The 144,179-nt window shown below is 43.7% G+C and overlaps 1 pseudogene; it reads left to right on the top strand.

Annotated features, from left to right (window-relative positions):
• Positions 1-44,973: 44,973 nt before the first annotated feature.
• On the top strand, positions 44,974-45,768 carry LOC134349905 (uncharacterized; annotated as a pseudogene).
• The last annotated feature ends 98,411 nt before the right edge of the window (positions 45,769-144,179 follow it).

Below are 144,179 nucleotides of genomic sequence, written 5' to 3' on the forward strand. Positions count from 1 at the left end.
TTCTGCACTTCTTGGATCCGCACTTCCTTGTCATTTGCCTAGACTCATATTAGACATACTTTGAGAATATGCGCTCAGTTCAGAAAATATAATAGCCTTCATGGTCTCTCTCTCTCTAGCCCTATTTTACACAATCATCTTTTCCTACCTTCTATATGAGTTTCAACATTTCACGATTGGTACAGAAAGGGTATTAGGCGCTTTGAAGATCTTTTCATAGGTAGTCGTTCTGCGACTTTTCAACAACTGTCTGTAAAGTTTAACCTACCTAATACTCATTTCTTTAGATATCTTCAAATTAGACATTTTGTTAACCCTTTAATATCAAACTTTCCTGAGATGCCTGAGAAAAATGTTGTGGACCTGTTTCTTTGTATTAATCCATGGGGTAAATGTTTAATATCTGCTATTCAGGATAAGTTAGTGACCTTGAGGCGTGCCCCCTTCGATAAAATTAGAACTTCCTGGAAGCATGATATTAATATTTCCTTATCTGATGTGGTTTGGGATTCAATTCTTAAATCAGTTAACTCAACCTCTTTATGTGCTCGCCACTGCCTTTTGCAGTTTAAGGTTGTACACAGGGATCATATGTCTAAAACTAAATTATTGTAGTTTTCCCCTGACATTAGTCCTGTTTGTGATAAGTGCAAAGGGGGCGAGACGTCTCTTAACCATATGGACTGGGCCTGTTCTAGTTTAGAGAAATTCTGGAGAGAAGTTTTTTCAACTCTATCCCATATTCTTAATTGTCACTTAGAACCTAACCCTCTGATTGCTCTTTTTGGCACCTTGGGTGAAGTAGACATGCACTTGAGTTTGACTAAACGTCATACATTATCTTTTGCCTCTCTCTTGGCTAGACGGTTAGTTCTTCTTAGGTAGAAAGATGCTGCCCCACCCACTCATGCTCAATGGCTTAGTGATATTATGGCCTGCTTAGACCTTGAAAAGATTCATTATTCACTTCCTAATTTGGACATAAAGTTTCATAAGGTGTGGGTTTTTTGTTGTGAATTACATTATAGTTTTGGTAGTCGGCATTATATTTTCTCTTTATATATATTACAGCTCTGTGGGGGTTCAATGCTCTGATTAATTTTTCTTTTATATATAGAAATGGTTGGCCTGGGGTTCTACAGTGGGAGGGTGGGGAGGACATTAACTTTACATGATTTTATTTTGGGTGCTTTTTCCTTATTGTTATGAATGATATATTGGACACATTTGTTTAGCACTGTATAAATCTCCATTTTGTTGATGGGTTTTTCTCTGTTGCTGTATTGCAGAAATGCACAAAAAAATTAATTTTAAGAAAAGGGCAGTGGAAACCCAGGAAACCTAACAATGAGGAAGAACCCGTTGTTACTGCCTGTCTTCTCTATATTTCCATGGTTTCTGGAAGATTCTCCAGGATCTGAAGAAATACCAAATTAATACCATCAACAGACCCATAAGGAAGCTCAAATCACAGCTTGTGTGGGTGAAAGATGATCTGGGGCTCAGGATGGCTAGCGTTTACAGGATTCCCTGTGAATGTGGAGCAGCGTGTGTCATCCAGACACTGCGGAAATCTGCATCAAAAAGCACAGGAGGTGTATTCATTTGGGTTACCCAGAGAAATTGGCAGAGGCAGAACATTGCATTCGCAATGGCCATGGGATTGACTTCAATGGCACAAAACTACTGTGTCACACCAATGGGTTTTAGGACTGCTCGGTGAAGGAAGCCATTGTAATAAAAATAATTTTAAAAAAGATGAAGTTCTTGCTCCAAGTAAGAACTGGAACTTGATTGTAAACAAGGTGGGAGAGTGGAAACCGATTGGATGAGAAGTAACTAATCAGGAGGATGGACAATGGGAGTATAAATACCACCAGTCTAGACATATCCAGGCATAATCCCTGATGAAAATGGCAGAGCTTGTCATTGAAACATTGGTTATAATCGATACGTGTACCAGGCTGGAAGCTGAGAAACGTTTATTCATCATGTACGCTGGGAAAACATTAGATCCTTTTTTACAACACTCCTTTTCCATATTTACCAGAAAGCTGATCAGATCTGACTACCTGAAGTTTACCCAGGCTTCGTAACACTTATGCAGTTTTATAAAATTCTACTTTAGCTACAACTGACGGATTGCATTCAACTCTGGTTGCCCCATTTTAGGAAGGATGTGGAGGCTTTGGAGAGAGTGCAGAAGAGGTTTAACAGGAAACTGCCTGGATTAAATAGCATGAGCTATGAAGAGAGGTTGAGAAACTTGAGTTGCTTTCTCTGGAGTGGCAGAAACTGAGGAGCGATCTGATGGAGGTTTATAAGACTATGAGAGGCATAGGGCAGACTGCCAGTATCTATTCCCAGGGTCAAAATGTCTAATGCTGAATGGCATGCATTTAAGGTGAGAGGGAATAAGTTCAAAGGAGAAGTGCAGAGCAAGATTTTATAAACAGATACAGTGCCTATAAAATGTATTCACCCCTCCCCCCCCCCCCCCCCCGGAAGTTCTCATGTTTTATCGTTTCACAACATTGAATTATAGTGGATCTAATTTCTCTTTTTGACACTGATCAACAGGGATAGACTCTTACGTCAAAGTGAAAGCTGATCTCTACAAAGTGATCTAAATTAATTACTAATATAAAACACAAAATAATTCATTGCATAAGTATCCACCCCCTCAAGTCAGTGTTTTGTAGATGCACCTTTGGCAGCAATTACAGCCTTGGCTTTACAAATCTGGACACTGCAGTTTTTCTGAATTCTTCTCTACAAAACTGCTCAAGCTCTGTCAGATTGCATTGGGATCATAAGTGAACAGCCCTTTTCAAGTCCAGCCACAAATTCTCAATTGGATTAAGGTCTGGACTCTGACTTAACCACTTCAGGACATTAATTTTATTATTTTTAAGCCATTCCTGTAGTCACTACATTCGGATATAAGTGTGGAGGGAGAGACACTGATAGTTCACAGACTGTAATGCGAACAGAGTTAGAGGGAAAAGAACACGATAAATGCCAGGACAAACAGAGCCATTAGCTAAAACTCTTAAATGGAAAACGAAGCCAACACTGTGGCTGAGAGGAATAACTAAATGTAAGACGAATACCGCTAGTCTTCAGAGTCAGTTGACTCGACAGTCCAATTTCTCAGGTAAGGCCAAGTGCAAGCAGGCAATGAAACATTGCTGTACATTGCTCAAGTCTCAACAAGTGCTACAATGAAAAGAAAGGACGAAATACCATCACAATGAAATAATAATTAGCTAACATGTGCATATTCAATAGTGCATTTGCCATATCTGCTGTGCTGCCGAATTCATGGTTGTGACATGACCCCCGCTCCCTAGGCACAGCTCCTAAAGCGCCACAGACCTGTGTCCACTGGAAGTCCAGATGAGTGATTTGTCCAAGATGTCCTTCTCCGGGATCCAAGCACGTTCTACTGGATCATACCATTCCCAGTCCACAAGGTACTGAACCTTACCACATACCTGGAGAGATGCCATGAGGCACCACACAGTATAGACAAGGGAACCATCTACCAGGCGGGGAGGAGGGGGAGGTGGGGTGACTGGTACCAGGGGAGAGGTAGTAACCAGCTTGAGCTGGGAAAAATGGAATACTGGGTGGATCTTCAGAGAAGCTGGCAGACACAATCTATACGACACCTTGTTGACAGCCTCTTCCACTACAAACGGTCCCATATAGTGTGGTGCCAATTTACAGCTCTCGACTTTTAGGGGAATATCCTTTGATGCCAACCAAATCTCCCCTCCTGGCTTGAATGGCCTTACCTGTTGGAGGAACTGATCAGCCTGCCAGGCATGTTGTTTCTGGGCACGCAGCGGAAAAGCCCTGTCTTGTCTCCAGGGGCACTTGTAGCACTGGATCAGCTGTTCAGCAGCAGGAACTCCTACATCAATCACTTGATCAGGGAAGAGCGGGGGCTGGAATCCCTTCTGGCATTCAAAGGGGGACATACCAATGGAGGAAGATTCGAGGTTATTGTGGGCGATCTCTGCCCAAACCAACTGGGAGATCCAGAGCAAGGGGTTGGAAGATGCAAGGCAGCTCACCGTTGTCTCCAACTCCTGGTTCAGTCTCTCAGTCTGGCCATTGGATTGAGGGTGGAAACCAGACAAGAGGCTGTCTGCGGCTCCTACAAGAGAGCAGAAAGCATTCTTAAAGTGGGAAGTGAACTGTGGTGTATGATCAGACATGATATCTTGAGGGAAGCCATGGAGCCTGAACACATGTTGAACCATGAATGTGGCAGTCTCATGAGCTGATGAGAGCTTGGGGAGGGTAATGAATTGGACAGCCTTGGAAAATAGATCCACAACGACCAAAATGGTGGTGTTTCCATTAGATGGGGGCAGCCCAGTGATGAAATCTACTGAGAGGTGAGACCAGGGGTGGAGGGGCACAGGCAGTGGACATAACAGACCCGCATGACGCTGGTGTATTGTCTTGTTCCGAGTGCAGGTGGGAGAGGCAGATACAAGGTCGTAGACATCCTGGGAAATAGACGACGACCAAAATTGTCTCTTTATAAACTCCTGGGTCTGTTGAATTCATGGATGTCCAGCTAGACGGGAGGAGTGATCCCATTCCAACACTTTGGAAAGCACCGCAGCAGGAACAAGCAGCCGGTTGGGAGGCACCCCACCCAGGCCTGGGTCCGACTGTTGGGCGGCCCTCACCTCTGCCTCTATTCCCCAGATCACCAGAGCAATACCCGAGTGAGGAAGAATGGGCTCTGGATTGGCATTGTTTTCAGATACGTTGAACTGCTGGGAGAGAGTGTCAGCCTTTGTATTCTTGCTGCCAGGAGGATAGGTAAGGATGAAACTGAATTGTGTGAAGAGGAGAGCCTACTGGGCTTGACAACAGTTGAGTCTCATTGCATCCTGAATATAGGTGAGGTTCTTGTGACCTGTCCAGACTAAGAATGGATGCTCTACACCCTCCAGCCAGTGTCGTCATTCCTCCAGGGCCTCCTTGACAGCCAGAAGTTCCTGGTTCTGAACATCGTAATTCCTCTCAGCCGGAGTCAAGCAATGGGAAAGAAAGGCACAAAGGTGCAGCCGGTTATCCGCTGACGAGCACTGAGAGAGGACAGCTTCAATGCTGACATTGGATGCATCCACCTCGACAATGAATGGCTGTGGTGGGCCTGGGTGTTACAGCAGTGAGGCAATGGTGAAACGTCGCTTTAACTCTGAAAATGCTTGGTCGGCACCATCTCTCCAATGGAACCTTGCCGAGGACTTCTTGGTGAGTGTATTTATAGGAGCTGCAATAGAGCTGAAGTTCCGGATGAAACAGCGATAAAAGCTTGCAAACCCCATGAAGCATAGTACCTATTTGACTGTAGATGGTTTGGGCCACTCTGTACCTGCCTGAACTTTACTAAAGTCCATATGAAAATTGGTTGTGGTTGCCTGAAATGCGCTGCTAGAGGTGGTGGTGGTGGAGGCAAATGCAACAATGGCATTTGAGAAGCTCCTAGGCACATGAACACACAGAGAATGGAGAATTAAGGATCTGTGTAGGCAGAAGAGACTCATTGTTATGTTACATCAGAACGTTCTTAGATCTGGCTTGGTGAGGCAGAAAGGCAGAAACTCCAATTATCTACTTAAAACTACAAAATTTTGCTTGATAGGACAGAGTAGAAAGCATTAAAACACTCATTTTGATGTGCGTGGGTCCGTCTCACAGCAGCACACCTCCTACTCTATCTTTCTTTTTCAATCTTTTTTACTGAGTTTCAAATTGATTAACAGAACAATGATAATAATACAAAGGGATCGGGATTACATTAATAACGGTTAACGTATATAGGCACGAACTCCGAGTAACATATTTAATTTAAACCTCCCTATCTCTTAATAACTGAACATGAAAAAGATTTTTAAAAAAGTTTTTACCCCCTATACTAAAAAACCAAAACAAAACAAAACAAAACAAAGACTGGGCTGCCATACTTCATCGGTTAAGATCACTATTTGTCCATAACTCCGCTCCTCTATACACAAACAAAAAGTTATTAAAAAGGATTAGGAAAAGGTCAGCTTACATCATATGAAAATGTTGAATAAATGGCCTCCATGTTTCTTCAAATTTAACCGAAGGGATCAGTGATACCACTCCTAATTTTTTCCAAGTTTAAACACGTTAAAGTTTGGGAAAACCATTGAAATGTAGTAGGGAGATTAGAATCTTTCCATTTAAATAAACTTGATCTTCTGGCTACTAATGTAACAAATGCAATGAAACAACAAGCTGAAGGGGATAAATGACTAAAGTCTATCATTGGTAGTCCAAAAATAGCAGTAATAGGATGAGGTCGTAAATCAATATGCAAAACTACTGAAATAATATCAAAAAATGTCTTTCCAATATTTTTCCAAAAGAGGGCAAGACCAGAACATATGTGTTAAGGAAGCCACCTCAGAATTACATCTGTCACAGACAGGATTTATATAACCATAAAAATGAGCTAAATTATCCTTAGACATATGGGCCGTATCAACCACCTTAAATTGTATCAAAGCGTGTCTAGCATACATTGAAGAAGTACTAACTAGTTGGAGAATTTTCTCCCATTTCTCTAGGGGTAAAGATACCTGAAGTCCTCTTTCCCATTCATTCTTAATTTTATCAGACATACCTAAATGTATTTTCATAATTAAATCATAAATGATTGTTATTAAACTCTTCTGATACGGGTTTAATCCTAAAATATTTCTGTAATTTCACTTTGACATGATATCGGGAAAGTGGGTAAAATGACCTTCAAAAAATTTCTAATCTGTAAATATCTGAAAAAATGTGATCTAGGCAAATTATATTTATTAGCCAACTGTTCAAATGACATGAGACAATTATCCATGAATAAATCACGAAAACATATTATTCCCCTCGTTTTCCATAAAAGAAAAGCTTGATCAGTTCTGGATGGTTGGAAGAAAAAATTGGATATAATAGGACTTGATAGGATAAATTTATTCAATCCAAAAAATTTACGAAATTGAAACCATATTTGTATTGTGTATTTAATTATTGGATTAATCATTTGTTTATTCAGTTTAGTAAGTGCAAAGGGAAGTGAAGCCCCTAAAATAGAAGCCAATGAGAACCCCTATACAGACTCACACTCGAGGTTCACCCATTGTGAACATTGAATTTCATCCAAATCTTGTGTCCAGAATGTTAGATATGGAACATTAATTGCCCAATAATAGAATCTAAAGTTCGACAATGCCCAACTGCCATCCTTTTGATTTCTGTAAGTATTTCTTACTCAATCTAGGATTTTTATTCTGCCATATATATGAAGAAACTTTAGAATCAATGATATCAAAAAGGGATTTAGAGATGAAGATTTGTACCGCCTGAAATAGATACAGAAATTTAGGTAAAATAATCTTAATAGCATTGATTCGACCAATCAATGAAAGGGACAATGGGAACCATTTAGTAAGCAGTTGTTTAATATGATCAATTAAGGGTAAAAAGTTAACTTTAAATAGATCCTTATGCTTCTCAGGAATTTTAACACCCAAATAAGTAAAATAATTAGTAACCAGTCTAAATGGTGATTGTCTATAGATTGGATATTTAATAGAATTAGCTCACTCTTATCAAAATTCAAGTTATAAACCAAAAAAACTACTAAACTGAGCAAGTATTAATATTACTGCAGGGATGGATTTCTCTGGATTAGAGATGTATAGTAGCAGATCATCTGCGTCTCATTCCCACGAATAATGCTAAATATATTGAGTGAATCATGATGAGCGATTGCTAAGGGCTCCAAGGCAATATTAAATAGTAAAGGGCTTAAAGGACAGCCTTGTCTAGTACTTCAAATAAGCCTAAAAAAGGGGGATCTCTGATTATTAGTAAGTACAGAAGCCAAAGGTATATGATATATCAATTTAAGCCGAGATATGAATTTTAGGCTAAAATTGAATTTCTCAAGGATGTTAAATAAATATTTCCATTCAACTCTATCAAACACCTTCTCGGCATCAAGCAAAATAACACATTTTTGAGTTTTAGATGAAGAAGTATATACAATGTTCATCAACCTCCTAACATTAAAATATGAATAATGATTTTTAATAGATCCTGTCTGGTCATCAGAGACAATTTGTGGCATTATATTTTCCAATCTAATTGTTAATATGTTGGAAAAAATTTTGGAGTCCACATTTAACAAGGATATAGGTCTATATGATGCACATTCAGTGGGATCTTTATTTTTTTTTAGGAATTAGAGAAATAGATGCTTCATAAAAAGATTGTGGTAATTTACCTACAAATAAGGCATCCTTAAAAATTCTACATAACCAAGGAGAATGTAGACTTGAAACAGATTTTAAAAATTCTACTGTACACCCATCCAGGCTGGGTGCTTTACCAGAATTCATCGAGGAAATTGCTTTCTTTATTTCTTCTTCTGTAATGGGTGCATGTAATGTTAGACATTCATTAAGTGGTAATTTTGGAATATTCAATTTTCTTAAAAATTCATGCGTTATGGTAGAATCGTCAGGAGATTCTGATTGGTATAAAGAGGTATAGAATTCTTGAAAAGATTTATTAATTTTGTCGTGGTCAACCGTCAAAGTAGCATCCTGCTTACGAACTTTAATAATCTGATGTTTAGCCAAAGCAGCTTTCAATTGTTTACTCAAGTAATTTACCCAATTTATCACCATGTACATAAAATTGACTCTTAGTTTTAAGTAATTGACTTTCAATTTGGGACATTAATAGCAAACTGAGTTGCATCTGAAGTTCAACTCTCTTTTTGTAAAGCTCCAAATTAGGAGCAGCAGAATATTTCTTATCAATTTCTTTAATCTTATCAACCAATGTACGTACTGTGGCGGCTCGCCCACGCGGCGAGCGAACCAGCTCCAGCAGTCGCGGGCGAGTCCGCAGCCAATGGCAACTGAGAGGGCTCTGAGTGCGGGGCAGCCCTCAACCTGGAAGTCGATGTCACTTCCGCCCCGCAAAGAGTGGGGGAGGCTGGGAGCGGGCACTTAAGCGTGCGAGGATTGAAACAGTAAACAGTTCACCCAGACCCAGTGTGTTCAGGTGTTGTTTTCACTCGTGTATCAGCGCGACTACATTGGTGACCCCGACGGTCCAACTGCATTTGGACACTGCATGAATGACTCGGCTCTGCATAATGCAGTTTCCCTTAAACTCCCAACCTTCTGGATCACTCAACCCCTGGTCTGGTTCGAGTAAGCAGAGGCCCAGTTCCAGGTCGGGTAAATTGTCTCAGACACCACCAGGTATTACTACGTGGTGGGCGACCTTGACCAGGGGACAGCGGGCCGTGTTATCAACTTTCTGCATCAGCCCCCGGCAACAGACAGGTACGAGGCACTCAAGGACCTGTTAATCCACACATTTGGCCTCTCCTGCTGCGAACGAGCCTTGCGGTTACTGCATATGGATGGCCTGGGTGACTGCATGCCATCAGCCCTGATGAGCGACATGCTAGCACTGGCAGACCCTTGCCTGCTTTTTGAACAGATCTTCTTGGAGAAAATGCCAGAAGATATCTGCCTCCTGCTAGCAGATGAAGACTTCAGAGATCCACGCAGGGTGGTTGCCCGTGCGGACGTGCTTTAGCGTGCCAAATAAACTGGTGAAACCACCATCAAGATTAGTGCTGCGGCACGGCCGTAAGTTCAACCCTTCCACACCTTAGCAGCGGATCACGTAACACCCACACCAAGGGATAGCACCTACGGTCCCCGGAATTTAAGTACAGCGCTTTCGGCAGGAAGCTGCTGGACCTGTACCTTGCCATCCAACACTTCAGGTATTTCCTGGAAGGGAGGGAGTTCACGGTCTTTACAGACCACAAGCCCCTCACTTTCGCGTTCGCCAAAGTGTCAGACCTGTGGTCGGGCCGCCGGCAATGCCACCTGTCGTACATCTCGGAGTTTACCACCACGATCAAGCACATCTCCGGGAAGAACAACGTGGTAGCCGACACGCTGTCACACACCTCCGTCCAATCAGTGCACTCTCTGTCTCCGGGGGTGGATTATGCGGCATTAGCTAAGGCGCAACAACTGGACAGCGAGATGCTGGCATACTGAACTGCAGTCTCAGGACTCCGCCTCGAAGACATACCCATTGGGCCCGAAGGTAATGAGCTCCTTTGCGATGTGTCCACCGGGCAACCTCGGCCCATTGTCCCGACCGCTTGGAGGCACCGCGTTTTCGATGCCTTGCACGGTTTAGCCCACCCTTCCATCCGGGTGACCATCCGGCTGATCGCAGACAGGTTTGTGTGGCACGGCCTACACAAGCAGGTCGGACACTGGGCCAGGACATACACACACTGTAAAACCTCCAAAATCCAGAGGCACGTGAGGGCCCCACTGTAACTCTTCCAGCTGACGCATAGGAGGTTTGAACATGTCCATGTGGACATCGTCGGCCCACTGCCGGTTTCGAAAGGAGCGAGATACCTGTTCACCATGATGCACAGGTTCACGAGGTGGCTGGAAGCTATCCCACTTGCTGACACGGCCACAGAGACATGCACCAGAGCCCTGATTACCACCTGGGTGACACGGTTTGGACTCCCAGCCCACATCACTTCAAACCGGGGTGTGCAGTGCACATCGGCTTTGTGGTCTGCACTGGCACAACTCCTCGGAACCCAGCTCCACCGAACGGCTGCTTACCACCCGCAGTCCAACGGCCTGGTGGAACGTTTCCACAGGCACTTGAAGTCAGCCTGATGGCACGCCTCCAAGGGCCAGACTGGGTTGACGAACTCCCCTGGGTGCTGCTTGGCATCCGCACGGCACCCAAGGAGGACCTGGCCGCATCATCGGCTGAACTTGTTTACGATGCCCCACTCACAGTTCCCAGTGAGTTTGTGCCAGCACCCCGTGGCCAGGAGGACACACCTACGGCAGTCCTAACTAAACTCTGGGAGTGGCTTGGAACACTTGCCGCATTCCCGATGTCCCATCATGGAACAACACCCTCTTTCGTGCCCTGGGACCCACAACAGAGCAAGTATGTTTTCGTTCACCAAAGCGTGCACAGACCACCCTTGCAGCGACCATACGAAGCACCCTACAGGGTGGTGCGCCATAGTGGGACAACCTGCGTTCTCAACATCGACGGTCAGGATGAGACTTTTACCATTGACCATCTCAAACCGGCGCACCTGAACCTTGAATGCCCGGTTGCGGTGCCACCCCCAGGACGATGAGGCCGGCTACCTAAAAGAACTGACAGTGTGCAGGCTGTGGACTCTGCACCTCCTAGCGCCGGTTCTGGGGTGGGGGGGGGTCATGTGGTGGATCACCCACGCGGCAAGAGAGTCCTCTCCAGCAGTCGCAGTCGAGTCCACAGCCAGTGGTAACCCAGAGGGCTCTGAGTGCGGGGCAGAACTTGGCCCAGAAGCTGACATCACTTCTGCCCTGCAAAGAGCGGGCACTTAAGCGTGCACGGATTGAAACAGTAAACAGTTCAACCAGACCCTGCTTGACTCAGTGTGCTGTTTTCACTCATTGCATATCAGTGTGACTACAGTATTTCATCATTAATTTGTTTTTTCAATCCAACAGAATATGAAATAATTTGCCCACGGATATATACTTTAAAAGTGTCCCATAATATCCCACTGGAAATTTCTTCCATAAAATTAGTTGAGAAGAAAAAGGCAATCTGTTCTTTAATAAAGTTAACAAAATTTAAGTCCTGAAGCAGAGTAGAATTGAACGGCCATTGTCTAGCACTGAAAGTTACATCAGTTAATTTGACAGATAGTTTCAGGGGCGCATAATCAGAGACGGCGATTGAATCGTACTCACAGCAGTAACAGATGAAACTAATCCAGGGTCAATAAAAAAGGAATCAATTCTAAAGTAATTATGATATACATGAGAAAAGAATGAGAACTCTTTATCATAAGGATATAAAAACTTCCAAACTTCTAAAATTCCAGAATCAACTAAAAAGGAATTAATAAAAATAATGGATTTGCTTGGAAGTACCTGAATGGGCGCAGATCTGTCCATCGAGGGGTTCAGGCAACAGTTAAAATCTCCGCCCATTATCAAAGTATAATTCATTTAAATTAGGAAGAAATGCAAATAAATGTTTCAAGAATTCAGGATAATCAATATTTGGTGCATAGATATTAACCATAACAACTTTTTGGTTATGAAGTAAACCAGTAATAGAAATCTACCATTCGGGTCTGAAATTGTTTCATAGTGAACAAATGAAATCGAGGAATCTATAAAAATAGAGACTTCTTTCACCTTATCCTATGAATTGGAGAGAAATTTTTGACCTTTCCAAAACCTAAAAAAACGCTGATTATCCTCCTTCCTTACATGAGTTTCCGGGCAAAGATAATCTGAGCATTCAATCTATGAAAAACTTTAAAAATCTTCTTCCATTTAATCAGATGATTCAAACCATTCATATTCCATGAAACAAAGTTAATAATATTATCCATTGTACTTGAATAAACCATATGGTGTGTAAAGAGTTAACCTTACTGCATAGGAAACTCATGAATCAGGAAGAGGGAAAAAAGTTTAAAGAGGAACTGGAAGTCGTGACGATTCAGACATATTTGTAGTTTCAGATCAGCCCAGGTGGAAAAAACTAAACTAAAAATAGCCCCACCCCCCACCCACAAAAGCCCGAAAATTGGCCAATAGACAGCCAGAAAGCTATCTGGACACTTCCCTACCCCCATCTCTCTTGTAGGCAAGTTTCCAAAATTGAAAAGAATACTAAACACCACCCATAGTCAAAACATTGAGAAGAGAATGCCATAAAAACACCAAACAAATGTTAAAAAAACAGCCATTTGCAAAACATTTTGAAAGGAAAGATCTTGGAAAGTGAAACAGAATACAATCTTATTAATATTTCAAGGAAAATAATCAGTCACCAAATCAGATTCTTAATTATTCTCAAAAACAAACAATTGAAAATAATAAAATAAAATAATTAAGGGAGAAAAAAAGGAACTTTAACATAAAAGCACGATAAATATCCATACTCCAAAACAAAGTACGAGCATTATCAAACCAAGGGAAAAATTCTTCAAACTTTAAAAACCAAATCTTTGAACTGGTTATTAACTTATAAACCAAATGAATACAGACATGAAAAAAAAGTAAATTTACTAGACAGCTAAGATCGAATGTTGATCCTCAAGGAATTGATGAGCTTCATTTATGTGATTTATCAGGCAGAACAACCCTTAGGCGAGCTGGAAATAGCCGAGCTGGTTGGAACTTTCTTTGATAGAGCTCTGACATCACCGGTTTAAAAAGCGATCTTCAAACATTACCTCAGGACTGTAATCTTTGACTGAACGAAACTTGAGGTCACAATATTCAATAACCCCTTTCCAATGGTCAATTCGAATTAAATGCTCCTTACTACACACATAGTGCTCCCAGTTTACTTTCGATCTTTTAACAATACTTCCAAATTAGAAAATCTTGTATTGAATTTATCATCCAGGAGCTTCGGCATAGCTTCCAAAGTGAGTTGAGATGTAGGCTGTTGAGAGTCACATTCTTTCCTTCTATTTCCATTACCGGCTTCCTTGCCTTTTTCCCTCTGGTACTCATTTCCAGCGATTAAAAATCAAAGTTCAAGCATATAAAAGTGTTATAAACACTTTAATATAGATAGTAAAAGGGTGGTAAGAAGACTGAAAAATGAGCAGAGCAAAGCCAAAATGTGACTTACTCCATCTAGTGCCCCAAGAGGCTCCCCCTCCTACTCTATCTAATCCATGGTTGCATTTATGTTCCAGCTTGTGGGGAAATCCAAAAATACTACGCTCAACCCCCACCCCCAACAGCTCTACTTTTATATCCACTGCATTGATATGAGAAGCTGCAGTAAATGGACCAATACATTATCCAGTATGAACCACTGAACCAGAAACAATCATCACTTGTCATCACACTTCACAATTCCCACCCATGTGTTCAAGTGACTTCCACGTTCTCATGGTTGTACTCACACAGTAATGTTGTACCCCATGGCCACCACATTGTATTCCCACAGTCATAACCACAGCTTCTGCAGTTCGTTCTGTTATGTTCAAGGTCACAGTGGTGGTGAAGACATTTGACAAACACAAAGATTAACCCTTTAAATACATTCCACCCCTCGAATGTTGCAACCCCTTTGCATCCCGCCCACCATGTTACAGCAAATCACGTCACTGCTATTCTTAAAAACAAAATTGTTATAGTAACACCCCAGTGCATTATGGCTACCCCTCAGCTTTCCGGTGCTCCAAAGGGCCACCAGTTCCTGCTGGGGTATAATAGTTATGGAACTGTCTCTGATCTATCGAATGTTGGCTATGGTGAATCAAATCTGTTATATTCTCTGACTCATCAGGGATGTATGTGCAACACTCCTGGCTTATTATAGCGTAGGTACCTCCTTCCTTTGCCAGGATATAATCCAATAACATTCTATTTTGTAGGGCTACCCTCATGATGGCTGAAAGCCATCAGAGCCCCTGCTTTTTTTGCTCCAAAGCCAGCACAGATGCATTGGCTAATGACTCCATGGCTGAGGCCATCACGGTGACCTCCCCTGAAAACCAGGCTATGCTATAGGGGGGAAAAGCTACCATCCAGAACTGATTGGTCTCCATGATACTACTTTCCTGATGTGCCAGATCATCAATGTGATACATATACGGCACAATAAACCCCAGGCAGCTGCAGCCTGATCAGCCCATGGGGAACCAAGAGAAGGCCTGGAAGCCGCACACTCTGTACGCACCATTCAATGAGGGAAAGAAACCTGCCCTAGAAAAGTAGTATTCCTACACAGTAGTAACACACTGCTCTGTACTGTTAAGGTGCATAGAGACACTGTCAGGAACCTTTCGGATCAGTGGGAAGTCCCCAAGGGCCCCAAACCTTGGTGGTCCACTTCACTTGAATTTCGTTAATTTGCCTAATTGTGGTTTGTTTTACCTGTTAATTTTTCCATGATGTTTTCTCGTGCTGCTATTAGTAACTGAAGGTTTCTTGTCTGACCTTGTACTATTAAAGTTACACACGTTGAGTGCTCATGCTCAGTCTTGAACTAGCCTTTCCATAGTAACGTTCATTCCAAATGACGTGTGTATCTTCATTGATTTATCTGTGAATAAGCTCTCCTAAGTGTTTCATATTTGAGTCTCCAGTTACTCTGTGCCTCGGTTCTCTAGACTGAGCTCAATGTTACAGCAAGACTGACATGGACCCAGTGGAGTGTGAAAAGCTGTGTACGGCATTGGCCTGTTAAGGAGTAGCTATTGGGAGACATGAACACATACTCCAGGGGGTACTAACCTTGCTGCACAAGTTCTCTGAATCTGGTGGGTGAGATTTACATTCTTTTGTGATTGGTTCTAGTTCCCACGCACTTGCCTGTGCATCCTGCCATGGATTTTCATAACTCCCGTAAAGAATCATTAAACCTATCAGCTCCTGCGATGGTAACTCAAGTCTTGCTGGGGGGTTTTTGATACAATGCCCCTTAACATTTGATTTGCATCTTTCCAAGTTCCTTTCAGATCAAAGTAAGGTGGCATACATCATCTCCCTTTTTTGGGCAAAACGGCACTACGGGAGAAGGATTCACACACCTGCTTTGATATGGTCCTCTTTACTAGACTAATAAGGAGAATGTTCAATCACCCCACCAGGAGTCAGGTGATAGCTAACTGGTCCGTGGCAGACTACTCGATAGAATTCCTCACTTTGGCTGCAGAAAGTGGCTGGAACGTGGAGGTGCTGACGACCATATTTCATCAGGGGCTCAATAATGACCTTAAGGATGTTTTAGCAGTCGGAGACCAGTTGAAAATCTGGAGAGTCTCATAGACCTGGCAATTTGAATCGATAACTGATTATCCTGAGAGGAGGCTGGAAAGATAGTGAACTTTCTCAAACACTCCTCATGCTTGCTTGATGCCTTCTTTTTTTTTAATATAATTTTTATTGAGTTTTCAAAGTGAATACATGAAAAGATAGTGTCAACCCTCCCCCCTCCCCTTAACCCTTCCCCCAGATATATACTCCTACCTAAAAGAAAAGAAAGAAAGCAAAAAGCAAAAAAAAAAGAACCACCTCGATATTGGAAGGTTTCCACATGCTCCATGGGATTCAAAATAAATTTAGTATATTTATTTATTACTTTCCCCAAGGGACCAAGATCTTTATCATCGGAGCAACTAAATATGCCATCCTATCTTTTGTAAATAAGGGCGCCAAATATTCAAAAATGTTTCATATTTATCTCTTAACTTATAAGTAATTTTTTCAAGTGGAATAGAACTAGCCATTTCATTCCATTTCATTGTCCCATCTAGACCTCCACCGAATCCCCCTCCTCTCCGTAGGAGCCAAAGCAAGTAGGCAGAACCAGACTCTCTCTAACTGAGTGAGAGAGAAGAAGAAGAGAAAAGTGCTGTGTTTACTGTGGTGAGGCTGGCCATTCTCAGGTTTCTTGTCCTCCGGAGCTGTTGGGAGACTCCCAGAACTGTCCAGTGAAGGTAAGAACTGTAATGATCCCTAGTCTCTCTTCTGACTTGTTGAATTCTGGAGTGGTGTTACCTTCACTATTGCTTAGGGAAACCATCAGCCTGTTCTTGGAGTCTTCATTGACTCTGGGTGCTGTGAAGAGTTTCCAAGATCTTGGGCTGGCCAGGTGATTTAAAGTGCCTTTTTACCATCTGGGGACCGGCCATTCATTGCCACCGCTCTGGATGGGAGACCATTGATCCTGGGGTAAATTTGTTTTCTTATTTCTCCTCTTAAACTTAATATTGGCCAGCATATGGAATCTGTTCACTGTTATCTTATCCAGTTTGCTGAAATTCAACTCATTCTTGGTCATCCCTGGATTTTCACAATCCTCTGATCAATTGGTTCACTGGTGCCATTTAGCGTTGTTGAACCTCATGCCCGATCAATTATTTAACTTTGGAGTTGGTAACAGGACCTTTCCAGTTGTCTTCAGGACTTTCCAAGTTTCTTCCTAGATCTCCCAAGTTGCCTGCAACCTCTCCCATGTTGCCAGCAAGAACTCCAAAGAGGCCTGCTGAGTTGCCTGAAAGATCTCCTGAGTTATCTGCTGGTCACCTGTGAGATCTCCTGAGTTGTTTCCGAGAGGCCAGCCTGTGTTTCCAAGAGGTCAGCTTGAGTTTCCGAGATGCCAGCCCAAGTTTCTGAGAGGCTAGCCTGGGTTTCCAAGATGACAACTTGAGTTTCCAAAATGCCACTCCTCAGAACTGAACTCTAAGTTAACTGAGTTGTCTAGTGTGCCTCCAGAATATTTGGCCTTGCTGGAGGTATTTAGCAAAAGAGAGCCACAGTACTACCTCCACCTCCCCATATTATTGATGGACAAACAGTTCAGTGACTGTTGGACTCCTATATGGCAATAATTCAAGGTGCAATAATTGGGGGACTGGGAAGGATATGGTCTGGAGGAGAGGTGCTTTGTTCCTTCTCAGGTCATTTTGGACCCTGAATTGATAACAGACTTTCACAACCACCATTCTGATCGACTTGAGACTTTCAGGAGGCAGACCTTGAGGGGGTTGGCAGGTCCTATAACGAATCCATTGGATCAGCAGTAGTGCCCCAAGGGTCTCAGACCGCAATGCTCTACTTGACTTGAATATTGTTAATTTACTTAATTCAATAGTTCAATAGTTCCATTTAATATCAGAGAGCGTACAATATAAAACCTGAAATTCCTGCTCTTCACAGACATCCACAAAATCAGAGAATACCCTAAAGAATGAATGAAGTAAAAACGTAAGAACTCTAAAGCCCCCTTCTCCCCCGTTCCATGCACAAGCAGCAACAAAGCATCAGTCCTCCCCTGCTTACTTCAGCAAAAATTATCAGCACCCAAACCCACCAAGCAAGCCCCCAAGGGAGACCATGATCTGCAGTACAGAAAAACTAATTATTCACCCGACAACAAGCTGTGTGAACTGACAGCCACAATCTCCTATCAGCGGGAAACAAAGGAATGTAATGTTTTGTGATTCGTGGAGATCTGGTTAATGGAGGAGATACCGGATCATGCCATCGAGCCATATGGGATCTCCCTGTTCTGAGCAGACAAGTGTAAAAACCTCTCTGGGAAGAGTAAAGGAGGTGGAATATATTTCATGGTCAATAATGCCTGGTGCGACCCCTGGAATGTGCATGCCCTCAAATTCTTTAGTTCTCTGGATCTGGAGTACCTGTGCTACTGTGTAAACCTTTCTGGCTGTCTAGAGAGTGCACGGCTGTTATTATCACAGCTGTGTATATTCCGCTGTAGGTTGATACTAACCTGGCTCTCAAGGAACTGTACAAAACCACCAGCGCCCTGGAAAATGCACACCTGGAGGTTGCTTTCATTGTTGCCAGAGACTTTAATTGAGTGTTGCTGACTAAGATTTCTCCAAAGTTTTGTCAACAAATCTAGGTGAGCACAGGGGGAGACAGCATACTCGACCACTGCTACTCTCCTGTCCACAACACTAACAAAGTGCTCCTCCGTCCATCACTTGGGAAGTCTGATCACTCCTCCATCCTGCTTCTGCCCGTGTACAGGCAGAAGCTTAAACAAGAGGCAGCCATTGTTAGTCTGGCCAATCAGCCTCCATGCTACAGGACTGCTTTGATGATGTCATCTAGAAAGCTTTTCATGATGAGGATGTCTCTGAGTTCACGGAAGGGGTCACAAGCTTCAACCAGAAGTGCATCTAGGACGTCGTCCCCCAAAAATCGGTCAGAGTCTATCCAAACCAGAAAGCCTGGAACAACTGTTCTGTGCACACTGCACTCACTGCGCAAGACAGAGCTTTCACTGCCAGTAACCATCGGGATCTCAAGAAATGCGACTATGATCTGCACAAAGTCATTAAGGCAGTGAAATGATAATACAGGGAGAAGATCCAGACACAACTCTCCACCAAGGACACACACAGCTTTTGGCAAGGTCTGCACACCATCGCAGACTTCAATGTTAAATGCAGTGGTGCTGCCAACATTGCTGCCTCTCTCCCAGATGAGCTAAATCCTTTTTAGTGCTTGGTTTGATGTCACCAATACTGAGCCCCCGAGTAGAGCCGCCAATGAGACCTGCACCTCGGTCATCTCTGAGGCTGAAGCACACAGGTATTTCCAATGAGTGGACAGGTGCAAGGCTGCTGGACCAGACGGCATCCCAGGGCAAGTACTTAGAAAGTGTGTGACACAACCGGCTGGTGTGTTTGCAGACAGTTTTAATCTCTCCTTCTGCCAATGTAAACTGCCCTCCTGCTTCAAAATATCCACCGTTATTCCTGTACCTAAAAAGACCAAGGTAACATGTGTGAATGACTGGCATCCTGTCACATTCACCTCAATAATAAGCAAATGTTTTGAGATGCTGGTCAAGGACTACATCTGCAGCATGTTACCACCCACACTGGGCCTTCTACAGTTTGCCTACTGACACAACCGATTGACAGATGACGCAATAGCCACAAGTCTACACACTATCCTTACACACCTGGAGAAGAGGGGTGCTTATGTGAGAATGCTGTTCTTGGACTACAGTTCAGCACTCAACACCATAATTCCCTCCAGGCTTGACAAGAAGCTCAGAGACCTCGGCCTTCACCCTGCCTTGTGCAGCTGGATCCTGGACTTCTTGTCAGATCACCAGCAGGTGGTAAGATTGGGCTCTCTCATCTCTGCCCATCTGACCCTCAATACAAGTGCCCCTCAGGGCTGTGTACTAAGCCCCCTCCTTTACTCTCTGTATGCCCATGACTGCGTCACCACCTACAGCTCCAATTTGCTAATTAAATTTGCTGATGATACTACATTGATTGTCCTTATCTCAAATAATAACAAGACAGCCTACAGAAAAGAGGTCATCACCCTGACACAGTGGTGTTAAGAAAACAACCTCTCCCTCAATGTCACAAAAACAAAGGAGCTGGTTGTGGACTACAGGAGGAACTGAGAAAGGCTCACCCCTATTGGCATCAATGGATCTGGAGTTGAGAGGGTGAACAGCTTTAAGTTCCTTGGTATATACATCACAGAGGACCTAATTTGTTCTGTACGTACCGGCTTGTGGTAAAAAAAGCACAGCAGTGCCTCTTTCACCTCAGACGTTTGAAGAAGTTCAGCATGAGTTCCCAAATCCTAAAAACAACTGAGAGCATCCTGACTAGCTGCATCACTGCCTGGTATGGAAACTGTACTTCCCTCAATCGCAGAGAGTGGTGCGGACAGCCCAGTGCATCTGTGGATGTAAACTTCCCACTATTCAGGACATTTACAGTGACAGGTGTGTAAAAAGGGCCTGATGGATCATTGGGGACCCAAGTCACCTCAACCACAAACTGTTCCAGCTGCTACGATCTGGGAAATGGTATCGAAGCATAAAAGCCAGGACCAACAGACACCGGGACAGCTTCTTCCAGCAGGCCATTAGACTGATTAATTCACGCTGACACAATTGTATTCCTAAGCTATATTGACTGTCCCGTTGTATATCTTACTGTACATACTGTTCATTACAAATTACTATAATTTGCACATTGCATATTCAGATGGAGACGTAATGTAAAGATTTTTATTCCTCAAGTATGTGGAGGATGTTAGAAATAAAGTCAATTCAATTCACTTTGACATACCACAGGCTCTCTCTCTCCTTAATAAAGGGGCAGAGAGGTGCCCCAAAGTGAGAGGAGATACCAACAAAACCAAAACAACTTGTGGCTTGATTTTCCTGTTAATTGCTCCCTGATGTTTTCTCGTGTTGTTTATTGGTAACTGTGGGTTTCTCATGTGACCTTGTACTATTTAAATTACGTACACTGAGCACTCATTGCTCAGTCTTGGACCAGCCTTTCCATAGCAACGTTCGTTCTGAGTAACCTGCGTGTCTTTGTTGATTTGTATGTGAATAAATTCTTGTCGGTGTGCAATACTTGAGTGTCCAGTTACTTCACACCTGGGTTCGCTAGCCTGGGTTCATCATTACAGGTACCTGAGCTTTTCCTCTTTGGTACCTGCCCACCAAAACAGAAATGGCAATTATTCCTGGATTGTGGTATTACACTCAACGTTGGTACTCCGCTCTTCCTCTGATCATATGCTGGTACATAGCATCACTTTTACATTCCCATCAGCAGTCAGAACTGACAAGCTCATGACGGATTCAATCCATGTCCAGCATTCAGAGTCATTCAGAGGGACAGGGATCAGTGCTCCAATGCCTGAGTGTGTTAGAATCTGGAGCACACCCAACACTCGATATGTTCAGACAATAACCATATTCAGATGATATTCTGAGAAAGGCATTAGTCAGGATCACCATGGTTGTTGTGTTGAGGAGCAGCAGCAATGTCATGGTCATTTCTGCAGTGTAGGGAAGCCTTCCATCACTCCCTTTTAGTTAATCATCGGCTGTTCAGACACACCTTTCCCTGTTCTCCCAAAAGCACCACACTTCACATACTCCCTGGCCCCCACCCCCCACCCACCCCAGCAGCTCAGTTGGCACCTGCTGATCTGGAGTTCAAGTTGTCCACTGCCTGGTGTGGATGCACAACCAGCCCTACAGGGTAGATGTCAGTGTTAACAACTTAATCTGCTATTTCAGCAGCCCATTCATTCGCTCGATCAATCCTGCAGCCTGCGGAGAGTAGGGAACATGGAAAACCCAGAGGATCCCAGATTCTGTGGCCCATTCTTGGACCTTGGTTCCCCCAAAATGTGAGCCATTGCCTGTCTGTATTCCCAAGGGATACCAGCCATGGAGGATAAATGTTTGAAACCCTTAATTGTATGCCGCTGATCAGCATGGCTATAGGGAATTGCCACCAGTTCTCCAGAGTAAGTATCCAACATAGTCAACACATAAGCTTCTAATTATGCACAGGTAAAGGCCCAATATAGACAACTTGCCAAATTTGGCCTGCTCCTTGTACCTCTCTGGATTCATTCCCCTGGGCTCACCGGCCATTCTCTTGGCTTTATCTGCTAGCATACTGGACAATTTGTTGCTGCTGCTTTGGGCTTCATCATGTGTCAATGCTACCCCTCAGGACTCTGCCAATTTCATACTCCTTCCACCGTTGGATGTCCAATCTTTTGATATGCCCACACAGCCAAATGATCTCGACCTTCCTCCTCTGGGGTTGCTATGGCTGTCATTATCTGAGCAGCTCGTCAGCAGCAGCATTGGGTGTCACCTCCTCATGTCACAAGAAGTGTGGCCATCAATATGGTCGACAGTGATCTGGTACCGCTGGGTGTTGTCCCATATGTTTTCCCAGTTGGTTCGTCCTCAGAGTGGTTGTCCAGGTACTGTATCTCCTAATTTTGCACATTGCATTGGGACATCCATATGGTCATCACATTTGCCATGGTCCAGGAGACACCGCATATTAGCATCGGCCCTGTGACCTTGCACTGGGGCATAGTTACGGCCACCAGTCTGCTAGCTGGCTGTATCCTCCCACCCCTCAGCTGTTACTGCTTTCCCCATTGCGGAGTGGAGGGCAGAAATCTTCTACCTCTGTCTGCCACTCCACCAATGTCTGGAGCTGATGGTGAACCACACATACTTTTTCTCCTCTGGGGTTGTCATCATTCGGTTTGGTGAGGGGTTGACGACTGCAACCTCATTGGACCTGCTATGGTCATTGGCGGTTGGGACTGTAACCTGCTCATGGAGGCAGATCATCCCATCAAGGCCCTTCTCCACCCCTCCGCCCAATCTGTTATATACTACAAACGTTTGTACTTCCATTTAATTATAGAAGAGATCTGAGCTCAACTTTCTTTGTGGTTCACATCTTCAGAAATCACCCATTGCATAATAGATACGTCAGGGTCTCAAGACCACCTAAGGCTCAGCGTCTGAGCTTGTCTCATGCTCAGTGGCCAAGAGGACCCAGTAACAGGTTAAGAGCTGTCTCTTAAAACAGCTGTATCTGGTTGCAGCCTCAGGAAGGGTCATGTTCCAAAACCTGAATGGAACCCAACATCCTTTCATTGAAGGCAACAGACTAGATTCAGTCACTTGAGATGTTGCGGAGACCTGTAGTTCAAAAGGTACCTCATGTTGTCTTGGGGCGGGGGAGGACCTGTTTGACCCCCTGTTTGGCAGTCTCAAACGCAGCTTGTTGGTCAGAATCCTACTGGAAAGGGGTCTTTTTTCTGAGATACCTGATAAAATGGTCTCAGTATCATCATTAGATGGGGAGTACAGTGCCTTGAAAAAGTATATAGTCCCCACAACTATTTTCACTTTCCTGTCTCATTTTCTAAATTTAAAATGTATTGAATTAATTTTTTGAGCTAATCTACAAAACATTGTGCATCAAAATAAAAGTTCCAAAACCGGTCAACAATTAACTAAAAATTATAAACCAAAATTGTGAGTCTGAAAAGGTACACTAACTTTTCTCTGGTGCAATATGCTGTATTAATTTACAAACTCACCCAGTTTGCTGATGTGGAAAATTGTTTTCATTGAATTCATAAGAATAAAAAAAAACCTCTTTCTGAGATTTGCCCTCCAACTTACCAACAGGTTCAAGGCACGAGGACTTTGATATCAAAGATGAATGGATGGCTGTCAAAAAGGCAATCAATGAAATGGGAAGAAGTCCTGGGGAAAAGAATATTTGAGCATAAGGAGAAAATTACACCAGGAATGACGGAAGCAATCAACAAGAGGAGAATACCAAAGATAAAGGAAATGGAAGCAGAATTTGGAATGAGAAAGTAGAGGCACAGAGGGAATATGACAGAGTACAAAAGGGAGTAAGGAGAAATATAAAGAGGGACAGGAGAAGGTACATCAACACCCTTGAATCCCAAGCAGGTGCCTCAACAAATGGGAATATGAAAGAGTCTTACAATACTACCAAGAAACTAGCTGGCAAGTTCAACCAAATCAACACTTAAGTGAAGGATGAAGATGGAAATGTCCTAACTAAAGAAGAGAAATAGCTCCAATGTTGGGCACAATACTTCAAGGAGCTTCTGGACAGACCACATCCTCCGGAATCTCCATTAATTCCAGAAGTACCATCAGGCTTGGATGTCAACTGTGTCACGATTTTCAACAGACCAAACCAAAGTGAAGACAAAACAGCATTCAAGACACGTCAGGGAATTGATAATAGAGAAACACGAGTCTGAGGAAGTGTACAACACCATCTCAAAGGCTCTGAACATACCTCGGAGCTCAGTGCAGTCCATCGTGAAACCACAGCCACTCTACCTAGGTCAGGCCACCTCTCTAAACTTAGTTGCCAGAGAAAAACAGCACTTGTAAGAGAGGCTGCTGTGATGCCAACAGTCACCCTGTGTGAGCTGCAGAAGTCAGTGGCTACAGCTGGAGATAATGTTCATAGCTCCATCATCTCTAAGACCTTGCACAAAAAGAGTATGGAAGTGACAAGGAAGAATAAAATGTGGCTAAAATAAAACATATCCTTGTCCATAAAGACTTTGTGAAGTGTCATTTAGAAGATAATGTAAAAATGTGGAATAAAGCCTTGTGGCAGAATGAGACTAAAGTGGAACATTCTTGCCTCAACACTAGGCAGTGTGGTGTAAATATAATACTAGCATCAGCCAACTACCATCAACCCTACTTTAAAATATGGTGGAGGGTAGCATCATGCTATGGAGATGCTCTTCAGCAGCAGGGCCTGGAAGTCTGGTCAGGATTGATGGGAAGATCAACGCTGCGAAATACAGGGAGATCCTGGATAATAACCTGCTAGCCTCTGCCAGAAAGCCTAAACTCGGGAGGAAGTTCATCTTTCAAAGGACAACAACCTACTGTTGTTGGAGCAACCATGGAGTGGCTTCAAATGAAGAAAATTGATGTCTTTGAGTGACCCAGTTAGAGTACTCACCTTAACCCAATCAAATATCTCTCGCAAGACCTCAAGATTTCTGTCCACTTCTGCTCCCCAACTAACCTGGAGGAGCTTGTGCAATTCTTCAAGGAGGAATGGGCAAAAGTTGCTTCATCACATTGTGCAAAGCTAATGGAGACTTACCCAAAAAGGCTATCTGCTGTAACAGCTGCGAGAGGTGGTTCAACTAAGTACTGAGCAAAATGATGTGAATACTTTTGAACTGCTGACATTTCCGTTTTTGAATTTTTATTTTTTCATGTTTACAATTTTCCCTGTTTTGGGGCTCTACTGTGAAAAAAGAAATATGTGATTCACAATAAAAATTCTAAACTAAATTGATCAAAATCCTTGGTTGTAATACTCATTTATATGAACAAAGGGTTGGGGGTTGAATACTTTTACATTGCACTGTATTCTTAATAACCAACCAATAATGGTTTCCGCTGATTGCTATCTGTACTGATTACCAGCTTCACCAGCTCCTTGGAGGGGTAGTCGTTACCAAGGTGGTCTCCATTTTGTGTCTCCACTCCTGCTCTTCCTCTAGCTGCATAACACATTATCCCAGGATGCAGTAGTGTCCCAGGGTGCAGGATTGTCCTGGAGTATGGAGAACTCTGCAGGCTGTGGGGTGCTTGGAGAAGGAATAATCGGTCAGATGTGGATGTAGTAACCCTAGCTGGTTGTGCTTTCAAGGGCTGGAGGAAATAAGGAGGAGGGAGAGTTTCCACTGGTGGAGTTATTGGATTCCCATCCAGCCTCATCTCCTGATCCTCACTATCAAAGAAAATATTCCAATCTCAGGAACATCCACATGCCATTCACATTCCAGCCTCGAGAAGCTAACCTCAAGCCCCGTGATTACTGTACTTTTATACCCATTCCACTGATATGAAATGCTACTGTAAGTGGACCAATATATTAGCATCACAAATCCCACCCATGGGTTCACCACACTTCATGAGCCCCACCCACTGGTTCACCACACTTCACAAGCTCCACTCATGGGTTCTCACAGTTGTATTCCCAGAGTATATTGCATTTTCATAGTTGTATTGTATATCCCTTGTCACTGTATTGTATTCCCACCATTGTACGCAAACTTCTGTAGCAAGTTCTGCTCTGTTTAATGGCTCAGTAGGGGTGAAGTCATTCGGCAAACACAAAGATGAACTTCTAACAATACACTAGCATTTAATTCCTAGTTTAGTTAGCTTAGCACAACATCATGTTCCTTGCAGTACATTAGAGGTTCATTGTGGGTGCCATTCTCTGTGTCTGCTTCTCCTCATGTTACCAAATCCCTGTAAACAGTCGAAGCTGTATCCTGCTGTTTCACTAAGGCCTTTACTTCTCATTTTTGGCTCCTACTCTCTTTCTTCCACCACTCTTCCTTTAAAGTAAAAGAGACGATATGGGGTCTTACTGCCAACTCTGCAAGATGTCATTCACCTTCCTAGAACTTTGGAATCACATAATCTTGCAGCACTGAAAGAGTCCATTTGGTGCAGTGTGTCCATATCAGTTGGTTTATTGTTGCTGAGCTATATTGCCCTTTCTAGGTCTGTTCACCTGCAGGATACAGCAACTAATTCTTATCCAAGTTCTTCTTGTAACTGTAAAGTCTTCCTGCCTCAATCACGTACTTAAGGTCTGAGTTCCAAACCACCACTGGTCTACAGATGAAGTGTTTTCCTCAACTCTTGTTTAAAACTATCATAACCTTAAAGTGTGCTCATATTAATTTTTGTGAAAATGGAAATCACAAATCTAATTAAATCTCATTTAAATCCCTCGACCTTCTCTCATCATGTGAAAACCCACCCTAGACCTTGTAATTTTTATTCACAGGTGACATTCTCAATACCTGGCAATAACCTTGGAAACTGTATCTGTACTTCCTCTTGGGCTATCATGTTTTTCCTGTCAATTAGATGTGAGCATAAATTTTGTATATCTGATGAATTACCGGCATGTCTTAAGACAGTATGAATAACTTTAAATAATGTAGTTACTTGATTCAGCTACCTAGGCTCTCGCCACACCAATCCCAACCTCACCATCAAATCTGTGGTAGTGTAGCAGACTGACCCCTACCTTGCTGAGGCCAGGTGGCAACTCTCAGACATCTCCTCAAACCTACCTCTTGAAGAGGACTCCACTCCTTATCAGCAGGGAACTCTCTCCACCACCATCACTGACCTCATCAACTCTGGAGAATTCCCATCCTCTGACACCAAATTCAAAGTTCCCTTACCCCACACTGCTCACTTCTTCCTCTTACCCAAGATCCACAAATGTGACTGTCCTGGTAGATTGATTGTCTCTGCTGCTCCTGCCCCACTGAACTCATGTTCCAAGCTTTCTTTGGTAATTCTCCCCAACTCTTCCTCTGCTGCATTGACGACTGCATTGGTGCTGCTTCAAGTACCCATGCTGAACTCGTCAATTTCATCAACTTTGCCTCCAGCTTCCACCAAGCCCTTAATTTCACTTGGTCCCTTGCTGGCACTTCTCTCCCCTTTCTTGATCTCTCTGTCCCTAACGCTGCAGACAAACTGTCAACCGACATATTTCATAAACCAACAGATTCCCATGACTATCTTTACTCTATGAAAATACAGGCATAACTGGGGCCATGTGGGTGCGCATGGCTACCTCTCAAATCTGGAGAAAGTGGGAGGAGCTGAAGGAGAAATTATTGAGGGTGAGAACCAGTTCTGCCAGATGGAGGAGGGTGGTGGTGGAGGGGAAATGGTTGAAATCTGTCGCTCCAAGGAGTAAGGGTCAGGTTCACTCAAGCTATTCTCATAAGGCATGCTCTCCAATCCAGGCAACATCCTTGTAAATCTCCTCTGCACTCTCTCTATGGTATCCACATCCTTCCTAGACATCTCTGCCACATCTGATCAAAGGATGCAGTTTTCTGTCCTTGGATATCAGAGGTTCCCCTTCCTCTACGATTGATACTGTTCTCACTTGCATCTCCTCCATTTCCTGAACATCCATCCTTCCACCTCTTTAACAGTGTTAGAGTTCCTCTTGTCTTTACCTATACCCATGAGCCTCCACATCCAACGCACCATTCTCTGCAATTTCCCCCATCTCCTAAGGGATCCTACCAACAAACATATCTTTACCTCTCCGGCCCCCCTCCCACTTTCCACTTTCTACAGGGATCTCCATGATTCTCTTGTCTATTCGTCCCTCTCCACTCATCTCCCTCCTGCATTTATCCCTGCAAGTGACCAAAGTGCTACACCTGCCAATTCACCTCCTCCCTCAACTCCATTCAGGGCCCAAACTGTCCTTCCAGGTGAGGCAAGACTTCATCTGCAGACCTACTGGGGTTATCTATTTTATCCAGTGCTCCCAATACGGCCTCCTCTATATTGGTGAGGTCTTTTGGAAATTGGGGGAACACTTCATCGAGCACTTCTGCTCCATCTGCCAAAAGCGGAACTTCCTGGTGGCAAAACATTTTAATTCCGATTCTCATTCCTGTTCTGCCATGCCAGTCCATGGCCTCCTCTTGTGCCGAGATGAGGTCTCTCTCAGGGTGGAGGATTAACACCTTATATTATGTCAGGGTAGTTTTCAAACTGACAGCATAAATATCAATTTCTCCTGCCTGTAAAAAATATATTCCCTCTACTTCCTCCTTCTTCTATTTTACATTCTGGCCTTTCACCATTTCTCACCTGCCTATCTCCTCCCCCTAGTGCCCCTCCTCCTTTCCCTTCTGCTACGGTCCACTCTCCTCTCCTATCAGATTCCTTCATTTCCAGCCATTTACCTTTCCCAACCATCTGACTTCACCTATCACCTTCCACCTATTCTTCTTCCCCTTCCCACCCCCGGCCATGTTTTTATTCTCGCATCTCCCTCCTTGCTTTCCGGTCATGAAGAAGGGTCTCAGCCTGAAACATTGACTGTTTGTTCATTTCCGTAGCTGCTGCCTGACCTGCTGAGTTCCTGCGGCATTTTGGGTGTGTTACCTTGACCACGGTCAGAAATGAGATACGAAACCCTGCCAAACCTAGTAAAGTGGGGGATGCTGATTGTACTTTAAAGGCTCTTTCTGACAGTGAATGGGAAGACAGTTCAGTGTGAGGGTAAAAATGAGGATATCAGTGCCCCAATACTAAATTGAGTTCTACAATACAAATAAAACCCAGCTGCTAAAGGAAGTCAGTCAGCCAGGCAGCAGGTGAAGATGGAAAAGGGCAGACTCGATCCAAATGACAGCTGTCCATTTCATCCACAGGTGTTGCCTGACTTACGAAAGTCCTTCAGCAGTTTGTTCTTTAACTGCAGATTTCAGTACTTGTGCACTCTTGTGTCTGTCTGCAAGTGCCTTTAATTACCTCTCCAGCCATCCGTTAGCATGTAAGTTATTATCACTTTGTAATCGGGTCATGGCACAAGCTAGTGTAATTCCAGTCTTGCTTTCATAGAACTGTTTTATGCCTGGGAAATAATTATACATGTTGGCAATGTGTGCAAAATTAAACTTTAACAAAGGCAATCAGATTGCTATGGGCATCGGGTGAGCGAGTTGGCCAAGATAGATTGGAAAAATAAATTGAAAGATTCAAAAATAGATAAACACTAACAGACATTCAATGAAACTTTTTCTAACTCCCAATGAATAAGTGACGAAACTGGTGATAACACTGGAGAAAAAAATACCAGATAAGTCAATGGTGCTACAGTCAATCTTCTGGAAGAACTCAGGAGTTGAATAACATCTGTGAGAGGAAAGAAATTATCAGTGTTTTGAAAGATGCTGCTTGACCCATTGAGGTCCTTTATTTGTTGCACCAGATTCCAGTACCTGCCATCTCTGTTTCTCCAAACCAAGGCAGTAAATGAAAAAGGATCTAGTGCTTTCCCAGAGTATATGATAAATAAACTCTTCTCAGACTTCCAGCTGGGTACGGGTATCTATTTTAACTGATGTTTCGATGACAAACTCTGCCTTCTTCATTACGGATGATGCCTAGGGATGTCTAACCCTGTGGTATTTTTACCCCCGTCATCTGCCCCTCTTGGTTGGTTAGTCCTCTTCCAATTAGATTTCCGCTGTCCCACTTTGTTTACATTCAAATTCCAGTTCTTGCTTAGATAAAGACCTTTGTCTTTGTTAAAATTCTTTTCCTCTAGCTTTATTTCAATGGCTTCCTTCACAGGTCTCACTCTAAGAACTGGAATTCGATTGTAAACAAAGTGGGACATCAGAAATTTGATTGGATGAGGACTAACCTGTCAGGAGGGATGGATGATGGGGTATAAATACCACCGGACCAGATATGCCCAGGCTTCATCCCTGATGAATGGCAGTGTTTGTCATTGAAATATCAGTTAAAATTGAAACCTGTACCCAACTGGAAGCCTGAGAGGAGCTCATTCAAGGCAGCAAAACTTCCTGCACCTGATGAACTGTATTCTAGAGTTCTAAAAGAGGTGACTGCAGAGATAGTGAAATCATTGCTATTAAGTTTTAAGAATTCCCCAGATTCTACAAACATCCTATTGAAATATGAGTGTTATTCAAGAAAGGGTGTTGTAAGAAAATGGAGAAGGGAGGTTCATAGGGAAGGAAGCTGAGAAGCGGAATCAAAGTCTGCAAACAAGTCTATGCAGGTTAAGCATGTAGCTGAGACTTGCCAGGTGGAAAATAAAGAAGGGGAATGTAATGTTATTCATTTGTTTAGAAAAATAGAGACAAATATGAAATTAATTTGTGTGAAACTATGGTGTTTGGAAACCATCAACATAAAATACGTGCAACACACATCAAAGTTTCTGGTGAACGCAGCAGGCCAGACAGCATCTCTAGGAAGAGGTACAGTCGACATTTCGGGCCGAGACCCTTCGAATGATGTGACCCTTTGATGTGTGTTGCTTGAATTTCCAGCATCTGCAGAATTCCTCGTGTTTGCGACATAAAATGCGTAATTGGGAAGGCAAATTGAATAAAAGCAGAAAATAATTAAACATATTCACCAAAACAAGGTGCAGAAACATATTTATTTTTCAAAGAACTGTGTAAAGAAATCTTCTTAGGCAGTTGCTCACTACCAAAGAAAACCTGCTTCCATTATGATTCTGAGATGACAGCTAAGATCAATATAGGACTTGCAGACTTCCCCAGAGACAAAAGGTGCCTGGTGAAGTGGGAAGATAGATTGTTTGTGAGATGCTGCAATCCTTCAGCCATTCAAGCTGGGTTTTTGACTTTTTATTTCACCCCAAATGCTTCTTCTCTGTCTTGTCTTGTCCAGTAAAATGGTGGTATTCTGGGTCCAATCAAAGGTGTATTTGTTCAACTTGCTTGTCTTTTTTATGATCACAGGTCACTGCTGGACATTAAGAACATCAGGTGCTGCAGGACTATCCCATCGACGAGTTGCTCAATAGTGATGGAGCTGGACTTCTTGCTTACTGTTGTTGTGTTGTCGCCTGGACTTGTCATGTACCATTGTGCGAAGTTGGTGTGTGACACAAAAGAATGGTGCGAGTGATTGTCTTGAATGCTCACTGGTTCATTGGTGAGACTGACAGCAAGGGAGCTGCATTGCTTTGGTTGCGGCGAGGATTAGGCCCAAGCTATAGGCTCACCTGTGGCAGCTGACCAGGAAAGGTGGTGTGGGGGATCCTCTGAAATCCGTACTTGGGTTGGGGGCTGGCCTCCCAATTGGTGCTGCCCTCTGGTCTTTGCTCAGTTGTGCCCTCCAGTGTTTGCTTGGTGGAAGAACAAGCTGAACCAGAATAACTTATCATCATTTCTACAGTCATGCCAGACAGGAACTTGGACTATATTATTTTCTTTCTTTTATTTGTGACTGTGTTTCTCTGAAATTACAACCATATGTGCTCTGTGCTATTTGCGGTGTGCCGTGGTTTGTAGGTAATGTATTTTGTAGCTTGGCCCTGGAGTAATACTGTTTTGTTTGGCTATATCCATGTATGGTTGAATGATAATTAAACTTTAACTTAAGTGGTCAGGAATTTCCAGGATTTCTGGGAGTCAGAGAGGCAGATCTTTCCTCCACAGATTCTTTTTGACTTGCTAAGTTCTTCCAGCAGTTTTTTTTAGTGCACTGGATTCCAGCATCTACAGTCTCTGTTGTATCTCTAAATTTGTATTCAATTCCCCTTGCAATAAACAATAGTACTCTATATATTTTTGAGGAAGCTTTGGAGCACAACCTTAAACACTTTTCCTGTCTACCTGAGAAATCTCTTCCAAGCTCAGTGCTGAGAAAGTGGGAGTCTATTAATGGGTGTGTAAAGGATGAAGCCGGTGCAATCATGAGTATAATTAATGCCTTAACAATGGGGATGCTGGACCAGTACTGGACACTGATATTGGTTCATTTCACTTTCCAGTGGATTTGGAGATATTGTAGTAGGATATTTGAAGGCATCTTTGCAGTGTCTTGAAGTAACTTACTAGGTTATCCAGGATGGTAAGGGCCACTGACGTCTTGTAGGCATTAATTTTATTCCCAGTAGCAGTCATATCTACTGTGTTTTGAGAGTTTGTCATGGCTAGAATGAACTCCTGCCTGAACAAGGACCTAGACATGCTGTAATTTGTCTACCACAACAAGTCTACAGTTGATGCAATCTCATTGGCTCCCCACATGGCTTTGAAACACGGAGATAATAGCAAAACATATGTATGTCAGGCTGCTGTTCATTGATTACAGCTCAACATTCAACACTATCATGCCCTCAACTCAAATCAACAAACTTCAAAACATTGGACTCTTTACCTCCCTCTGCAATTGAATCCTCAACTTGCTTGCCAATGACACCACTGTTGTTTGCAGAACCTCTGATGGTTTCAAGGAGGCATACAGGATGAGAACATTCATTTGGTTATCTGGTGTTGCAACAGCAACCTTGCATTCAACATCAGCAAGACCAAGGAATTGATTGTAGACTTCAGGAAGGGAAAGTCAGGTGAACACACACCAGTACTCATGAAGAGGTCAGTGGTGGAAAGGGTAAGTAGTTTCAAGTTTCTGGGCGTTAACAACTTAGAGTAACTATCCTGGGCCCAACACATTGACACAATCACTAAGAAGGCAAGCCACTGCTCTGCTTCATTGTGAGCTTGAGGATATTTGGAATGTCATTGAAGACTCTTGCAAATTTCTGCAGAGGTACAGTGGAGAGCATTCTGGCTGGTTGCATCACAGTTCGGTATGGAGCCTCCAATACACAGGATCACAAGAGGCTGCAGAGAGCTGTAGATTCAGCCATCTCCATTGCGAGCACAACACTTCCCACTGTTCTGTGTTCTATGTTCCATGTCTGCCTGGTAACCCCATCCCATGACTGAGCTCAGTATGGAGTGTCTATTTCAGGAGCCTACCTAATTAAAGAACATCATATTACATGATAAATATCTTATGAGGGTGAAGAGTGAGTACCACGGAACAAAACATCAGGGGAGTTGGTAGAAATAGGAATGAAAACCATTGCCTAAAAGCAACAAAGGCAACAGGATATCATTCTCAGGCTGTATCGTTTCAGAGGGCCAACTGGAAATTTGGATCTCCCTTCAATTAATAAAATGAGAGAACATGTTCAGTTGCATTCCTAACTTTGGGACGTAGGTAATACACACAAAATGATGGAGGAATTCAGCAGATCAGACAGCATCTATAGAGGGGAATAAACAGTTGATGTTTCAGGCAATTCTGATGTTCCTCCGGCATTTTATGTGTGTTGCTCTGGATTTCCAGCAACTGTAGAATCTCTTGTGTTTGGGACATGAGTTCTTTATATTACATTATCTTTGCAATGCATTGTGAACGATGGCTTTAAGTAGAGAATAATAATTAATTCAACAATTTTAATTTGTTTTGTCTCTTCAATAATATAACATTTATTCAAGACTTAGTTCCCTGTCAGAAGGCATTCTTCTTGGTGACAATGGCAAAGCAATTGTAGAACTCACCAACACAGAAAGAACCATAATTTAATGAAAATAAATAGACCTTGTGGCAAGTTGTGGTCTGTCTGCCATCATGGATTTACTCTGATTATGATGTTTCTATCTTGAAGAAATGGCCATTGTTTTTGATATCTTAATTATGTATGATAAATACCCCTAACATGCAAATTACTTATTATAATTAGATCTTCACAGATCAAGATTATGGCAAATTCCAATATTCCATAACTGAATTATGCACTGTTAAAACAGGCACAGATATAATTGGCATATTGGGTGAAGACTTCTACTCTGAAAAAATATGATGAATATTCAGTGGCTGAATATTCTCTGGAAAATAAGGAAGAAGGAAAATTGGAGAAGAAAATTGACAATTTTTATAAATATGGAATAAATACACAAAAAGGGCAAACATGTAGTCTCCTAAGTTCAAAGTCACAATTCAATATTGTTCGTGCTGATCTGATATTTTTCAAAACTATTTTCTTAGTGTTATTCAAATTATTGCATAATTTTATTTATGGGTTAAAATCAGTTTTGAAATATAAGAATTAGACCATAGTGCAGTTGTGTCCAGCGACTTGTTCATGTATTGACAGTAGAAGTGGTATGAGCACCTCAGAGATTGGGCTTTCGTTTTGCCTTAACGCATTTTAAAGCACAAATTCGCACGTGTCATTGAGTTGGATTGTAGCAAAAAGGAGAAGAGAGACACAAAATAAATGTAAGTATTTGATGATGTTCAAATCTTTAACTTAAATGATTATAAATTAAATGTAACTGGCTGGAATTATTTAAAAAACACTGATCTTGAGTAATTTTCAATGATTTGTTTTAGAAAAGAAACTGATGAAATAATCAGACTTGCTCCTGCTTTAAAGTATAAGAAAAAGCTTTGTGCTCTGCAGTGGGAGCATTGATACCTCAGAGCAGCCTTTCATCAAAACCTTTGAGCTGCATTTGCAATGCCAATCAGGTTATATGAGTCTGTACATCAATCCTGCTTTACCATCACTTATCCCTTTTTTCATTTCATTTTTCGTAAACATACTGCCTCTGGCAAAGATGTGATTGGTAGGTGGTCTCTGGCAAAGATGAGATTGGTAGGTGGGAAGCCTTCAAAGGGTAAATTTTGAGAGTGCAGAGGTTGTATGTTCCTGTCAGGATTAAAGGCAAATTGAATAGGAATAAGGAACCTTGGTTCTCAAGGGATATTGCAACTCTGATAAAGAAGAAGAGGGAGTTGTATGAAACGTATAGGAAACAGGGAGTAAATCAGGTGCTTGAGGAGTATAAGAAGTGCAAGAAAATACGTAAGAAAGAAATCAGGAGGGCTAAAAGAAGACATGAGGTTGCCTTGGCAGTCAAAGTGAAGGATAATCCAAAGAGCTTTTACAGGTATATTAAGAGCAAAAGGATTGTAAGGGATAAAATTGGTCCTCTTGAAGATCAGAGTGGTCGGCTACGTGTGGAACCAAAGGAAATGGGGGAGATCTTAAATAGGTTTTTTGTGTCTGTATTTACTAAGGAAACTGGCATGAAGTCCATGGAATTGAGGGAATCAAGTAGTGAGATCATGGAAACTGCACAGATTGAAAAGGAGGAGGTGCTTGCTGTCTTGAGGAAAATTAAAGTGGATAAATCCCCGGGACCTGACAGAGTGTTCCCTCGGACCCTGAAGGAGGCTAGTGTTGAAATTGCGGGGGCCCTGGCAGAAATATTTAAAATGTCGCTGTCTACGGGTGAGGTGCCGGAGGATTGGAGGGTGGCTCATGTTGTTCTGTTGTTTAAAAAAGGATTGAAAAGTAATCCGGGAAATTATAGGCCGGTGAGTTTAACGTCGGTAGTAGGTAAGTTATTGGAGGGAGTACTAAGAGACAGAATCTACAAGCATTTGGATAGACAGGGACTTATTAGGGAGAGTCAACATGGCTTTGTGCGTGGGAGGTCATGTTTGACCAATCTATTGGAGTTTTTCAAGGAGGTTACCAGGAAAGTGGATGAAGGGAAGGCAGTGGATATTGTCTACATGGATTTCAGTAAGGCTTTTGACAAGGTCCCACATGGGAGGTTAGTTAGGAAAATTCAGTCGCTAGGTATACATGGAGAGGTGGTAAATTGGATTAGACATTGGCTCAATGGAAGAAGCCAAAGAGTGGTGGTAGAGAATTGCTTCTCTGAGTGGAGGCCTGTGACTAGTGGTGTGCCACAGGGATCACTGCTGGGTCCATTGCTATTTGTCATCTATATCAATGATCTAGATGATAATGTGGTAAATTGGATCAGCAAATTTGCTGAGGATACAAAGTTGGAGGTGTAGTAGACAGTGAGGAAGGTTTTCAGAGCCTGCAGAGGGACTTGGACCAGCTGGAAAAATGGGCTGAAAAATGGCAGATGGAGTTTAATACAGACAAGTGTGAGGTATTGCACGTTGGAAGGACAAACCAAGGTAGAACATACAGGGTTAATAGTAAGGCACTGAGGAGTGCAGTGGAACAGAGGGATTTGGGAACACAGATACAAAATTCCCTAAAAGTGGTGTCACAGGTAGATAGGGTCGTAAAGAGAGCTTTTGGTACATTGGCCTTTATTAATCAAAGTATTGAGTATAAGAGCTGGAATGTTATGATGAGGTTATATAAGGCATTGGTGAGGCCGAATCTGGAGTATTATGTTCAGTTTGGTCACCAAATTACAGGAAGGATATAAATAAGGTTGAAAGAGTGCAGAGAAGGTTTACAAGGATGTTGCTGGGACTTGAGAAACTCAGTTACAGAGAAAGGTTGAATAGGTTAGGACTTTATTCCCTGGAGCGTAGAAGAATGAGGGGAGATTTGATAGAGGTATATAAAATTATGATGGGTACAGATAGAGTGAATGCAAGCAGGCTTTTTCCACTGAGGCAAGGGGAGAAAAAAACCAGAGGACATGGGTTAAGGGTGAGGGGGGGAAAATTTAAAGGGAACATCGGGGGGGGGGGGCTTCTTCACACAGAGAGTGGTGGGAGTATGGAATGAGCTGCCAGACGAGGTGGTAAATGCAGGTTCTTTTTTAACATTTAAGAATAAATTGGACAGATACATGGATGGGAGGTGTATGGAGGGATATAGTCCGTGTGCAGGTCAGTGGGACTAGGCAGAAAATGGTTTGGCACAGCCAAGAAGGGCCAAAAGGCCTGTTTCTGTGCTGTAGTTTCTATGGTTTCTATGGTTTATACACTGCCTGCTCTTCCCTGCCAAACACTGTTTTCTCCCTCGAGAAAGCTACTTCATGGAATGAAAAGGAAAAAAAGTGTTGATCTTTCTGACCAACCCGGAGGCTATTGATTGATGTTTAAAATTAGAATTTAGTTTCTCACATAGGAAAGAATTACTTGAGGTTAGAGAGAGAATGAGAATAGATTTCTTTTGAACACCATGCTATGTCAGAAGTTGCTGCAATACTTCCTTAATCTGTAGAAGAAATTTTACTCTTATTATTTATTTATTTCTAAGAAACTTTTTCAAGGTACTAAAGGTCCTACAACAAATATAGCTCTTCACTTGCTTCCTATTAATTATTCATTGTTCTTTTCACATGTGGAATTAGTAAAATTAATGTACTTATTTTGAAGAGACTGCAGATACTGGAATCTGGAGCATTACTGATTATGTCAGGAAGTTTTGTAAGACTCTCTGTCTGTGATTTCTACACTCCAGTTCCAACATCTGCCGGATCTTTTACCTCCATTTTACTGCACTGCAAAGTCTCCTCAAGGTATACTGACTTTGAAGAGTTTTTCTTCCTCTCTGCAAAGGGAGTTCTGTGAGATCCTCTCGCATTGCTCTCCCTCTGTGGTTTCTAATTCATCCAGCAGAATGTTTATAACTCATTTATAGGGCTGAGATTATTTTTCCAACTGGTATTACTAATGTTTGTCTGTACTCTCACAACAAGTGATCTGTTGCTAACTCAGTCTTGTATTTTACTACCTTCTCAGGATATCTTGCAATATTCCAAAAACAGTAACTTTGGTCAACTTCCATCAATATCACAGTTAAATAATCTCACCTTCTCAAGGAGTTGTTACCTGCTCGAGATCAAAGACTGCAAGACTGAAAGACTTAAAAAATAGGTAGGATAAGGTCAGGCAAGATGTTATAATATTTTTAAAATCTCAAAGCAAACCGCAAACTGTGTCAAACCTATCTACTTCTGAGAGGCAGTCTGAGGTGAGAACAGCCATTCTTTTCCCAGCAGACAGTCCATCTATTTGAATACTGTCAAGAGGCTGAGAGCTTCTAACATAGTACTACTCTCTGTTCCCACTTCCAGCAGCAGTGGATCGAAATGAGGTAGAGGTGTCCTCTAGAGTGCTCCCTGTCTCCTCCAATCATCAGGCCTGACCGGGCAGGAAACATGCCACGGCAAAACGACAGATTCCCCAGGCTCCCCAGCAGTACCTTCCAGCCCCTCTGCCCTTACAGTCAAGACTTAGCTAGTACATGCATGATGTCCTGTTTATAAATGATGGGTTTGAACCCTCTCTGGTGCTGGAATATATGACTCAAATTAACATTACGCTAAGCCATGGAGACAAAAGTGACTGCAGGTTATGGAAATCTAGGATAATAGGAAGCCATTTTTGCTTTATTGGAAGTTCTATTCCTTTGATGGGATATTATTGTGAAATACTGTCTTGTCATTTCGTTCATTTGAAATATTCCACCTTCCAAGTGGATTTTTCATTGCAATTATTTTCTCTGAAAAGATAAAATAAGTAATTAGTTGCTCAAATGTCACACTCGTGTTTGTGAGAGACCACTACATGAAAAGTGACTGTCACATTTTCCCAGAGAACCACTACTTCAATATTGTCAATTGTGAATGAAGCACTTCAAAAGAAATGCCTAAACATTTCACGAGTGAAACACTTTTAAAACAAAATCACAGAAGATGACTCAATCTTGGTGGTGTTTAACAAGCATGTATACTCTCACTTATTTTTGAAAGCTGAGAAATTTTGATAGGAAACTTATGTTACTTCTGAAAGAGCCTTCTGTATATTATGTAACACAGATTCCAATTCTAGTCTGGTGAAAGTTATGTATTTTTAATGTTTTCACTGGAAATAGTAGTTTTTACAGTTGCATTACTTCACAAATAAAGGAAAATATCTTGTTCACGTTAAGGCAAATTTACTTTTTTGGCAGTTCTTTTAAAAATATAATCTTCTTTTTCTGCTTGTCCTACCTGGCTGGCACTTATTCCTGCAAAATGTGATAAGTGCTACATCTCCTCCCTCACCACCATTCAGTCCCAAACTGTCTTTCCATATGAGGTGACATTTTATCTGTGGGTCTGTTGGGGTCATCGATTGTATCCGGTGATCTGCTATGTCTTCCTCTGCATTGATGAAACGTAACGATTGGAAACAGCTTTGTCAAGCACCTTTGCGCTATCTTTTGCCGCAAAAGGCAGAATCTTCCAGAGGCTATTTCAATGTAACTTCTCATTTCCATTCCGACATCTTGGTCCAGGGCCTTCTCTACAGCCGTGATGAGGTCAAACTCAGGTTCGATGGGCAACACATCATATTGTGCTTGGGTAGCCTCCAACCTGATGACATGAATATCTATTTCTCTAACCTTTGGTAATTTCTCCTTTCTCCCTCCTTCTCCAATTGTTCCATTCCTCATTCAGGTTACACTCTCACTCCTTCTCTTCTCCACCCTTGGATCCCCTTCTCCCTCTCTTTTTTCCATGGTCCATTGTCCTCTGCTTCTTCAGCCCTTTTCCCCTACTACCTATTCCATCCTACCTTTGCCCACCGTGCCCCCCCAACACCCATCTACCTTCCCCCTTACCAGGACTCAACTATCACCTCCCAGCTTGCATTCCTTCTCCTCCCCCAACCTTATTCTGGCTTCTGCTCCCTACCTTTCCAATCCTGATGAAGGGTCTCAGTCTGAAATGTCGACTGTTTATTCCCCTTCGTAGGTGCTGCCTGACGTGCTGAGTTTTGTCAGCATCTTAAGTGTGCTGCTCAAGAGTCCCAGCATCTTCAGGGTCTCTTGTGACCTTTAAAAATAGCACACTTTGAATTTGCTTCAAACAAAAAACTACAAAAAAAACCTAATCAACAAATCTAATCCTTTGTGGAGTTCACTGAAATCCCATATTGTGCGAATCTGCAGTCTTTAGACTTTCATTTGGGAGTTCAGAGCCACTTGAATCAAAAGCAGTACAAGCAATTATAAATGTAAAATACACTTCATTTAAACACCAGCACAAGGCGTATTATGGAAGACATCAGAACTGTGATCACATGAGAATTATTTCCTCATGATTTTGAATATATATCTCAGGCTGAATCAATAATGAAGCTTAATGACTGCACTGAACACTTTCTCCTGTTGTTAAAATTTGCTTTGGTCTCCTTATTTTGGAAGATGATTAAGATTTTATGATAACATCGTGAAGAATTGTGGATAATATCATGTAAGCCTCCGACTCTCTCACTTGTGTTCGTACAGGGAAAACGCCCTCAGCCCTGCCAACCTGGGTAATCAAATTTGTGTGGATGCTGCGTAATGTGCCCCAGTACAAACTCACAATGCAAAAATCAGACAACACACAATAAGCGATTAAATGATTACACTTCATAAATCTTACTGTGACTATGTGGTTACTAGGGAAACAAAATATAGAAGTAAAAGGCACCACACTTACCAAAGTTAAACAGTTCATGCACAATCGCTAGAGCTCAAGGAACAGGGTCTTCTCTCCACCATTCGATCTCCTGCAAACTCCTCGGCCCTCGGACTGAAACCAACCACAGTAGTCTACCAGAGCGCTTCCCGCACGTCCCTCCTCTTCGCCTCTCCTTGCCGAAAATCCCACGCACTCACTCAGGTTCCCATACATACAGATAGAACAACATGACTTCCATTGGTTAGTTCCCTGTTATCTATAGTTATAACCCAAACATTTCAGCTACAAAGAAACATTACCTCATCAGTTAACATTACAGAGAAGCCATTTCATTATTAGCAGTTAACAGTTGCATTACAGTTAATATTACTGAGAACCCTACATTCTCCCCCACTGAATTTAGTCTGCCCTCATGACGTTCAGATAACTTGCCAACCCTTCCTGCAAAACACAGAGCCCAATCCAAGTGCAGAAAGCAGTAACATAGCTCCCCAAAACAGTAGAGATCACATCCTGTTCCCCAGGTGCTACATAGACCAACCTATCCACGGGGTTCCTAATCTGCTGAGACCTCCCTACCCCGCCTTCTAACTCTTCTGGCTCAGACACTACTGGGGACACTTTGTGGCTACCTGGCGAAACCTTCTGCGACCTGTCACTCAAACCCCTCTGCAACTCGGTGCCCCCTGTCTCGGGTTCAGACCCCACTTCCTCTCCTCCAGAGTCCTGCTGCACTCCCTGTTGCCCACCAATAGCCCCCCTCACCTCACCTGACGCAGTGGGAGAAGGGCCTGGAGTCTCTTCCTCTGTCACGGGGGATTTAGCGAATGGCAGCATGTACCACTCATCCGAATCATCATCTTCCGAATCAGTATCCCATTCTGGAGCTGGGTCTGGCCCAGTCTCTTTCATGGTGGGCTCTTCCCTCGCCCTGCACTTCCACAGAGTCCTTGTACTAGGTGTAGACTCCAAGTCGGGCTCTAGGTCTACCAGCACCTCTTGTCCCGGGGCAACAGGTGGTTCCGATGGAGAATCTTGACAGGCCCCCGCCCTTCCTTGGGGCTCACCCGGAAAACTGGTAGGTTTGGCATCTGACTCTCCATCACATAGGGTGTGGCCACCCAACGATCAGCCAACTTGTGCTTTCCAGGTAATCTCAAATTCCTTATGAGGACTCGGTCTCCTGGCAGGAGTTGGGAGAACTTTGCTTTCTTGTCATACCTCCTCTTACTTCCCCGATTCTGCTTGGTGGCCGCCACCCCAGCCAACTTGTAAGCCCTTTTCAGCTCTCTCCTCATATCAGATACGTACTTCAGATAATCCTCGGTGGTACGTCACCTGCGTCAGTCCCGAAATAGAGGTCAATGTGCAACTTTGTCTTGCGCCCAAACATCACATAATAGGGCGAGAATCCAATAGCTTCAGTTGTAACAGTGAACCAGATGCCCAATATGTTGACTCCATCTGCTCGTTTTGCTGATCTCCAGAATCTCAAGCATGTCCAGCAAGGTCCGATTAAACCTCTCTGGTTGGGGATTGCCCTGCGGATGATAGGACATGATCCTCAATTTCTCAACTCCCAGCATGCCCAGTAACTCATAAATGAGCTTACTCACAAAATCCCGTCCCTAGTCACTATGTATCCACTGGGGAAGGCCATAATGCACAAAATACCCTCAGTAACGGAGGCAGCGAAATGTGATTTGTCTTCTCTGCCTGTGCCATATCCCCTTTTCCACTGCGTACCAAACGGTGCCAATGCCCGTGTCATCTCGCTGAGCAGCTGCCACTTCCCCAGGACTTAATTCCGGCAGCTGCTTGGTCTTCAGAGCAGTCAAGTCACAGTAAACTGGGGATAGGGCGTCATTATAGCCCCCAATGGGTCCTCTGCGCCATCCGGCCTCTCCTTTCCCTCGACCGTCATGGTGATAGCAAACTGACACATGGCCTTCACCCCAGAGGCAGGAACGCTCTCCCACTCCTGGTCGCTCTACAGTTCCTCATGCATCCGTCAGGACAAGGTGTCCGCATCGACGTTCTGGCTCCCTGGCTGGTACTTTAGGCTAAAATCATACGACGACAAGGCTGCCAACCACCGATGGCCTGTAGCATCCAGTTTCGCCGACATCAGGATGTAAGTGAGTGGGTTGTTCTCCGTCCTCACCTCAAACTTGGCCCCATAGAGGTAGTCACTCAGCTTATCCACTACCGCCCAGTTCAACGCCAGGAACTCCAACTTGTAGGTGGTATAGTTTCTCTCGGAGGGCGACAAACTCCGGCTGACAAAAGCTACAGGTCTCAATCCAGTGCCCTGATCCTGACACAGAACGGCCCCTAATCCCTCTTGGCTGGCATCAGTGTGTAGCACATAGGGTAATTGGGGGTCTGCAAAAGCCAGCACTGGTGCATGGGTCAGCAACTCTTTCACTGATTGAAAAGCCTCCTCATATTTTGCATCCCACCTCTGTCTGAAGGGCTCCGACGGGTTTAGATATTCTCCAACCTCCTGTCCTCTTTTCCCCTTTCCCTTTCTTCCCCAAGGGAGGGTAACCATGCAGAAGCTGGTTCAAGGGGTGACTCACTTTGGCATAGCCCTTCACAAATCTCTGATAATAACCACAGATCCCCAAAAATGAGTGCAGAGCACTCACAGTCTGCGGCCTTGGCCCTATGGTCACCGCTTCTATCTTAGCCGGGTCGGTAACTACTGCCTCCCGCGAGATTATGTGCCCGACATAGCTAACTGACGTCTTGCAGAACTGACAGTTGTCCAGGGAGAGTTTTAACCCTTCCTCCTTCAGTCGGCCTAGTACCTTCAGTAGCCTCGCTTCGTGTTCTTCCAAGGTTGATCCAAATACTATCAAGTCATCCAAATATACCAACAATTCGAGCAAATTCACATCTCCCACCGTCTTCTCCATGACCCTCTGGAAAGTGGCAGGGGCTCCCGATATGCCCTGGGGCATCCTTTCAAACTGGAAAAATCCCAGAGGGCATATAAATGCCATCTTCTCCTTATCAGCTTCGCTCATCGGGATCTGGTAATATCCACTCCTCAAGTCCAGCACACTAAACCACTTCACCCCACTCAGACAGGCCAGCGTGTCTTCGACCCTCAGAATGGTATACTGGTCAAGGACAGTGCGCCTGTTCAGGGTCCACACACATGCGTACCTTCCCGTTTTCCTTCTGGGCCACTACTATTGGAGATGCATAAGGGCTTTGGGACTCAGTGATGATCCCAGCTGCCTTCAACTTACACAAATGTTGCCGCACGTCTTCCACGTCTACAGGGGCCAGTCGCCGCGACCTTTCTCTAAATTAGGTGTCATCAGTTACCCAGATGGTGTGTCAGGTGCTCTTGGAACAACCCACATCAAACTCGTCAAGAGAAAAGACATCTTCCAGCTTCAACATCTTCTCCACCAGCCTCCATTTCCAACCCAGGGGCAACCTTCTCTTAAAAATGATCTCTCTCTTCGTGGCGTTTCTGACAATCACAACCATCCTGCACGCTTGTACCACCGAGGGCCTCTGAAATTCGGGTCTCACCAGCACCCCAGCTGGAAATCGCGACCACCCCCCCCCCCCCGCGGTCTTCCGGGGCGTCCACTAAAAGGGCCTCGCCATCAGGCACTCCAGGAAATCTGGGGGTCCCCATCACTCTCACAACTTCCCCGGGCCGTACTACCCTAAACTTCGACTGGGCACACCACAAAGTTCCTCTTTTAAATTCAGTATCCAGCCCAGTGTGGCCCCGCACTTCCTCAACAGCAGCTCGAAACACTGGGTGCACCGACAGGGTCCCCAAGAAACTCTCACCCGCCTTCTCCTCGCAGGCCCCCATGAGCCTCCATACTATAGGGGCGTTGGTCTCCACCAGAATTGAAACTCCACCCGTCTCAACTGGGTCCGGGCAAACCAGCACCAAGGCCTCATGAGCCTCAGACACATCGGCCTCTGAGAACTTCAGCTTCACTGACAAATTACCATCGTACGGGTGTCGCTTCTTCAAAGCAAAAGAAATGGGTGGGGGAATTACATAATTAAAAAGGGAAATCGCTTCAGAAAAAGTAGGGATTTTCGAGAGAGAATTCATTGCAGATTTTGAAAGGGAAGTGAAGTCACTATAGAGGCGGGTCAGTGCTTGAATCGTGGCAGCAGGTCCAAGAAGAAATTTTGAATTTGGGTCATGCAGTGGTGCAGCCTGTTAATGGAGGGGACTGTTGTTAGGGGTTAATAAAGGTTTGCAATACAAGTTTGACTTGCAGACAAATTCGCAGCAGATCTGTCAGAAAAGATGCAGAGATCTAAATTACCTGTTTACCAACCAAGAGACACACGCACTGCCCTGTCTCAGCTGCAGGCTTCCACAGGCAGGGGGCCGAAAGCAAAAAGTGTTCATTTACAACCTTCAGCAAAATGTTTCCATGCCAACCCAATACTGGCACCAGAGAAAGATATACCTTGGACATTTAACTTTTCACAAAAAACTTCAAGGGCAGTCAGTTTTGAAGCGACTTCAAAACAAGGGAATGTTGCATTAAATAAAAGAAAGGAAATGTCTTCATTATCAAGAATCACTCATGCTGACATGTAGAAGTACATGGCCATGAAAGTGGTTGAAGCAGAGTTAAGGGACCAAAATCAGCCATTAGAAGTTCCCAAGCAGCAATTAAAGCAGGAACTAAAGTTAGCTACGGATCAGGTACATGATTATATGATTAAAAATGGAAATTTGCAATCTGAAAGTGAAGCATTAAGCAAGAGGGTACAGAATTGTGCGGTCATACTGGAGAACAACCTGATTGATCCTGTTTCAGCGAATGAAATAATCGAAAACAATGAGCAAACAAGTGCATGTTGAAGGGACACAATGGCACTTGTGGAGAATCTCCAGAGGGAATTAGAAAATTAGAGAAGGAACATAATGGAGAATAGAGATGGGTTTCAGGAGATGAGGCTGAAGTTACAGAACGCCAAGGAAGAGAGTAATAAAATTGTAGAAGAAATGGACTTTGTCAAGCAAGAGATGGAGGAGTGGAGACTCTGTTTAAGTCAAGTTAAACAGCATTTAGATCAGAATGTTGAATGACCTGAACATCAACATTACAATTAACTTATTTTAAATTTGTATGAAAAGTGTATATGCTTGAAGGAACTGTACAGAAGACAGAATGAGGACAATGGAGAGCTGGCTACTAACCAGACAAGTAATAATAATTTACCTTGTAAAATAAAAAAAATTGATTCTGCTTTTTGCTTTTAGTATGTTTCAGACCAAAGTGTTTTCTATTGAATCCAAATACACTTGAGTAACTGTTATCTAATATAGTTTTCTATTAAACGTTCTCTTATGGAAATAATTTTTTTTAAAAAAATCATCGTACGGGTAATCACCAGCACTGATACCCCAAATCTCCAGTGCACTGAAGGGTGTCAAGGGTAGATGTTTCAAATACTGATTGTAGAATGAACGAGTACAGCAACGTGACCTGCGACCCAGTGTCGAGTATGGCTTTTGCATATATTCCCCCTATCTGTAATGACACGCTGGATCAGGGTCCTACCAATCCTTCTGGGACAGGGTCTTTTCCTTTCGGGGGTCCCGTGGCACATTGCTGGAAATGTGTTTTCCCAGAGACACCAGGCTGTTCCCTCATTGGGTCTCCTCTAAGTTTCCCGACCCCTCTTCTGGCTGGGACACCCGTGGGCTCGCTCTCCAAGGGACTTCCTGCCATTCACATTCCCACCAGAAATGCCCCTCTTCCCCACAGTTATAACACACACCTCGTCTCGCAGGACCCCTGGCCCCCATGGGCCGCTGTGCAGTTTGTCCCCTCAGGGAGGGGCCATCTTTGCTAGTCCTATCCTGTGGAGGGACCCCCAACTGCCGTGACCCTCCTTGACCTCTCCATTCCCAGCTCTGTCACCACCTCCTTTACTATCTCCTGGGTGGAGCTGGCCCCGGTCACATCACCACAAGGGGCTTCTACTGAGGACTGCACCGTGCAAATGGAGTCCTCCCCCGACTCTGCTGCGTCCTCCTCCTCCCTCACCTCTCGAAGCAGCTGAACAAATGATAGAGGGAGGAGCGCGTTCTACGGGACTGCTGGAAACTCCAAGCAATCATGTCATGCCACAGGGTGCCTCTGGTTACCTGGTCCATCCTTATCTGATCTACATCAGCCGCCGGAATGATACCCCAGTGCCTCAAACTAGTTAGCCGTCTCTCTAGCCGAAAAAGGTACGTTGAAAGCTTCTCCCTTTTCTCCTGATGCAGGTTTTAAAACCCCACTAAGAGCTCCAGCCTGCTCCCCGTCAGACCAAAAGCCTCCTCCAAAGCGTCTAGGTACTCAGCAAGTGAAGCAGAAGGCTGGTTAACTTTCACGCTTCTTACTACTTCAGCCACCAACCCCCTCAAACTTTCAACCAATCTCTGTCGCTTTTCTTCCTCAGAACACTGCCACTCACCCTAATAACTGAGAGACTTGCTCCACCCATGTCTCATAATCATCTTCACCTTCGGGTGTGGGCGTTTTCCCAGAGAAAATTCTTAGCTTCTGATGTGGTCCCGCTGCCTTGTTCACCAGGGAGGTACTGGCTGACGCCAACTCAGAGCCCTCACCCTTCGGTGGGGGACAGGGACTTAATTAAACCCTCCAAATCCGACCACTTCTTCCCCTCAGCCTGCAGAAACGCTAAGACCTTGTCTCTAAAATCTCTGCCCGCTGCTGCAGGCAACTCCTCTGGCGTCCCATCAGAGCCTTCCTCCATGACAATGTGAACGCCCCATGGCCCCGCCTCACCGGGGTCGCAGATAGACGCTGGCAGTCCCACCGCCGTGATGTCAGCACTAGTCCGAACTAACATAAAGCCTGAGTCTGCCATTTTACCAATCTTTCTAGCTACAATTTCAACCTTGCTGACAGCTTTAACCATACTCAAACATCAAATTAACACTCTCTCCGGGGTACGCATATCCACCCCACATAATATGCACGCATGACTAAGCGGTAATTCCTCGGACTCACACCAGCGTGCAATCTTAGCCGGGTCCATCTCAGCAATAATTTAAACAGGGCGATCACACAGCATCCAATAGGATCAAATCCCAGATGAGCCCCCAAATGTAAGCCTCCGACTCGCTCTGCTCGTGTTCGTCCAGGGGAAGTGCCCTCAGCCCCGCCAACCTGGGTAATCAAATTTGTGTGGTTGCTGTGTAATGTACCCCAGTACAAACCCACAATGCAAAAATTAGACAATACACAATAAGCGATTAAATGATTACTCTTCATAAATCTTACAGTGACTATGTGGTTAGTGGGGAAACAAAATATGAAAGAAAAAGGTGCCATACTTATCAAAGTTAAACAGTTCATTCACAATCATTGGAGCTCAAGGAACAGGGTCTTCTCTCCTTCATTAGATCTCCGAACTCCTCGACCCTCCGACTGGGACCAACCACAATGGTCTACCAAAGCGTTTCCTGCACGTCCCTTCTGTTCGCCTCTCCTCACCGAAAATCCCGCGAACTCACTCAGGTTCCCATGCATACAGATAGAATAACATGACTTCCATTGGGTATTTCCCCGTTATCTATAGTTATAACTCAAACATTTCAGCTATAAAGAAACATTACCTCATCAGTTAACATTACAGAGAAGCCATTTCATTATAACACTACAGAGAAGCTATTTTATTATTAGCAGTTAACAGTTAACATTACAGTTCATATTACTGAGAACCCTACAATCATAATCTTGGTAATTCAATCCAAAGAGTACTAAACACTCTTCAGTACAGTATTTGATAATTGACTCAACAGAAATCATATGCAATATATCATTTTGTTTAATCTTCCATTGATATTCATAGACATTCCTCTTCCAAATACAGTGGATTCCTATTAATTGGGACACATGGGAACCAGTACATGTAGGCCTAATTAGCTGAATTAGCCTAACTGTCTTCCCCAATTCGCTGAAGGAATTTGATGGAAATAGATAAAAAGATATAAAAAAGACAAACCACTGTTTAACTGAGTTGTAAATCATGTAGTTAAATGAAAATAGAGCAAATCACAATGCTCTCAGTTCTACTACAGTACTATGAAACTGTGTATTATTTCTCAATAGTAATCAATGGAGAAATTAATCCAGTCTACACTGCCATGTCCTTTTAATTGAATGTAATTGAATAAGATCAGCACAGACACCTAGCATAGATAATGGTCTGCCTTCATACAATTGTTGTGACAATTTCACCTTCCAAATATTCACTTTAATTGTAACATTCAAGATGATTTTCGACTTCTTCAAATTCTTCACAGTTCTTAACTTGGTGAAGTAGTGAAATGGTTTAATTTTCACTCCTTGCCTTTTCTGACGTCTCCAAGCCTGAATATTTAAACTCGCAGTGAGCAAAACAGTTCTGAACAATCTTGCTGCTTATTTCTCATCAACCACCAGTGACACAAATCACTGTTTTTTTTTCAACACACAAACACGTGCAGCTAATGCTATTAGAAAACTGATCCCTCTAAGCATGGTGTACTGTCATACGACTGACGCTAGTTAGAAACTGGTAACTATCTCCTGCCCCAGTCAAGTGGCATAGTATCCCCCCCACCCACTAAAAGAAGGGAATAACAGCTATTTTCTTGATTAGTTGTTGTTCTTCAAGTGTTAGCCCAAATAAGAACCTGCTTGATTAACCAGAGGCCGAATTAACCAGAAACCACTATAAATGAACCTCAATTATTCACAAGGACATTGAATTTTTCCTGTTCAGAATTTCATTGTGAATGCCAGTGGAAATACTGGATGGCATATTTTTGATCCAGTGAGTGTAATTTTTTTAATTAAAGCTCTGATTTTGTGATAGCGATGATGACAAAACACCCAGGTCACAACTGGAAATTATTAGCAACTGGTCCTACAACAAAACAGCCTTCAGTAAAGTTCGTAAAATAAGTTTGGCAGCACTGGGTGTCCATGTTTCATAATTACAAGTAATCAAACTAACTTAGCAAAGACAAGCAAACGTTCCTAAACTCAGCTGCAGGTACTAACTGTAAATTCTGGACCCATGTGAAATAATGATTTGGCAGCTAATTGTATGTCTCTCATGATTTTCAATTCCATTGAATTCAGAATAAATGGAAATTTAGGAAAAACCAGTTTCACTCTAATTGTCAAACAGTTGCAGTCCTTATCCTGCTCGCATATTGGTACTCAGTGCTGCTCAAAGAAACAGTGGGAAAAACACAGGAGGCCTATGAACAGCTGCAGGTTGCAGCTCAAATATATTGGGATTCACTTCATCATCCAATCTGCTCTGCAGTTTGATTCTCAGCAAACAGTGATTACAGTCTAAACATTAATTTGCCTCTTTTGTTTACTGCTGTTGATGAATCTACTGGCTACCACATTTATACCAAAATTCCATCACATGCCTAGAAATTGGACCCACTTGTGCACATTCTTATCCCATTAAAGGTGTGTGGTGCATGTTGGATTGTGCTAAGAATATTTTTCTGATTGATTAGTGATCATTGGGTGAAATACTCAATCAATTTTAGACATGATTCATCATAGTTCAGCTGATGATATCCTGGTGCCAGTCAAAATGTTGATGATGTCATAGGTTACACGGTTAACGTTTCCTTCATTGTGGTCAGAAAATGGAATTTCGAAGGGAAACTTACAGCCTGCCTAAACAAGGAGTAGATAATGCAGGGTTTGGGAATTATATGGGAATTAAAATCTTCTGTCACATTTGTGTCCTGCATACAGGAGATCCCAACCTCACTTTTCAACAGACAGCACCATTCAGTAACTGCAGCCTTTTATTTACAATCACTTTGACTTTTCTCTCAACATCAGCAAATCTGGAGAGCTGATTATTGACTACAGAAGGAAGAAATTGGTGGTCCTCATTAAGTGATTGGAGGTGGAGAGGGTCAGTAACTTTCAATTCCTTGGCGTTATCATATCAAAGGATCTGTCCTGGGACTGTTGTGTAAGTGTCATCACAAAGAAGGCGCATAAGTGCCTCTACTTTCTTAGAAGTTTGTGCAGATTTGGCATATCATCCAAAACTTTAACAAATATCTGTAGATGTGTAGTGGAGAGTCCTGACTGGTTGCATCACAGCCTGGAATGATAATACCAATGCCCAATAATGGAAAACTATAAGACGTGGTGGATACAGCCCAGTCCATCACAGGAAACACCCTCCCTACCACTGAGCACATTTGCAAAGTGCACTGCCACAGCAAAGCAGCATCCGTCATCAAAGATCCTTACCAAATGTGTTCTTCTCTCACTGATGCCATTTGGGAAGGAGCCTTAGGTTCCACACCACCGGGTTCAGGAACATCAACCATCAGGCTCCTGAACCAACATGGATAACTTCACTGACTTCAACTCTGAAAGGATTCCACATCCTATGTACTCATTGTCAATGACTCGAGAACTATTGTTCTCAGTATTATTTATTTATTTTGTTTGTTTGTGTTTTTTTGCATTTCGGTTGTTTGTCAGTCTTCGTCTGCCTGTAGTTTTTCATTGATTCTAATGTATTTTTTTGTTTTCCTGTGAACATCAGCAAGGAAATGAGTGTTAAAATAGTATATGGTGGCATTTACTTGCATTGATAGTAAACTTACTTTGATCCTGAAATTTGAATGCTGCGATCACTGGTCTATTGATAATCCTAAATCTTGTAATAGTGTGAAGTAATGCAAGGCTTGAGTGTCAGTATTTTTATCATCAAAATAAGCTTTATTCATAATTTTTAAAAATTACATGACTAAACCATGCAATGCCTTTTTATTCTTGTTCAATTACATTTCTTAAAGCCAATAGCACTGTTGCCATTCCTGTGGCCTCCTGGTGTGGTACACTACAACAATAATTCAGTGGCTTCCTCAAAAAATGTGGCCACTCCCTGTCCTGTAGTGGAGGAACCCTATACTGTGGTCCTTCCCCACTGAGCCCTTGCTGCAGCTGTACCAAGCCTCAGTGTGTCCATCAGCACCTACTCCTGCAGCCTGGAATGTGCTAGTTGGCAGCATTCCTCTACGGACGTCTCAAGTGCTGGCAGACAAACAAGCTGTACGCAGACCAAAAGGCACCTTTCACAGAGCTGATCATCTTCCAGCAGCACTTGATGCTCGTCTGCGTGTGTGTCCCTGGAAACAGTACTTGAGTCACAAGAGCACAAGAGCAAAGAGTCCTCTATCACATAGCTGCTTGGGATGAACCGTCACACAGGCATCTTTCTCCACACCCTCTTGGACAACGTTTTACACTATCCACAACTTCAGCAACCTTTGTGTCACCTCCATATCCAAGTTGTTTATAAAAATCACAAAATGCAGGGAGCCCAGAACAGATCCCTGCCAAACACCTCTAGTCATGACCACCAAATAGAATACAGTCCATCTACTACCATGCTCTGCATTCTGTGGGAAAGCTAAACCGGAGCCGATCCATCCAAGTTTCCATGCCTTTTGAACTTCTGAATGAACCTACCATGATGAACCTTGTCAGATGCCTTGCTTAAATCCATATTCACCACATCCACCTCTCTACCTTCATCAGTTTGTTTTATCTGTTACCTTTCTTTATTTACCTCCTCCAATCTTCAGGTACTACTCCTGTGGCCAGAGAGGACAGAAGGATCATCACCAAAGACACAGCAATCTCTTTCCTCAATTCCTGTAGAAACCTGTGATAAATTCTGCCCTGTCCCAGGCTGAGGGGGACAGCTGATGCTTCTGCTGCTGCTTGTGTGTGGGAAGGGGGAGGGGAAATTTGGAATTCTGATGCTTCTGTCACTCATTATGTTTTTTCCTGTTTCGTGGATGTCTCTGCAAAGAGTAAGATTTTCAGTTTGTGTACTGTATACATTCTCTGATTTTAAACTGAGCCATTGAACTATTGAAAGTATTTATTAATGACCTTCCCTACCTCTTCCAATTCAAGCACATACTGCATTTCCCCTTTTGTCCCTGCTTAGTCCTACTCTCACTCTAGTCACCCTCCTGTTCTCCACGTATGTTTCAAACACCTTGGTTTTTTTTTCTAATCCTATTTGCTCTCATGTCCCATTTGAGCACTCTTAAGTCCCTTTTTAAGCTCCTTCATGACTACCTTGTAACTTTCAGGAGCCCTGTCTGATCTTTGCTTCCTAAATCTTAAGTATGTTTTCTTTATCCTCTTGACTAAATCCTCCACCTCTTTTGTCAACCATGGTTCATTCACCCTACCATCCTTCCCCTGCTACGATGGAACAAATCTTATCCAGAACTCCATACACAGTGGTGGCCCTCCCTGTTCCAGGTCAATTGTGGATACTGCATCCTAGCTCTCCATGTTGTTGGTGCAGTGCTGTCTGTGTCTGACAAGACCAATGTGAGAGTGACAGTCTCTGTTACGAAGGTTGCATCTATATGTAGTCTCTGCTCTGCTGGAGCTGCAGCGTTCCTTTCTATGGGCCCATTTGCCTTCTGCCATTTTCAGTTCCTTTCCTCTTGACAAGGTGTTGCTTAAGAGTGCTTCTCCACCTGTTACAGTTGGCTGCAAGTCCCTCCCAGCACTCAATGTTGATGCCCAATGCCTTTACGTCTTACTTACGGACATCCTTGTAGCTTAGTTGTGGGTGCCTGAAGCCAGTTCACCGTAGAGGACGTCTCTTGTGATGCTGTCACCTGTATGAGATGCACATGGCCTAGCTCGTGCAGCCTACTTTGCCCAAGCAGAGTTTACACACTAGAGAGAAAACCTCACCATTGATTGATCTGTCTCTCTAGGTGATGCCCAAGATACAGCGAGGCAATCTTAAACGGAAGGTGTTGAGCCTTCTCTCCTGCTTAGCGTTTGTTGTCTAGATGGCGCTGCCATACCGTGTGCCGGTGACACAAGTGTTGTGAACTGCCATTTTTGTTTTGTGTGACAGTTTCGAGTCCTCCCAGATTCGCTTGGCGAGGCAGGCAAGATTTGTTGCAGACTTCCCAATACACCTGTCGATATCCGCATCCAAGGAGAGGTTGTCACTGATGACAGATCCCAGGTATGTTAACTGATGAACAACACCAGTTTGCAGTGGAGACGTGGTGGTGTCTCCACGTCTTGTCCCACGATGCTTGTCATTGTCAGGCTGATAGTCAGATCAAATTCCTCGCAGGCCTGGGGGAGGTGATCCATCAAGCTCTGGAGGTGCTGCGGAGTGCGGGTTGCAACTGCGCATCATCAGCAAATAACATGTCTCTGATCACAGCCTTGCACACTTTGGTTTTGGCTCTCAGGCAGGCGAGGTTAAAAAGCCTGCCGTCTAATCTAGCGTGGAGGTAGGTCCGTTCTGTTGGAGTGCCAAATGTGTGAATTAGGAGAAGAGAAGATCGCTGGATTGAGAACACAGCTTTGCTTAAAAATCACGGCTTATGTCAAGGGGCTCCGAAGAGCTGCCATTGTCCTGCACACTCCTCTTCATGAGCATTCAATTATGCTCTGCAGACTTGGTGAACAACCTACCTTGGAGAGGATCATTACTGCACATCACCAGAGATGGGTCCATCTCTGCTGACTGAGTCAAATGTCTTGGTGAGATTAATAAACGCAAAGTAGAAGGGCTTCTTGTGTTCTCTGCACTTCTCCTGAAGCTGTCACAGAGAGAAAATCATGGTCATTGTTCACCTTCCAGCACAGAAACAACTCTGTGACTCCAAGTAGACATGTTAAGCAAACTTCTGCAGGTGGACCAAGAGGATTAGGGAAAAGACTTTGTCAACAGCACTCATGAGGGAGATGCCTCATATTTTTTTGCAGTGCCTTCTCTCACCTTTGTTTTTGTAGAGGGTAATAACCTTGGCATCCCTCCTATCCTGAGGTACAGCTCCTTCCTGCCAGCACTGACAGAGGACTTCATGAAGCAGGTACAATAGAACTGAACTGAACTGAATTGAATTGACTTTATTACTTACATCCTCCACATACATGAGGAGTAAAAATTTTACATTATATATCCAGTTAAATGTGCAATGTGCAATTTATAGTAATTTGTAATAAATAGTATGTACAACGGGACCGTCAATATAACATAGAAATATATTCGTATCAGTATGAGTTAATCAATCCGATGGCCTGGTGGAAGAAGCTGTCCCAGAGCTTATTGGTCCTGGGTTTTATGCTGTGGTACTGTTTCTCGGAAGCTGGAGCAGTTTGTAGTTGGGTGACTTGAGTCCCCAATGATCCTTTGGTCCCTTTTTACACACCGGTCACTGTAAATGTCCTGAATAGTGGGAAGTTCACATCTACAGATGTACTGGGCTGTCCACACCACTCTCCGCAGACTCCTGCGATTGAAGGAGGTACAGTTCCCATACCAGGCAGTGATGCAGCCAGTCAGGATGCTCTCAATTGTGCCCCTGTAGAAAATCCTTAGGATTTGGGGACCCATACCAAACTTCTTCAACCGTCTGAGGTGAAAGAGGTGCTGTTGTGCTTTTTTCACCACACAGTCGGTATATACAGACCACGTGAGATCCTTGGTGATGTTTATGTCAAGGAACTTAAAGCTGTTCACCCTCTCAGCCCTAGATCCATTGATATCAATAGCCTGTCTCCATTCCTCCTGTAGTCCACAACCAGCTCCTTTGTTTTAGCGACATTGAGAAAAAAGGTTATTTTCTTGACACCACTCCGTGAAGGTGATGACTTCTTCTCTGTAGGCTGCCTTGTTATTATTTGAGATTAGGCCAATCAATGTAGTATAGTCAGCATCATCTGTTGATCAGTTGTGACTGTAGGTGAATTGTAAGGGGTCTATTGTGGATAGTAGCAAGCTGCAGATGTAGTCCTTGACCAGCCCCTCAAATCATTTGCTTGTTATTGAGGTGAGTGCAATAGGACACCAGTTATTCAGATGTTACCTTGGTCTTTTTAGGTACAGGGAGAATGGTTGATGCTTTGAAGCAGGACGGCACTCTACACTGGGAGAGGGAGAGATTAAAAATATCTGTAAACACGCCTGTCAGTTGTGCCATACACATCCTGAGTACCTGCCCTGGGATGCTCAGGCAGCCTTGCCACTGTCCACTCGTTGGAAACACCAGCATACTTCAGCTTCAGAGATGACTAAGGTGCAAATCACTTTGTTGCTCTCCTTGGGGGCTCAGTGTTGGTGACATTGAACAAAGCGTAAAAAAGATTTAGCTCACCTGAGAGAGAGGCAGCGATGTTGGCAGTGCCATTGCGCTTAGCTTTGAAGTCTGCAATGTTGTGGAGACTTTGCCATAAACTGCATGTGAGAGTTCTGTCTGGATCTTGTCCCTGTATTGCTGTTTCACTGCCTTGATGACTTTGTGAAGATTGTAGCTGCATTTCTTGTGCTTCTGCTGATTACTGGCAACGTAAGCTCTGTGTCGCACTGTAAGTGCTGTTCGCACAGAACTGTTGATCCAGGGGTTCTGGTTTGAGTAGACCCTGACTGATTTCTGGGGGGACAACATCCTCAATGCACTTCAGGATGAAGCTCGTGACCCCTTCTGTGAACTCGGAGACATCCTCATCACATAAGAAATTCCAGTTGATGTCATCAAAGCAGTCCTGTTGCATGGAGACTGATTGGTCCGACCAGCAGTAGACAGTTCTAACTAAGGTTGCCTCTTGTTTCAGCTCCTGCCGGTACCCGGCAGCAGCAAGATGGAAGAGTGATCTGACTTTCCAAACGGCGGACGAAGCAGCCCTTTCTAAGTGTTGTGGAGTAGCAGCGATCGAGTATGCTATCTTCCTATATGCTCACCTAGATGTGTTGGTAAGACTTTGGGGAGACTTTAGACAGTGACACTCTATTAAGTCTCCAGCAAAGATGAAAGCAGCCTCTGGGTGTGCAGTCTCCGGGGTGCTGATGGTCTTGCGGTGCTTGTTCAGGTCTAGGGGAATCCCATCACTGTCTGGTACCTTCTATGAGGCCAAGCTACCAATGGTGTTGCTGAGGTTGGCTCCGCATCTAGTTCTTCCAATGACATCTAGGGCTGATGTGGCGACAGTGCTCACTCCGGAGTAGAGGTCAGAGTAATATTCTACCCATCTTTCCATCTGTTTTCCTCTGTCTGTGATTACTTTCCATTGATGAATCTGAGGGGAGCCATCTTGCTGTGCAAGGGGCTAAGGGATTTCCTGGTGCCATCGTACATACTCCTGATATTGCCCGTGGTCTGGATGACTGTACTGAGTTGCATCCAGTATTCAGTGCAGCGCTTTGCAATTGCTGAATTTTACTTCTAGCAGCCCTGAGGAGCTGTAGGTTCTTCTCAATGGCCAAACACCCCTGTGCTGTTATACTCAATTGATGTAGAGCACGACACAGAGAAAATCAACTGCTACCTAAACAACTTCCACGTTTCTGTTATACATTTCCCTGAAAACATCTGTTCTCAATCCTCTGCTTAATAGCATCAAAATTAGCACTAGACCAATTAAATACTTTCCCATTCCATCTGCTCCTATCCTTGTCCACGGCTATGGTAAAAGTCAAGGAGTTGTTGTCACTGTCTCCAAAATGCTCATCCCTCGAGAGATCTGTCATCTGACCACGCTCATTGCTCAATATTAGATCCAAAGTGGCCTTTCCTCTGGTTGGCCTGTCTTACATATTGTGCCAGGAATCCTTCCAGGCCACACTTACAGGTTGTAGCTAACAAATTCTGCCTCATCTAAGCCTTTTGCATTAAGGAGGTGCCAATCAGTATTAGAGAAGTTGAAGTCACCCATGACAACAACCCTGTTATTCTGTCACCTTTTCAAAATCTGCCTTTTAATCTGCTCCTCCATGACCCTGTTGCTGTTGGGGGTAGGGGCCATGGAATTCTCCCAGAACAGTGATTGTTCCCTTCCTGTTTCTGACTTCCACATACTTTCACAGTAGGCAATATCCCTGATTAGCAATGCCGCTCCCCAACCTCTTTTACCTTCCCCCGTGCCCCTTCTGAAACATCTAAGCCCAAGAACATCCAGCAGCCATTCCCGCCCTGATGACAGCCAAGTCTCTGTAATGGCCACCGCATCACTGATCCATGTTCTTCATTCACATTCAACTGGTTGCAGCAGAGAACTAGAAAAGCTTTAGTTTGGGTTCCCAAACTGGGATCCACAGACCCCTCAGTTGATGGCAAGGGTCGATGGCATAAAAAAGGTTGGGAGCCCCTGCTTTAATAATCCATTCAAGATACTCATCGTGGTCCCTCAAAAAAGTGATTAAGAATCTTCCTCATTTGCATGCTAGCTTCTGTGCAGGTAACACACACAAAATGCTGGAAGAACTCAGCAGGCCAGGCAGCATCTACGGAAAAGAGTACAGTCGATATTTCAGGCCAAGGCCCTTCATCAGGCCCGAAATGTCAACTGCACTCTTTTCCCCATCCGTTATTTATTTTTATACACACATTCTTTCTCTCACTCTCCTTTTTCTATCTTCTCCTATCATTTTGGATCTCCCCCTCCCACTTTCAAATCTCTTACTAACTCTTCCTTCAGTTAGTCCTGACGAAGGGTCTCGGCCTGAAACGTCGACTGTACCTCTTCCTAGAGATGCTGCCTGGCCTCCTGTGTTCACCAGAAACTTTGATGTGTGTTGCTTGAATTTCCAGCATCTGCAGAATTCCTGTTGTTTCCATATATGTTGCCTGGTCTGCTGAGTTCCTCCAACACTATGTGCATGTTACTTGAATTTCCAGCATCTGCAGATTTTCTCTTGTTTGTGTATAGTGTAGGCTCTGTTTCGATTGGTGAGGCCCTGTGGATGTCAAGCAGTCCTGGCTCTATTTCAGTGCACTTACTTCCTAACTCAGAACAAGTGAATCTCCAAATCTTCCCAATGGCAGAACCAAGTGATTGCAGCGAAGGGACGGCAGCTATGTGGCTACTATTTCCAAGGAGAGAGCGAAGTGTTTCTGTAAACTGGAAGGCTGAAACCTTCACTCAAGGACATCTCTAGTAGAATAACAGCAATGTCCTCAGGTTGTATTCGGTCAGTTTATTTTGCTGTCAGCACTAAGGAGGTGATTCTAATTTTACATGACGGTAAATTTAAATTAATCAGGAGGTATATTTTTGCACTTACATCTACCTTTAAAGAATTGAGAATTGTAGAGTTATAAATACCATTTGTATCAAAAAGTGTTAGATTGCCTGAATAAAACAATCCAAAATTGTCAGGCAGCTGCTGTAGAGAAACAGAATTAACATTTCAGACCTGAAACATTAACTCTGCCCTGAATGCAGAGAAATACACTCCAGCATTTTCTCTTTTTATTTCAGGTTTAGATATTAATTATTTCAGCATCTGCAATGTTTTACTCTCTGGCGATGAAATTATCAATGTAAGTCATTTGGTGGAATCAACAGCTAAACCATCTTCTTTTTTAATTCTTTGGCACTGATCCTTCATAGGTAGTTAGATAAGGTCACACAAGTGCGATCATATTTTTATATGACATGAAGATTGTAGGTTGATGATGTGAAAAGGCAATTGCAATTATGATACCTCCAGAAATTTTTTTCCGCTGTTATTTTCTGAGTAACCTTGGTGTGTAATATCCAATGAGAAATTTCCTGCAGTTTTAAAAGTAGGTATTAAACAAGAAAATCAAATGGAAGTAAACTGTTGAATTCTAGTTATTTGTTGAATCTGTTGAATATCTGTAGAATTATGATAACTTGATAAAGTCAATTGATATAATCTAAATTGAATATTTGATTTATATAATTTTAAATTTAATTTTTTGGTACAATGTATAAAAGGTAAATGCCTGAAATTTGTAACATTTCTAGGATCAACTTGACAAGGATGTGGTTAATTTAATTTTGCATACATTTGTTAAAGATGATTCCCTGTAATTTGCAGGATGAGTTTGGTATTTTATCAATAATCTGTTAAATTTTAATAGAATATGTCAGCAGTTCAATTTGTTAGAATTCTGCATGTGGTTTATATGTATAAGTGTTCATGTTTATATGTACATGAGTATGTATTCACATATACAGCTATCTATATGTTTATGTTTGCTTTAGTTTTGATTTACAGTATCTTATGGGTTTATATGTCCTGTTGGTGATTACAAGTTAAATGCTGATGCTTTTGTATAAAATGTCTCCACTCTTTGCTATCTTATCACTATTTTAATGATTACACTCACTAACATATTTTGAAGTGTTCTTGATCACTACTTTTTATCTGAAAAATGTTGTATGAATATTATTATTATTTATTTCCAGGCTTAGATCTCTCTATGAAATGTTAAAGTTTGTAATTATATGTCTCATGGCATGTCTTGGAACCAAAGAAGCTATATTACTTGTCTATGTCACAGAATTGATTTTATCACAGCTCCTGGTCAATAAACCAACACATATTTATAGTTACTTACCTGAGACAACAAGTTTCCATAATTTTTCAAATGTCTTCTGTCAATGTTCGCCATAATCTCCGGGTTACTATTATTTTCCTAATCCCAGTCATCAGCACTCACATTAATTTCATACACATTGTATATACGTAAGGAGGACCTGGGGGCAGCCTGCATGCACAATGATAACAAGAAAACTAAACAACAACAGCGAAAGAAGTCCCTTCCTACCCTCCAACACACCCATCCATGCACACACAGATAGGCTTCCAACCAGAGAACAGGCCACCTCCAGGCCTCCACTCCTTGGCTCTGTACTCTCAGACATTGGGCCTACAATCTCCAGTCCCTAGCCTAGACTCACAGACATCAGGTGTCTGATCTCTAGACAGGCCAAACCAGGGGTTTCAACCTTCAGGCCTCTACCTCTGGACTTGCTGACTTCAGTCTTCGACCCTCAGATTTCTGCCCCCACCGCCCCCACTACCCCCTCCGGATTCACTGACCTTTGGACTTCAACCTTTCAACCTTCCCCTTCCCTCTCTGGCTATCAAGCCTAAGACTCACCGATCTTGGGACTTTACCCTTAGGCCTCTGAAGCCTCAATCTTTAGGCAGCGTCCAAGTAATTCAATTGAATTACTGACTTGTGACTCAGCAAAAGATATTTAGTTTGCTATGCCAAGTAATTTATTTATGATAGATGATTTGGTTTAACCATTTAGTCCAGTATTTCACAGGCATTGATTCTGTTGTTCCGTACACACTCTGCTAGGAACCAAGTGATTATTGTTTGAATCTGGTATAAAAAAATTAGGGAACATACATCAAAGTTGCTGGTGAACGCAGCAGTCCAAGCAGCATCTATAGGAAGAGGCGCAGTCGACGTTTCAGGCCGAGACCCTTCGTCAGGACTAACCGAAGGAAGAGTGAGTAAGGGATTTGAAAGCTGGAGGGGGAGGGGAAGATGCAAAATGATAGGAGAAGACAGGAGGGGGAGGGATAGAGCCAAGAGCTGGACAGGTGATAGGCAAAAGGGGATACGAGAGGATCATGGGACAGGAGGTCCGGGAAGAAAGACAAGGGGGGGGGTGACCCAGAGGATGGGCAAGGGGTATATTCAGAGGGACAGAGGGAGAAAAAGGAGAGTGAGAGAAAGAAGGTGTGCATAAAAATGAGTAACAGATGGGGTACGAGGGGGAGGTGGGGCCTTAGCGGAAGTTAGAGAAGTCGACGTTCATGCCATCAGGTTGGAGGCTACCCAGACGGAATATAAGGTGTTGTTCCTCCAACCTGAGTGTGGCTTCATCTTTACAGTAGAGGAGGCCGTGGATAGACATGTCAGAATGGGAATGGGATGTGGAATTAAAATGTGTGGCCACTGGGAGATCCTGCTTTCTCTGGCGGACAGAGCGTAGATGTTCAGCAAAGTGGTCTCCCAGTCTGCGTCGGGTCTCACCAATATATAAAAGGCCACATCGGGAGCACTGGACGCAGTATATCACCCCAGTCAATTCACAGGTGAAGTGATGCCTCACCTGGAAGGACTGTTTGGGGCCCTGAATGGTGGTAAGGGAGGAAGTGTAAGGGCATGTGTAGCACTTGTTCCGCTTACACGGATAAGTGCCAGGAGGGAGATCAGTGGGGAGGGATGTGGGGGACGAATGGACAAGGGAGTTGTGTAGGGAGCGATCCCTGCGGAATGCAAAGGGGGGGGGAGGGAAAGATGTGCTTAGTGGTGGGATCCCGTTGGAGGTGGCGGAAGTTACGGAGAATAATATGTTGGACCCGGAGGCTGGTGGGGTGGTAGGTGAGGACCAGGGGAACCCTATTCCTAGTGGGGTGGTGGGAGGATGGAGTGAGAGCAGATGTATGTGAAATGGGGAAGATGCGTTTAAGAGCAGAGTTGATAGTGGAGGAAGGGAAGCCCCTTTCTTTAAAAAATGAAGACATCTCCCTCGTCCTAGAATGAAAAGCCTCATCCTGAGAGCAGATGCGGCGGAGACGGAGGAATTGCGAGAAGGGGATGGCGTTTTTGCAAGAGACAGGGTGAGAAGAGGAATAGTCCAGATAGCTGTGAGAGTCAGTAGGCTTATAGTAGACATCAGTGGATAAGCTGTCTCCAGAGACAGAGACAGAAAGATCCAGAAAGGGGAGGGAGGTGTCGGAAATGGACCAGGTAAACTTGATGGCAGGGTGAAAGTTGGAGGCAAAGTTAATAAAGTCATACCTCGACACTGTTTTATCACCCCTTGTTCAATCTCTTCCGACCTATGTTCGTGACACTTCTCACACTCTTAAACTTTTCGATGATTTTAAGTTCCCTGGCCCCCACTGCTTTATTGTCACCATGGATGTCCAGTCCTTATATACTTCCATCCCCCATCAGGAAGGTCTCAAAGCTCTACGCTTCCTTTTGGATTCCAGACCTAATCAGTTCCCCTCTATCACCACTCTGCTCCATCTAGCGGAATTAGTCCTTACTCTTAATAATTTCTCCTTTTGCTCCTCCCATTTCCTCCAAACTAAAGGTGTAGCTATGAGTACCCGTATGGGTCCTAGCTACGCCTGCCTTTTTGTTGGCTTTGTGGAACAATCTATGTTCCGTGCCTATTCTGGTATCTGTCCCCCACTTTTCCTTCGCTACATCGACGACTGCATTGGCGCTGCTTCCTGCACGCATGCAGAACTCGTTGACTTTATTAACTTTGCCTCCAACTTTCACCCTGCCCTCAAGTTTACCTGGTCCATTTCCGACACCTCCCTCCCCTTTCTAGATCTTTCTGTCTCTGTCTCTGGAGACAGCTTATCCACTGATGTCTACTATAAGCCTACTGACTCTCACAGCTATCTGGACTATTCCTCTTCTCACCCTGTCTCTTGCAAAAACGCCATCCCCTTCTCGCAATTCCTCCGTCTCCGCCGCATCTGCTCTCAGGATGAGGCTTTTCATTCTAGGACGAGGGAGATGTCTTCATTTTTTAAAGAAAGGGGCTTCCCTTCCTCCACTATCAACTCTGCTCTTAAACGCATCTCCCCCATTTCACATACATCTGCTCTCACTCCATCCTCCCACCACCCCACTAGGAATAGGGTTCCCCTGGTCCTCACCTACCACCCCACCAGCCTCCGGGTCCAACATATTATTCTCCGTAACTTCCGCCACCTCCAACGGGATCCCACCACTAAGCACATCTTTCCCTCCCCCCCTCTCTTTGCATTCCGCAGGGATCGCTCCCTACACAACTCCCTTGTCCATTCGTCCCCCCCATCCCTCCCCACTGATCTCCCTCCTGGCACTTATCCGTGTAAGCGGAACAAGTGCTACACATGCCCTTACACTTCCTCCCTTACCACCATTCAGGGCCCCAAACAGTCCTTCCAGGTGAGGCATCACTTCACCTGTGAGTTGACTGGGGTGATATACTGCGTCCGGTGCTCCCGATGTGGCCTTTTATATATTGGTGAGACCCGACGCAGACTGGGAGACCGCTTTGCTGAACATCTACGCTCTGTCCGCCAGAGAAAGCAGGATCTCCCAGTGGCCACACATTTTAATTCCACATCCCATTCCCATTCTGACATGTCTATCCACGGCCTCCTCTACTGTAAAGATGAAGCCACACTCAGGTTGGAGGAACAACACCTTATATTCCGTCTGGGTAGCCTCCAACCTGATGGCATGAACGTCGACTTCTCTAACTTCCGCTAAGGCCCCACCTCCCCCTCGTACCCCATCTGTTACTCATTTTTATGCACACATTCTTTCTCTCACTCTCCTTTTTCTCCCTCTGTCCCTCTGAATATACCTCTTGCCCATCCTCTGGGTCACCCCCCCCCCTGTCTTTCTTCCCGGACCTCCTGTCCCATGATCCTCTCGTATCCCCTTTTGCCTATCACCTGTCCAGCTCTTGGCTCTATCCCTCCCCCTCCTGTCGTCTCCTATCATTTGCATCTCCCCCTTCCCCTCCAGCTTTCAAATCCCTTACTCACTCTTCCTTCAGTTAGTCCTGACGAAGGGTCTCGGCCTGAAACGTCGACTGCGCCTCTTCCTATAGATGCTGCTTGGCCTGCTGCGTTCACCAGCAACTTTGATGTATGTTGCTTGAATTTCCAGCATCTGCAGAATTCCTGTTGTTTGCGTAAAAAAATTAGGGGTCCAGTTTTGACAGCTTAGAAATGAACTTAGGTTTATGCTACAATTAAAGTCCTAAAAGACATTCCCCTTATTTAATGACCGCTTTTTAACATTCTGAATCCACAGTAGTAAACAGTATTTCAAGTAAGTATATTTAAATAGTGGCAGTTACGAGGGTAAAATTTGTTATCTTAATGCTTTTAATTTGACAACTTTGCAAAAATTAATTAGTTAATTTAATGGAGGAATTAGTCAATTCCAAGAAACTTTGTATTTCAATCAATACAGAAAACATTTTAGAAGGGAAGGAATTTGATCTTAAATTATGGTAATTCTATATCAAGACATCAGGTAATTCCAAAGTTGTTTACCACCAATTAACTTGCTGAGAAACAAATAGTATTTATATTTGGCACTTATGAGTACAGATTGAGAAAGGGTGATCTCAATTTAGCAGCATATCCTGTTCCCTGTTTTTGACAATCCTTTATTCAGGATAACTATTGAGAAAAAACAAATACAGGGAATGGTTGTATCATATTCTGATATGGCTTCCTGTGCATTCTCTCCTCCAGTTCCCCAATCTCATTATAAGATCTTCAATATGTCAGCTCCTCCTCTCTGGAACTCTCTGCCTTCCTCAAATATAGCTTGTTAAAACTCATCTCTCTAACCAGTAACCTTTAATCAACTTCCTTGTCCTAGTGGGCATGCTTGTGTGCACATAACAAAATGACAAACAGGAAAGCATGAGCTGAGCCCATCAAGCCTGCCTAACATCGAACACAGGAAACTTTTATTGCACTAAAGTCACTGCATAAACACAAATTATTGATAATTTCATGATTAATGATGAAAATCATGCATTTCAATATAACATTAAAGTTCTGAATATTTTCAAGAAGTCACCAAGGAGGCAAGGCACTTGATGGTCAAGAAGTGGACTTGAGTTCAAGGATTGAAGGTAATGTCTTTGCTATATTTAGACTGAGGACATTTCTACTTACCCAGTGCTGGACATTGAGCTGCCATCCTGCTTGGAGAGGTGGATATAGTGGGGTGATGATAAAGGAAATAATGAGTAGAAACAGAACAATGTTATGTGTGAAGACGATAAGCACAAAGCATGGCAAGGAATTCTGTTGTATGCCAAAATGAATGCAAGTGATTTATACAGAATAGCACAGAGTAATTGTCAAAATCTCTTCCAAATACCAGCACCTCCAAAGATATATAATTGAACCGTTTAATTAGATCTAGTACTTTTCTATAAGAGTCTTCCATTTAAGCATACCAGGATGACAGCAATTTTAAAAAATGCAATCAGTTCTGAATTAGTTAATAATTTATCAACAACTTCTGAGCATGTTAAACTAGACTAGAAATTCAGAGTTCAAAGTAAATTTATTTTCTACTTACATTCTGCATATGAAGGAGGTGGCTTTGGAGACTGTGGAGGCATTGAAAATGATTTTCCAGGAATCAATAGACTCTGGCATGGTTCCGGAGGACTGGAAGGTCGCAAATGTAGTTCCACTGTTTAAGAAAGGAGGGAGGCAGCAAAAAGAAAATTACAGACCATTAGTCTGACATTGGTAGTTGGAAAGTTATTGGAGTCGATCCTCAAGGATGAGGTTATGAGGTACATGACAAGATAGGCCCAAACCAGCATGGTTTCATGAAGGGAAGATCCTGTCTCACCACCTACTGGAATTTTTTGAGGTAATCTCAAATAAGATTGATAAGGGAGATGTGGATGATGTGTATTCAGATTTTCAAAAGGCCTTCGATAAGGTGCCGCATAAGAGGTTGCTTAATAAGATGAGAGTCCATGAAATTACAGGAAAGATATCAGAATGGGTGGAACATTGGCTGATAGGCAGAAAGCAAAGGGTGGGAATAAAGGGATCCTATTCTGATTGGTTGCCAGTTACTAGTGGTGTTCCGCAGGGGTCAGTTTTGGGGCTGCTTCTTTTTACAATGTATATTGATGATTTAGATTATGGATTAAATGGTTTTGTGGCTATGTTTGCGGATGACACCAAGATAGGTGGAGGAGCAGGAAGTGTTGAAGAAATGGAAAGGTTGCAGAGAGGCTTGGTCATTTTAGGAGAGTGGGTAAAGACATGGCAGATGAGTTGCAACGTTGTGAAATGTACGATTGTACATTTTGGAAGAAGAAATGATTGGGCAGATTATTATTTAGGTGGGGAGAAAATTCAAAAATCGGAAGTGCAAAGGGGACTTGGGAGTCCTCGTGCAGGATACCCTAAAGGTTAACCACCAGGTTGGATTGGCAGTAAAGAAAGCGAATGCTATGTTGGCATTCATTTCAAGAGGAATAGTGTATAAGAGTAAGGAGGTGTTGATGAGGTTTTATGGGGCATTGGTGAGACCTCATTTGGAATACTGTGTGCAGTTTTGGGCCTCCTGTCTTAGAAGGGATGTACTGATGTTGGAGAGAGTTCAGAGAAGATTTACGAGGATGATTCCTGGATTGCAGGGTCTAACGTATGAGGAGCATTTGTCGGCTCTTGGACTGTATTCTTTAGAGTATAGAAGAATGAGAGGGGATCTCATAGAAACATTTCGTATGTTGAAAGAGTTGGACAGAGTAGATGTGGAAAGGCTGTTTCCCTTGGTGGGTGAGTCCAGGACAAGAGGCCACAGTCTTAGAATTAGAGGGTACCAATTTAAAACAGAGATGAGGAGAAATTTTTTTAGCCAGATGGTCGTGGATTTATGGAATTCGTTGTCACATACGGCTGTGGAGGCCTGATCATTGAGGATCTTTCAGGAGGAGATTGATAGGTACCAGTATGTAATTAGTCAGGGTATCAAGGGATATGGGGAAAAAGACGGAAATTGGAACTAGATGGGAGAATAGTTTAGCTCATGGTGGAGTGGCGGAGCAGACTCGATGAGTCAAATGGCCTACTTCTGCTCCTTTGTCTTGTGATCTTGTGATGTCACTATATACAACACTGAGGTTCATTTTCTTGTGGGCATTTGCAAAAAATTATAGAGAAGCACAACAGAACCAATGAAAGACCACGCGCAAGATGGACAAACAACCAATGTGCAAAATACAACAAACTGTACAAATGTAAAAAGTAAATAAATAAATACATAATAAATATCGAGGACATGAGATGAAGATTCCTTGAAAGATTATGTTCAGTTTGGTACTGGGGTGAGTAAAGCTGAGTATTTCTCGCCTCTGGCTCAGGAGCTTGATGGTTGTAGGGCAATAATTGTTCCTGAACTTGGTGGTGTGGGTCCTGAGGCTCCTGTATCTCCTTCCTGATGGCAGCAGTGAGAGAGAGTATGGCCTGGATAGTGTGAGTCCTTGATGATGGATGCTATTTTCCTGCAAAAGCACTCCTTGTAGATGTGCTCAATGGTGGGAAGGGCTTTACCTGTGATGGACTGGGCTGTATCCACTACCTTTTATAGGCTTTTCTATTCAAGGGCATTGGTGTTTCCATGATGTAACCAATCAATGTGCTCTCCACCACATATCTATAAAGTTGTGTCAAAGTTCTGGATGACATACCAAATCTATGCAAACTTCTAAATGAGTAGAAGCATTACCATGCTTTATTTGTAATGGCACTTACATATTGGAGACAGGATAAATGATAACACTGAGGAACTTAAAGTTGCTGATCCTCTCCACCTCTGACCCCCGATGAGGACTGGCACATGGACCTTTGGTTTCCTCCTCCTGTAGTCAATAATCGGCTCCTTGGTCTTGCTGACACTGAGTGAGAAGTTGTTGCTGTGACACACTCAGCCACATTTTCAATCATGCTCTTACCTGCTGATTCATCACCACTTTTGATCAGGCTAATGATAGTGATGTCGTCAGCAAGCTTTAGATATGGCTTTGGAGCTGGGGGTTTAGCCTCACAGTCATAAGTATAAAGTGAGTAGGACAGTGGGCTAAAAACACAATGGTTAATCACATACTGCCTGTCTAGACATTAGTTATTCTGATTTTGTTTTTACCCAGAGTAGATTGTGTTTGGAATCTTATCTATAGCAATAGCAAAGTTAACTTGGACACCTCTAGGTACAATCCATGTGAACAGGTTTAAACGTTCCAGACAACAGGCAGGCATTAAATTGTGTTATTACTTAAGTAACATGCAGTTCAGCCTATATTAACTTATATCAGCTGTAGAACCAAGCTCTATGAAAAAGGTCTACAGACAGTACTGCAACAATTAAATTTTTATTTTTCCAGAATCCATCATTCCCAACAGTGCTAGTTACACTCCATTACTGAAGGAATTGTTGACATGGCTGGTTGGAGACCTCAAGTCTGAAGGCAGATACCTAGGTGTCAGTCAAAAGCTGCCTGATGTATTTATCATAAATGCAAGATATTCTGGAGATGCTAGAAATCCAGAGCAACACATACAAAATGCTGGAGGAACTCAGCAGGCCATGAAGCATGTATGGATAGGAAGAAATAGTCAATGTTTCAGGCTGAGACCCTCATCAGAACTGGAAAGGAAGGGTGAAGAGGTCAGAATAAGAAGGTGGAGAGACGGAAAGAAGTAGAAGCTGGCAGGTGATAGGTGAATCCAGATGTGGGGGAAGGGCAATGAAGTGGGAAGGTGGGAGGTGATAGGTGGAAGAGGTAATGGGCTGAAGAAAAGGGAACCTGATAGGAGAGGGGAGTGGAGCATGGGAGAAGGGGAAGGAGGCAGAGCGCATGACAGAGGTGATGGAACGTGAGAAGGGGTGAGAGGAGAGCCAGGATAGGGAATGGATAAAGAGAGAAGGATAAGGAGATGTCTATGCCATCAATCTGGAAGCTCTCCAGATATGTTGTTCCTTCAATCTGAGTTTGGCCTCATCATGCAGTAGAGGAAATTATGGACTGAAATGTCAAAATCAGATTGGGAAGTTGAGTTGAAATGGAAAGCCACCAGGCCCCTGTCCTGAAAGATAAATCAGAATCAGAACCTTTGACCTGAAACATTAACAGGTTACTCTTTCCACAGATGCTACTTTACTGTTTAAGTTCTTCCAGCATTTTTTCTTTTTGTTTTAGATTCAGCATTAGCAGGTTTATTTGTTTTCCACTTTTGACTTTGTCTTATTTGCCTGGACTGCTTTCTCGCTGGATGTCACCATCATGTTGATTCTCAATTTTATCCCCACAGGATCTTCCCAAGCTGCTATTTCTCGCAATTCGTTTCTGGTAGAGACATCACATGGTGCTGTATTCATGTTGATTTCAATGGGAACAGATGGCACCTCAGGCAGTAATTACACAACTTCCCTTAATAACCCAGTACCTGGTTTCCACTCCCTTAATGCAGCGTTCAGGATGACAAGAAGAATTTCCTCAAGCTGAATGCCACATTTCTAGGAATCACTATAGGTCCTCCACTTTGGAGGAGTCCACATTACTGGATATTTTCAATAACTGGTGCTATCCAGAAAGATGGATGCTCAGGGATGAGGGCCTTTTTTCCCATTTCCCTGACCAATCATTCACGAGCACACTCCAAATACAGCAGCTGAATGCAGAGAGAGTGCTAAAGGACCATGGCTGTAATGTAAAATTCCAATGACAAGATGTTGTGGAGACTACTTCATAATTCTGCTGCATACTGCATGACCTTGCCAATCAATAAGAATAGCAACCAATTCAAAATACTTGTGGGATTTCATTGTTTAAGTTGTCAGCTCCCAGCACCCTGATCATTCATTTCTGGGAAAACGCATCATCCATCGACAAAAAAAAAATCCACGTCACTGCAAACACGGAAAGGATAAACATTAACACAGATTCTGCAGATGCTAGAAATTCAAAGCAACATACACAGAATGCTGGAGGAACTCAGCAGGTCATTACAAAAACATTATTCAATTCTTTGTTGTAACAGGCAAAGATATTTTAAGCCCATAATATATTTCTGCCTCAAGAAATTGTTACTATTATTGAAGCGCAGTCACTGTAAAGAAAATGTGTTTAAAATAGGAACTGCACATCAGTTGATAATAAAGCTGTGCTGGCTTAATTAACCCAAGATGAGTCAACCCGAGAAGGAATGCTATGGATGGAATTTGACCTCAAGCACGTTTTCAGCAGAGATTTGCTTTTCTTACAAATGTTTCAAATGTGACATAAAATTTACACAAACACACGCACGAATGCACACACACATTCTGTGTAAGGGTAAGTTAATTGCTTGGGGCAAAAACAAATGCGGACAGTCGAGTTGTGAATCTTTCATCCCAGGCTATAATTACTCATCTATTCTACTTCAATGAAGATTTGATTTCACCACATTGTGACATAGTACACTGGGGTCACATCCTGTATTAGCTCTAGGATATGTCTTCGGCTATGACAGATATAACAAACAGTCTAAGAGAAATTATTATTATATAAAGGTTTTTCTCTTAAACATAAAGATTTGGATATTTGTCTCCTTTACCATGGAAATCTGTCAGTTAAAATAAAAATCATTCTTTCACACTTATTCAATTTTTATTTTGCTTATTTGATACAAATAAAATCGAACATGAGAATGCCTAAAACTATCATTGGGAATAACTTATCCTCTAATTCCAAGCTGGTTGTCATGAAGCAAATTCTATGTTATAAATATTTATTCACCAGTATTATTTCAACAATTAGAATATCTGAACATATGAACTGATTTTATGAGCAAGAGTGGAAAAATTATAGAAATTCTCAGAGAGACCAAGACAATTGTGCTTTAGTCCATTAAGTGATGGGCAAATCAGTTGGACTAAGGCAATCCAATTTGGGTGTTATTGCTTCTCCCATTCAGCACACAGAACCACCATAACAGCAAATTGCATCAAATCATTCATTCCAGTTTCCCAAGCCCAGAAATGTTGGAAAATTTCAAACATAGGTTAGAAGTAAAACCAGCACCATTTGTTTTATAGCACGCCGTGTTCTTGCTGAACATTCTGCTGGTTGAATAATTAGTTGTCCGAGGCAACCATCCTAAAGCTACTGCACCTGATAGTCTCCCATCTGACTACCCATTTGGCCTGAATCTGCTAAGTTCTCAAAAGGAGTAAAAAGGGGACTCTGATTTCCTGTTTTCCATTAATACATAAAAATATGAGAAAACACAAACGCTGAAGAAAATCCAATTTGTAAGGGAATAAATCACAGTAAATACTAACTGAGCAGAGTTTCTAAAATCTTGATCTCTCAATGTAACTAAAGCGCTCAATAGTGTTAGGATATTTATGGTGAAACAATAGAAGATATACAACATTCAATACATTCAGTCCATTCAAATTTATCTTTCATATTTTAAGTATTTGCCAGATGTCCACATTCTGTTTCTCTACATTCAATGGGATCTGGGACCACAGATACATAATTCATTGAAAGTGGCATCATGGATAGATAGGGTCATAAAGAAAGCTTTTGGTACAATGGCCTTCAGAAGTCAATGCATTGCTTACAGAAGATGGGATATTATGTTGAAGCTGCATGAGATGTTGGTAAGGCCTAATTTGGAGTAGTATGTGCAGTGTTGGTCGCCCACCTACAGGAAAGATGTAAAAAAGGTTGAAAGAGTGCAGAGGAAATTTACAAGGACGTTGCTGGGTCTGAAGGACCTGAGTTATAAGGAAAGATTAAATAGGTTGGGACCGTGTACTAGAAAGTAGAAGATTGAGGGGAGATTCGATACAGGTATGCAAAATTATGAGGGGTATCGATAGGGTAAATGCAAGCAGGATTTTTCCACTGAGGTTGGGTGGGACTACAACCAGAGGTATTGGGTTGAGGGTGAAAGGTGAAAAGTTTAAGGGGAACATTAGGGGAATCTTCTTTAATCAGAGGTTTGTGAGATTGTGCAATGAGCTGCCAACCCAAGTGGTCCATGAAGGCTTGATTTCAACATTTAAGAGAAGTTTGGATAGGTACGTGGATATGGAGGGCTATGGTCCTGGTGCGGGTCATTGGGAATAGACAGTTTAAATGGTCTTGGCTTGGACTAAATGGGCCAAAGGGCCTGACTCTGTTCTGTACTTCTCTATAACTCTCTGATATTTGTTCGGAAAACAGCTCATTTGTGGAGACATGAGAAGCTGCTAATGCTGGAATCTGGAACAAAAAGCAAGATGCTAGAGGAACTTCTCAGGCCAGGCAGCATCTGTGCTGGAGGGGATAGGCAATGTTTCAGGTTGACGTCGTTCATCTGGAGCCCCTAGTACAGATAAAGGGTCCTGAATCAAAGAGTTAACAGCTTATTTGTGGAGTTCTTTCATCAAATTTTGTTACACTGTTGAAATAAAAGGGATTGGACTTCAGGACATAAGACCTACATGTATTGTCCATCCCTAACTGCATTTGAGGCATTTCTGAGCCTCCTTCTTGAAACAGGACTCCTTCTCTGGAAGTATTTCCATCACGATTTTTGTAGAAAGTTCCATGATTAACACCCAGCAGTGACATATTGGCAAATCAAGATGGTGGAATGAATGGAAAAAATGACTAGGAAGTACTAAAAGGAACAGCCCCTTTAAAATGTTTAAAGAGGAAGAGAGAGGAAAATGTATCTAGTGGTGGGAATTCTCTGAAGATGGCAGATATTGTGGAATTGAATTTTTGAATGCTTCTTCCAGAACCACATATTCTCCTGTACCGTTGTTAACAAAGCCTCTGCCTGCATCGAGTCCATTTCCTGTGCCAATACCTCTGCCCTGAGCCACTCTCCGCTAGAGCAGAACAAAGGTAGAGTTCCATGGTCCTCACCTTCTACCCAACCAGTCTGCACATTCAATGGAACCGACCACTTCATTTCCTACAGTCCCCTTGCAACTATAGAAGCACTGTAAGCTTCTACCCACCTTAACAGTCTTTCCAGTGAAGCAAAATTTACTTGCACTTCTTTTAGTCTTGAATACTGCATATGGCTTTCATCCTCTAAACTGGAGAAAACAAACACAAACTTGGTGATCATTTTGCAGAGCACCTGCATTCAATCTGCAAGGGAGACCCTTAACTTTCCATTGTTTGCTGTTTTAATTCTCCACTGCACTACAGAGAAGGAACTTGAGCCTGAGGAACATCAACTGATTTTCCATGTGAGCATATTTCAGCCTTCTGGTCTCAGTATGGAATTCTACAATGTCTTGTCCTGTATCAATCATTCACTTGTGTCAGTTGTGAATGGAACTCATTGTATACCCATCAGCAAACATCTGTACTCTGACCTTACATGGAAGGAAGGTTATTAATAAAGCACCTGAAAATGATCGGGCCTACGTCAAGGACCTGAGTTTCTCAGTTATTTCCTGAGGTGAGATGATTGACCTCCATCAACCACAATTATCTTCCTTTGTGTAAGATATCATTCACTGAGTCATAGATTTGTACAGTATAGAAATAACCAACTACATCTATGTCAAACATCATGCCTATCTGTACTAATCCTACTAGGCTGCGTTAATTGCATTTCCCTCTTTGTCTTGCTCATTCAAGTTCTTGTTCACATGCTTCTTGAATGTTGTTAATGTTCTTCCTTCATAACTTCTTCTGATAGCTTACTCCAGGTGCCAATTTTTCTTGGTATGAAAATTACTACTCACATCTATTTTAAACATGCTTCTAACTCTCTTTAAACTTGTGACCTCCAGTTTTAGCCATGGGTCTATAAGCTTTTCATAATGTTTATATTACTATCATGTCCCCACCCAGCCTCTGTGGCTCCCAGGAAAAGAATCCAGCTCAATCAATTTCTCTTTATAACTCAAGCCCTCCTTTCCTTCCAATCAATTATTTTTCCCCCTGTATGACTTTTTTATATTGAAATTTTCTTGTTACTGAAATATAGATGTTTCTTGTTTGCTTTGCCTACTAGTCTTTATCAGCCTCAGCTTGAGCCTCATAGCATTAACAGAAATAGTAGCCAGAGACCAAGGTGAAACCATATTAAAACATCAGCTGAGAATTTATCTTGTGATTGTTAATATGAAACAGAAAATTCTGAAAAGACTGCTTCCTCTGTAGTTTGCTTTTGAACTGGTGATTATTTGCAGCGTGGGGAATTAATTTCCTTGGATTCAGTATTTGCAATCTATACACATGGGACTGGACTACAGTTTTGCGAGAATCTGAAGTGAACTTGAGCCTTAGGAACATCAACTCATTTTCCGTGTGAGCACATCCCATCATTTGACTGATTTTGTCCTTGAACAAGAGCTGCATATTTGAGCTAGATTTAGCAAGCAGCTTGTGTTCATATTCATACCACAGACAAACAGAGAGGACAACGCAGAGACTCGGGTACCCGAAGCCCACTGAGCAAAGAAAAGAAAACACCATGGATGCTACAACCAGCTATTAGTACAATATGAAGTACAGGCCCATTGCTGTCTTCAAGAAATAACTGCATGAGTTCCTGTGAATAGAAATCTTTTCCAAATATAGAAAATAAGTGACAGCTGGTTGAGATTGTTAATTATTGAAATGACCTACCATGTGATTGCATTCAACATTCGGGGAGGCATTTCTGAGAAGCAGTTTGAGAAATGTTCCCTTCCCTTTGGACTCTGCCTGGAGACTAAGTGGCTGGGAGATGGTTAAATAATTCAAGAAGTATGCCTTTCTGGATGGGGCAAGCTTGATGTGGAAGTTCTGCTTTTCTTTTCTCTACATCTATCACCAACAGAACTCCTAAAGTTGTCAGCAGCAGATGCTGTTAGCTTCCTGTGCAGCTTGAAGAAAATAATGCCTATTATCTAGACTATTACCACCTTTTTGGAAAATACTCTGCAGGATGTTCTGCAAATGAAGCAGAAAAATGGCTGGAGAGATTTGACTCACTGGTTAGCAAGATGACTTGGATCAGCTTGTGGCAGGCATTTTCCTCCATTTGCCATTATTAGAATTGTATTATTGTGCTACTCTCCTTGTGTGAAGTAGGAAGTACACAATTCAGCAATAAGCCAAGCCCCAATCAACTGAACACAGGAGTCAGGATATAGCGTGCAAGCTCCGGGTGCTTTGTTTGGGCAACATGCACATATACAATTCAGTAAGAGTAAAACTGAGAACTAACTAGAAGAATACCGTTAATACTTAATGCAACAAACTTAGGATGATTTAATCATATATTCATAAGAAATTAGGAATATGTGAAGGTCGATTTACATGTAAAATATCCAAAAATTGAGAAGTAAGGTATGCGAGAAAATTAATATCATGTAAACATTTATTAAACTACCAAGGCTGGTCAAACAATTGAAAATAAACCTTTATGTATTAACATAAAATATTGTGCAGATAGCATTCTCCTTTATGAACTCAGCCAAAATTCATAGGTGATGATTTACAATGGTGGAAAAAAGAAAAGTCAACGCAGGATTGTGTAAACCTGCTTCACTCTGACTGGAAAAATCCGCTGAAACAAAATGGTTGCTCTCCTCAAATGGTCCAACTGTATTTCAAATTTAAAGTCAGCAGTGCAACCAGAATAAATGGTCGACAGGGCTATATTTCAAACTACAATTCTGAACAATCCCCACCTGGCATTTATAAAGGTGTCACAAACAGTTAATGAAACAGGTTAGAAAGTTGAGTCCTACTTTTTCAGGACAACAGTCTCAGATACAGAACTGAAGAACTTTTTGCTTGACCATTGCTTTGTCACCTTGAACTCCACTTTGAAAACCCTTCTGTGATTGTGCATCTTTCATGCTGTCCCTGTTCATGGTAATGGCATATGAACATCATGGTGCTTGCCAGGAAAGTTATGGGGTTCCTTTCTGAGCTTCTCAAATTTGCATGCTTTTTAATAAAACGATGGGTAATTTTAGATGAAGATGTCTAGTTTTTCTCGTTCTGAGCTTTCCCCAGGTGCCTGCAAGGTTTGCTTGTTCTTTCTGTGCTATTCTTCAAGCAAATGATGGTGCCTTTTTGAGCTAACTTCTGTAAAACCATCATTCACAGTTGACACAGACTGTTGCTCCTGTACAGCTACAGCTGGGTGATCATCAATAATGACAACCCTTGCATAATTATTTAAATCAAACCAGTCTTCTCTTTTGCCTTTTCACACCAAGTATTATATCCTTGACACCATCACAAAATGGCTGCTATCCTCGTGTGGTCCAACTCAATTTCAAATTTAAAGTCGGCAGTGCAATCAGACTAAAAATCGGCAGGACTATATTTCAGAATAAAAGCCTGAACGATTGCCTATATACTCTATTGAGCTTATATTCAATTATCTCTGAACTGTGAGATAGACTTTTCACAAGGCCAAAATAAGTATGAAAATAGGTATTATCTGTCATGAAATTCATATTGTCTTTGTGTAGATACTATTTTACTAAATTATTAACAGTGTACATTTATGTCAAATGTTGTATTATTTTTTACTCAATAGCAGAACGGGTATTTATGTTTTCTTTCTTAGATAAAACAACTGCACAAACTCACTGAAGTGACGAGAACACATTTAAGTGGTGCATAGCTGTGGAACTCCAAACTCAATACTTTCACTTGGAGTGGGGTGGGGGGATGCAGGTGGTAAACTGCGAGATTGACTTGATCGCATTAAATTTGAAGTCTTTTCAAGTGGTAATCTGTGTGCTATTGACATTACAAAACTGCTGTATCTCAGCAATCACAATATTGTGCCTTGCAAGTGAGAGAAGCACAGTAGAGAATTGAAAGAGTTACTTAAAATGAATTACTTACATGTTTAAAATTAAATATTAGTGAACAATTACTCTTTAAAAAGGAGTTTGAACGTTACTATTATATGTTGAGAAAGCTGTAAAGTGAGAAAGAGGAAGACGTGTATTGTTACATCATACAACTACTTTCATGTAGAGCGGGAGAATGATATTTGTCAACTAAAGATTATTTAGAAGAAAGCCAGTGTTTGAGATTTCCATCTCTGCAGATTGAAATCAGTGAGCGGCATAAATTCATTCTCCCCACCTGCTCCATTTCCCTTCCTGCTTGCTACCTTTTGGATTTCCTGCCTTCAGCATATACAGTCGCAATTAATTAAATTATAATTAATTTATTTAATTATACAGTGTGGAGGAGGCACTTTCGGCCCTTCGAGTCATGCTACCTCAGCAACCCCGAACAAACCTGATCACGGGACAATTTACAATGACTAGTTAACCTTCCTTGTAGGTCTTTGGATTGTGTGATGAAACCAGAAGACCTGGAGAAAACACACGCATTCCTTGAGAAGGACGTACGGCCGCTCCTTACAGAATAACACCGGGATTGAGCTCTGAACTCTGGAATGCCCAAGAGGTAATAGCTTTGCGCTACCATTGTAAGAATAAACAAAATTAACAAGCAGAGTCAATCTAATGGATTAGTCATGGGGAGAATATCTAAGAAATACATGACACAGAGGGTTGCAGATCGCAAGAAAAGGGTAAGAACACAGAATGCATGGTAAAGGCAGGGAGCAGAATGACTGGAAAGTAGAAGGAAGAAGGCAGTGCTTGTGGCGTGCTGAAAAAGCAAGATAGAATGAATGATCTGAAAGGTGAAAAGTGAAGGGTAGGAAGGATTGAGGACAGGGGAAGCACATGGCAATGAATGTTAAACAATGGATGAAAGTAGAGAGTAACAAGAAAAAGATGATACGGAGGACAGAAGGAAACAGCAGAACCCTCAGACTGCTGCTCAATAATGCTTTAATGTGGAAAGTGGAAGAACATTACTTGATTGAAGGGGAGGGGAAATAACATCATGAATTCCAGGGAATGCTAAATTTGAAAAACTTATAATATTTACCTGACAAAATTATGCCATAATATAGCTGAACTCCTTCCTATTTAATGGGGCAGTCATCTTTGAATAGGGAGAGAAATAAGTTCAAGTTATCTTGTTGACACTAATAAATAACATTGGCATTGTAGCATTTAACGCATTTTAAAAATGCTGAGGAACTATTGTTTATTAATTTTACCATTCAGAAATCACTTTACTTAGTTGCTCATTGATTGCACTGTTCTCACAAGACATCAAATGGATTCCGTGTCCTCTGTGTATTTTGCTGGGCCTACACATGGATGGTTCAGGTGGCATTAAATGGCAATCTGTGGACAACTTGATGCCACTTTCATTGTATTTACCAGGTGTCCCCCGTTTTTCAAACGTTCGCTTTATGAAACTTCACTGTTACGAAAGACCTACATTAGTACCCTGTTTTCGCTTTCAGAAGGTGTTTTCACTGTTACGAAAAAAAATTCAGCGCGCGATAAAAAATCAGTGCGCGATAAAAGGCAGCGCGCTCCCAGCAGCCACTCTCCCCCAGATTCGGAACGGCATTGCTTTAACACGTGCCTGTGAGCAGCCATTTGCAAGATGAGTTCTATGGTATCAGAAAAGTCTGAAAGAGCTCGTAAGGGTGTTACACTTACGGTAAAACTAGACATAATTAAACGTTTTGATCGTGGTGAACAAAGTAAGGACAACATGAGTTTGGCTTGTGGAAGCTGACAAACATGATGTTGAAGAGGTTTTGGCATCCCATCACCAAGAACTGACAGATGAAGAGCTGATGCAATTGGAAGAAAAAAGGATAACAATCGAAACCGAATGAGTAATGCTAAATTACGACTTTAATTTTGAAAGAGTACATCGGTTTAGGAGATATTTGCAGGATGGTTTGAGTCCTTATTAAAGAACTGTGTGATAGAAAAGTGCGTGAGGCTCAGCAGTCAAGCAAGCCTTCCACATCAGCCACAGCAGACGACGAACCTCGACTTTCGACATCGAGGCGGGCAGAGATAGAAGAAGATGAGCTGCCTGCTTTAATGGAAATAGGCGACGAGATGACACCCCAGTTTCTCACCACCCCAACCCCCAGGCCACGGACAGATACCAATTCGGGGAGAATGCAAAGGTAGCCGGGAGGCACACAGCACATCTTTAAGAAAAAATCCAAAATAAACACGCTAATTAATTAGGTGCCTCCGACACGTAATTGTCGGCCCAGATCAGAGACGACGCAATCGGAAATCGGCACTGATCTGGGCTGACAATTACGGGCGGCACCTAATTAATTAGCATGTTTGTTTCGGCTTTCTTCTTAAAGATATGCTGTGTACCTCCCGGCTACCGCTGGACCCCTGCATGCTTCACGGATCGGTTTCGGTTGGTGGCTCGGAGGGTGGGGGCCACTGCATCACCCAGCCTGCAACGACTCAGTCTAACACACCATCATCAGTGTGCGTGGCGCTGTCTTCCTGATTCCGGTAAGTGATACTACACTGTACATACATTATCTCTACTTTATATAGGCTGTGTATTTTTAGGTGTTATTTGGTATGATTTGGCAGCTTCATAGCTTAAAGGTTACTGGAAAGAGTGTTCTTGCCAACAGCGCTTGCGTGAGATTTTCGCTACGGAGAACAGTTCAGTAATGATTGTGGAAAAGTATTTCTACTTTATATAGGCTGTGTATTTATCATATCATTCTTGCTTTTACTATATGTTACTGTTATTTTAGGTTTTATGTGTTATTTGGCATGATTTGGTAGGTTATTTTTGGGTCTGCGAACGCTCACAAAATTTTCCCATATAAATAAATGGTAATTGCTTCTTCGCTTTACGACATTTTGGCTTACGAACCGTTTCATGGGAACGCTCTACCTTCAGCTGGTGGGGGAAACCTTTATTTGCAAACAGCATGGGCCACTTATGAACAGATCATCCTTCACTGTGCATGCAATAGATTAAATTAGATTATGAGCATACTCAGTCCTCGTTTATTGTTGTTTAGAAATGCATGCATTAAAAAATGATATAATGTTCCTCCAGAATGATATGACAAAAAAAACAGGACAAACCGAGACTAAAACTGACAAAACCACATAATTATAACATATAGTTACAACAATGCAAAGCAATACCATAATTTGATAAAGAGCAGACCATGGGCACGGTAAAAAAATAGTCTCAAAGTCCCGATCGACTCATCATCTAACGCAGATGGCAGAAGGGAGAAACTCTCCCTGCCATGAACCTCCAAGCACCAACAACTTGCAGATGCATTGGAAGCACCCAGCCACAGCTGACTCTGAGTCCGACCGAAAACTTAGCGAGCCTCTGACCAGCCCCTCCAATACAGCCTCTCTGAGCACCATCCTCTGCCGAGCGCTTCGACCCTGCCCCGGCCGCCGAGCAACAAGCAAAGCCGAGGACTCGAGGCCTTCTCCTCTGGAGATTCCAGACCACACAGTAGCAGCAGCAGCAAAGCAGGCATTTCAGAAGTTTCTCCAGATGTTCCTTTGTGCTCTCACATCTGTCTCCATCAAATCAGGATTGTGCATAACACCCTACTTGACAAATAGCAGACATCACCACTGGAGTGGCCGCTGCAGGCTGCATTGTGCTGCCATCTTCTCCTCCCATCACAACTAAAAGCTTCTACACAACTAAAAGGGGATCTGTCTGGGTGTGAGTATCTCTAATACATCTATGGAAGGTCCCCTTTAAGTTAGTTATTTCCACTGCATTTTTGTATGGCTAAAGTTCTACCGTACAAAATATTGAAAATGGATTCAATAGTTATTTGAAAAATAAAATTTTCCAGACAGGGCAGATCCCCCTGGGAATTTATGCTAAACTAGTGAGGTCTCTTTTCCTTACAAAAAATAAAGTGTTGCTTTTCTTCAGTTTTTCATCATAATGCAGTTGAAAGAACGTCAGATAGAATTGCAGCTTAAGTCACGCTAAGTTTATGTTCCACTGCATTCCTATTGTAACTACTTTCTGTATGATTGTCATGTGACATCTAGGGTTCAGTTTTCATCAAGCAGTCAGCTGAACTCTGAATTATGATTCCAGAAAGCTAAGCAAAATCATTAAATCAGAAGCACTTAAATGCATTTAATATATTCAGCTGCCTTGAAGCAATGGTTTTGAAATAGTTTAGTTATATACTTTAGCTAAGAATAGCATTTCAGAGTTGTACCTATTTCTTTACAGTTTTATACTGGCTTTCCTGAATTTTATGGATTTAACTTTTTAAAGGGTCATGAGACTTCAGACTTTGTTTAAAAGAAGGAGCATTTATTTAACATTTTTCAGGAGCTTAAGATGCCTCACAGCATTTCACAGATAATGAAGTGGATGTGAAGAATGGTTGCTATAATAATATGAGAAAATATGACAACAAATAAACTGCAATTATGTCGTACAAACAAGAATGAGGTAAGTGACTAGTTTTGGTTGATGGATTAAATTTGGTATGGGACCAGGAAAATTCTTTGCTTGTTTCAGAGTGGTGGGATTTTTCATGTTTACCTTAGAGAGCAGGTCGAGCATTAGTTTAAGGTCTCATTTGGAAAACAGTTCATTTGAATAATATTATATTTGTCTTGGTTGATACTGGAAAAGCTTGGACACTTCATTCCTCCAACTAGAAATTAATAATAAGGTTAACATTGCATTACTGACAACAGTTACACACCATTAAGTGATTGCGAATGTAAGCTTCCTAGACATATAAAGGAATGTAGAGAAATGTAATAGGACAGATATATGAATATTTTAATATTCCCAAAGCATTTTGGATAGTTAAGGGAAAAAGACAAAAAAAATTGTGAAAATACAGCATATTTCACTTATGAACCTACTTCCTAGTGCTTCTTCGTAGGCAGACCCTTGCGTCAAGCACATGTTTCTTCTACTCTAGTCTTTGAGTTCTGATATAGCTGTGAAGCCTAATATGGGACTTGCAGACCTTGACACAGGTCAGCAGGAGGAGATTGAGTGGATAACATGGAAATTGGTGGATTCCTTATTCAGTGTCCAGGAGGCTCCCATGTGTTGTCATGAAGAGACTTGGGGATCTCAGTGGTACCCCAGATGCTGTATTATCTTTTTAAGCAGTTATAGGTTAGGGACTGCTGTAAGTCAGTGGGAATGTCAAATATTCTAACTTTGAAAACAACCTTGGGAAAGTTGATAGTCAATCTAAAAACCCTTGGCTGTAATGGAGTGTGAGTAGAAAGAATGTTTTGTGATCCTAGCATGTGAATAGTGTGGCCAGTCCATTGCAGATTGCTGCAGGGAACCACTCAAAGCTGGGAGAAAACAGATGTTTCTGATCCTGCTGGTGTATTTTGTAGAGAGAACATTAGTGGTACAATTCAAGAGATTTGAGGTGCAAACTGTAAATAGTCCAAGTCTTGGAAGAAATCATGTGGTAAGGAGATCATTGCTGCCTTGTAGAGCATTTGCATTTTGCTGGGATTGAGGTCTTGTTCTTTAGATATTTTTTCCTCTGTTGGTTCAAGGATGCGATGACACACTGAAGGTGATTTATCAGTGCATGCTATTGCTGAGAGGGGATGCCAACACATGAAATGTAATCCATACATTCTGGCTTCTTGTCATGGGCTTTAGTTGTTAGTGTGTACTGTTGAGCAACAGGGGAAGGTTGGTATGGGTTTAACACTTGCAGGCTGAGTCGGTGGTTCATCCACCGTCATCGATGAAGACCTTGACACCATTAGTCACTTTGAGACTGGATGCGGTGTGTCTGAAGATGACTGGTCAGGCCAATTCTGGCACGGAATGTCCTGACACATGTTCTGCGAAGACAAGTCATGTGGAAATGGTAGAGCTGTCTTGCATGCCTTCGTTCCAGTCCATGTTTCACAGGCATACAGGATGGTAGTGAGTACCACGGCTCTGTAGACCTTCAGTTTTGTTGCTGGACTGATTTCTCAACGTTCCCATACAGTGGAGCACAGTCTATCGAAAGCAGAACGTGCCTTTGCTATTCTGCAGTTAACTTCTGTATCAATAGTCACTGCTTGGGAGAGGGTGCTGCAAACTGGTCCACTGCCTGTAGTTTCTGTCCTTTGATTGTGATTTTGGGTTCTGTGTACGGTGCAGGAGGAGCAGGCTGGTGCACGACTTTGGTCTTTTGATGTTGATGGTGAGTCCAAAGTTGTCACAAGCCGTGGAGAATTTGTCCATATTGACTTGCATCTCTGGCTCTGAGCCAGCATACAGGCTGCAGTCATCAGCAAAGAGGAAGTCTCTCAGAACAGTCTCCTTCACTTTGGTGATAGCTTAGAGTCTCCTCAGGTTGAAGAGTTTCCCATACACGCTGTACTTGAGGCTGATTCCAGCATCACTGTCCTGGAAGGCATTATTCAGCATGGCAGTAAGCATCATGCTGAACAGTGTGGGTGCGAGCACACAGCCCTGTTTGATGCCATTGGTGACTGGGAACGCCTCAGAGGATTCTCCGCTGTCCAGCACTCTGGATGTCATGCCTTCATGGAACTGGTGTACCATCTGAATGAATTTGGCGGGGCAGCCGAACTTTGACATGATCCTCCACAGGCCTTGTCGGCAGACAGTGTCGAAGACTTTCGTGAGGTCAACAAAAGTTGTGTAGAGTTCGCGATTCTGCTCCTGACACTTCTCCTGAAGTTGGCGCACGGCAAAAATCATGTCAATCATCCCACGACCTTTGCGAAAGCCGCACTATGACTCTGGCAGCAGGCCCAGCTCCAGATGAGTGACTAGACGATTTAGCAGGACTCTTGCAAGGGTTTTTCTTGCGATAGAGAGCCGCAAGATTCCTCAGTGGTTGTCGCATACTTGTCGATTGCCCTTCCTCTTGTAGAAGTGTACGATGGATGCATCTTTAAGTTCCTGAGGAATGGATCTTTGCTTCCAAAAAGACTGCAATAACTCGGTGAGCTTCTCTATAAGTACAGGACCACTGACTTTGTAGATCTCTGCAGGTATGGTGTCCGCCCCGGGGCTTTGCCACTGGATAGCTGGCTGACAGCTTCCGTGACTTCGGCTACTACGGGTGGGTTATCCATAGCGCTGTTGATGTCGACCTAGGGAATCTTGTCTATCACCTCATCGTTAATAGATGACGGTCGGTTGAGGACGGCTTCAAAGTGTTCAGCCCATCTCTGCAGGATCTGAGCCTTCCCTGTAATGAGAGTTGTACCATCTATACTCAGGAGGGGGAGCTCCCGAGAGACTGAGGTCTGTAGAGAGTGTTGAGGGCTTCATAGAATCGTTTCAAGTCGTTTCTGTCAGCATATCCCTGTATTTCATCTGCCTTGGCTCTCAGCCAGGGATCTTGCATTTTACGCAGTTTATTCTGGACTATCCTGCGAGCACTGGTAAAGGCGTTTTTCTTGGCAGCTGATGATGGGTCGTTCTGATGGGCACGATGAAGGCAGTGCTTTTCAAAAAGTAGAGCCTGTATCTCCTCATCATTCTCATCAAACCAGTCATGCTGCTTGCGGTTAGAGAGCCCTAGCATCTTCAGTGTAGATGAAGCGATCCCAGTTGTCCACAGCGCTGCCTGCAAGGTGTAGGTCAGCAAGTTTGGTTTCTAAATCTTCAGCCAGTGCTAAACTATGCTGGGGTTCTTCAGCCTGACCATGTTGATTCTTTTCATAGCCTTGCTTCCTTGTGGTTGCCTCTTGGGTCTGATACGGAGCTTCATTTTGGAGACAATGAGCCTGTGATCTGTCCAGCAGTCAGCGCCACACATGGCCTTGGTCACTCTGACATCCTGCCTGTCTTTTCTGCTCACAATGACATAGTCAATAAGATGCCAATGCTTAGAGCGGAGGTGCATCCAGGAGATCTTGTTACGGGTAGGCAGGCGGAAAGTTGTGTTGGTGATGAGCAGGTCGTGTGCTGCTCAGGTCTTCAGTAAGAGTAGGCCGTTACTGTGACATTTTCCCACTCTATGTCTCCCAACGACTCCCTGCCAGGCTGCAGAGTCGCACCCTACTCTTGCATTGAAGTCACCGAGCAAGATCAGCTTGTCGGTGCTGCTCACTGCTGATAGTAGGGTGTTTAGTTCTTCAAAGAACCTGCCTTTCGTCTTCCCCGGGTTGGTCATTGTGGAGCATAGGTGCTGATCACGATGGCTTGACTTCTATTCTGTAGCAGAAACTGTAGTGTCATGTGCTGGTCGTTCACACCCTTGGGGAGACTGGCAAGTTTCCGAGCATGGTGACTTCTGACAGTGAATCCGACTCCAGCATCACGACGCTCATTGCTTCCATGACTGCTCCAGAAAAAGGTGTATCCACCTCCAGTTTCAGTCAGCTGACCTTCGTTGGCAAGATGAGTCTCACTCAGGGCTGCAATGTCAATGCTGTATCTTGCAAGCTCTCTGGCAACTAAGGCTGTTCTTCTCTCTGGTCTGTTTGTTGTAGGGTTGTCCAATAGCGTGTGCACGTTCCAAGTGCCAATGGTGAGCAGTGTCACCTTGCGTTTTGTTGTGTTTGTTCGACCGTCAAGATAGGATCCCCGCCAGCCGCAGTAAACTGGCCAGGGTGTAATGAAGCAGGCAATGTTTAGGGCACCATTTCTAGCCCCTTCCTTGTACTACAGAGTAGAGCAGTGCATTCCTAAAGAGGGCTGCTCAGTTTCCCAGGTAGATGCTGAGTTTCACTGCTGCTTTGGTCAACGAAAAGCGACCATTAGACCTGATCCACCTGCGTGCAGGTCCGTGACTACAACTCCCAGTGTATCCACACCTGCGCTTCATTGCTCACCCATCGCCACAGGACTTCAAAGGTTGAGGGTGATGATGATAATGATGATGGTGTCGAGACTGGCGCTTGATTTGGATTTAAGTGAGGGAGAGTTGCGCAGCATCAGCCTCACTCTCTCTTCCCAATTCCCATCTGGATCCGCTGGCAAGACAAGAGTCGAGATGGCTGGGGATGGGACTAGGCGCAGTGGATGACCAGGACATCTTCTGTGTCTTGTCGTGCTCTACGTGTTCCATGACGCTTGCAAAGACCGCCTTCTTGACTGCTGGTACTTCCACTGGTCTCATCTGCTTAATCCGCTGGAGTCTGTCTTCATATGCTGGGATACACAATTCCCTATCTCACCGAGGGTTTGAGACCCGTCGGCTACCCTCACCTGGTTTAGTCAGCTTGTCGAAGCCATTGCCCAGGGTTTGGCCGCTGTTGCATGCAAACAGCTACGGGGAGCCACAGGTGAGAGCTGAGTGCCAGGTGGGGACCAAAGGTGGACAAACCGCCCTGAAAAGGACGCGACATGTTCCCCCACCAGAGGTGCTACCCCTCCCTGATGCCCCATACACCTCGTCGGTAGTAAGGAAGGCAAATACAATGTTAGCATTCATTTCAAGAGGACTGGAATATAAAAGCAAGAATATAATGCTGAGGCTTTATAGGGCATTGTTCAGATTGCATTTGGAATATCCTGAGCAATTTTGAGCCCTTTACCTAAGAAAGGATGTGCTGGCATTGGAGAGGCTCCAGAGAAGGTTTGCTAAGAAAGAAAGGGTTAAAATTTGAGGAGTGTTTGATGGCTCAGAGCCTGTACTCGTTGGGGGTGGGGGGAGAGGCGTCTTATTGAAACCTATTGAGTATTGAAAGGCCTAGATAGAGTGCATATGGAGAGGATGTTTCCTATAGTGGGGAGTCGAGCGCCAGAGGGTACAGCCTCAGAATACAAGGCTGTCGCTTTACAGCACAGATGAGGAGGACTTTTATTTTTAGCCAGAGGGTGGTGAATCTGTGGAATTCTTTGTCACGGATGGCTGTGGAGGTCAAAACTTTGGTTATATTTAGAGTGGAGGTTGATAGGTTGTAGATTAGTAAAGGTTTCAAAGGTTACAGGAAGAAGGCAAGAGAATACGGTTGAAGTGGATAATAAGTCAGACATGATTGAATGGCGGAGCAGAGTCATTGGGCCACACTGTCTAATTCTGCTCCTATGAAGAAAAAGTCAGGTTTGTCAGTATTACAGTGGAGATCGTGTGTGGCCAAGTGGTTAAGGCATTCATCTAGTGATTTGAAGGTCACTAGTTCAAGCCTTGGCTCAGGCAGCGTGTGTGTCCTTGAGCAAGGCACTTAACCACATGTTGCCCTGCGACGACAGTGGTGCCAAGCTGTACGGGACCTGACAGGGTATTCCCTCGGACCTTGAAGAAGACTAGCGTTGAAATTGCAGGGGCCCTGGCAGAAATAAAATGTCGCTGTCTACAGGTGAGGTGCCGGAGGATTGGAGAGTGGCTCATGTTGTTCCGTTGTTTAAAAAAGGATCGAAAAGTAATCCGGGAAATTATAGGCCAGTAAGTTTAACGTCGGTAGTAGGTAAGCTACTGGAGGGAGTACTAAGAGACAGAATCTACAAGCATTTGGATAGACAGGAACTTATTAGGGAGAGTCAACATGGCTTTGTGCGTGGTAGGTCATGTCTGACCAATCTATTGGAGTTTTTCGAGGAGGTTACCAGGAAAGTGGATGAAGGGAAGGCAGTGGATATTGTCTACATGGACTTCAGTAAGGCCTTTGACAAGGTCCCGCATGGGAGGTTAGTTAGGAAAATTCAGTTGCTAGGTATACATGGAGAGGTGGTAAATTGGATTAGACATTGGCTCAGTGGAAGAAGCCAAAGAGTGGTCGTAGAGAATTGCTTCTCCAAGTGGAGGCCTGTGACTTGTGGTGTGCCACAGGGATCAGTTCTGGGTCCATTGTTATTTGTCATCTATATCAATGATCTGGATGATAATGTGGTAAATTGGATCAGCAAATTTGCTGATGATACAAAGATTGGAGGTGTAGTAGACAGTGAGGAAGGTTTTCAGAGCCTGCAGAGGGACTTGGACCAGCTGGAAACATGGGCTGAAAAATGGTAGATAGAGTTTAATACAGACAAGTGTGAGGTATTGCACGTTGGAAGGACAAACCAAGGTAGAACATACAGGGTTAATGGTAAGGCACTGAGGAGTGCAGTGGAACAGAGGGATCTGGGAATACAGATACAAAATTCCCTAAAAGTGGCATCACAGGTAGATAGGGTCGTAAAGAGAGCTTTTGGTACATTGGCCTTTATTAATCAAAGTATTGAGTATAAGAGCTGGAATGTTATGATGAGGTTATATAAGGCATTGGTGAGGCTGAATCTGGAGTATTATGTTCAGTTTGGTCACCAAATTACAGGAAGGATATAAATAAGGTTGAAAGAGTGCACAGAAGGTTTACAAGGATGTTGCTGGGACTTGAGAAACTCAGTTACAGAGAAAGGTTGAATAGGTTAGGACTTTATTCCCTGGAGCATAGAAGAATGAGGGGAGATTTGATAGAGGTATATAAAATTATGATGGGTATAGATAGAGTGAATGCAAGCAGGCTTTTTCCACTGAGGCAAGGGGAGAAAAAAACCAGAGGACATGGGTTAAGGGTGAAGGGGGAAAAGTTTAAAGGGAACATTAAAGGAGGCTTCTTCACACAGAGAGTGGCGGGAATATGGAATGAGCTGCCAGACGAGGTGGTAAATGCGGGTTCCTTTTTAACATTTAAGAATAAATTGGACAGATTCATGGATAGGAAGTGTATGGAGGGATATGGTCCGTGTGCAGGTCAGTGAGACTAGGCAGAAAATGGTTCGGCACAGCCAAGAAGGGCCAAAAGGCCTGTTTCTGTGCTGTAGTTTCTATGCTTTCTATGGTTTCTATGGGTCCTAATGCCCTTCTCTTGGACAACATCGGTGGCGAGGAGAGGGGAGACTTGCAGCATGGGCAACTGCCCATCTTCCATACAACCTTGCCCAGGCCTGCACCCTGAAAACTTTCCAAGGAAAAATCCATGGTCTCATGTGACTAACAGATGCCTATATATAGTGGAGTAAAGGAAATTGCAGAGGCATGAGAGAGGAGCTGGCCAGCATTGATTGGAAGGGGACTCTAGTTGGAATGACGATAGCACAACAATAGCTGAAGTTTCTGGGGTCAGTTGGGAAGGTGCATGATGGAGAAGAATTCTAAAGGGAGGATGGATGACATTTCATGGTACTTGGAGACACATGATAAAATAGGTCAAAGTCAGCATGGTTTCCTGAAGGGAAAACCTTTACTGAAAAATCTGTTGGAAGTATTTAAGGGATACAGGCAGGATAGATGAAGGAGAGTCAGGGATGTTGCTTACTTGGATTTCAGATGTCTTTTGCAAGGTGCCACACATGAGGCTGCTTAACAAGGTAAGAGCCCGTTGTGTTACAGGAAAGATACTTGTATGGACAGAAGATTGGCTGACTGGCAGGAAGCAAAGAGCCTTTTCTGGTTGGCTGCCAGTGAATAGTGGTGTTCCACAGGAATCAGTGTTGGGTCTGCTTCTTCTTGCATTGAATGTCAATGATTTGAATGATGGAATTGGTGGCTTTGCAGATGATAAAAGATAGGTGGAGGGGCAGGTAGTACTGATGAAACAGGGCCATGCACTTCGGTAGGAATAAAGGAGTAGACTATTTTCTAAATGGAGAGAAAATTTACAAATCAGAGGTGCAAAGGGACCTGGGAGTCCTCATGCAGGATTCCCTAAAGGTTAACATGCAGGTTGAGTTGGTTGTAAGGAAGGCAAATGCAATGTTAGCATTTATTTTGAGGAGATTAGAATATAAAAGCAAGAATGTAAAGCTAAAACCTTATAAGGCATTAGTGAAACTGAATTCAATGCCAGAAAATTATATGAATAATTGAAACTACATTAAGCATGCAGCAGGTTAGATCATTGCTTTCAAGAGATGGCTTATGACCATTTAATAGAATCCCAAATGAGATGGAACTTGGTGAAGCCACAGCATTTACCTGCTTATATGTTAGGAAGGAAAGCAGATATGTGATCTCACAGTCAGTTTAAAACTCCAAATACTATACTAGAAGCAACACCCATGCTAGCATGACTGTGAAGTACTATGAGTTGCTGTACACAAATGCTCATCTCCAAATTTTGTAAACTTTCAAAATTTGCAATATTATTTCCAGATGAAATATTGCCCTATAATTTTCTGTATAACTTATTATCACAAACTTTTTGAGGATCACACAAGAAAATCACTACACACTCGCCTCATTAACAATCCACCTCTAATTTGACAGAGTTCTTGTGTTAACTAACAAATTTCTAGAAACTTAAGAATACTGTACTTTATGAGTTAAAATTCTAAATTCAAAAAAAAATTGACATTGATAAGTTACTAACAAGTTGAAATTGGCCCATGGTCTTCTGAAGAATAATGTTTACAAATATCCTGCCCGAAAGCTGAAAGGTTGGTGGTAACTTCCCAGTGCACTGTCATTGAATGACTGTTCTGAAACCAATTGCTCACAAAGTTAAATCCAGGCCAAGTTAGTTTTTTAACAAGTCTGCTAGCTTCCTCATATTCATTTGTATTGTCACTGTATACTTAAAGGATTAATTTTGTTCACTTTATCTTCAAGTATAAAATCTTTGAGTTCATCTTTATATTCCTTGCAAGGTATCTTTTTGTAGTTCTTACTTAATTTATTACTGTTCTCTTTTTTTTCTGATTCCTGGGTTTCTATCCATTGAATTTTTCAATGTACGTTTGTACTTTCTTTTGGCTTTACATTATCTGTAATTTCTTTTATCAGCCTTGACTGTTTTATTTGGTAAATGAAGTTCTTGTCTCATGGGTCTTAGAATCCTATTAATTCTCATTCAAAGAAACAAGGCAGAATTAAGAGCAGTCAATTTGGATATGAGAGAACTAAAGCCATCGACCAATAAATCGACTGGGGTCCTTGAGAATGCAGCTGAGTTAAGGAAGGCGGAGGGGTTTAAGAAGAGTCGTTCAAAATCCATTCAGTATACTTGCTGGTGGTGGTAGAGACAAATACAATAGAGGCATTCAAGAGGCTTTTAGATAGGCCCATAAACCTGCAGAGAATAAAAAGATATGCATACTGTACAGGGATAAGGATTAGTTTAGTTGGCCATTTCATTATAAATTTTGTTTGGCACAATATTGTGAAATAAATGGCCTGAGCCTGTGCTATACTGTTCTATGTTCTCTGTTCTATAATTAATTACACTTTTGGTCAGCCAACAAACATCCTTTAAAGAAAATTAATTTATGGAACTCCAGAAACCTTGCTGAAATCTGTTTTGATATATTGAAAGGAAGTGGATTTATATAAAAAAATAACAACTGTTACAATTTTCCGGGAATCCGAATGACATTATTTCTTAATGATACATATTAAAAATATAAAGAAATCATGCAAATTTTATTGCAAAATGATCACTGGTGTGATGATCTGAATGAATGGGCTCTGGGGAATTAACAAAAACAGCTATTTCGTCCTTTATTTCTCCAATATGAAACCATTTATTTTTCCTCAGATACAAACCCGAGAAGCAGGATGCCCATTGGTATCTTACCCAAAGAAGCTTCTGTTTATAAGTAACTTGTGTTGGTGTATGGGTTAGGTGGTTTGGTATCTTCAAATCCATCCTTGGCTAATTTTTCTGTATGTGCAATGTAGAGTGTGAGGGATTATGATCACAAAGAGAAAAACTTCTTTATGTTCCTCTTCCTAATTAACATTAAGGAAAATAATGTGGTTATACTCAAATGGAAATTTAAAGGAAGATGTTAGAAGTCTGAAACAAAACCAGAAAACGTTGGAAATAGTCAATGCATCAGGCAGCATTTATGAAAACAAAGGTCTTCAAATTGAAATATTAACTTTGTTTCTCTTATCAGTATGCCTAACTGGTTCAGATTTCCATCAATTCTCTTAATACACATAAATTTAAGAATCAAAGTCCTGAACATGTTCGAACTGAATCTGCACTACTCACTGGAATTGTCATACAGGGAGGGGGGCACTGGGAGTAGACCCAAATGCAAGAGACAGACACTAAAGTACAAGGAACAGGACTAAGTATGTCGAGAAAGCAAGGGAAGTGGGGAAGAAATGATGCTGGACAAGACACAGGCCCTGGACGAGACTAGGATACAGAGCCTGGGCTAGGACTAGACTAGGAAAGCAGGACCTGGATGAGGAACAAGGAACTTGGAACCTGGACAAGGACTCTGAGCCAGAGACTGGACAGGGACCCGGAACCTGGGTCTTGACTCGGGCTCTAGGTGAGGACAAGACGTGACAGCAGGACACGGGACTCCTGGGCAGGATGCGGGACCAGAACTGGATGACGACACGAAGCTCAGCCTTGGTCTTGGGAAACAGGAACGCAGAACACAGAGTCGGGACCCCTCCTTGGAAATAGAATGTAGGGCCGGGACTCATACACAGAATGCTGAACACGACGAGACGGTTCCCAACACAAGGTAGCAGCAAACGGCCGGACCTACCTAGCGAAGGCGTGGACACAGAGACAGTTCCAAACAACGATAGACAGTTCCTTATCTAGACACAACAACACTCTGGTCTTGCTCCGGTGGTACAACTTGACAGCGATACAGGCGAGGACGCAGGCGAGATTGCAGGCAGGTCTTCAGGCAGAAGTTGCAGGCAAAGGCTTCAGACAAGGCTTCAGGAGGAAGCTGGAGGGAACAGTCTAGCAACTGAAGCTGAACCCAGGAGCTGTTTATGTAGCCAGCCCAAAATGAGAATCATGTGCCTCAATTAGGGACCAACAGAACAAGGGAAAACCAGGAAAATGGAATAAGGATCAATGGACCGGTCCGTGAATCAGAATGCGGACTTCACAGACCGGACCATGACAGGACTAGAAAATTTCAACAGTTCACTCATCTTGAAATGATAGGAGTGTTTCCTTAGCTAATTCCCATAAGCACCGTTCCTTATCCTGGGACTTTGATCAGTAGATTTGAATTCTCCTGCCAGCTGGTTCAGCCTCTCAACCACTAGGGAAGTATTTTTGTTTTGGTAAAGTGATCTGAATGATTTATTAAAAGCAATCCCTTTTAAGTATTACAGTGTACACTTGGGCACTCTACCCACTTCTGAGAATTAAACTGGTGGCTATGTAACACAGCAGCAGCCAGACAGGTCCATTAATTTGATAACATGAGCATGAATTTAGCCTTTTAATTACTTGCTATCCGTGTATGTTGGAGTTTAGTAACCTCAAAAACCTGAAAGACCTAAAGGTACATAAGTCACCTTGACCAGAGGAACTGCATCTTAGGGTTCTGAAAGAGGTGGTTTTAGATTGTGGTGGCATTAGAAATAATCTTTCAAAAATCATTGGAATCTGGCATGGTTCCAGAAGACTGGAAAATTGCAAATGTTACTCCACTCTTTAAGAAAGGAGGAAGGCAGCAGAAAGGAAATTATAACCAGTTAGCCTGACCTCAGTGGGTGGGAAGATGTTAGAGTCAATTGTTAAGGATGAGATAATGGATGACACTGGACAAGATAGGAAAAAGTCAGCATGGTTTCCTTCAGGGAAAATCCTGCCTGATGAACCTGTTGGAATTCTTTGAGGAGATTACAAGTAGGCTAGATAAAGTTGACGCAGAGGATGTTGTATATTTGGACTTTCAGAAGGCCTTTGACAAGGTGCCACACACAAGTCTGCTTACCAAGTTAAGAGCTCATGGTATTACAGGAAAGTTAATAACATGCTAGAGCATTGGCTGATTTGTAGGAGTCAGCGAGTGGGAATAAAAGGATCTTTTTTCTGGTTGGCTGCCAATGACTGGTGGTGTTCTGCAGGAGTCTGTGTTTGGACCACTTTTTACGCTGTATATAAATGATTTAGATGATGGGATAGATGGCTTTGTTGCTAAGTTTGCAGGTGATACGAAGATTGATGGAGGAGCAGGTAGTGCTGAGGAAACAGGTAGGATGCAGAAGGACTTAGACAGATTAGGAGAATGGGCAAGAAAATTGCAAATGAAATACAATGTTGGGAAGTGCATTGTTGTTTGAAATCTATATTAATGATTTGAATGATAATGTGGCAAACTGATTAGCATATTTGCGGATGACACCAGAACTAGGGGCGTAGTGGAGAACGAGCAAGGCTATCACAGCTTGCAGCAGGGTCCGGACCAGCTGGAAAAATGGGCTGAAACATGGGTGGAAGTAACTTAATGCTAATAAGTTTGAGGTGTTACATTTTAGGAGGACAAACCAGTGTAAGACTTACACAGTGAATGGCAGGGAACTGAGGAGTCACAGTCATACAGAAGTACAGCACAGCAACAAGCCATTCGGCCCATATTGACAATGTGGAAACCATTTAAACTGCCTACTCCCATCGATCTGTGCCAGGACCATAGCTCTCCATACCCTTACCATCCATGCACCTATCCAAGCTTCACTTAAACATTGAAATCAACCTCGCATGCACCACTTGTGCTGGCAGCTCGTTCCACTCTCTCACATCCTTCTGAGCAAGTGAAGAAGTTTCCCCTCATGTTCCCTTTAAACTTTTCATCTTTCACCCTTAACCCATGACCCCTGGTTGTACTCCCACCTCAGTGGAAAAAGCCTGCTCGCATTTACCCTATCTATACCTCTCATAATTTTGTATACCTCTTTTAAATCTCCTTCTCAATTTTCTATGTTCTAGAATAAAGTTCTAATCTTTTCAATCTTTCCTTATAACTCAGGTCCTCCAGATCCAATAACATCTTTGTAAATTTTCTCTGTACTCTTTTAACATTAATTACATCTTTCCTGTAAGTAGGTGACGAAAACTGCACACAATATTCCAAATTAGGCCTCACCAACATCTCATACAACTTTAACGTAATATCCCATCTCCTGTGGTCAATACTTTGATTTATGCAGGCCAGTGTACCAACAGCTTTATTTACAACTCTATCTACTTGCGACACCACTTTCAATGAATTATGGATCAATATTCCCGAATCCCCTTGTTTTACCACACTCCTCAGTGCCTTACCATTCACTGTGTAAGATCTACCCTGGTTGGGCCTACTGATTAAATTCCATCTGCCATTTTTCAGCCCATTTTTCCAGCAGATACAGATCCCTCTGCAAGTCATCAATGCTGTCCTTACTGTCCACTATACTCCCAATCTTGGTGTCATCTGCAAATTTGCTGATCTAGTGAACTATATTATCATCCATATTATTGGTATTGATGACAAACAACGGACCCAGCACCGTTCTCTGTGGAACTCTACTAGTCACAGGCCTCCAGTCAGGAAGGCAACCATCTATATAGAACATATAACAATTACAGCACGGAAACAGGCCATCTCGGCCCTTCAAGTCCGTGCTGAACAATAACTTGACCCGCAGAACCATTTGAAAAGCCTGACAGATCACCACCTAGCTCACTCATTGTCTGGAACGTGAGCCGAGGCCGGCCTCTGGGAGATGAGGGATCAGGGTTATGGCTGGGTTTGCAGCCCGAGTGCTGACATACTTTCCTCTCCCTTTCAGCCGACTACATTCACTGGCAACTTCTATTACCACTCTCTGGTTTCTCCAACAAAGCCAATGTCTAATCCAATTTACTACCTCAGCTTCAAGGCCAAGTGCCGAAACCTTCTTGACTAACCTCCCATGTGGTACCTTGTCAAGTGCCTTGCTAAGGTCGATTTAGACAACATCCACTGCCTTGCCTTCATCCACTTTCCTAGTACCTTCCTCAAAAAACTCTGTGTGGTTGGTTAGACATGACCTACAACACACAAAGCCATGCTGACTATTGTCAAACAACAGGAATTCTGCAGATGCTGGAAATTCAAGCAACATACATCAAAGTTGCTGGTGAACGCAGCAGGCCAGGCAGCATCTATAGGAAGAGGCGCAGTCGACGTTTCAGGCCGAGACCCTTCGTCAGGACTAACTGAAGGAAGAGTGAGTAAGGGATTTGAAAGCTGGAGGGGGAGGGGGAGATGCAAAATGATAGGAGAAGACAGGAGGGGGAGGGATAGAGCCGAGAGCTGGACAGGTGATAGGCAGAAGGGGATACGAGAGGATCATGGGACAGGAGGTCCGGGAAGAAAGACGGGGGGGGGTGACCCAGAGGATGGGCAAGAGGTATATTCAGAGGGACAGAGGGAGAAAAAGGAGAGTGAGAGAAAGAATGTGTGCATTAAAAAGAGTAACAGATGGGGTACGAGGGGGAGGTGGGGCCTAGCGGAAGTTAGAGAAGTCAATGTTCATGCCATCAGGTTGGAGGCTACCCAGACGGAATATAAGGTGTTGTTCCTCCAACCTGAGTGTGGCTTCATCTTTACAGTAGAGGAGGCCGTGGATAGACATGTCAGAATGGGAATGGGATGTGGAATTAAAATGTGTGGCCACTGGGAGATCCTGCTTTCTCTGGCGGACAGAGCGTAGATGTTCAGCGAAGCGGTCTCCCAGTCTGCGTCGGGTCTCACCAATATATAAAAGGCCACATCGGGAGCACCGGACGCAGTATATCACCCCAGTCGACTCACAGGTGAAGTGATGCCTCACCTGGAAGGACTGTTTGGGGCCCTGAATGGTGGTAAGGGAGGAAGTGTAAGGGCATGTGTAGCACTTGTTCCGCTTACACGGATAAGTGCCAGCAGGGAGATCAGTGGGGAGGGATGGGTGGGACGAATGGACAAGGGAGTTGTGTAGGGAGCGATCCCTGCGGAATGCAGAGAGAGGCGGGGAGGGAAAGATATGCTTAGTGGTGGGATCCCGTTGGAGGTGGCGGAAGTTACGGAGAATAATATGTTGGACCCGGAGGCTGGTGGGGTGGTAGGTGAGGACCAGGGGAACCCTATTCCTAGTGGGGTGGTGGGAGGATGGAGTGAGAGCAGATGTACGTGAAATGGGGGAGATGCGTTTAAGAGCAGAGTTGATAGTGGAGGAAGGGAAGCCCCTTTCTTTAAAAAATGAAGACATCTCCCTCGTCCTAGAATGAAAAGCCTCATCCTGAGAGCAGATGCGGCGGAGACGGAGGAATTGCGAGAAGGGGATGGCGTTTTTGCAAGAGACAGGGTGAGAAGAGGATTAGTCCAGATAGTTGTGAGAGTCAGTAGGTTTATAGTAGACATCAGTGGATAAGCTGTCTCCAGAGACAGAGACAGAAAGATCTAGAAAGGGGAGGGAGGTGTCGGAAATGGACCAGGTAAACTTGAGGGCAGGGTGAAAGTTGGAGGCAAAGTTAATAAAGTCAACGAGTTCTGCATGCGTGCAGGAAGCAGCGCCAATGCAGTCGTCGATGTAGCGAAGGAAAAGTGGGGGACAGATACCAGAATAGGCACGGAACATAGATTGTTCCACAAACCCAACAAAAAGGCAGGCATAGCTAGGACCCATATGGGTGCCCATAGCTACACCTTTAGTTTGGAGGAAATGGGAGGAGCAAAAGGAGAAATTATTAAGAGTAAGGACTAATTCTGCTAGACGGAGCAGAGTGGTGGTAGAGGGGAACTGATTAGGTCTGGAATCCAAAAAGAAGCGTAGAGCTTTGAGACCTTCCTGATGGGGGATGGAAGTATATAGGGACTGGACATCCATAAGTGATAGTGAGTTTGAGTCAAAGTCTGGTCGAAAAGTTGAAGAGCCGAAGAAATCACAGATGGGGAGCAGTGAGAGATGGTTTCACTGAACTCCCGTTGACTATTGTCAATCAGTCCATGTCTATCCAAGTACTTATATACCCTGTCCCTTAGAATACCCTATTATAAACTTCCCACTACTGATGTCAGACTCACTGGCCTATAATTTCCTGCTTTATGTTTAGAGCCTTTCTTAAACTGCTATCCTCCAATCCTTTGCTAACTCTCCTGTTGTTAAGGATGATATAAATATTTCTGTTCAGACCTCGGCAATGTCTGTACTTTCCTCCCATCAGATCCAAGGCATCACCATGTCAGGCTCTGGAGATTTATCCACCCTTATTTGCCTCAGGACAGCAAGCACCTCCTCCTCTGTAATCTGTAGACGGCCCTAGAAGTTGATGCCGCTTTGCCTCTCTTCTGTAGACTCTGTGTCTGTCTCCTGAGTAAATACAGATGCAAGTTTGTTCTTTAAGATCTCCCCCATTTGTTTTGGCTCCATACATGGATTAACATATGATACACCAGAGAACCAATTTTGTCCCTTGCAATGTTTTGCTCTTAACATATCGATAGAATCCTTTAAGATTCTCCTTCACCTTGACTGCTAGAGCAACTTTATGCCTTCTTTTAGCCCTCCTCATTTCTTTCTTTAGTGTTCTCTTGCATTTGCTATACTCCATAAAAGCTCCTCATCTATTCCTATCTGACTATATCTGCTATGCACCTTTTTTTTCCTTAACCAGGGTCTGAAGATCTCTTGAAAAACAAGGTTCCCCACATTTGCTATCTTTACCTTTTATTCTGACAGGCAGAAACAGGCTTTTAACTCTCAAGATTTTGCTTTTGAAGGCCTCTCACTTACTAAGTACACCTTTGCCAGAAAACAGCCTGTCCCAATCCACACTTGCCAGATCCTTTCTGATACCATCAAAATAGCTCTTTCTCCAACTTAGAATCTTAACCCGTGGATCAGACCTATCTTTTTGCATATTTACTTTGAAACTAATGACATTGTGGTCACTGCATGCAAAATGTTTCCCTACTCAAGCTTCTGTCACCTGCCCTGTCTCATTCCATAATAGCGGATCCAGTACCGCACACTATCTCGTTGGGACTTCTATGTACTGATTAAGGAAACTTTTCTGAACACATTTGACAAACTCTAGTCCTTTTATAGTATGTGAGTCCCAGACAATATGTGGAAAGTTAAAAGCACCTACTATTATAACCTTATGTGCCTTGCAACCGTCTGCTATCTCTCTTAAAATTTGTTCCTCTAAATCTCTAGGACTACTGAATGGTCTGTAATATAGCCCTAGTAATGTGATCATACCTTTCTTATATCTCAGTTCTATCCATAAAACCTCAATAGATAAGTTCTCCATTCTGTCCTGATGAAGCAATGTCGTGACATTTTCCCTGTCTAGTAAAGCCTCCCCTCCTCCTTTACTCCCTCTGGCTCTGTCACGTTTACAACAATGAGATCCTAGAATATTGAGCTGCTAGTCCTGCCCCTCCTGCAACCAAGTCTCACTAATGGCTACAACATCATAATCCCAGGTGTTGATCCATGCCCTGAGCTTGTCCTCTTTTCCTATACTTTTGCATTGAAATATATGCAACTCAGGACATGGGTCGCATCATGCTCAAACTTTTGATTCCAGGCTTTATCTGAGGTCTTAACAACATCTGTCTCCACAGTCTCTCCACTAACTGTTCGGGCACTCTGGTTCTCATCCCCATTCAGGATTAGAAAACCTTCCCACTACGATATTAATTCCCTTCTATTTCAGGTGCAAACTGTCTCTTCTGTACAGATCCCACCTTCCCTAGAAGAGACCCCAATGATCCAAAAATTTTATGCCCTCTCTCCTACGCTAACTCCCTAGCTACATGTTAAATTGTATAATCTTCCTATTTCAGGGCATATATGTGGTATAGATAGCAATCCTGATATCACAACCCTGGAGGTCCTGCCCTTTAACTTAACACCTAATTCCCTGAACTTACTTTGCAGAACCTCATCACTCATCCTATCCATGTCATTGGTATCTATGTGGACCCCGATCTCCGGCTGTTCGCCCTCCCACTTAAGAATGCTGAGGACTCGATCTGAGATGTCTCGGATCCTGGCATCCAGGAGCTATCATATCACCTGGGAATCTCATTCTCATCCAAAGAACCTCCTTTCTGTTCCCCTAACTAATGAATCCCTTATCACCACAGCTCACCTCTTCTCCCCCCTTCCCTTCTGAGTCGCAGAGGCAGAGATCCAACCACTGTGACTTTCCTCTGCTAGGTTATTCCACCCACCCCCCCCCCACTCCACAGAATCCAAAGTGATATACCTGTTGTTGAGGTAGATGGACTGAAGTGTGGTAGAAGAAAGGGATCTGGGACTATGGGTCCATAATTCCTTGAAAATAGGATTATAGGAAGATAGGGTCATAAGGAGAGCTTTTGGCACATTGGCCTTCCTAAATCATAGTATTGAGTACAGGATTCAGGGTGTTATGTTGAATGTGAGAAAATTTAGAGTTCTGGTCACTTATCTAAAGGAAAGATATAAATAAGATCATAAGAGTGCAGAAAAAATTTACAAGGACATTACTGGGACTTGAGGATCTGAGCTATAGGGGAAGATTGAAATGGTTAGGACTTTCTTCCCTGGAATGTGGGAAAATTAGGGGAGATTTGATAGAGGTATGCAAAATTATGAGGGGTATAGATCGGGTATAGAATGTTGGACAATATCTAGTAACGAGGAAACGAATTGAAGCAGCAGAGATGTGGTTTTTGGGAAGGATGCAAAGAATATCATGGACGTAACGAATATCTAATGAGAATGTCATGAATAGAGCAAACACAAAAAGAGAAATAATGTATGAGATCATGAAAAGGCAATGTAACTTTATTGAACATGTGATTAGGAAAGAGGAGTTAGAATGCACGGAAATTATGGGAAAGCTTGAAGGGAAGGAAAAAAGAGGAAGACAAAGACAAACGTTGATGGAGACAGCAGCCAGAGAACTGGAAATGAATACCAATGAATTGATCCACTTGACCCGAAATAGGAGTGCGTGGGGCCAAGGCAGTCAAAGCTCAAACTGGGCATGGCAGCTGATGATGATGATAGATAGGGTAAATGCAAGTAGGCATTTACTTGAGGTTGGGTGAGACTAGAAAAATTGATTATAGATTTAGAGTGAAAGGTGAAATACTAAGGAGAATACTGAGGAGAAACACCTTCACTCAGAGGATGGTGAGAATGTGGAATGACCTGCCAGCAGAAGTGGTAGATGCAGGTTTGATTGCAATATTTAAGAGAATTTCAGAGAAATACTTGAATGGAAGCAGCATGAAGGGCTGTGGGCCAGGTGCAGGTCAATGAGATTAGACAAAATAACAGTTTCAGTGCTCTATGAATGTATGACCGTCTCCATGATGGCAAGTGGTGAACATAGTGGATACATTGATGAGCTGGACAATTACTGCTGTTTGTTTGCACATGAAATGGGTATTCATGTCCCTGATAGCAAATTACATTGCAGTGGTCATGGTGGAGTACTGTATATAAAATCAGTATGGTCTTATGTGAAAAGAAAGAGGCATTACTATTTGCAGAGGTGGAACTGAAGACTTATAAAATGCTAACAAATTTGCAAGCAGCAAAACCATGAATGATGTCTGTTATGTGGATTTATTAAGGAATTTGATGAGATATTTTGACGCAGTACCTTCATGAATTTCAGTGAGCTGTGCACTTGGTACGTACAATCAAACACACAGGAAATCACTCGCAGTTTCAAGACCTTGTTAAATGTGATGCTACAAGATCAGACTGGTTGTGAAGAAAATTCAGAAAAATTCTGTTTGACATTTGAGAGGAAATTTAGGATGGCCTCCTCGTTGGGATTGATGCTCAAATTCCGAGACTGTTTAGTATGAAGTGGGATACTGGAGGACTACAAAATAATGGTACCTCTTTCATCTATGGCATCATGTCAGGTGGTCACAACAAGCATCATTAGGGAGAAACTGTTGGATCAGAGGGGTGGAATGCAGATATAGATGGGTGATCAACAAAATGAGATGCTGCAAACATTGTGGAGATCTTATTGATGAGTGTTTCATAAAGGTGATTAATGCCAGTTTGCAGCATGTCAACTAAATCAAAATCACCTTTAATGTCACTGGCATATGTCATGAAATTTGGTGTTTTGTGGCAGTAATACATTGAAATACATAATAAAAAACTATAAACTACAATAAAAAATAAGTATATATAGTGATTTAGTATATAATAGTTTATGGACAATTCAGAAATCTGATACTGGATACCGGCTGTGCCTGAAACATTGCGTGTGTTTTTTTCAGGGTCCAGTATCTCCTCCTTGATGGTAGCAAATAGAAGAGGGCATGTCCTGGGTGATTGGATTCCTTACTGATGGATGCTGTCTCATTGAGGCATGGCCTTGTAAAGGTGTGCTCTATGCTTGGGAGGCTAGTGCTCATGATGGAGCTGGTTGCATTTCCAACTTCCTGCAGCTTTTTCCAATCTTATGCAGTGGTCCCTCCATACCAAATGGTAACGCAATCAGCCAGAATGTTTTCTGTGGTACATCTCTGGAAATTTCTGACAATCTTTAGTGACATACCACGTCTCCTCAGACTCCAAATGAAGTACAGATGCTGTTGTGCCTTCTTTGTAATTGTATCAATGTATTCGGCCCAAGATAGATCTTCAGAGATATTGTCCACCCAAGAACTTGAAAATGCTCATCCTTTCCACTGAAGGTCCTCTATGGGGATTATGTCTATGAAGGTTCTCAATCATCCAGGTCATTGTATATCAAGCAGTAATGAATCAAGGCAAGTGGACTTGCTGTGTTGTTGAGCAGGTGTTTCACCAGTCATCCAGAGGCTTTTTTAGTTTTAATCCATGGTGGGTAGTTTTCCAGCTTATAAACGCTGTGAGTTGTTTCAAGGTATAGCAATCACATGAGGGTTGTTAAGATGTAGGTAAAAATATAGGACTACATTGTAAAACCCATTGCTGAATAGAGGGGATGGTTTACAACACCACCTATCAGCTATTGACAATGTAGTCCTAACATCTTTACCCCAGCATCTCTACAACAGTTCACACCTCCATTCATGCAATGATAATAGTAATGACCCTCTCATTATCTCTATGACTCTTAATGACCCTCATGTGATTGCTATACCTTTAAACAACTCACAGAGTTTACTAACCAGAAGATTACTCACCATGGACTAGAACTGAAGAAGTCTCTCAGATGAGTGGCAAAACAACAGCAAGTTCAGTTGCCTTGATTTACTACTGCTTGTTACTCTATGAGGACTGTTGCCTGTTCCTTCAACTTTGGCTTCCTGAAGTCCACAATCAATTCCTTGGTCTTACTGATGTTGAATACAAGGTGGCTGTTGCAACACCACTCAGCCAGCTGATCTATGCCACTCCTGTACACCTTGAACAGCTATAAGATTACTTTTAAAATAAATGATTGTCCTGACTGGACATAGCCTATAGATGAGTTACTATTTGAATATTTGTCCAAAGCATCTCCGCTGGGAAAATGTGGCACCTTTTTGCAGATTCTTGCATATTCTGAATGAAGTTAGGTGCTTTGGATGATACATGGAGTGATCACGGCCAATTCAATGGGAATACTGATGTCAGTGGAGAAATTGTACTCTGCATTGGCAGTGCAGCTATTTGTAGTATGGACTCAGTATCAGAAGGGCCACAGCGTTCAGTGCACTGACTCATGGAGTAGTCATGTTGTCTACCAGCCCCTCCTTTGAATCAGTAATGCTGTCAAATCCATTTACTGTCAACAAAGATGTAGGAGGATGAGGAACTATAAAGGTGTAAAACAGGTGATTGGTGAAGTTTCACAATGATGGAAGATGATGACTGAGAACATTTTGCACAGGCAGAGCCTAAGATCAAGTTACAGGATTGCTTATCTGGCTGAAAAATGACTGAGCAGGACATGGGACATGAAGAACCAGAGACATGAAATCAGGTGGATGGAACACAGCTCCAGGTTGAGGTAAGTAACTGGAACAAATGCTCTAGAGCAGACACCAAGAGAAACAAAGTCTCCTTTGTTGTAAAGAAGATCAGAGAGAATGAGAAAACGTGTGGACTGATTTAATTTATCATACATATCATTTCTTTTTACCATTTACACACATTTTGTTATGCATTATTAACATTAGATTAGATTAGATTAGGTTATGAGGACACGCAGTCCTCTTTTATTGTCATTTAGCAATGCATGCATTAAGAAATGATACAATGTTTCTCCAGAATGATATCACAGAAACACATGACAAACCGACTGAAAAACTGACAAAAACCACATGATTATAACATATAGTTACAACAGTGCAAAGCAATACCGTAATTGATAAAGAACAGATTGTAGGCACAGTAAAAAGTCTCAAAGTCTCTCGAAAGTCCCATCATCTCATGCAGACGGTGAACCTCCAGCACCGCAAACTTGCCGATGCAGCATCCTGGAAGCATCCGACCATAGATTATATTTAATATGATGCAATGTATATAGATGATCCCTGGTAATATGGATTTGTTCATTTTTTTTTACAGGGAACCTGTATTATGTCTATAAAGTGTACATATATCTTTAAGGCTATGTGCACTATGCAGACAGATTGTTGTGTCAACCATTAGTTGGGTGTTTTTCATTAAGAAAGGAAGGTTGTTTAGCAGTTCTGTCCTTGCTACTTTCCTTATGAGGTAACAAAGAACCCATAAATGCTGTACTGCTCAATGAGAATCTTTAGTTGCAGCACACAGGTTAGTCTCTGACCGACAAGACGTCCTTAGAGTATCACAAAAAAAGCCTTGTTCATCAGAACACTGCTGCTCTGGGGTATTAAGTGTGCCAATTTAGGTAACTCGTACAACTACTCGTGTTTCTACATTAAAACAATGACACCAAATTTTTACAGGAAAGATAGGCAATCTGCATTATTTCAGAGACATCTTCACATGAAACATGTTTGACCTGATCATGATTCAAATTTGTAAGTTTATTAACAGATAATTTATGTTCCGATTGATAACAAACAGCAATAATAATAATTTTCTTATTTAAAATATATTAACTATAATTTGTGGTTTTACATTTGACAGCGCAATTACTTAAAATTAATTTGACACCGCTTACACGCCTTGGAGATTCAGCAGCTGCCTATGCAATTAATTCTTCCAATGTGTCATCATAGATGATAAAATATCCATTAACATAAATTTACAGAATAGATTAACTAAGCTGTCATTAATTATTTTGATTTTTAGAACATTTTCCAATTTCCTCTCTTAAATTCCTGTCTAAATTTTATACAATCAAAGTCAAAGTAAAAGTAAATGTTATTATCAAGTACATATATGTCACCACTTACAATTCTGAGATTCACTTTCTTGTGCACGTACCCAGCAAATCTATAGAACTGTAACCATAACAGGATCAAAGAAAGAGCAACCAGAGTGCAGAAGACAATAAACTGTGCAAATGCAAATATAAATAAATAGCAATAAGTAACAAAAACATAATTAGATAAAGAGTCCTTAAAGTGAGATGATTGGTTGTGGGAAACATCTCAATGATGGGCAAGTGAGTGTAGTTATCCCCTTTTATTCAGGAGCCTGATGGGTGAGTGGTAGTAACTGTTCTTGAACCTGGTGGTGCGAGTCCTGAGGCTCCTGTACCTTCTACCTGATGGCAGCAGTGAGATGAGAGCATGACCTGGATGTGGAGGTCCCAGATGATAGATGCTGCTTTACAGCAACGGTATTTCAGAGATGTGCACAGTGGTTGGAAGGGCTTTACCTGTGATGTACAGGGCTGAATCCATTATCTTTTGTAGGATTTCCATTCAAAGGCATTGATGTTTCCATGGCAGGCCACAAGGCTGCCAGTCCAATACACACTCCACTACACATCTATAGAAGTTCGTCAAAGTTTTAGATGTTATGCAGTATCTCCATAGTCTCCTAAGGACATACAGGCGCTGCTGTGCTTTCTTCGCAAATGTGCTTGTGTGCTGGGTCCAGGACAAATGCTCTGAAATATTAACACCCAGGAATTTAAACATGCTAATCCTCTCCACCTCTTATCCTCCCTAGGACTGGCCTAGGGACCTCTGATTTCCCTCTCCTGAAGTCTACAATCAGTTCCTTGGTCTTGCTGACATTGAGTGAGATGTTGTTGTTCTTACACCACTCAGCCAAATTTTTAATTTCTCTGATTCATCACCACCTTTGATTTGGTCTACAACAGTGGTGTCATGAGCAAATTTGAATGTGACATTGGAGCTGTGCTTAGCCACACAGTCGTAGGTATAAAGTGAGTAGAGCAGGGGGCTAAGCACATATCTCTGCGGTGCACCTGTGCTGATGGAGATCGTGGAGGAGATGTTGTTGCTAATCCGAACCGACAGAGGTCTTCAACTGAGGAAATACAGGATCCAATTGCACAAGGAAGTATTGAGGCCAAGGTCTTGGAGTTTATTGATTAGTTTTGAAAAATGATGATGGTATTGAATGCTGAGCTGTAGTCAATAAAGAGCATCCTGCAGTGTGCATTTTTGCTGTTGGATTGAGTGAGGAACCAATGAGGTTGCATCTGATGTGGACCTGTTGCTCCAGAAGGCAAACTGAAGTGGATCTAAGTCACTTCTTAGGCATGAGCGCTTATGTTTCATCACAAGCCTCTGAAAACACTTCATCACTGTGGATATGATTGCAACAGGGCTCTGGTCATTGAGACAGGTCAACACACACTTCTTGAGCACTGGCATAACTGAAGGCTGCTTGAAGCAGGTGGGTACTACACACTGCTGAGGTGAGAGGTTAAAGATCTCAGTGAACACAGCAGTCAGCCTGGTCAGCACAGGTATTTAATACATGGCCAGGTACTGCATCCTATCCTACCCAGTTGCTTTCCATGGATTCACCCTCTCTTGAAGGCAGCCTGCATGTCAGCTCCAGATACTGAGATCAAAGGATCATTTGGGAATGTGGGGGTTCATGATACTTCCTCCATGTTCTGTTAGTCAAAGTGAGCACAGAAGGCATTGAGTGCATCTGGAAGTGAAACCCTGCTGCCTCCCGTGTCACTTGATTTAACTTTGTTGGAGGTGATAGCATTCAGCCCGGCCACAGCTGTCAAGCATCCTTCATTGATTACAGTTTGGTCTGGCATCTCCACTTAGCTCTGAGATCATACCTGCCCCTCTTGTAGCTTTCTTGGTCTCCAGACTTGAATGCCTCTGACCTGGCCCTTAGCAAATTTCAGATTTCAAGGTTGATCCAGGGCTTCTGATTGGGGAAGACTCTGAATGATTTAATGGAGGCACACTCATCTAGAGCAGTTTTAATAAAGTCTGTTACAACTAGGATGTAGTCATTCAGATCCCTAGATGAGTGCTTGAACATGGTCCAGTCCACTGACTCAAAGCTCTTCTGCCTCCTGCAGCCACCTCTTAGTTATCCTAATCACTGGAGCCTTGGTTTTTGGGCTCTGCCTGTATGCAGGTAGTAGGAGAACAGACAAGGGATTGAATTTACCAAAATGCAGTCTGGGCAAGGTAGAGTAGCTATTCCTTATCTTAGTATAGTAGTGGTCCAGTATGTTGGGGCCTCTAGTGCTATAGATTATATGCTGGTGATAATTGGGCAGATTTTCTTCGAACAAGCCTGGCTGAAGTCTTCAACTATAATTTGAAATGCATCAGCATGGGCTGTTTCATGACTGCAGATGACATCATGCAGTGTTGTCACAGCATACAATTGGTGGTATATAAACTGGCATCAGGATCATGGTTGAGAACTCCTGAGGTAAATAGAATGGTCAGTATTTGACCATTATGTGTTCCAGCTTGGGGGAACACAAGTTCAACAGAACTGCCACGTCAGATCACCAGTGAGAATCGACCATAAAACACATACTGTACCTCGTCTCTTTGCCTTACCCAAGGCCACATTTTGGTCCATTCTGTGAATTGTGAATCCTTTTGATCTGACTGCTGAATCAGGTGAATCCAGGGATTACTAAGTTTCGATACAGCATACAATTGAGTAAAATTTCATCTGCCCCTTGCACTCAGATCCTCAGTTTTTTCTCCAGCAACTGCACATTTGTATCCACTGGATTTTAATAAATAATTACCCTAATTATTCCTTGAAATTGGGAAAATTTATTTCCCAGAAATCTATCAAATGTATTTGTGATCATAAATGGGAAATAAAATATGATTTCTTCAATTCAAGCAGAACTTTGAAACTAAATTTTGTTCTTCTGAGTGAGTAGTACTGCATTTATATATTTTTTGTTACTTTGTAAGAGAAGTATCAAGGATAGAGCTTCTAATCAAACTTCCTTAATTAAGGAAAAACAAAGAGTTATACAACAATTCAAACACGAGGAAATCTGCAGATGCTGGAATTTCAAGCAACACACATAAAAGTTGCTGGTGAACGCAGCAGGCCAGGCAACATCTATAGGAAGAAGTACAGTCGACGTTTCGGGCCAAAACCCTTCGTCAGGATTAACTGAAGGAAGAGCTAGTAAGAGATTTGAAAGTGGGAGGGGGAGGGGGAGATCCAAAATGATAGGAGAAGACAAGAGCGGGAGGGATGGAGCCAAGAGCTGGAAAGTTGATTGGCAAAAGGGATATGAGAGGATCATGGGACGGGAGGTCTAGGGAGAAAGAAAGGGGGAGGGGGGAAGCCCAGAGGATGGGCAAGGAGTAGAGTGAGAGGGACAGAGGGAGAAAAAGAAGAGAGAGAAAAAGAATTAATAATAATCATAAATAAATAACAGATGGGGTACAAAGAGGAAGTGGGGCATTAACGGAAGTTAGAGAAGTCAATGTTCATGCCATCAGGTTGGAGGCTACCCAGACGGAATATAAGGTGTTGTTCCTCCAACCTGAGTGTGGCTTCATCTTGACACTAGAGGAGGCTGTGGGTAGGTATATCAGAATGGGAATGGGACGTGGAATTAGAATGTGTGGCCACTGCGAGATCCTGCTTTCTCTGGTGGACAGAGCATAGGTGTTGAGCAAAATAGTCTCCCAGCCTGCGTCAGGTCTTGCCAATATATAAAAGGTCACATCTGGAGCACCGGAAATGGACCAGGTGTCGAAAATGGACCAGGTAAACTTGAGGTCAAGGTGAAAGTTGGAGGCAAAGTTAATGAAGTCAACGAGCTCAGCATGCGTGCAGGAAGCAGCACCAATGCAATCATTGATGTAACAAAGGAAAAGTGAGGGACAGATACCAGTATAGGCCTGGAACATGGATTGTTCCACAAAACCAACAAAATGGCATGCGTAGCTGGGACCCGTATGGGTGCCCATGGCTACATCTTTAGTTTGGAGGAAATGGGCGGAGCCAAAGGAGAAATTGTTAAGAGTAAGGACTAATTCTGCTAGACGGAGCAAAGTGGTGGAAGAGGGGAACTGGTTAGGTCTGGAATCCAAAAAGAAGCAGAGAGCTTTGAGACCTTCCTGATGGGGAATGGAAGTATATAGCGACTGGACATCCATGGTTAAATTAAAGCGGTGGGGGCCAGGGAACTTAATAGACGACTGCATTGGCGCTGCTTCCTGCACGCATGCTGAGCCTGTTGACTTCATTAACTTTGCCTCCAACTTTCACCCTGCCCTCAAGTTTACCTGGTCCATTTCTGACACCTCCCTCTCCTTTCTTGATCTTTCTTTTTCTATCTCTGGAGATAGCTTATCTACTGATGTCTACTATAAGCCTATGGACTCTCACAGCTATCTGGACTATTCCTCTTCTCGCCCTGTCTCTTGCAAAAATACCATCCCCTTCTTGCAATTGTTTCATCTCCGCCGCATCTGCTCTCAGGATGAGGCTTTTCCTTCCAGGGCGAAGGAGATGTCCTTTTTTAAAGAAAGGGGCTTCCTTTCCTCCACCATCAACTCTGCTCTCAAATGCATCTCTCCCATTTCACACACATCTGCTCTCACCCCATCCTCCCACCACCCCACTAAGCATAGGGTCCCTCTTGTCCTCACCTACCACCCCACGAGTCTCCGGGGTCCAACATATAATTCTCCATAACTTCCGCCACCTCCAACGGGATCCCACCACTAAGCACATCTTTCCCTCCCCCCCCACTTCCTGCTTTCTGCAGGGATCGCTCCCTACACGACTCCCTTGTCCATTCACCCCCCCATCCCTTCCCACTGACCTCCCTCCCAGCACTTATCCTTGTAAGTGGAACAAGTGTTACACATGCCCTTAAACTTCCTCCCTCACCACCATTCAGGGCCCCAGTTGGTCCTTCCAGGTGAGGCGACACTTCACCTGTGAGTCGACTGGGGTGATATACTGCGTCCGGTGCTCTGGATGCGGACTTTTATATATTGGCGAGACCTGACGCAGACTGGGAGACTATTTCACTGAACATCTACGCTCTGTTCACCAGAGAAAGCAGGATCTCCCAGTGGCCATCTTCAGGGCTTCCCCCCTCCTCCTTTCCTTCTCCCTAGGCCTCCTGTCCCATGATCCTCTCATATGCCTTTTGCCAATCAACTGTCCAGCTCTTGGCTCCATCCCTCCCCCTCCTGTCTTCTCCTATCATTTTGGATCTCCCCCTCCCCCTCCTACTTTCAAATCTCTTACTAACTCTTTCAGTTAGTCCTGACGAAGGGAATTGGCCCAAAACGTCGACTGTACCTCTTCCTAGAGATGCTGCCTGGCCTGCTGCGTTCACCTGCAATTTTTATGTGTATTGTTTGTTATACAACAATTCATTCTTTTACTCCTAAATCCTGTATATAATTTAAGTGCAGCAATATATCTTTACAGATAGTCTCTAGATTCTAAACTACAAAATATGTTTGTAAATTAATATCAATTATATTTCAGATATTGTGACACATTTTTGATGAACATTCATTAAAGTGCTGAAGGAAAGACTATACAAAACAATGCTATTGATCCATATCTCCCCAAATACAGTATTCAATTTTAAATTGTGATTTTCTTTGCATTTTTGACTTTTTGATAGCCACAACAAAGGAAAATCACTATGATCTGTAGGTCTATAAGTAACCCACTGAAAATATCTGACCTTCCAGAAATTCTGTTTATGACAAATATACTGAACAATTGGATTTTATAGTTTTGGGTGTGCCTAAATATTACTGGTACACCAGCTGACCCAAACTGGATCTCTTCAAAAAACTAAATACTGGCTGTAAAGATTTGTTGAGCAGTAATAGTGTGATTTCCATGCAAAATGATGTGAGGGTGCAAAAATGTAGCACCCCTAATTTATCCCAGGGGCTATCGTTTAACTGTGCAGCTATCAGAGGAGGAGGCTGGCCCCTAAAGACAGCCGGACAGCACAAATTACTGATTTATTTACTACTAAAAGAGATCAAGACAACGTCAGTGTATATAACGCTCCTCAGTCGACATCTTCCTGATTGTCCATGAAATTGTTTATGTCACTTCTTTTACACCTGCTTTTCATTTTAAATATGTTTCTGGAACTGTTAGATCCTGTGATTTACAGCTTGGAGGTTGATTGCATGATCTAGTGCCTAGCTGTCTCTGAGAAGATTCCAGGTTTCTTCTAGTGCAAACTAAAGTGCCCTGGAGGGTGTCACAAACCCTGTAACGGGAATAAAGAACCAGCAGAAATAGAAAAAAACTTTGGAGTCCAGTATTGCTATAAACTAATAATATTTATTAGTAACTACGCAATATAGTAATATAAATGTAGATAAATCAAACAGGTTAGCAATGATTATATATATATATATATAAGTAAGTATATCAGTAAGTGTGGAAATATATGTATGAAAAACCAAGCTTCTTTAAGTCTAGGGGTAAAAAGATAGAGTGTTACAATGATGAGTAAAGTTCAGCTCAGTTCAGTTCAGTTCATGGTATTGACTTGAGTAGTGATGGAGAGAGAGAGGGAGAGATTTGAATTTTCAGGTGAGTTGACACTGTTGATCTTCTCGTTGTCCTTCAAAATCCTTTAGAAGTCCCCGACTGTGACTTTAACAGAGGGGACCAGTTTTCTGTGGTGGAGCTATCCACAGGCAAGTGTGGACACATGGACAACTCCCCACCAGTCAACCCCTTTTCTCTTTCCGCTGCAAGAGCGACTGATTGATCCTCCTGATCGATCCTTCAAAACCCACTTTTTATGCAGGCATAACAATGCTCATTCAGTGTCCAGAACATGTGTTTGAGGTTTATAATCTGACCTCCTATTTTATCTTCTCGTGCTGAGCATCAACTGTCATTCAAATAACCCCTCCTTCCTCTCTCTGTGAAGAAATGCAAGCAGGCAAAAGTCCTTGAGAAGTGTCAACAACCTGCCGAAAATCATAACATCGAGCGTCCATTAAATAACGTCTTCAGTCACTGTAATATTGATGTGACTCGGACACCGGTGTAGAGTGAACAACCAACCTTTATTAACCAGACTTCCATTTTTTTAAACGCTTTTCCCCGTCCTGACGTCATACGCACTCTGATGCTACGAATACTCACTCAATACATTACATCCCTTCTCAAGATTTTTTTTTTACAACACTGTGAATTACCAAAACAATGCCTCTAGGTATGCTTTTCTTGCAGTGCAACAACTATGACATAAACTAAAAAAAATCTTACCACCTTGTACTGTATTCTGCATTGTATTTTACAATACTAACAGCAGTGTATTTTCTTTTACTAACATAGACTAATAAACCTTTTATTTCACACCTTGGAACTTACGACATTTGTGACTTTGCCTCAAACTGTATGTCTAGTCTCTGTTTCTAGCTGGAAGTTTGACTTGTCTCCCAGACCGTGTGTGATACAACTGTGACTGTGCTTGACCTTCATCCGCGTCAGTCTCTCGAGTGACCTCTGTGTTTTTGTGGTCTGCATCATTCTTGGTGTCGTTTGTTTCCATGTCTGTATCTGTGGAAATGTCCTGTGCATCTGTGCGTGGAAACTCACTCTGGCCTGTCTTCAGCAGATGCTTCCTGTTCCTCCTGTAGACTCTTCCATCGGGCGTGCGAACTATGAAGGATCTTGGTTGCTGATGTCTGTTCACAACCACAGCTGGTTGCCAAGTGTCCCCTCTCTGTATTCTGACATTTTCATCTGTATGCAGATCTGGCAACTGTATAGTATGTCTGTCATAGTAGCTCTTTTGCTTTATTTGCTTGTACCTTTGCTTGTCATGTAGTTGAGCATTACCTTCAGGAGTCAGTAGAGTTGTGGATGTTGGCAGTTTGGACTTCAGACGACGTCCCATCAACAGCTGCACAGGAGAGAATCCCACACCCTCAATCGGTGTGTTGCGGTATTCAAGCAGAGCAATGTAAGGGTCACCGTTGCTGCTATGTGCCTTCTTGAGCATGTTCTTGACAGTTTGTACAGTTCTCTCTGCTTGTCCGTTAGACTGAGCGTGTCCTGGACTGGAAGTAACATGTTGAAATTCCCAGCTCTCTGAGAACCCTCTCAACTCACCACTGGCATATTGTGGACCATTGTCACTAACGACGATATCAGGAATCTCATGTCTTGCAAATGTCGATTTCATTGCGGTAATGACACCTCGACTGGACGTGTCACTTAACTTGGTGATCTCCGGATATTTTGAATAGTAGTCCACACAAAGCAGATATTCTGTACCATTGTAGTGAAAGAGATCTGTGCCAATCTTCTCCCATGGTCTTCCTGGTAGTGGGTGGGGAAGCAGAGGCTCTCTTGGATTGCTGTTTTTGTTTTCATTACAGACAGCACACTGAGACACAATGTCTTCTATCTGAGTTGACATGCCTGGCCAATAGAGAATGTCCCTTGCTCTTTCTTTACATTTCACTATCCCCAGGTGTGACTCATGAATCCTGTTGAGCATTTCCTGTCTCATTTGGTTTGGTACGATGAGTTTTGCCGTTTTGAACATTAGTCCTGATGCATAGCTGATTTCCTCTTTAAATGTCCAGTATTTCTGCATTTCCTTTGGAATATCTTTTCTTTCTGTTGGCCATCCATTCATTGTAATGTCTCTTAGCATTTGCATTTCAGGATCATCTGCAGTCGCTTTCCTGAACATGTTCAACTTCTCCTCAAAGATGGGTAGCTGAGGTGTAACCCAGTTGACCTCCAGCTCTCTTCCTAGCAACTCTTCCTTTTGCTCTTTGAGGTAAGCACGGCTCAAAGCATCAGCAATGTGCAGTTCTTTTCCTGGCTTATGGGTGACTGTGAGAGTGTACCTCTGTAGCCTGAGAAGCATCCTTTGCAGCCTCATAGGAGCTTGGTGGAGTGGCTTTTTGAAGATGCTCTCAAGTGTTTTGTGATCACTCTCAACCTGGATTTCTTTGCCATATACATATTGGTGGAACTTCTCACATCCATAAACTATGGCGAGTAATTCCTTCTCGATTTGAGCATATCGGCATAAGTGCTCGTGATCCATACGCCACAGGCCTCCCATCCTGCAGTATAACAGCTCCTATTCCTTCCGAACTGGCATCCACAGACATCGTCACTGGTTTATTGACATCATAGAACTTGAGTGCTGGTGCATTGGTAACCAACTGCTTCAATGTGTCAAAACTTTGTTCGTCTTCCCAATGCCATTCAGTGTTGCTCTCTAGTAGCTTTCGGCGTGGAGTGCTGACCTCTGATAAGTTGGGAATGAATTTGGCAAGATACTGTATCATGCCCATGAACCTCAATAGTTCTTGCCTGTCTTTGGGTGGTGGTAGCTGTACCACAGCTTTGACCTTTTCATCATCTGGTTTTAGCCCATCAACACTGAGCACATGACCTATGAATTTGATCTCTGTAGTTCTGATCGTACATTTACTTTTGTTCAGTTTTAGGTTGTACTCATGTGTTCTCTCCAGGAGCTTCCTCAGTCTCTGATCATGTTCCTCAATTGTGTCACCCCATATCAGCAAATCATCAGTGATGTTGACCACCCCGTCCAGGTCTTCAATCATTTGTGCCACGGATCTCTGGAATACCTCTAATGAAGAAGAAATCCCAAAGGGTAGACGCAGGAAATGATATCTCCCCATGGGCATGTTGAAAGTGCATAATTTGGAACTTTTTTCATCCAGCTTGATCTGCCAGAAGCCTTGATTTGCGTCTAATACTGAAAAGTATTTTGCATTAGGCATGCAGGAGACAACCTCTTCAACCGTGAGCAGCGGATAGTGCTCTCTTTTGATGGCTTGGTTGAGATCTTTTGGATCCATGCAAATCCTCGTCTTTTTTTCTGTGACCACTGTCACCATACTATTCACCTAGTCAGTCGGTTCTATTTGTCTTGTTATGACTCCCATCTGTTCCATTCTGTGTAGCACCTCCAATACTCGATCCCTTAGAGCTAATGGAATCTTTCTCGGGGCATGCACGACTGGTGCAATAGTTGGATCAATCCTGATATGGTGTTTCCCTGATAAACATCCTAATCCAGAAAACAAGTCATCAAAATCTTTGAGAAAGTCATTTTCTTTTTCATAGATTCGCTTCACCAGGCCTAGCTTTGTGCATGTTGCTTTGCCCAGTATTGCTGAAACATGTTGCTGCGCTATTTCAAACTCGATCTTGTATTTTTGACCTTTGTATTCACAGGTGAGTGCTTTTTTGCCCAGTGGCGCCGTCTTGTGGCCGAAATATGCAACAAGCTTGCAGGTGGATTTTTCCAGTCTTCCTCTGATGTCCATTGAGTTGAATTTTTCTGCCGACATTACATTGCACTTTGCCCCAGTGTCAAGCTTAAATGTCACTTTCCTCCTGTTTATTATCAGATCTTGGGTCTAATCATCTTCATCCTCCATCTCTGCATTGTCAATATTCTTGATGCATACCTCCTGTTCCACTTCAGCTGTGCCAATGAACATGTCACTGTTGCCCTCACTCTGTTCCACAGCATGCATTTTCCTTGCGTGCTCCTTCGATTTGCACATCTTTGCAAAGTGATTTCTTTTCTGGCATAACTTGCATGTCTGACCAAAGGCTGGACATTTTCTGTATCCATGTTTATAACCACATCTGTTGCAGTTAACTTCCTTTTGATCATCCTGTGGAGCTGGCTTTGTCCTACTCTTGTTAGTTTTCACAGTTTTTACTTTGTGCACTTCAATCTCCTCATTGAGCAGTTTAACCTGACTTGACGTGATCTCGCTGGCACAGCAAACATCAATCGCCTTTTCTAATGTAAGATCTGCCTCTCTCAATAGCCTGCCTCTCACTCGATCATCTCGTATGCCGCATACAATCCTGTCACGTATTAAAGAATCATGCAGTTGTCCGAACTCACAGTCTTTTGCCTTGCTCTTTAAATCTGTTACATAGGCGTCTATGGTCTCCGTTGGTCCTTGAGCCCTCATGAAAAACCGATGTTGGATGAACGGTAAGTTTTTTCTCGGTTCGCAGTAATCTTGAAACTTTTTTTTCAACACTTCAATTTTTTCTTGCTCATCATCTTGGAAGACAAACGTGTTGCAAACCTTTATTGCCTCTTCTCCTGCTACGTGCAGAAACGTAGCACATTGCATTTTCTCCGTCTTTTCAGCTAGGCCGCTAGCGGTGCAAAACAGCTCAAACTTCTGGATCCATATTTTCCAGTTTTCAGCAAGATTACCTTGTAGGCTTAAACTTGACGGTGGCTGTAACTGCGACATCTTTTACGGGTCTTCTCTTCCTTTTTATTTTTCGCGTTTTCTTCTGACACCATGTAATATTGATATGACTCGGACACCGGTGTAGATTGAACAACCAACCTTTATTCACCAGACTTCCATTTTTTTAAACCCTTTTCCACGTCCTGATGTCATATGCACTCTGATGCTACAAATACTCACTCAATACGTTACAGTCACCATAGCAACTTACAAGCTGCTCGGTGCTGTCTCCAACTCAGCAGAAATCCAAAACTTAACCAGTTCTTTCTCATTCCTTAAAGTGACAGTCCAACAGTTAGTCTTCATCTCTCTCGCTCTCTCTCTTTTTCAAAACAAGATGTTGGTGGTAAATAACTCTCTCTCTTCTCAAAAGCACGGTTAATAGGGGTAAACGAGCACAGCTCATAGGGGTAATTCAGGATCCTGTCACAAGGGGAAGAAGCTACTTCCCAATTAAAGTGCCAAGGAAGATTGAAATATTGAATTGCATGTGGAAGGCGAATGAGGATTCAGTGTCAAACCCCTGGCTGTTGATCGTTGATGGGACGGATCTGCTGCTGGATAAGGAGTCTGTGTGGTGGTCTAACAGTGTTTGGTGGCTCGCTGTGGCTGGAGGGCAGGCTGCTGTGTTCGAGTAGTGTCTCCCTCTCTCTCCTCTCTCTCTCTCTCTCTCTCTCTCTCTCGATGTGTTCAGAGTATGTACTGAGGCTCTGCATGCATGGATTGGACTGTGGATTGTGGACTTTTGCAGTCTTATGGATTTTATATTCTGCGTTTTTGCCCGTCCTTTCTCCTTGTTCTTTTGTACAAGGGGAGGGGGTTTGGGGATTGATGTTCTTGATATGTTTTGTTCGATTTTTTGTTCATATTTCAAAGTTCAATGTAAATTTTATTATCAGACTACATATATGTTACCACATACATCACTGAGGCTGCTTTACCTGCTGACATACTCAGTAAGTTTGTGTAGGGGAGGGGAAATTTGGGGTTTGATGATTGTTATTGCCATTTTTTTTTGTGTTGGGGGTGGATTTGTTGTTTCTCTTTGAAGAATTTCCACGGTTTTCTTTGTTTTGTGTCTGTCTGGAGAAGGAAATCTCAGAATTGTATACTGTATACATACGTTGATGATAAATGAAGCTTTGAGGTCATTGTTCCTTCAGGTTCCCAACAGTGGAATCGCATCAGTTCCGTTCTCGCCATCTTATTTCACAATATCCCTGCAAGTTAATGCTCTCTCATGTGCTCATCCCTTCCTCTTGACCCATTTGTTACTTGTATTGCCCAAAATTAATTCGACAATTAATCAGCATGAGCCATAAAACCCACCTAGATGCAGGAAGACCATCATGTACATTACAGACAGTAACCAGAAGCAGGTTCAAATCCAAGCCCTGTAGCTGTGACACAACTGTACCACCTGTACCACCACTGTTTCACCCACAATGGCTGCTGTGGAGGTGAGAGAAACTGAAAAGGGCAAGATTCACCAATGGTCACAGAGGGAAATGCTAGGGAAAGAGCAACAGATTTACGAAGGAGAATCTGTGCACAATATAGCAATGTTAGAAAAATTATCATGATATCATTATATTTATCAAAGTGATCTCTGCAGCCATATACTTCTCTTCATTGCTAAAATTTCTGGTTTGAGTGTGCACACATGTAGAAGCAGCCAGCCTCCTGTGTGCAGCTGACAGCCTCCACCCCACCGCCCACTAATCCATTGTAGTCAAGTGGGCTGTACTATCTGAGGTGACAGAAACTATTCATATTGCACATGGACAATTGTTTCCCAGCAGCCCTTCAGATATACACTACCTCTACAGATGCATAATGATAAGTTCACTTGCTCCATATCCTTGACTGAGGCAGGGACAGGCAAGAATAGAAAAAACTGGCACATGGAAAGGAGGGAAGTGTCACTATTATCATATTGCATTTATTGAGTATCTCTTATCTGCTATCATTTTGCACTTATTGAGTAAACTGCCACTGTTATCATCTCCACTTACTGAGCATCCCTTCTCCCTCTGCCTACCTGGGGCCTCTCTCCCACAGGACAAACTCAAAGGATTGCTACTTCTTTACTGTAACTGCCAATGACTGTCAACGTCTGGATCCAGCAGTTCAAATTCATGTCAGGAAATCTTCAAACATGTCCTTCACAAGAATTGACATCTTGTGCACATCAGGGGAAACTTTCAACACAATAGCAATATTTCCCAACAGGATGTTACCTGACCTAACCTAAGTATTTCAATCATTTTCTCATTTTATTCCTGATAGGATGTGCCACGTCCAGTTTTGTACTGATATGATTTAACCTGAAAGTGATTGGTAATGTGATTTACTCTAGGTCACATCAATTTTGGTTAGACAACCTTAGACCTGCAAAATCACTAGTAACTTTTCATTAGATATTACAGATGCTATTATATCAGAAAAGCAATATGAACAGTCTTAGTCAGGTGTCTTCTGAGGAAATGCAGTAGAAAAAAAATATTTTTCAGAATAATCCAGAAACTCAGCCAGTCTAGCCATGTAAGTACAATGGTTGCAAGAGTATGTCAGGGGCTTCTCATCCTGCATTGAATGGCTGAACTCCTGACTCTCCAAGATTGTTTCTCATCTGCAAGACAAGGGCCAAGTGAATAATGGAATACCGTACACTTTTGGATTAATCTGGCTCCAACAACACTCGGTAGGTATAAGACAAGGCAGTGCACATGGTTGGCACTCAATCTATTACCCTAACCATCTAGTCCCTCCACTGTGTCTCAGTGTGTGAAACCTATCCAAACACTCCCTTTGCTGAACATCTACACTCTGTCCTCCAGAGAAAGCAGGATCTCCCAGTGGCCACACATTTTAATTCCACATCCCATTCCCATTCTGACATGTCTATCCACGGCCTCCTCTACTGCAAAGATGAAGCCACACTCAGGTTGGAGAAACAACACCTTATATTCCGTCTGGGTAGCCTCCAACCTGATGGCATGAACATCGACTTCTCTAACTTCCGCTAAGGCCCCACCTCCCCCTCGTACCCCATCTGTTACTTTTTTTTAAGCACACATTCTTTCTCTCACTCTCCTTTTTCTCCCTCTGTCCCTCTGAATATACCCCTTGCCCATCCTCTGGGTCCCCCCACTCTGTCTTACTTCCCGGACCTCCTGTCCCATGATCCTCTCGTATCCCTTTTGCCTATCACCTGTCCAGCTCTTGGCTCTATCCCTCCCCCTCCTGTCTTCTCCTATCATTTTGCATCTCCCCCTCCCCCTCCAACTTACTTAGTAAGTTCTATGATAGAATGATCTCAATTAATTCTACTCCAATTAACTACTTCAAAAAATACAGAATTGTGTTCATTGTTCTGAAAAGTTTTCCCCAAGTACATTTCCATCACATGCCAGGTTCATTTCCTAAGAATAAGATTGATAAGATGAGCTCATGTTTGTGAGATAAACTTTTATTTGACGTGTAATAGATGCAGCCGATGATTTTTATACAGCAAGGAAATATTTAGGAAGGAGTGATCAGCTCAGAGATCTCCTCCAAATACTGAAGAGATGATTTTTGTGCAATGATTTTCTCATATACAGTATGAAATAGGAAAATCTATCTCAATAGCTGACCAGAAGATGAGATAGTTTCCTCTGAATGCTGTATTTATCAAAACAAAATTGTTTTTGGTCTCTTCTTGTTGCTCTGCCGACAACAATCAACTTCATACTACTGCTGATTCCAGCATACTGAAAATAGTACCTCGTACTGTTTGGTATCCCAGTGGAATGTAAAATGCTTACAATCCTTTTATTCTTTGAAGACAGAGATAATATCATAGAACTTATTTGCCCTAATCCCCAAAGGATATCTTACATAACCCATTGGTACTTTCACTTGCCGATCACAGAAGTATTATACTCTAGGTCTAATCAATCTTTCCCCTTAATTTTTGCCAGTGCTCTTTTACATGCCCATTGTCATTTTTTTTCCCATCAGAAATGAGGTACAGAAGCCTGAAGGCTCACACTCAATGATTCAGGAATAGCTTTTTCCCCTCTGCCACCAAATTTTTGAATGGGCCTTGAACCCATGAACACTACGTCACAACTTTTTTATTTCTATTTTTGCACTACTTATCTAATTTAATTATATAATATATACATACTTACTGTAATTCACTGTTTTTTTCTGTTGTCATGTATTGCATTGTACTGCTGCCACAAAGTTAACAAATTTCAGAACATATGCCAGTGATATTAAAGCTGATTCTGATTCTGATTGCATCCCTTTTTCTTTTATTTTTATTTTGCATTTTATTTAACCCATAACACCAAGCATTTATGGTTAGGAGAATAAATAATTTTCACACCTGAATCATGATATATGAGGCTACCTCAAAGCAGTACCTCACTTTGACTGAGCTAGAAACCTGCAGGGATTAGGAGGCAAAATTCTAGTGAAGTTTCATTAAAGACTAGGCCAACACTAGCATTGCAGAAGTCATGTGGTAGGTCAGGAGGATGGCTATGAATTCAGAAGAATAAGAGATTTGGTTGTGGCATTCGCATTTGGGTAACACCATCAGAAGTTAATGTTTGCTATTGACAGGGCCTGGATACTAAAGGCTGATTAGTCCTTATTTTCTTTGACAAAATGCTAGATGGTGCAATGACTGTAATTCTAAGCCATATTCTTTCTTTTAAAGGTTCAAATGTTTATTTTTTTGTCAAAGTATGCACGTACAATACGACTCTGATATTCATCTTCTCCATATAGCCATGAAATACAATAAAACTCCAGGAGTCGTTAAAAGAAAAGACATCAACCCCACTCCCTGCACAAAAAGGAAAAAAAGCAACACTCACAGACCCGAACCCACCCTCCCCCATCTCTTCCCTCACTCAAAAAAAGAACTAACAGATTGCCCACATTTAAAACAGCAGCTGGAACACCAAACTCCAAACCCCCCAACCCCTCCCTTGCAAAAAAAAAACAGCGGCAACAACATCAAACCCCCAACCCCCTCTTCCACACACAAAAACCAACAAGAACATGAGACCCCATATCCCCAATCCCTCCCTCACACAAAAACCAATACATCACCCACTTAGAACCACAACCCGCCAATCAGCAACAAGAAAGGAAACACAGAAAACTGAAGGGGAGCAATATAAACCCCAGTCCAATAGTCACATTAATCTCAGAATTTGGAAAACATCCTCCTGCCAGAACCAGGGAGAGTGGCCACTCAAACTCAGTCCTTCCATGAAGAGCAGTCACTGACTTGTGGCCTCCCGGATGTTGCAGGTATCTGTAGTAACATTTGTACCTCTATAAAGAGAAATACTTGTATGCAATTAATACCAGTAAAAATCTAATTTTATTTTGCATTGCCTGTGGGGCTGTAATTGGGTTTTCTTTCCTTTTTATTTTATCTATATTTGCTATGTGATATGTATATGCTCATTAATGTCAGGCCAATAGTTATTCCCACATTTATCTATGAAAGGATGGTTATGAATTCTGCAGTTCATAGGATGAAGGACTCCCACAGCGCTGATAAGTTGGCAGAATTTACTCCTCATTGACAGAATGGTGATGTGCGTTCCAGTGAACAAATTGTGTACTCTGAAGGGAACTTTGAGCTGGTGATATTCTCATTGGAGAAATGATTGATTCACATTTGATATAATACATGGTGGTGTTGTGGAATGTGAGGAATGTTGTCTTATCTATAGCAGTATATAGATCAGATGGAAAGTATGCTAGAAATATGTCTAATGGAATATAATCCTAATAAGCACAAGGTAATGTAGTTTGGGAAGTCAAATATGATAGATATACAGTAAATGGTAAGGTGGGGAGGGATGTTAATGAGACTCAATGAGGCTTTCTGAAAGGGGCAACTCACGTACAGTAGATTAGTTGGTGAAGAAGGCATGTGGCATACTTAGCGGCATAGGTTGGGGCAGAGTTGGGACAATACATTGCACATTTCAAAACTTATTTGGAGCTTTGTGTGCAGTTCTGGATGTGTTTGCACCGGAGGGACAACTGGAGAGGATTCATTAAGATGTTTCTTGGCTTGGAGGACTAGACTTAGAGGTTTAGAGTTGTGGAGAGAAATTGGAAAAGCCGGTGCAAAAGAGCTGAGAGTGACCTTGTAGAGGAGTACAACATTATAAGATGAATGCCATGGTAGATAGTCGGAATCTTTTTTCATGATTCTTGTTTTCCATGGAGCAACAGAGCTGAGAGTGACCTTGTAGACTAGAGGAATATAATATTATAAGATGAATGACAGGGTAGATAGTCAGAATCTTTTTTCCACATTACGGGTATCAAGAACAAGAGGGCCTAGGTTTAAGATAAGGGTTAGGGCTAGGGAAGGAGTTTTAAAGGGAATTTGAGGGGTAAGTGTTGAGAGGGAGTAGTGGACATCTGGAACTCACTCCAGAGGATATGGTGGAATCGGTAAGTCACTAAATTTTAGAAATAATTAAATACACAAGGCCGAGAAGGATATGGACCTAATGTGGGATTAGTGTGGTTGTGGGAAAGATCAGCATGACCATGGTGTGCTGAAGGGCCTACTGCTGTGCTGTACAACTGCCTGACTCTGAGATTCTATGGCGTACTCTTAGACAGTTTGCTGGTAAAGATAACAAAAGCTGGAGGTGGCCTTCTATGACATGAATCTTACTATTCATCACAAGAGCTAATCAGATCAAACCTGAACAATACAGCCAATCAGCAAAGTAGATGAAAGTGGCTGGGCCTGAGATACTGTGCTGAGGAACTCCTGCCGCCAGGACCAAGGTCTTTGTGTGGAATGACAGCCGTCATTGGAGAATGCTGCCCCTGATTCACACTGTCTTCATCTTCATCCTTAGGGGACCAATATCCTGGCGGAAGGTTTGCAAAGGCTATTGGGGAGAGTTTAAACTAGAATTGCTGGGTGGTGGGAACCGAACTGAAGTGAAGGAGTCACTGAAGTGAGGTTGGCTCACAAATAGAGAAAGCTTGGAGACAGTGCAAAAGGGAGGATAGGCAGGTGATAGAGAAGGGACACACTCAGAGCGATGGTTTGAGATGTGTCAGGCTTTAGATGTTTCAGAAAGAACAGGGAGGGAGGCAAAAGAGGTGGGGGTGTGACTGTTGATCAGAGATAGTGTCACAGCTGCAGAAAAGGAGGAAGTCATGAAGGTTGTCTACGGAGTCTCTGTGGGTGGAAGTTAGGGATAGGAAGGGGGTCAATAACTCGAGTGGGTGCTTTTTATAGACCACCCAATAGTATCAGGGACATCGAGGAGCAGATAGGGAGACAGATTCTGGAAAGGAGTACTAATAACAGGGTTGTTGTGGTGGGAGATTTTAATTTCCCAAATAATGATTGGCATCTCCCTGGAGCGAGGGGTTTAGATGGGGTGGAGTTTGTTAGGTGTATATAGGAAGGTTTCTTGACACAATATGTAGATAATCCTACAAGAGGAGAGGTTGTACTTGATTTGGTATTGGGAAATGAACCTGGTCAGGTGTCAGGACTCTCAGTGAGAGAGCATTTTGGAGATAGTGATCACAATTCTATCTCCTTTACATAGCATTGGAAAGTGATAGGAACAGACAAGTTAGGGAAACGTTTAATTGGAGTAAGGGGAAATATGAGGCTATCAGGCAGGAATTTGGAAGCATAAATTGGGAACAGATGTTCTCAGGGAAACGTATAGAAGAAATGTGGCAAATGTTTAGGGGATATTTGCGTGGGATTCTGCGTAGATATGTTCCAATGAGACAGGGAAAGGATGGTAGGGTACAGGAACTGTGATGTACAAAGGCTGTTGGAAATCTAGTCAAGAAGAAAAGAAGAGCTTACAAAAGGTTCGAAAAACTAGCCAATGATAGAGATCTCGAAGGTTATAAGGCTAGCAGGAAGGAGTTTAGGAATGAAATTAGGAGAGCCAGAAGGGGCCATAAGAAGGCCTTGGCAGACAGGATTAAGGAAAACCCCAAGGCTTCTACAAGTATGTGAAGAGCAAAAGGATAAGATATGAGATAATAGGACCAATCAAGTGTGACAGTGGAAAAGTGTGTATGGAACCGGAGGAGATGGAAGAGGTACTTAATGAATACTTTGCTTCAATATTCACTATGGAAAAGGATCTTGGCGATTGTAGGGATGATTTGCAGTGGACTGAAAAACTTGAGGATGTAGATATTAAGAAAGAGGATGTGTTGGAGCTTTTGGAAAGCATCAAGTTGGGTAAGTCACCAGGACTGGACGGGATGTACCCCAGGCTACTGTGGGAAGCGATGGAGGAGACTGTTGAGACTCTGGAGATGATCTTTGCATCATCAATGAGGATGGGAGAAGTTCCTGAGGATTGGAGGGTTGCGGATATTGTTCCCTTATTCAAGAAAGGGAGTAGGGATAGCTCAGGAAATTATAGACCAGTGAGTCTTACTTCAGTGGTTGGTAAGTTGATGGAGAAGATCCTGAGAGACAGGATTTATGAACATTTGGAGAGGCATAATATGATTCGGTATAGTTAGCATGGCTTTATCAAAGGCAGGTCGTGCCTTACAAGCATGACTGAAACTTTTGAGGATGTGAGTAAGCACATTGATGAGGGTAGAGCCGTAGATGTAGTGTATATGGATTTCAGCAAGGCATTTGATAAGGTACCCCATGCAAGGCTTTTTGAGAAAGTAAGGAGGCATGGGATCCAAGGGGACATTGTTTTGTGGATCCAGAACTGGCTTGCCCACAGAAGGCAATGAGTGGTTGTGGACAGGTCATATTATGCATGGAGGTCGGTCACCAGTGATGTACCTAGGGATCTGTTCTGGGACCCCTACTCTTTGTGATTTTTATAAATGACCTGGATGAGGAAGTGGAGGGATGTGTTAGTAAATTTGCTGATGACACAAAGGTTGGGGTGTTGTGGATAGTGTGCAGGGCTGTCAGAGGTTACAGCAGGACATTGATAGGATGCAAAACTGGGCTGAGAAGTGGCAGATGGAGTTCAACCCAGATAAGTGTGAGGTGGTTCATTTTGGTAGGTCAAATATGATGGCAGAATATAGGATTAATGGCAAGACTCTTGGCAGTGTGGAGGATCAGAGGGATCTTGGGGTCCAAGTCCATAGGACACTCAAAGCTGCTACGTAGGTTGACTCTGTAGCCTTCATCAATTGTGGGATTGTGTTTAAGAGCCAATACGTAATGTTGCAGATATATGGGACCCTGGTCAGATCCCACTTGGAGTACTGTGCTCAATTCTTGTCGCCTCACTACAGGAAGGATGTGGAAACCATAGGAAAGGTGCAGAGGAGATTTACAAGGATGTTGTCTGAATTGGGGAGTATGCCTTATGAGAATAGGTTGAATGAACTTGGCCTTTTCTCCTTGGAGCGATGGAGGAGGAGAGGTGACTGGTTGGAGGTGTCCAAGATAATAAGAAGCATTGACCGTGTGGATAGTCAGAGTCTTTTTCCAGGGCTGAAATGGCTAGCACAAGAGGGCATAGTTTTAAGGTGCTTGTAAGTAGGTACAGAGGAGTGTCGGGGTAAGTTTTTATGCAGAGAGTGGTGAGTGCGTGGATGGGCTGCCTGTGGCAGTGGTGGAGGCGGAAACGATAGGATCTTTTAAGGAGCTCTTGGATGGATACATGGAGCTTAGGAAAATAGAGGGCTCTGGGTAGGCCTAGGTAGTTCTAAGATAAGGACATGATCGGCAAAGCTTCATGGACTGAAAGGCCTGTACTGTGCTGTAGGTTTTCTATGTTTCTATGTTTCAGCAGAGCCCATTGCTGACACATTCTGCCAAATGTTACCTTCATGTCAGAGGAAATCACTTTCACTTTATTCTTAAAACTTCTCTCTTTTGACCAAAGCTGGAATGAAGTGCAGAGCTGAGTGATGCTCTGCTGGCTATCAGTGCGTGAGTAGTGCTTGACAGAAATGTGGACAGTCCCTATCTTATCTTTGCAGCTTCAGAATACTCTGACGGGCCAAGAGCTGGCTAGGGTAGATGCTTTATATTGATTTGGATAAAAAGTACTTTTGCAGTTTTTATAGTTTCAGCCGACTGTCAGTACTCCAACAGCTTGGCTTCAAGGCACAGCTAGATCTAGAGTATGTCAGCAACTCTACAGCAGGAATATTTTGTTGCATTGTATATACTCAGCCATTTGATATTTTGTGGTGTGCAGTCAATTTCAGTTGTAAAGGCAAATTTCTTCTTGCTATCAGGTTCACTGTAATCAAGTTATCAAATGAAGCTTTGTTTTCTGGATTTCTCAGATATTGGTTAAAAAGGTTCCATACAAGTATCCATTGATTTTCCCCAGAACTTAATTCAGTACATAAGAACTTAAGTAAGAGGATCAGGATTAGGTTATACAGTTCCTTGAGATTGCTCAAGCATTCATGATTTATTTTATACATGATTTTCCTGCTCTTATCTCATTTCCCTTGATTCTTCTAACACCCCTTTTTGTTTGGTTTGAATGCAATCTATGCTTCAAAAGAGAATCTTCCAAAATTTACTGCTCTCTGATGGGATGAAATTTCTCATTTCAGTCCGATATTGCCCAAGACCCCCAGTTCTAGACTCTAAGATAAGAGAAGATTCATTCCCACATCAAGTCCTCAGAGAGTTTCACAGGTTTCATTGAGGTCCCTTGTCATTCTTCTAAACCAGGGCATCTCAGCTTAGGGCCAATGGACCCCTTGCTTAATGGTATTGGTCCATGGCATAAATAAGGTCGTGGACCCCTGTTCTAAAATCTGGAGAATGAAGATCGAACCTACTCAAGCTCTCCTCACAGGACGAGCTTGCCATCCTGGGATCCAGTCTGATGAACCATTGCTGTATTCCCTTGGTATTAGGGACTGTTATGGAGACCAAAAACTTACACGTTTCTCCAGATGCAATCTCTATGTTTTTGTGGTAAGATATCCTTGCTCTTGTACTCATATTCTTCTAAAAGAAAGGCCACCATTGTCTTCCTAGACCTGTGATGCACATTTATGTTAGCTGTCAATAACTAATGCATGAAATCTCTCTTAAAATAAACACATTCAAACCAAAATAGATAAACTATCATTTCCACCTTTAAACAAAAACAACAGGAATTCTGCAGATGCTGGAAATTCAAGCAACACACATCAAAGTTGCTGGTGAACGCAGCAGGCCAAGCAGCATCTATAGGAAGAGGCACAGTCGACGTTTCAGGCCGAGACCCTTCGTCAGGACTAACTGAAGGAAGAGTGAGTAAGGGATTTGAAAGCTGGAGGGGGAGGGGGAGATCCAAAATGATAGGAGAAGACAGGAGGGGGAGGGATGGAGCCGAGAGCTGGACAGGTGATAGGCAGAAGGGGATACGAGAGGATCATGGGACAGGAGGTCCGGGAAGAAAGACGGGGGGGGGGTGACCCAGAGGATGGGCAAGAGGTATATTCAGAGGGACAGAGGGAGAAAAAGGAGAGTGAGAGAAAGAATGTGTGCATAAAAAAGAGTAACAGATGGGGTACGAGGGGGAGGTGGGGCCTAGCGGAAGTTAGAGAAGTCAATGTTCATGCCACCAGGTTGGAGGCTACCCCGACGGAATATAAGGTGTTGTTCCTCCAACCTGAGTGTGGCTTCATCTTTACAGTAGAGGAGGCCGTGGATAGACATGTCAGAATGGGAATGGGATGTGGAATTAAAATGTGTGGCCACTGGGAGATCCTGCTTTCTCTGGCGGACAGAGCGTAGATGTTCAGCAAAGCAGTCTCCCAGTCTGCGTCGGGTCTCACCAATATATAAAAGGCCACATCGGGAGCACCGGACGCAGTATATCACCCCAGTCGACTCACAGGTGAAGTGATGCCTCACCTGGAAGGACTGTTTGGGGCCCTGAATGGTGGTAAGGGAGGAAGTGTAAGGGCATGTGTAGCACTTGTTCCGCTTACACGGATAAGTGCCAGGAGGGAGATCAGTGGGGAGGGATGGGGGGGACGAATGGACAAGGGAGTTGTGTAGGGAGCTATCCCTGCGGAATGCAGAGAGAGGGGGGGAGGGAAAGATATGCTTAGTGGTAGGATCCCGTTGGAGGTGGCGGAAGTTACGGAGAATAATATGTTGGACCCGGAGGCTGGTGGGGTGGTAGGTGAGGACCAGGGGAACCCTATTCCTAGTGGGGTGGTGGGAGGATGGAGTGAGAGCAGATGTACGTGAAATGGGGGAGATGCGTTTAAGAGCAGAGTTGATAGTGGAGGAAGGGAAGCCCCTTTCTTTAAAAAATGAAGACATCTCCCTCGTCCTAGAATGAAAAGCCTCATCCTGAGAGCAGATGCGGCGGAGACGGAGGAATTGCGAGAAGGGGATGGCGTTTTTGCAAGAGACAGGGTGAGAAGAGGAATAGTCCAGATAGCTGTGAGAGTCAGTAGGCTTATAGTAGACATCAGTGGATAAGCTGTCTCCAGAGACAGAGACAGAAAGATCTAGAAAGGGGAGGGAGGTGTCGGAAATGGACCAGGTAAACTTGAGGGCAGGGTGAAAGTTGGAGGCAAAGTTAATAAAGTCAACGAGTTCTGCATGCGTGCAGGAAGCAGCGCCAATGCAGTCGTCGATGTAGCGAAGGAAAAGTGGGGGACAGATACCAGAATAGGCACGGAACATAGATTGTTCCACAAACCCAACAAAAAGGCAGGCATAGCTAGGACCCATACGGGTGCCCATAGCTACACCTTTAGTTTGGAGGAAATGGGAGGAGCAAAAGGAGAAATTATTAAGAGTAAGGACTAATTCTGCTAGACGGAGCAGAGTGGTGGTAGAGGGGAACTGATTAGGTCTGGAATCCGAAAAGAAGCGTAGAGCTTTGAGACCTTCCTGATGGGGGATGGAAGTATATAAGGACTGGACATCCATGGTGAAAATAAAGCGGTGAGGGCCAGGGAACTTAAAATCATCGAAAAGTTTAAGAGCGTGAGAAGTGTCACGAACATAGGTCGGAAGGGATTGAACAAGGGGTGATAAAACAGTGTCGAGGTACGCAGAAACGAGTTCGGTGGGGCAGGAGCAAGCTGAGACAATAGGTCGGCCAGGACAGGCAGGTTTGTGTTTCTTGGGTAGGAGGTAGAAACGGGAAGTGCGGGGTGTGGGAATTATAAGGTTGGTAGCAGTGGATGGGAGATCCCCTGAGCGGATAAAGTCGGTGATAGTGTGGGAGACAATGGCCTGGTGCTCCTTAGTGGGGTCATGATCGAGGGGTAAATAAGAGGAGGTATCCGCGAGTTGTCGCTGTGCCTCGGCAAGGTAGAGGTCAGTACGCCAGACTACAACAGCACCCCCTTTATCAGCGGGTTCCACCTTTACCTCTGTTATGTTGTTGTCCACTCACTAAGCTTGTCTAAATCTCCTTGAAACCTCTTTGTACCCTTATCACATTTCACTTTTCTTTTTTCTGTGTCTTCAGCAAAGCTGGAAATGTTACATCAGGTTCACTCAATCGTAGATTGTGAATAATTAGGACCTAAGCACCAACCCATTCAGTACTCTATTGTTTTCAATCTGGTAGAAAAAAGTTCTCTTATTCCATACTAACATATTACCCCATGTTTCATGTGCTGAAATCATGCTCATCAACCTTATATGTGGGACCCTATCAAAACCTTCCAAAAATCCAAGTACCGAATGTCAACTTTACGAGACTGAGCCACAAAGAACTTCTAAAGATGAGTCAAAACATAATTTTTCTTTCAGCAATCTGTGTTAATTCTGTGGTCAGAGTATAATTTTCAAAGTTTATTGATGCCACATTACTTATTTTAGGTTTCAGCATTTTCATTATTACTGATTTCAGTCTAAAAGTCAATAATTCTCTATTTTATCTCTCCTTTACATCTTTCTGAAGCAGTGGTGTTGCGTTACTACCCTTAAAACCAGAAGAATATTTCAAATTCTATAGAATTTCGAACACCTTTTTCAAACCTCTGGAATTTTGGTTAAAATGTCCTTGGGAATTTTTAGTTTAAAGACAGTACCATTCCTTCATTAATACATTTCCTCACTTCCCCTAGCTCCTTGGTTCTCCATAAGTCCAAAATCAAATCTCAGTGCTGCTGTCAACCGTGGTAGGGCTTACCTGCTATAATGGGCTACAAAATGAAGATGCGCCACAGAAAGAATTCAATTTTGATGCATAATGATTTGATAGGGTAACCGCTCTGCATGTAATGGCAAGAATCTGCAGAGTTGTGGACAGCTTAGCACATCAAGGAAACTATCCTTCTCTCTGTGGATTGTCTATACTGCTTGTTGCTTCAGTAAAGTAGCCAGCATAATTAAAGGCCACAACCATTCCAGACATTCTATCTTCCCCCCTCTCCCACTGGGTAGAAGATACAAAAACCTGAATGCACATATCACCAGTGCCATAGGCAGATCTATCCTCCTGTTATCAGACTCTTGAATGGACTTCTTGTACAATAAGTTGAACTCTTGACATCACAGTGTATCTCATTATGATCTTGCAGATTATTGTTTACCTGTACTGAACTTTCTCTGTAGTTTTTACACTTTAATAACATTGTTATTGTTTTACTTTGCTCTATGTAATGCGCTGTGTGATGATTTCATCTGCATGATCAGTATGTAAGACAAGCTTTTCACTGTGACTTGTTATATAAGACAATAATAAACAAATAGAAGCCAATATCAATACTAAGATGACTCTGTGAAGACACACTAAGTATATTTAATGGCTTTATCATTGATTTGTTCCACCACCCTATAAATTCTTCTGTTTCTGCAGAGAAATTAAAAGATATCTTCAATCTCACTGCTGCTGTTGGAAGTTCGTACCTGCTTCAAAAGGGCAACAATCACATCAGTGCCCAGGAAGATCAGGGTGAGCTACCTCAATGACTATCACACAGTTGCATCACAACTACGGTGAAGAAGTGCTTTGAGAGGTCATTCATGGCCAGAATCAATGCCTGCCTAATCAAGGATCTGGAGCTGCTGCAATTTGCCTATTGCCACAATAGGTCGAGAGTGAATGGAATCTCATTGGCTCTCCGCTTAGCCTTGCATCATCTGGACAATAGACATAACTATGCCAGGCTGCTGTTCATTGACTATAGCTCAGCACTCAGCACCATCATACCCTCAGTACTAATAAACAAGTTCCAGAACCTGGGCCTCTGTGTCATGGTCCAGTCCGTGAACTCCGTATTCTGGTTCACGGTCCGGTCCAGCGACCCTTGCACCAGGTTTTCCTGTCTACCCTGTTTCTGTTCTTGTTGAGCTCTAATTGAAGCAGCTGATGCTCATTGGGGCTGGCTGCATAAAAACCTTCAGAGACCAGAGCATGGCTGCTGGATTGTTCTTGTCCTTACTCCTTGTATCCCTTCCTCTGCCTTCTGTTTCCTCGCCTGAAGCCTTGCCTTGTCTTGCCAGTAACTCCTGACTCACCTGAAGTACTCGTCTCGCCTTGCATTGCCTGAAGCCTTGCCTGGTCTTGCTGGTAACTCTCGCCTTGTCTCACCTGCAGTCTTGTCCTGGAGCCACCCTGTACCTAGCTCCCTTCCTGTCCCTAGCCTCCGCCCAGGTAAGCCAGGCCGTCTTGCCGTTATCTGAGGTTGGTTCTGTCCCTTCCTGTCCCTTGCCACTGTTGGGTAAGCCAGGCTGTATTGCCATTACCTACGGTTGGTTCTGTCCCTTCCTGTCCCTTGCCTCTGTTGGGTGGTGATCCGCGCCCTGCCCAGGAGGAGCCTCTAGCCTCTGGCCTCCAGCCAAACCTCTAGCATCCGGCCTCCTGCCAAGCCTCGTCTCTAAACTCTAGCTCCAAGCCTGAAGACTCCAGCCTCCTGTCTCCTGCCAAGCCTCGTCTTGGCCTCTAACCACAAGCCTGAAGACTCCAACCTCCTGCCTCCAAACAAGCCTCATCTCTAGCCTCTAGCCTCAAGCCTGAAGACTCCAGCCTCCTGCCTCCTGCCAAGCCTCGTCTCTAGCCTCTAGCCTCTAGCCTGAAGACTCCAGCCTCCTACCTCCTGCCAAGCCTCGTCTCTAGCCTCTAGCCTCAAGCCTTAAGACTCCAGCCTCCTGCCTCCTGCCAAAACTCGTCTCTAGCCTCTAGCCTCAAGCCTGAAGCCTGAAGAATCCAGCCTCCTGCCAAGCCTCGTCTCTAGCCTCAAGCATGAAGACTCCAGCCTCCTGCCTCCTGCCAAGCCTCGCCTCAAGTCTCTACCCTCTAGCCTGAAGACTCCAGCCTCCTGCCTCCTGCCCAGCCTCATCCCAAGTCTCTAGCTTCTAGCCTCTGGCATGAAGACTCCAGCCTCCTGCCTCCTGCCCAGCCTTATTTCTTGCCTCTAGCCTCAAGCCTGAAGACTCCAGCCTCCTGCCTCCTGCCAAGCTTCGTCTCTAGCCTCTAGCTTCAAGCCTGAAGACTCCAGCCTCCTGCCTCCTGTCCAGCCTTATTTCTAGCCTCTAGCCTCAAGCCTGAAGACTCCAGCCTCCTGCATTCTGCCAAGCCTCATCTCTAGCCTCTAGCCTCTATCCTGAAGACTCCAGCCTCCTGCCACCTGCCAAGCCTCTAGCCTCTAGCTTGAAGATTCCAGTCTCCTGCCTCCTGTCAAGCCTCGCTTCAAGTCTCTAGTCTCTAGCCTCTAGCCTGCAGAGTCCAGCCTCCTGCATCCTGACAAGCCTCGCCTCTAGTCTCTAGCCTGTAGCCTGAAGACTCCAGCCTCCTGCCTCTTGCCTAGCCTCGCCTCTTGTCTCCATCCTCTAGCCTGATGACTCCAGCCTCGTCCTGCTTGCCAGCCAGGCCTCGTCCTTGCCTAGTTCTGAGGTCCGAGCTGGAGCCAAGACCCAGGTACTGGGTCCTTGTCCATTCTCTGGCTCGGAGCCCAAGCCCGAGCTCCTGGTTCTCTTGTCCTGTCCTGTTCCCGGTTCCTGGTTTTCGTGTCCATGTCCTTGCCCTCACTCTGTATCCTAGACCTGTCCTTAGTACTTCAGTGTCTGTGTCTTGGACTTGGGTCTGTTCCTAGCCAGTGCCGTATGACAGAACGATCCAGCCAACCATGGACCCAGTGACACAGACACTGTTGTTTTCCTCTTGCCATCTGGGGTTCCTTTCTGTTAAATACCCTCCCACCCGCCCAGGTCGTCCGTGGTCTAGGTACCCTATTTGGTCGCCAGGAGGCTCCCGTAGAGGGCGGGTACTGTCATGCTCCTGTCTGTGAAGTCCGTATTCCGGTTTATAGTCCGGTCCATCAACACTTGATCCAGGTTTTCCTGTCTACCCTGTTTCTGTTCTTCTTGAGCTCAAATTGAGGCAGCTGATGCTCATTGGGGCTGGCTGCATAAACACCTTCAGAGACCAGGGCGTGGCTGCTGGATTGTTCTTGTCCTTACTCCTCGTATCCATTCCTCTGCCTTCTGTTTCCTCGCCTGAATCCTTGCCTTGTCTTGCCGGTAACTCCCGCCTCACCTGAAGTTCTCGGCTCGCCTTGCATTGCCAGAAGCCTTGCCTGCTCCTGCTGGTAACTCTCGCCTTGTCTCGCCTGCAGTCTTGTCCTGGAGCCATCCTGTACCTAGCTCCCTTCCTGTCCCTTGCCTCAGCCCAGGTAAGCCAGGCTGTATTGCTGTTACCTGCAGTTGGTTCTGTCCCTTCCTGTCCCTTGCCTCTGTCGGGTAGTGATCCGCGCCTTGCCCAGGAGTACCGCGCCCCGGCCAAGTTTACTGCGCCCTGCCCAGGAGGGGCATCTAGCCTCCGGCCTCCTGCCAAGCCTCGTCTCTGGCCTCTAACCACAAGCCTGAACACACCAGCCTCCTGCCAAGCCTCGACTCTAGCCTCTAGCCTCAAGCCTGAAGACTCCAGCCTCCTGCCTCCTGCCAAGCCTCACCTCTAGCCTCCAGCCTCAAGCCTGAAGACTCCAGCTTCCTGCCTCCTGCCAAGCCTCGTCTCTAGCCTCTAGCCTGAAGACTCCAGCCTCCTGCCTCCTGCCAAGACTCGTCTCTAGCCTCTAGCCTCAAGCTTGAAGACTCCATCCTCCTGCCTCCTGCCAAGCCTCAGCTCTAGCCTCTAGCCAAAAGCCTGAAGTCTCCAGCCTCCTGCCTCCTGACCAGCCTCGGCTCTAGCCTCTAGCCACAAGCCTGAAGACTCCAGCCTCCTGCCTCCTGCCAATCCTCATCTCTAGCCTCTAGCCTCAAGCCTGAAGACTCTAGCCTCCTGTTTCCTGCCAAGCCTCATCTCTAGCCTCTAACCTCAAGCCTCAAGCCTGAAGACTCCAGCCTCCAGACTCCTGCCAAGCCTCATCTCTAGCCTCTAGCCTCAAGCCTCAAGCCTGTAGACTCCAGCCTCCTGCCAAGCCTAGCCTCAAGTCTCTAGCCTCCAGCCACTAGCCTGGAGACTCCAGCCTCCTGCCTCCTGCCAAGCCTCACCCCAAGTTTCTAGCCTCTAGCCTCTAGCCTGAAGAATCCAGACTCCTGCCTCCTGCCAAGACTCATCTCTAGCCTCTAGCCTCAAGCTTGAAGACTCCAGCCTCCTGCCTCCTGCCAAGCCTCGGCTCAAGCCTCTAGCCACAAGCCTGAAGACTACAGCCTCCTGCCTCCTGCCAATCCTCATCTCTAGCCTCTAGCCTCAAGTCTGAAGATTCCAGCCTCCTGCCTCCTGCCAAGCCTCATCTCTACCCTCTAGCCTCAAGCCTGAAGACTCTAGCCTCCTGTTTCCTGCCAAGCCTCATCTCTAGCCTCTAGCCTCAAGCCTCAAGCCTGTAGACTCCAGCCTCCTGCCAAGCCTAGCCTCAAGTCTCTAGCCTCCAGCCACTAGCCTGGAGACTCCAGACTCCTGCCTCCTGCCAAGCCTCACCTCAAGTCTCTAGCCTCTAGCCTCTAGCCTGAAGACTCCAGCCTCCTGCCTCCTGCCAAGCCTCGGCTCTAGCCTCTAGCCTCAAGTCTGAAGATTCCAGCCTCCTGTTTCCTGCCAAGCCTCGTCTCTAGCCTCTAACCTCAAGCCTCAAGCCTGAAGACTCCAGCCTCCAGACTCCTGCCAAGCCTCATCTCTAGCCTCTAGCCTGAAGACTCCAGCCTCCTGCCTCCTGCCAAGCCTCGGCTCTAGCCTCTAGCCACAAGCCTGAAGACTCCAGCCTCCTGCCTCCTGCCAATCCTCATCTCAAGCCTCTAGCCTCAAGTCTGAAGATTCCAGCCTCCTGTTTCCTGCCAAGCCTCGTCTCTAGCCTCTAACCTCAAGCCTCAAGCCTGAAGACTCCAGCCTCCTGCCTCCTGCCAAGCCTCATCTCTAGCCTCTAGCCTGAAGACTCCAGCCTCCTGCCTCCTGCCAAGCCTCGTCTCAAGTCTCTAGCCTCTAGCCTCTAGCCTGAAGATTGCAGCCTCCTGCCAAGCCTCGCCTCAAGTCTCCAGCCTCTAGCCTGAAGACTCCAGCCTCCTTCCTCCTGCCAATCCTCGTCTCTAGCCTCTAGCCTCAAGCCTCAAGCCTGAAGACTCCAGCCTCCTGCCTCCTGCCAAGCCTCCTCTCTAGCCTCTAGCCTCAAACCTCAAGCCAGGTCTCCAGCCTCCTGCCTCCTGCCAAGCCTCGTCTCTAGCCTCTAGCTTCAAGCCTGAAGACTCCAGCCTACTGCCAATCCTTATCTCTATCCTCTTGCCTCGCCTGAAGACTCCAGCCTCTTGCCTCCTGCCAATCTTCATCTCTAGCCTCTAGCCACAAGTCTGAAGACTCCAGCTAATGCCTCCTGCCAAGCCTCGTCTCTAGCCTCTAGCCACAAGCCTGAAGACTCCAGCTAATGCCTCCTGCCAAGCCTCGTCTCTAGGCTCTAACCTCAAGCCTGAAGACTCCAGCCTCCTATCTCCTGCCAAGCCTTGTCTCTAGCCTCTAGCCTCAAGCCTGGTCTCCAGCCACCTGCCTCCTGCCAAGCCTCGTCTCTAGCCTCTAACCTCAAGCCTGAAGACTCCAGCCTCCTACCTCCTGCCAAGCCTCGTCTCTGGCCTCTAGCCTCAAGCCTGGTCTCCAGCCTCCTGCCTCCTGCCAAGCCTCGCCTCAAGTCTCTAGCCTCTAGCCACTAGCCTGGAGACTCCAGCCTCCTGCCTCCTGCCAAGCCTCATCCTAAGTTTCTAGCCTCTAGCCTGAAGACTCCAGCCTCCTGAATCCTGCCGAGCCTCGCTTCAAGTCTCTAGTTTCTGGCCTGCAGACTCCAGCCTCCTGCCTCCTAACAAGCCCTGCCTCTAGTCTCTCATGTCTAGCCTGAAGACTCCAGCCTTCTGCCTCCTGCCAAGCCTCGCCTCTTGTCTCTAGCCTCTCGGCTGAATTCTCCAGCCTCGTCCTGCTTGCTAGCCAAGCCTCGTCCTTGCCTAGTTCTGGGGTTCGAGTCAGAGCCAAGACCCAGGTACTGGGTCCTTGTCCATTCTCTGGCTCGGAGTCCAAGCCCGAGCTCCTAGCTCTCTTGTCCTGTCCTGTTCCGGTTTCCCAGTTTTCGTGTGCATGTCTTTGCCCTCACTCTGTATTCTAGTCCTGTCCCTAGTACTTCAGTGTCTGTGTCTTGCACTTGGGTCAGTTCCTAGCCACCGCTGTATGACAGAATGATCCAGCCAACCATGGACCCAGTGACACAGACACTGTTGTTTTTCCTCTTGCCACCCGGGGTTCCTTTCTGTTAAATACCCTCCCACCCGCCCGGGTCGTCCAGAGTCTGGACACCCTATTTGGTTGCCAGGAGGCTCCCGTGGCGGGTGGGGGGGGTACAGTCATGGTCCAGTCCGTGAAGTCGGTATTCCGTGTCATGGTCCGGTCCATCGACACTTGATACAGGTTTTCCTATCTACCCTGTTTCTGTTCTTGTTGAGCTCTAATTCAGGCAGCTGATTCTCGTTGGGGCTGGCTGCATAAATACCTTCAGAGACCAAGGCATGGCTGGTCGATTGTTCTTGTCCTTACTCCTTGTATCCATTCCTCTGCCTTCTGTTTCCTCGCCTGAATCCTTGCCTTGTCTTGCCGGTAACTCTCGCCTCACCTGAAGTTCTCGTCTCGCCTTGCATTGCCTGAAGCCTTGCCTGGTCTTGCTGGTAAATCTCACCTTGTTTCGCCTGCAGTCTTGTCCTGGAGCCATCCTGTACCTAGCGCCCTTCCTGTCTCTTGCCTCTGCCCAGGTAAGCCAGGCCGTATTGCCATTTCCTACAGTTGGTTCTGTCCCTTCCAGTCCCTTGCCTCCGTTGGGTAAACGAGGCCGCCTTGCCGTTACCTGCAGTTGGTTCTGTCCCTTCTTGTCCCTTGCCTCTGTTGGGTGGTGATCCGTGCCCTGCCCAAGAGTACTGCGCCCTACCCAGGATTACCACGCCCTGCCCAGGAGGAGCCTCTAGCCTCCGGCCTCCTGCCAAGCCTTGTCTCTGGCCTCTAGCCTCAAGCATGAAGACTCCAGCCTACTGCCTCCTGCCAAGCCTTGTCTCTAGCCTCTAGCCTCGTCTGAAGACTCCAGCTTCCTGCCTCTTGCCAAGCCTTGTCTCTAGCCTCTAGCCTTGTCTGAAGACTCCAGCCTACTGCCTCCTGCCAAGCCTCATCTCTAGCCTCTAGCCTCAAGCCTGAAGACTCCAGCCTCCTGTCTCCTGCCAAGTCTTGTCTCTAGCCTCTAGCCTCTAGCTTCTAGCCTGAAGAGTCCTGCCTCCTGCCAAGCCTCGTATCAAGTCTCTTGCCTCTAGCCTCTAGCCTGAAGACTCCAGCCTCCTGCCTCCTGCCAAGCCTCACCTCAAGTCTCTAGCCTCTAGCCTCTAGCCTGCAGTCTACAGCCTCCTCCCTCCTGCCAAGCCTTGCTTCAAGTTTCTAGCCTCTAGCCTGAAGACTCCAGCCTCCTGCCTCCTGCCAAGCCTCACCTCAAGTTTCTAGCCTCTAGCCTGAAGACCCCAGCCTCATCCTGCCTGCCAGCCAAGCCTCGTCCTTGCCTAGTTCTGGGGTCTGAGCCAGAGCCAAGACCCAGGTACTGGGTCCTTGTCCATTCTCTGGCTCGGAGTCCAAGCCCAAGCTCCTCGTTCTCTTGTCCTGTCCTGTTCTGGGTTCCCGGATTTCATGTCCATGTCTTTGCCCTCACTCTGTATCCTAGTCCTGTCCCTAGTACTTCAGTGTCTGTGTCTTGCACTTGGGTCTGTTCCTAGCCAGCGCCGTATGACAGAACGATCCAGCCAACCATGGACCCAGCAACACAGACACGGTTGTTTTCCTCTTGCCACCCGAGTTTCCTTTCTGTTAAATACCCTCCCACCCCCCCGGGTCGTCCATAGTCTGGATATCCTATTTGGTCGCCAGGAGGCTCCCTTGGGGGTGGGGGGGAGTACTGTCATGGTCCTCTCAATGAAGTCCGTATTCCGGTTCACGGTCCGGTCCATCGACACTTGATCCAGGTTTTCCTGTCTACCCTGTTTCTGTTCTTCTTGAGCTCTAACTGAGACAGCTGATGCTCACTGGGGCTGGCTGCATAAATACCTTCAGAGACCAGGGCATGGCTGCTGGATTTTTCTTGTCCTTACTCCTTGTATCCATTCCTCTGCCTTCTGTTTCCTTGCCTGAAGCCTGGCCTTGTCTTGCCGGTAACTCTCCTCACCTGAAGTTCTCATCTCGCCTTGCATTGCCTGGTCGTGCTGGTAACTCTCGCCTTGTCTCGCCTGCAGTCTTGTCCTGGAGCCATCCTGTACCTAGGTCCCTTCCTGTTCTTTGCCTCCGCCCAGGTAAGCCAGGCCATATTGCCGTTACCTACAGTTGGTTCTGTCCCTTCCTGTCCCTCGCCTCTGTCAGGTGGTGATCCGCGCCCTGCCCAGGAGTACCGTGCCCTGCCCAGGGGTACCGCGTCTCTAGCCTCTAGCCTCAAGCCTGAAGACTCCAGCCTCGTCCTTGCCTAGTTCTGGGGTCCCAGCCAGAGCCAAACCCAGGTTCTGTGCCCTTGTCCAGTCTCTGGCTTGGATTCCAAGCCCACACTCCTCGCTGTCTTGTCCAGTCCTTTCCGGGTTCCGGGTTTTCATGTCCATGTCCTTGCCCTCACTCTGTATCCTAGTCCTGTCCCTAGTACTTCAGTGTCTGTGTCTTGCACTTGGGTCCGTTCCTAGCCACCTCCTTAATGACACTCTGTACTTCCATCTGCAAGTGAATCCTTAACTTCCTCATCGGGAGACCACAGACAGAGCAGAATGGAAATAACATCTCTTCCTCATTGACAATCAGCACTGCTCTAATCTTTCTACATCCACGACTGTGTGGCTAGGTACAGTTCGAATGCTATCTATAAATTAGCTTGTTGAAAGGTGTCACAACAACCTTGCACTCTGTAAGCTCAAGGAGTTGATTGTAACCTCAGGAAGGGGAAGTTGAGGGAACACACACCAGTCCTCCTGAGGGATCAGCAGTGGAAAAGGTGAGCAATTTCAATTTCCTGGTTGCCAACATCTCTGAAGATTTATACTCCAGGTCCAACATATTGATGCAATTTCAAAGAAAGCACAGCAGTGGCTACATTTCATTAGATTCATAGAATCATAAAGCCATAGAAAAGTAAGCATCAAACAGGCCCTCAGTCCATCTAGTCCATGCCGAAACCATTTAAACTGCCTACTCCTATTGTCCTGCTCCAGGACCATAGCCCTCCACACCCCTACCATTCATGTACCTTTCCAAATTGTGCTTAGACATTGAAATCAAGCTTGTACGCACCACCTGCACTGGTAAATCATTCCACACTCTCATGACCCTCTGAGTGAAGAAGTTTCCCCTCAAGTTTCCCTTAAACCTTCCACACTTTAGCCCTAACCCATGACCTCTGGTTGTAGTCCCAACCAACCTCAGTGGAAAAACTCCTACATCTGCTCTCACTCCATCCTCCCACCACCCCACTAGGAATAGGGTTCCCCTGGTCCTCACCTACCACCCCACCAGCCTCCGGGTCCAACATATTATTCTCCGTAACTTCCGCCACCTCCAACGGGATCCCACCACTAAGCACATCTTTCCCTCCCCCCCTTTCTCTGCATTCCGCAGGGATCGCTCCCTACACAACTCCCTTGTCCATTCGTCCCCCCCCATCCCTCCCCACTGATCTCCCTCCTGGCACTTATCCGTGTAAGCGGAACAAGTGCTACACATGCCCTTACACTTCCTCCCTTACCACCATTCAGGGCCCCAAATAGTCCTTCCAGGTGAGGCGTCACTTCACCTGTGAGTCAACTGGGGTGATATACTGCGTCCGGTGCTCCCGGTGTGGCCTTTTATATATTGGTGAGACCCGACGCAGACTGGGAGACCACTTTGCTGAACATCTACGCTCTGTCCGCCAGAGAAAGCAGGATCTCCCAGTGGCCACACATTTTAATTCCACATCCCATTCCCATTCTGACATGTCTATCCACGGCCTCCTCTACTGTAAAGATGAAGCCACACTCAGGTTGGAGGAACAACACCTTATATTCCGTCTGGGTAGCCTCCAACCTGATGGCATGAACATCGACTTCTCTAACTTCCGCTAAGGTCCCACCTCCCCCTCGTACCCCAGCTGTTACTCATTTTTATGCACACATTCTTTCTCTCACTCTCCTTTTTCTCCCTCTGTCCCTCTGAATATACCTCTTGCCCATCCTCTGGGTCAAACCCCCCCCCCCTTGTCTTTCTTCCCGGACCTCCTGTCCCATGATCCTCTCGTATCCCCTTTTGCCTATCACCTGTCCAGCTCTCGGCTCTATCCCTCCCCCTCCTGTCTTCTCCTATCATTTTGCATCTCCCCCTCCCCCTCCAGCTTTCAAATCCCTTACTCACTCTTCCTTCAGTTAGTCCTGACGAAGGGTCTCGGCCTGAAACGTCGACTGCGCCTCTTCCTATAGATGCTGCTTGGCCTTCTGCGTTCACCAGCAACTTTGATGTATGTTGCTTGAACTTCCAGCATCTGCAGAATTCCTGTTGTCTCAGTGGAAAAAGCCTGCTTGCATTTATCCTATCAATAATCCTCATATGAAATCTCTTCTCAATCTGCTACATTCAAAGAATAAAGTCCTAATTTATTTAATCTTTCCTAATTACTCAAGTCCTCCAGAGCCGGCAACATCCTCGTAAAGTTTATCTGTATTCTTTCAACCTTATTTACATCTTTCCTGTCGGCAGGTGATCAAGACAGTACACAATACTCCAAATTAGGCCTCACTAACTGTCTTCAACATAACATCCCATCTCCTGTGCTCAAAGCATTGATTTATGAAGGCCAATGTGCCAAAAGTTTTCTTTATGATCCTCTTGACCTGTGATGCCACTTTCAATGAATTATGGACCTGTAACCCCAGATCCCTTCGTTCTACCACACTACTCAGAACCCTACTGTTCACTGTGTAAGACCTACCCTGCTTGGAACCACCAAAGTGCAACACCTCGCACTTGTCTGCATTAAATTCCATCTGTCACTTTTTAGCCCATTTTTCCAGATGAGCCAGATCTCTTTGCAAGCCATGATAGCTTTCCTCACTGTCCACTGCACTCCTAAACTTGGCATCAACTGAAAATTTGCTGATCCTGTAAATCACATTATTATCCAGATCATTGGCATAGGTGACAAACAACAATGGACCCAACACCAGACCTTGCGCACTCCATTTGTCAAAGGCCTCCAGTCAGAAAGGCAACCATCTACTACCATTCTCTGGCTTCTCCAACAAAGCCAATGTCAAATCCAATTTATTACCTCATCTTGACTACTGAGCAATTGAGCCTTCTTGACCAACCTTCCATGTGGCCTTGCTAAAGTCCATGTAGACAACAGCCACAGCCTTGCCGTCATTCACTTTCCTGGTAACTTCCTTGAAAACTCTATAAGATTGGTCAGACATGACCTACCACAGGTGTTGCCTATCTTTAATCAAATCATGTCAATCTAAATATATATCCAGTCCCTTACAATGCCTTCCAATAACTTTCCCACAACTGATGTCAGACTCACCGGCCTATAATTTCCTGGTTTATGTTTTGAGCTTTTCTTAAACAGCAGAACAACATTGGCTATCCTCCAATCCTCTGATACCTCCCCTGTCGCTAAGGATAATTTAAATATTTCTGCTAGGGCTCCAACAAATTCTGCATTTGCCTTCTGTAGGGTCCAAGTGAAAACCTTGTTAGGCTCTGGAGATCTATCCTGCCTTGATTGCCTTAGGACAGCAAACATCTCCTCCTCTGTACTGTATAGGGTCCATGAAGTTGATTCTGCTTTGCCTCACTTCCGTAGACTGTGTGTCCATCTCCTGAGTAAACACAGATACAAAAAAGTTTAGTTAAGATCACTTCATCTCTTTTGGCTCTCTTACCATTCTGATCTTCCAGAGGACCTATTTTGTCCCTTGCAGTTCTTTTGCTCTTATAGAGTTTGAGAAGACTTGGTATGTCACCAAAGATTCTCACAAATTTCTACAGATGTACTGTAGAGAGCATTCTAACTGGATGCAACACCATGGAGCAACCACTGCACAGGACTGTACAAAGCTGCAGAAAGTAGTAAACTCAGCCACCTCCATCACAGGCACTAGCCTCCCTTGCACCGAGGATGTCTGCAAAAGATGATGCCTCAAAAAGGTGGCATCCATCATTAAGGATCCTCATCACCCAGTACATATCCTCTTCTCATTGGTGCCATCAAGGAGGAGATATAAGAGCCTGAAGATACACACTGAACGTTTTAGGAACAGCTTGTTCCACTGAAAGGACAATGAACCCATGTATAATAGTTCACTATTTTTTACACTACTTAAACTATATATATGTATGTTTGTGTATGTGTGTGTGTACTGTATATACAGTAAAAAGATATTAAACATGATTCTGATAATTGTCCTCACATGTTTTTTTCTGATTTTACACATCAACAAAAGCTCTTAAAGGCCGATTCTACATTTTCATTAACTTACCTAATCTCTATTGTCCTTCTTTTAATTTATTTAATTCTCACACTGCCCCTAATTCTCCCCATCCTTAGGCCCACTGCGTTTTAGAAACATAGAAACATAGAAAATAGGTGCAGGAGTAGGCCATTCGGCCCTTCGAGCCTGCACCGCCATTTATTATGATCATGGCTGATCATCCAACTCAGAACCCCGCCCCAGCCTACCCTCCATACCCCCTGACCCCTGTAGCCACAAGGGCCATATCTAACTCCCTCTTAAACATAGCCAATGAACTGGCCTCAACAGTTTCCTGTGGCAGAGAATTCCACAGATTCACCACTCTCTGTGTGAAGAAGTTTTTCCTAATCTCAGTCCTAAAAGGCTTCCCCTCTATCCTCAAACTGTGACCCCTCATTCTGGACTTCCCCAACATCGGGAACAAACTTCCTGCATCTAGCCTGTCCAATCCCTTTAGGATTTTATACGTTTCAATCAGATCCCCCCTCAATCTTCTAAATTCCAACGAGTACAAGCCCAGTTCATCCAGTCTTTCTTCATATGAAAGTCCTGCCATCCCAGGAATCAATCTGGTGAACCTTCTTTGTACTCCCTCTATGGCAAAGATGTCTTTCCTCAGATTAGGGGACCAAAACTGCACACAATACTCCAGGTGTGGTCTCACCAAGGCCTTGTACAACTGCAGTAGTACCTCCCTGCTCCTGTACTCGAATCCTCTCGCTATAAATGCCAGCATACCATTCGCCTTTTTCACCGCCTGCTGTACCTGCATGCCCACTTTCAATGACTGGTGTATAATGACACCCAGGTCTCGTTGCACCTCCCCTTTTCCTAATCGGCCACCATTCAGATAATAATCTGTTTTCCTATTTTTGCCACCAAAGTGGATAACTTCACATTTATCCACATAAATTGCATCTGCCATGAGTTTGCCCACTCACCCAACCTATCCAAGTCACCCTGCATCATCTTAGCATCCTCCTCACTGCT

The sequence above is a fragment of the Mobula hypostoma genome, chromosome 7, assembly GCF_963921235.1.
Source record: "Mobula hypostoma chromosome 7, sMobHyp1.1, whole genome shotgun sequence".
NCBI classification, from domain to species: Eukaryota; Metazoa; Chordata; class Chondrichthyes; order Myliobatiformes; family Myliobatidae; genus Mobula; species Mobula hypostoma.